At 39.5% G+C, this 121896-nt stretch overlaps 1 protein-coding gene across 4 annotated transcripts; it reads right to left on the bottom strand.

Annotated features, from left to right (window-relative positions):
• Positions 1–1526: 1526 nt before the first annotated feature.
• Positions 1527–73685, bottom strand: TRPC3 (transient receptor potential cation channel subfamily C member 3). Of its 4 annotated transcripts, none has more exons than XM_045997186.1 (12): positions 73202–73685; positions 53013–53784; positions 46083–46271; positions 37055–37219; positions 33710–33926; positions 31352–31585; positions 28758–29022; positions 25764–25959; positions 23373–23582; positions 20137–20220; positions 4998–5070; positions 1527–2306 (listed from the first exon to the last, which is right to left on the bottom strand). In XM_045997186.1, the coding sequence occupies exons 1-12, from the start codon at positions 73414–73416 to the stop codon at positions 2164–2166; spliced, it is 2763 nt and encodes a 920-aa protein (XP_045853142.1). In that variant the 5' UTR covers positions 73417–73685; the 3' UTR covers positions 1527–2163. The 4 variants fall into 4 exon arrangements, with proteins under 4 accessions (XP_045853142.1, XP_045853141.1, XP_045853139.1 ...); XM_045997185.1 differs by having other exon boundaries at positions 4998–5073; positions 73202–73684; XM_045997183.1 differs by lacking the exon at positions 20137–20220 and having other exon boundaries at positions 4998–5073.
• Positions 73686–121896: the final 48211 nt, after the last annotated feature.

The raw sequence follows: 121896 nt of genomic DNA, 5'->3' as shown, positions 1-121896 counted from the left end.
CATCTTCCATCTTGGCTACCACCTAGAAACTATGAAGAAGGAAAAAAATGAAATAACAGAAATATACCAGTATTTTATGTAAGTATAGTAAAAAACAAAACAAAACAAAACAAACAAACAAACAAACAAAAAACAACCTACATTGAGAACTCTATAGTTGTGGGAGGCATGGGCTTTAAAAAAAAAAAAAAGATGTATTTTCTCACAGGGTATATATGCCATGAGCTTTATCTTCTTCCAAGACTCCAAGGATCCTATGCTGGATGTCCTCAGATGAATCTGACACTTTGTCTTTCAAAATGTTTCCAGTCCCAATTAGGAACATTACTGAATATGCTGTTCCATAGCTATAGGCAAAAACTTATTTTTCTTGGACTCCTAGATAATACTAGGAGACTGAAAGTATTGTCTTTTATGGAAACTCCATGTCTTTACTGATTTATTATAAACTATAGTAACATATAATGATGAAAAATCAATATTCTATTCAGTTCTGAGGTATAACATAAAATACATAAAGTTTGAAAATGTTTCAGACAAAATACCATTAGCATAGGACAAAAGTTAATGAAATATTTTAGTGGTAGTAAAACTGTATAAAGTTCTTTTCTTACCTTAACTGTTTTAACTCCCCAAAAGTAGAAATTAAGAAATTATCTTTAAAGATCTTTATGTAGTACCATTTAATGTTCATTTTTATTTTCATGCCTAGAAAGCCTTCCTGTGTGATATTAATGATTTTTGAAGTATCATGTATTTAATTGGTTTTTAGAACCTATAAAACTATCCTTGAGCTAAGATCAAAAATCGTATTCCCATAAGACCTGACAAAAAAAAGAGTGAAGAGAATCCAGGTGATAAGCACAACGCTATAAGAGATTAAAACCCAGCTGGTTAAAAAATTTTTTGAGTGCTTTATGGTCTGTGAATAGATGAGGGATATTACTGGCCTATATCCCCTTTCTTATTAAAGTTGTGAGGTGGTGTGGATATTACCAGTAGTCAGCTCAATTATAGAATAAATCAATTACAGGCTCATCACCATCCATTTTGTGTAAAAAGTGTAACTGAAATGCTTCGATAAGAAAAAGGATGTCAATCACTAAGTAGTGATAGCAAGAGATGCCTCAAAGGGAAATGAAACATACCTGATGCTGCTTGAATATGTGTTTCCATGTAGACAGCCATTGCTCGCTCTTGGTTCTTCCCATACACATACCCTCTAAAACTCAGAATGAAGCTAATGGGCAAGATAGAAGTTAGTTATTGATATCTTCTTTAGCACTAAACATTAGAGGCAGAAATTAGAAGGTTATCACAAAATAGCAACCCTGCATAGCCCCTAACTTTAAAAAAACAAACTCACCACCCCACTGAATAAATTCACATTACTAAAAAACAACAAATGAAAATTTAAGACAGAAAACAAACTCTATATACTTTAGAAAAATCTTTAATGTGTCATTTTGAACAATTCTATGAAACTTAAATATGTAATGTAACTATATTTTCTATTAATTAATTTCATTGTTAAATTCTTCATTCAGGGCTCAAAGGTTCTAGGATTATGAGTGATGCCAAAAATTCTAAGAAAATCTTACCAAGTCATAGCTGGTTATAAAATTTCTTTAATTTCTATTAGAAAAAAAAAAAAACCTCTTAGCACTTGGACAAGGGAAGGAATGCTACATGGTGATGGCCTTTTCATTTTTATTTGTATTTTGTTGGCAGTTCTGTTCAGTTGGTTTCAACATTTATTGAGCACCTACTATGTACCAGGAACCGTACTAGACGCTGGAGACACAAAGATGAATAAGACATGGTCCCTGTCCCCAAGGAGCTTACAGTCTCTTGGAGGCAAACAGGTAGTGCAAAGACATAGAGTTTATTCTAAAGTGGACAAAAGTGTCAGTAATGGAATAATACTGGGCCTTTAAATACAATGGCATGTCATTGTTTATAATGTCAAGGCAGACAATTAAAATGAAGAGCATTTTCATGTGATAAAACAATAAAATCATTAAGACCTAAGTTTCAAAGTTTCACATGATAAAGGTAGTTAATACTAAAAATTTACACCATAGTTTTTCAAGTATTTCATACTTAGAAATATTATTGCCCACTTTTGTGCTATAGTCAAAGCCATTATTCCAGGTTACTGAATCATTCACATCTCGGCATGCTAGGATTCAGTTTCTCACTGAGTTTATGAATCAGGACTGCTAATTCCTCAGTTGCTTGGCTCTTGTCCTCCAAAAGTTCATAACGAAGGCTGGAGATATCTTGCTTGATTTCTTTTAATTCACCTATAGTATTTGTATTTAAGAAAAAATTGGTAATTTGCTCTTTGGATCAGAAAAGAAGAGAGAGTGAAATTCATACAAATGCATATAAAATTAATACATTTGCTTCATAAAGTCCAAGTTATTTTTATGGAACTTTTCCCTTCAAGATATTTAAGAAGTATTAGTCTTTTTTTTTTTTTTTTTTTTAGATTTTTAATAATTTGTTAGAGGGAGAGAGAGAGAGATCACAAGCAGGGGGAGCTGCAGGCAGAGGGAGAAACAGGCTCTTTTCTGTGTAAGGAGCCTGATGCAGGATTCAATCCCAGGACTCTGGGATCATGACCCAAGCCAAAGGCAGACACCTAACCTGAGCCACCCAGCTGTCCCAAGAAGTATTAGTCTTTAAAAATGCACTGACCTTTGAAAAATTTGTAAGAAATAGTCCAGCTATGTTTTCATTAGTAAAACTCAGCTAAAGTACTGTTCTGTGGCTCAAACACCTCTTAACACAGGGCGATTTTTCGGCTACCTGATCTACAGCCAGAGTATCCCATTCTGTCTATAGGGAGTCCCTTTGGTTCCCTCAGACATAAGGGTTGAAACCTACATGGATCATCTCCCTTTGCTAGGATGGATGAGACTCCTAACAAAACGAAACTTTACCAAAGGTGATTCAATCTGTTTAACAGGCAAATACTGACATGGAACAAGTAAATTTTAAGTCAGGTTTGAAGAAGGGAAGGCAAGAAAAAAAAAGTAGGAGTGATTATTACAGAAGGCTATGGTAATGAGCTTAGCGCCAAGGAACACTTTGTAGGACACAGAAAGCCAATGTATAAGGAAGTAACAAGTAACAAGTAAGAAATTAAGTTTAGGTGTGATACCACTGGCAATGTGTATACACACAGGAGTCTCCAAAGGAGACTTTGTGGTTCTTAAAGCACAAGTATTCCCATTATTCAGCTTGGCAGTATTTTGAGTATATGTAGTTTGCAATTAAGAAGATTTGCAAGATTCTCTTGCAAATGATTACAATGTAGATAAGCCATTGACAATGGAAGGTGAACTTTGGGGTGGAAATTTATCCTGAATCTAAGAAATGATTCTTCACAAATTATTGGTATTTTAACAAGCTTTCTGTGAAAGAATCACATGTAAAACATACCTTCCATAATACTCCCTGGTACCTTTATGATGCTTAAAAGTGTAATTTCTACATTCTTTTATATATATACAAGTCAGAAACGTTTTATCTTAAAGAGCTCTATTCCTCAAGAATACACATAAAACATTTGCAGATTCCTTTTTTTAGGCAAAAAAAAAAAAAAAGAGTGCTTCTTCCTTTCCCATCTGGCAATATGATTCTAATTTGAAATCATGAGGCTGGTCTTTGGTGAAAGAAATGGATTCTCATACCATTCTCAATCACATTTGGACTATAAATCCATTATATCGCCTTTCACCTCCCTAGTACCATATCCTCCTTCCGTGTTTTTGAGTTATGGGGAGACTATTCATTAAGTGTTATTTGTAGTCTACCAATATGGGAAACACAAACTACTCAACCTCTTGGACTTCAGTTTCTTCATTTATTAAATGAGGATATTAAACTCTATGATAGTTTAGTTAGAACTTTGTTCAAACTCCATATTCTCATTAACTTATTTTCCTCTTTGGAGCAGGGATATGGAAGATGCTCCTTTGTTTTTGATGCTGTCAGCCATCCAATTACCCCAGATCACTTTGTTTTTCTTGTCCCCTCGCCCCCACCAGGGAGGTTACTGTACGAATGATCAGATTTCTGCTTTCTGAACTACGACTCTTTTCCATCCCATTTCCCTGAGACAGTTTCTTGGGCATCATGATTGGATTTTTGCTGGTCTTCAATCACACATTCATACAGTTCTTTTCTACATACATGTATCAGTAAACAGACCCAGATTTTCCAGAGATTCCTTGCATCCATCAAGTAATGGCTTTGAAGGCCATCACCATTTTGTTTAGTTTAGCCCTTTTTTCTCTTATCAGCATAGATAGATCTAGTGGCATCTCATTGCTATTAGAAGCTACACTTTCCATTTTTAAGGCCACTTACTTTTCCCAGGTTGATTTCTTTCCAACTCTGGGCCTGTTCTTTGGCCTTGCCTTTGGAGAAACGTTTTTATAGTACAGACAGATGCCCTGCCTAGGATATGCCTGGGAAAATAGGTACCTTAAGTAAGGAGCCAAGAAGAAAAGTGAAAGGCAAAAGTGAAACGAGAGATGAGAAAAATGGGTTACAGATTTCTTTCTGCACAACAAAGCAAAAATTTTTCTGAAGAAATGTATGTTCTATTTGAGCCAACCAGCCAACTACTTTATTGGAAATTGTTAACGTTGCAAAAGTGTTAACACTCATGTGAACTCACTGCAACAGAACTGAAACTACCGACTACTTTATGTAATAGGACTTAAAAGGCTTCCAGAATGATTGCAGGTTTTACATTCTAAGAACCAGTTACGACATTCTGAGTAGAGATCAATTGTCTCTGATTGACATTTTTAATAACATTTTCTTTTAAAAAATAGTTTTAGAAATGTAACCTAAGATTCTCCTATCAATCTTGGAACTGTTACCTGAGATTGGATTTTTAAAAGTATCCTTCAATATCAAGTTTCCCAAGGTCATTAAGTTAGTAGCAAAAGGATGTTTCTCAGGATGAAGATGCTTACCTTCATTAACTTCATCATTTTCTTTGTCTACTTGTGCTTTCAGAACATATCGCTTTATAAGTCTTTTCATTATCTGCTGTTGATCAAAAAGAAATAATTATATCATCAATGATACACATAAGTAACCTGGATCCTATTCTCCAAAGAGACTTACATACCTGTAAAGCAAACGCAGCTTGGGAGAGAAAAACTTTATCTAACTATTTATAGAAGATTTCAGAACTCAACCATTTTTCACCTTCCATTAAGACTTACTGCATTATCTACAAACATTCTCCCCCACCCCTAGGAATGGAAGAAGCTAAAAAAAAAAAAAAAAAAGTTAAGTTGGAGGAATTAATTCATGGTTTCTCTTTAAGATGTGCTGATACCACATTATTATCTAAAAACACTACCTTATTTCTCACTGTGAAAAAAATATAAATATATGTTCAACAGAGAAAAGTTGGAAATTACAGAAAAGAAGAAATAAACAAAGATCATTAATTGTCCCACTATCCAAAGATAATCGTTGTTGTTACTTTGGTGTATATCTTTTTAAATTTTGTATGTATACTAAATACTATATATATATATATACAGATTTTATGTTTTCAAAATACCATATATTCTGTGATATTGTATGTTTTCTTCTCATAGCAATATATATTGTAAATATATTTAATCTAAAGAAATGCTCTTACAGGATAGCTATTTATCCATAAGGAAAAAGTAAAGTAAAATTGGAGCCCTACTTTATATCATACACATGAAAAATTAATTCCATATGCATCTTTAATGTGAAAGATAAAGCTTGTAAATCCTTTAAAAGAAAGCATAGGAGGATGTATTTATAAATTCAGTGTAGAGCTGGATGTTTTTTAAACAAGATAAAAAAATTCCAATTATAATAGAAAAGATTGATAAATTCAACATTATTACTATTAAAACTTCATTAAAACCTCTGGTAATAGAGATACTATAAAGAAAACAAAAAATCAAGCCACAAACTGGAAGAAAATATTGGCAATACTTACAACTGATAAATAATTTAATTTGGATCTAAAATACATGAAGAACTTTAATTCAAGAAGAAAAACTCAAATAACCCAATAGAAAAAAGGGCAAAGACAAACAGGCATTACACAGAAATGGAATCATGAATAGTCAAGTCAATAGGCGTATAAAACAATCTCAAATTATTTTCTCAGGGAAATACAATTTACAATTAAAAGGAGACACAATTTCACATCTAAAAAGGGAAAAAATAACAAATCTTGTAATGCCAAATGTTGGAAAGAATATGAGTCAATGGGGACTTTGACACTTTACTGGCATGAGTACAAACAGACCACTCTGGGAAGCAATTTGGCATTATTTTTTAAAGCCGAACACTGGCATATCCTTTCACCCAGAAAGTCCACTCCTTGATACAGAGCCTGGAAAAACTTTACACAAGTGGATCAAGAGACATAAACAACAATGTTTATAGCAATCTTGTCCAAAGCAGCAATACAAACCAGGAAACAGTCTAAACAAAGATCAACAGGAGAATAGAGAAACCATGGTATGTTACACAATGTAATCTCATTATGTTCACTAGTGAAATTAAATAATGAAATCATTGAGCCGTAGCCACACAAAACAGGATGGATGAAACTTAGAAGCATAAATGTTGAATGAAAAATTCAGTTTGCAGACTTCACAAAGTATATAACTATTCTTACAAAGTTTGATAAGTAAATCTACATAATGCATTGTTAAGAAATTTTTTTTAATGTAATAAGTTTATACTCGAAAAGGAAACTAAAGCAAGAGGATGAGGAACTCAAACTTCAACTTAGCAATTACCTCTTAAGTGGAGGCAAGGGGTGGGCCAGGAAGGAGCACCTAAGTAGAAGCAATGGGCAGATAATGTCGCCATTTTCAGGGAAGTGGTGGTTTCCATAGGCATACATGTAGTTAAAATTTATATGTGTTACTTACATTCTTATATATATATCAAATACCACATTAAAAAAAATAAAGGAAGGAAGGGGGGAAAGGCCTGACCTGAAGTGAAGATGTAGTTAAGAAAGTAGAAATCATGAAGCTAAGTGACCCATTAGATGCCAAGCTCAAGGAAAGGGAGAAATCTAGGAATATTCAAAATGTCTACCTCAAAGAGTAACAGATCAAGAGAGAGACTATGCTGCTGGAAAGGAAAAACCCATTTTACCAATCACAGTAAAATAGAAAGCCTGTTGAATTCTGTGGAATCTAGACTTCAGGGCAGACTCATAGCTGGGTGGACTTGGCTTGGACCTGCTCGTTCATTCGCCAAATATTTATTGAGACCCAGCGTGGTGCCAGGTACTGTCCTAACTGCTAGGGATGCAACAGTGAACACAGCTTCTACTCTATCTAATAAAATGTCATTGGAACAATTAACTATGATGGGTGGACATGTCAGGGATTTACTTAACCTTAGGGGACAGCAAAGGTGATTCCTATAGAAAGAAAATACAAAGAAACGGTTATCAGTTAAAGACAATTTGAAAGGCAGTAATACAAATCACTGGGAAAGAAAAGACTGACAAATAGTACTGAGACAAGAACTATACTTAAGGGAAAATTAAAATTAGATCTCTACCTCATATCATACATAAAACAAATTTTTCAAGTCAAATAGATAAAAGGTCTAAATGTGAAAAGCAAAATTTTGAAAAGAATAGGGAAATACTTCTTGAAAAAGCTAAAGGAAAGGATAAGCCATAAGGAAGAATAAATCTGACTATATTAAGACATTTTAAAACTTTTATGCGAAAAGAATAGCAATGAAATGTAACCTTATGTCAAATGGGATTTTTCTGTTTGTCCTGAAATTGTTGATAAACACAAAACTGATGAGAAAGGATGCTAAGTACTCCATGGTCTAAGACCAAGCTGTCACTAGCAGTTGGGGCCAGCCACCTCTCAAGGCTTACTGAAACTCACTAGACCAGTACTTACCATGAATTTCCTCCTCACTCCACATAAGGAAAAGGACTGAGACATGGGAGGAGTCAGGGGCTTCTGGGGTGGAGAGATTATTCTTTCTTTCTGGGTGGAAGGAAGATAGGGTACCTCCAATCCCCAGAAGCCAAGGGAGGGGGAAAAGCCAAGGTAATCACTCATAAAGATTATAGTTGCTTAAACCAAAGGCCTGGCATCCTGCTCCCAATTAAATATCGATCCCAGCAAACTTGCTGACCTTCTCCTGGCAATTAAGTCAGGGCGAAAAAAGAACTCAGTTAAGAGTATAACAGCCATTGGGTAAACCTGTACTCCCATTATTTGGCAAACAGATAAAATTTCCACTATATTGGGTGGAAGGCAGTAATACACATCAGTGGGAAAGGGGAGTCTATTCAATGAATGGGGCTGGGATAACAGGCTGTCCTTATGGAAAAGGTGAAAATTAGATGCGAACCTGAAGTCAGGGCTAGATCTCTGCTTCAGGAACTGTGCAAAGGGGAGGTAGCCCATGTGGCTTTTTCAAACACTCTCAACATGCTCCCAGCCCAGTTACAGAGGCAGCACATGGGTGCCTGCCACAGTGAGGATGTTAAAACTTGTCCAGCGTTAGAGCAGTAGTGACAAACAAGGAGGAAGCTGCACCCACAGTTCACTCAAGTGGAAAGATGCTTGCCCTTTGGCTTGTTCTTCCCACTCCACATACAGAGGACACCTTGATGAGTTAGGGGATGGATGTATATACAAAGCAGACCATAGCCTTTCTCCACTAGAGACATGGAAAGGTTTCGTTTGTGCTAGGAGTAAGGAGAGAAGAAATTTAGATTTGATTTGGACATTCATGGTTCAAGATAAACTTAACTGTCTTCTTTAATTATAAACAAGAGACTTTTTAATAACCAAGTTACTGGAGAGTTATGGAGTCTTGACAAGATGTTGTAAAGGGATCCTCCATCCAACAGAAAAGAAGAATCCCAAATAGGACAGTTCGTGGGAAAATATTGAAAACAAAGTTATTTTATACACTCATAGGCTGAGACTCCCAAACCCATTACCCAAAGTTAAAAGACAAACCGAAAAGTAAGAGAAGTTGTTTGTGAAACACATCAACAAAGAATTGGAATGGGGGTGCCTGGGTGGCTCAATGGGTTAAGCCTCTGCCTTTCAGCTCAGGTCATGATCTCGGGGTCCTGGGATCAAGCCCTGCATTGGGCTCTTTGCCCAGCGGGGCGTCTGCTTCCCCCTCTGTCTCTGCCTGCTTCTCTGCCAACTTGTGATCTCTGTCTGTCAAATAAATAAAATCTTAAAGAAAAAAAAAGAATGGGGATGAAGAATACTACAGAATTTTGAGAAGTCGATAAGGAAAAGGCAAATAGCCAAGTAGAATCAGGAAAAGGAATTTAAATTCACAAAAAAGGAAATCTGAATGACCAACATATAAAAAGATGTTCAGTCTCACTTAGTAATCAGAGAAGAGTAAATTAAAATAACGAATACATTCACACCTATGAGTTTAGCAAACATTTTTTTTTAAGATTTTATTTATCTATTTGACAGAGAGAGAGATCACAAGTAGGCAGAAAGGCAGGCAGAGAGAGAGGAGGAAGCAGGCTCCCCGCGGAGCAGAGAGCACGATGCGGGGCTCGATCCCAGGACCCTGAGACCATGACCTGAGCCGAAGGCAGCGGTTTAATCCACTGAGCCACCCAGGCGCCCCTAGCAAACATTTTTTCTTCCAAAAAGATTTCATATCTATCGAAGAGCTGCAAGTAAAATGAATTCACATATACTCTTTACCTAGATTCACCAGTGTGAGAAAGTTGCTACCTTGCTTTATCTCACTGTCTGTATTATTGTATTGCTAAGGCATTTGAAACTAATTTTCAGACATCATGTCCCTTTATCTCTAAATACTTCAGTATTCCCAAAGAACAAGAATATTCTCTTATATAACCATCCTACAACAATCAAACTTTAGAAAAATGAACAAGGGTCAAGAACCGTTTAATACGTATTCAGTCTCTTGTTTCTGAGGAACAATATTTTTATCTTGTTTATCTTTTTATTTATCTTCAGTCTCCTTTTCTCTGGAGTAGTTCCTTGGCCTTTGTCTTTCATGAGACCCACATTTTTGAAGATGTACGGGGCAGTTGTTTTTTAGTAGGCGAATGTTTTAAAATCTGTTAATACCAAGTGCTTCTGCAAACAGTGAGAAACTCTTGTACCATGTTGCTGGAACTATAAACGGATAAACTACTCCCAGGTAGGTCATCCAGAAAAACACTTAGAAGTGTGCAAAAGGAGACATTTACTATGATCCTAAATACAGCATTATTTATAATACTCAGAGAAGGAAAATAAGAGAAATATTCATCAGTAGAGGAATGAAAAAACAAAAATGGCTTATTCATACAATGGAATATTATACTATAGCAGTGAGAATGAAAAACAAGATGTACATGTATCAGTATAGGTAATTCTCAAAAGCATAAAGTGGAAAAAGTACAGAATATGTAGTATATTATTCATTTATGCATATTTTAAAAACACATAAAACTAGTACATAAAAATATGAATGTACTTCTGTAAGTAAGAATATAGAGAAGCATACATGGGAAGAAAATACTTGAACTTCAAGATAGTAAAGATCCTCGTGGAAGGATAAGAGCTAATGGGATAGGGTAGGGGCATTTAGTTGTATCAAAAAATCCTTACAAAAAAAGGTCAAAAAGAATATGGCAAAGTGTTAGCACTTATTAAATCAAGATGGTAGTGGCACAGATGTCTACCAGGATATTTGTGGTACCATTCTGTGTATGAAATCGTTTATCATCAAAATTTAAAATATAATAAAATAAAAACTATTAAAATATTCTTCTGAGTAGGCCTTTAATGCTGCCTAACAAACTGATGTGCCTCACCAGCCTGGGCATTCATTCCATCTCCAGCGCAATAGCCCTTCAACTATAATAAACAGACAAACATTTTTTCACTTTTACAAACAAACTGTAAACACTTCAGCTAATACATAAACTGAGAAAAATTCAGAGCTTATAAGGGCTTGTTTAGAACCATTCAGAAATGTGTTATTTAGAAATCCTATCTCTACAAAAAAAAATAAAACTGCTTAAAAATTAAAATGAGGCAGAATGAGTTTGGAGTAAAAAAAAAAATCTCTGACTTTGAACAGGTCTTTGTTTATTAGCTGAGTGAACTTAAGGTGCTTAAACTCCCTAAGCTCCCATTTCCTCCGTATTAAAAATGGGGGCAATAAAAATTCAGAAGTTGTACGGATTAAATCATCAAGCGCATGTAAAAGCAGGATTTCTGCTTAGAAGAGGTTCATTCTTGCTAGCATTATTTATGAAGGTAAAATGTGAAGACTAAGATATTGCTACCCATATGCTCTAATAGGATATTCTCTAAAATATTTAACATAATCCAAAACTATACTTAGAAAAAGTCTATGAAAAGATGTACGGTATTTTTAAAGCATATTTACTGCCAGAAAGGAAGAAGATAGGAAAATAAAATGTTTTAAAAATTCAAATAGAGTACAGGTTCCCTAGAAACACCTGTACAGAGTCACTCAGATTAATTCTTTCACTGCAGGTAGATACATTCATCTTTGACCTATAGGGAAAATTATGGTTACAGGTTTAAATTTTTTTCCCTTCAACATTGGGTGTTTTAGGTTTTCCATGTATCCCATAAAAATTCTCATTTAAAAAAAAGCTTTTTATCTTAATATTTACAGTTTAAATATATTTATATCTACCACCATACTAAATTTGACCTTCTCTACAAGGCAAGAAGATACCTGATGTTGGATTGAACTCAGTTTCTCCACATGTGGCACTACCTGGCAACAGTCCATCCCTCAGTTCATGTTGGAAAAATAATTCATGTGAATTCCAAAATTATGTACAATTCAGAGAAGGGGCAAAGGTTGGCCATTTCCATTCTATTAGGTGGCTTGTCTGATGAACCTGAGGTAGTCTTGTGTAAGCAGTTAAAAAAGTGGGCTGTACGAGCAAATTGCCTGGGTTTGAGTTGTGACTCCATTATTTATAAGCTGTGGAACCTTGGCAACTTAAATTGCGTACTGGAAATGTTACAATATACATTGTAAAAGAGATAATATAGGTAAATTACACAGTAGGTGCTCAATTAACATAATTATTATGCTCTCATTATCATGTATGCTTCTGTAAAACAAATCTTGATTAACCAATCTTAATAATGATGGTTATATAGGCAAAGATCATAAAACATATGTGACACGTAAAATTACCATTATAAATATTATCTTTAAATTTTCAACTGATTCCTTAACCAAAGCCAGTCCCAATAACTAAGTTGACCAATAACAGGTTCATCATTTTCCCTTCTTGGTCAAGTTACTAACTAATGGAATAGAAAACTAAAGGAATAGAGAAGTCTATAGATTAATTCCACAGTTCACATACCTTCAGGAACTACCCAAATTTCTTGATATGATCCTGTGAATCACTCTTTAAGGTGGACATTGTGACTTTTGTAGAGTTGACTATGGATTTTCTCTATCAAGGGTATGGAAAGCCTAGATAGTAGTTACCTTAAACATTATCTCTTGCAAATAAATCTGAGTTCCTTTCTCAACTCTCTATTAAGACTGGGAAAAGGAATGAAATGTGGGTGGTTGGATATATAGATATGCTCTTCATTCCCAAAAGACATCAAAGCTTTTCTTCTCACTTGTTTATTTTTCACTGATTCAAATTCAAGTAACAACTGTGAAACATTCTCTCAAGTACTTTTACCTTCATTTTCTCATTTAATCTTACAGAGAAGCCAAATTGAACTGTTATCAGGAGTTCTGTAATAGGGATAGTAGCAATCTTTAAAGTATGACTATAAGGCAAGACTCACTGGGAGATGGAGAGGAGAAGTGAGTTGGGGGAAACTGGAGGGGGAGATGAAGCATGAGAGACTGTGGACTCTGAGAAACAAACTGAGGGTTTTGGAGGGGAAGGGGATGGGGGTTGGGTGAGCCTGGTGGTAGGTATTATGGAGGGTACATATTGCATGGAGCACTGGGTGTGGTGCATAAACAATGAATTTTGGAACACTGAAAAAAAAATTAAAAAAGAAACAAACATAAAGAACTCAAAAGTAACGAGTAAAATTTTAGAGAGGGAAGGGACCTTGGAAGTCACATGTTTTTCGTATTTTCATACCACTCACTTTGAGACGGCCTGACCCATCACCATTGCCCAGCCTCTGAGCAAACAGCTGTGATTCAGAGCCTAAAACACTTTCCGGACAGCTGATTTAATCTATTTTTAGACAACTGTAGCAGCTTAAAAACAATTCTTTTGTATTGCACCAAATCTGCTTCATTGTACCTTCTAATCACTAGTCCAAGTTCTGTCCTTTAGAGAAACAAGAGAAGAAAATCACTTCTTCTACTTGATCAGTTTTCAAATATTCCTCTCCTCTTGGTATCCCTAGGTTCTCACACTATTTCTTTATGTTTCACCTATACCACATAGCCACAAACGTTGTGTGACGTTCATCTACTTTTTTCTGCCCTTCCCTTCCTTCCCAACTCAACCCCACCTTTCCATTCCAGGGAAACATAGATCCTTGAAGGAAAGGACTGTAACTTTATATCCTTATAATGAAGGACCATTCCGAATAGTCGGAGTCTTAAATGTGCCCTCAAACTCACTGTGAGTGAAGCTTAATATGAATGTGTCATATTGCTTCCTTTAGAGAAAAACTGCCATGTGCTTTCCAGTAAAACCAAGCCACCTATGTTAACCTTCATGGATTAGGTCAGGGACTACCATGTAGGCCAAAGACAGCCTGATACTACCTGGGCCAAAGTTGTCCCCAAGTCAAAGAAGCTGGTTAAAGCAGAGCTGCTGCCAAAGACACCAGAGATAACAGGACCCAAGAACCTACAGCCTTGCCTCTGTGAAGCCTTAGAAAAACTTCCCATTTCTTAAGGTCACCTTAGCATATCTGTGTACGTTTAACTTGAACTAACACAGGTGTTCATGAACAGAATTCAATCAAGGCCATCCCTCCAAGACCTTATGTTTTCGGAAAGCTCATCCTTAGTTCTGGAAAAAAAAAAATCTGTACAAACATAACAAAAATGATCTCAGCATACTATTAATTGGTGTTAATATACATAATACTGTCAACATTCAAAGAATTTTGGAAACTCTTCCTCTATTGTACTTTGAGACACATTCAAATCTCTCTGCTTTTGAGGTAATTGGCGAGGAAATACTCATTTAGATCTAAAACGCATAGGGTGGTAAAATCAATTGGTGATAGTCATCTGTTTTTTGAAGATGGATGTGACTATTTTTGAAAAAAATGTAAAGTCAATATGGCATTGACTCAGTTAATAATGTGAATAATTATCTGAGTTTAGTAATGAGAATAAAGTATTTTTGTGTATCCTATGAACTAAGTATAAAAGTAATTCTTAGAGATATTCTAAAAATATTCTAAGCTGTGGTAGCACCATTAGCATTGGTGTACCCCAAAAGGTTACCACTTTGAAGGAAATGATCCCCATTTAGCAGATTAGGATCTAGGATTTCTTTAAGGCAAGTCATATATTAAAATACACTGCCTAAAAAATATCGATAACAACTAAACCAATTGTTATCATTTGTGGAGTTCATAATAAAGAGACTTTAAAGTCAAGGCATTTATATGAAGTTTGATTGGCATGTGAAGTTTGATAGCTGATCAAAACTTTTTTTCTCGGAGTTTATAGAAGCATAACAATTTGCAGACCACAAGAAGTTTGAATTTGACAGTAAACTTGGGAATTTCCCCCGCTTCTAAGTCATTCAAAAGCAACAAGGAGAATAAGAAACAGAAAGACAAGGTCCTTTGACGAAACTTAGAGACATCCATATTCTTTTTTAGAAAGGTTATATGAAAAGATCAAGTGGGAGTGTAAGGAAATGACAAGGGCAGATATTCATGGCTGAGAACTTCCCTTGACTTTCTGATACAAAATCTAGAGAAGCTTAGAATAGAAAAGGGAAGAAGAAATTATCAAGGAAAGCCATATTTTCTAGAAGAATTCAGCGAGGTTGAGAGGGAATGTCTGACTAGTCCTTAAATGCTATTTTCTGACAGGGAAACATGGAGAAGAAGTAAACATATACAATCCTGTGCCTAAGGGAAAATCCCATTAGCTGAGAAAAAGCATCTGGAATTCTCCAACACCACTCCAACCTCCTGAAAGCAGCTGGTTCAAGAACTCACTTTGTTCAAAACCAAGTGATAATCAGTAAGGAATCTACACAAAGTCTAGTATGAAGATAGCCCAAGAAAAAAAGAATAAAAGAAACAGCAAATAGAGAAAACTCACCAGTATCATGTTAAAGAAAAGATGAAAATACATGATGCCATCATTTAAAGATATTAAAAAGTATGTATGAGCCAATCATGTCTTTAAAATAAGAGCACAAAGAGATCAAGGAAAATAAGGTGAGCCAAAAAAAGGAAGTGATAGGGCGCCTGGGTGGCTCAGTGGGTTAAGCCACTGCCTTCGGCTCAGGTCATGATCTCAGGGTCCTGGGATCGAGTCCCGCATCGGGCTCTCTGCTTAGCAGGGAGCCTGGTTCCCTCTCTCTCTCTCTGCTTGTCTATCTACTTGTGATCTCTCTCTGTCAAATAAATAAATAAAATCTTTTTTTAAAAAAAGGAAGTGATATATAAACTTGAAAATCTCAAGAAGAGGAGAAAGAAAAAAATAAAACCATCACAGAAATGAAAGTTGAATTTGAAGTAGCACATATGAAGACAGACCCCAAAAAAGATACAGTATGAGAAAAAAGGAGCCAAAAAAGGAGAAATGGATGAGAAATTCAAGTGAAATAGAGTAAAAATGGTAGCTATGGAGATAGGCAAAGAAGATTCAGCAGTCATCTAACTTGGTATCTTTAAAGAAGATAACTCAAAAAGAGGAACAGAAAAAAATATTTCAAGATATAATTTAAGAAAATTATTCAGAAATAAAAGAAGACTTCAATGTATGGATTTAAGAGTCATACTTTGTGCCAGAAAAAAATCCATGCAGATTCACCTACAGAATAAACAATGGCAAGTTACTGGATTTAAGAAATAAACAAAGAAAATTTGGGCATTTAAATAAAAATCTCAGGTCAACCATATAAGAAAAGCAATCCAGCTTTGAATCTTTCCACATTAGCATTTCATTCTAGAAGCAGTGGAGCAGTTTACCAATACATTAAGAAAGTAAAGTCATATCAAAAAATTGTAGAGCAAGTCAATGTAAATATATAGAAGATAGTTTAGCATGTGAAATAACTCAGAGAACATAGTTCCCATGAGCTCTTTTTGAAGAAACTAAAGGAAGACAAACTTCAGCCCATAAACCAAATTTATGGCAAAATGATCACTGGTGAGTTTGGACTCTGTGGAACTAAAATGAAAACAAATGTAGGTCATAATCCTGACCAGGTAGTGAAAGGGATCAGAACATGTCACCCCAATATACAGCACTTTGGCATGAGGATTACTTCAAGCTGAAGTCAATTAAGAAGCAGAAAACACAGAAAGAGCTCACTGCCCTTCTCCTATCTGTCTAAAAGCAAGACATAAACTTCCCTTTGTGAAGATCTTGCCTCTCTCTTATCCTTTATCAGGAGGAATTAAAACAACCATCATCACTGGAGACAGAGAATTGGCACTGAGATGAAGCTGCACAATCAAATCTTAATAAACGAATCCTAATCATCCACTGACTTTCTCAAATATTACCCTCCTGCAACTTACTCCCCCTGGGAACGCAAACCTCTTTTCCTGTCTTGTCACGTCTCCCCAAATTTACTACCCTTTGATAAGATGGTATATAAGCTCCAAATTCAAACTACCCTCTTGAGTTACTTACCACTGAGTTCTCCAGTGCATGTACACTTTGTGTGTGTAAATAAACTGTGGGTTTTCTTCTCCTATTAATCTGTCTTTCTCAGTTTATTTTTTTATTTTTTTTAAAGATTTTAAAAGATTTTATTTGACAGAGAGAGATCACAAATAGGCAGAGAGGCAAGCAGAGAGAGAGAGAGAGGAGGAAGCAGGCTCCCCGCCAAGCAGAGAGCCCGATGCGGGACCCGATCCCAGGACCTGAGCCGAAGGCAGAGGCTTAAACCACTGAGCCACCCAGGCACCCTCTTTGTCAGTTTAATTGCCCCAGTGACAGAACATAATGGGTAGAGAAAAGTTTTTTTCTCCTCCTCCTTGGCAAGTTCTAATGATTTAATCAACAAAATCTGGGAGAAGGGGGGAAATGATGGAAGATAAAATAAACACATTGATTTTCTCATGTTTTAGAGCTGGAGGATCAAAAGTGAAAACTTGCAACTTATAAATCAAGTAACAGAGATAGAAGTATGTGTAAAGACATAAGGATAAGCACCAAGACAAGTAATATTATTCATTTCAGCAGAGACTGCCAATTCTTTTCCCTGGGTTTTTAGGTTGGCAAATAGTCACTAGGAATTATGACTTTATTTCCCACCCTCCATTGCAGGTAGGTTGTACAGTTTTACAGAAGATCCTTACAGAATGGAGGATTATCTTTCTCCCTATCACCTTCTAAATATATTCTGGAATGCATACATAAGAGCTAGAGCTCCAATAGCTTTCCTGGACCATGAGAGCACATTAAACTGAAATCCAGTCATGACAGAATTTATATGATCCAAGAGCCTTGGTCCCTGACATTGGTAGGTACTATACCAGCCCTGGAAATGACCCCTCCTGACTTTTTGAATAGGTGAAGAGAAATAAATTTCTGTTTTTTTTTTTAAATTACTTAGTGGATGGTATTTGGTGGTTTTGTGTGGTTTGCGCCAAACTTAATCCTAATTAATATGAATGATAAGAGGATACTTTATGATACTGAGTACACATATGAAGATCTGAATAAATGGAAAGACGTATCATGTTCTTGAAAAGGAAGTCAGAACATTATAAAGATGTCAATTTTACTTAAGTTAATACAATCACAATAAAAATACCAATAGAATATTTTGCAAACTACACAAGCTGACTCTAAAGTTCAATATAAATATAAACAAGAAAGAATAGCCATAATATTATGTAAAATAAGTCTTCAAGAACATGCATATGTATGTGTTTTTGTCTATATATTTTGTTTGACTTTTATTCTAAGCTATAATAATTAAAATAATATGGTTCTATCACATATGGAAAGCATAGAAATAAATCTAAGGAGATAAAGAAATTTAGTAAGGGATAAGGGTGATATTTCAAGTCACTAAAGGGACGCCTGGGTGGCTCATTTGGTCAAGCATCTGCCTTTGGCTCAGGTCATGATCCCAAGACCCTGGGATCAAGTCCTGCATTGGGTTCCTTGCTCAGCGGGGAGCCTGCTTCTCCCTCTGCCTGCCACTCCCCCTGCTTGTGCACATGCGCTTTTTCTCTGACAAGCAAATAAATAAAATCTTTTAAAAAAATCAATAAAAAGATAACTAATATATTCAGCTATATAATCATCTGGAAAAAAATAAATCTGGATACCCCAACTCATACTTTGCATCAAAATATATTCTACATGGGTCAAAGATTTTCATATAAAAGTTGACACCATAAGTACTAAAGAAAATGTGTGTAAAAAATGTCTTAAGTATTCTTACAGGGGGAAAGACCTTTCTAAACAGGATACAAAATCTAAAGCCATAAAAAGTTTGTGGAGCTGACTATACAAAAATCAGAAAGTTGGGGAAAATATATTTTTTAAAAGATTTTATTTATTTATTTGACACACACACAGAGAGAGAGAGTATAAGCAGAGGGAGTGGCAGTCAGAGGGAGAAGCAGGCTCCCTGCCGAGCCAATGCAGGGTTCCATCCCAGGACCCTGGGATCATGACCTGATCTGAAGGTAGCATCTTAAGCAACTGAGCCACCCCAGGAAAAAATATTTAAAAAACACAAAGCAAACAGAAAAAAATTTTTTTCAACTCATATCACAGGAAAAGGGCCAATTTTCCAAAAGAATTCCTCTTAATTTATAACAAAAAGCCCATCAAGAAAAGTAAATACATAGGATCTCAAACATAAGGAACACTAAACATAACAAGATGGTCAAGTTCGGTCATCACAAAGGATGCCAAATAAAACTACACTGTGATACCATATTCACCCATCTATTTGGCAAAGATTAAAAAAACCTCTGGTAATACACTGCTAGTACATTTAGGAAGAAATAGGCTCTCTCATACATTTACTGTAAGAATACAGAGTATAAATTGGCACAAGGTCCATCAAAATCAATTTGATAACTAAAAAAATGTTTAGATACCAATTTCACAGATTTGCACATATTTCAAATGTCATATATACAAGGTTACTTATTACAGTGTTGCTTGTAATAGCTAAATATTGGCCATATCCTCTATTTCCATTAATAGAACACTGGCATATTAAAATAACCATATCATGGGATAAAAGGTAACCATTAAAAAGTCTTTGACAAGCAATTTTGCAGAATGTGCTGCTTCAAGAAAACGATACAAAACTGTACCCATTAACTGACATCGCCATGCATTACAAATTCCTGGATCCTCATTCTTGTGATCTGGTACACATCAGAAATCTATAGATTTGACAGTCAAAATGATGAATCAGATGGAAAGTAAAAAGCTACAACTCCTTCTGAGTAGGAATTTAGCATTCAAATGTCAAATCTAATATCAAAATGCAAAACACATTTTAAAGTAGTACTGATGAAACAATATAACCTAAGAATCCATGGGGAAAATGGATTACCTGGAGATGTGTATCAGGTTTCCATACTGTGAGAGCTTTATTTTCCCAATATATCATATCTTTCACTGCTTTTCCAGCTCAAGGTATTTGAAGGTGTTCTTTGCAAACTGCGGCAACACTTTGCTTTTAATATTACAAAGAACTCTTCTTCCTCAACCAAAAAAATGAGGACCCGGACTCTGATTTCTAAAGCCCTGTCCAACTAACACACTATTTTTTTTCTGTTCTGTTCTATCCTCATAATACATCAGAACACAATTCTACTCACTACACACGCACACACATATATGGAATTACAGACAGGTAAAGAGAAGCATCTATTGAATGCTTACCTGATAACGTGTTGGCTGGTTGAGAATGCTGTTAAAACTGTGTGATTCAAAAACTCTTGAGTTAGACTGAGTGAAGAGGTTTAACTAGGAAAAAATACAATTAACCTAGTAAATTAGAATACATTCATTGGGAAATAAAAAATATAATCTACTATATTCTCCTCAATAACATTTCTGGAGTCAACACTTCCAAGGAACATTTTGTGGAAGTCAAATTTCATAAGTGATTTAATATATTTCCAATGGTAAAAATTCACATGAGCAACATGCTCACACTTATCAAGATGTTCACAAGGTGTACTGTAGTAGAACTGAAAACGTATTTTAAAATCTGGCTCACAGGGGTGCCTGGGTGGCTCAGTCTGTTAAGCACCTGCCTTTGGCTCAGGTTGTGATCCCAGGGTTCAGGGATCAAGGCCCACAATAGCTTCTGTGCTCAGCAGGAAGCCTACTTCTCCCTCTCCTACTCACCCTGCTTGTATTCCCTCTCTCGCTCTCTCTCTGTCAAATAAATAAAGTATAAAAACCCCACAAATCTGGCTCATACTAAACATAATTATCAAAATGTATTCATGGCATCTAGAAGGCAAAGATGCCTAGAAGCAACTGTCTGCTCCTGAGCCTGTATTTGTCTCCTACACTTGAACAGAAACACACTACAAGTTCAAAAGATATCATTCAATATTTTATAACCCTAAAATATGAGCCAAAATAACACGTCTTCCTAGGATCATGGCCTTATACTGATTTAGATTCACAACTTTGAATAGAATAAGCTTAAAGAATTTTGGTTCTCTTTTCTCTTCAGGTTTAACTTCAGAGTGGGTAGAAGGGTAGAAGGAGAGAGTAAGAGGAGCACACTGTTACTGGCTACTCTTCACGTATGTGAGCGGGACCCACCTCTTAACTCTTGGGAAAGCTGCTACCGATAAGGTATGATTCAAAGGCAGGGCCCCCCGTGCAAAAATATGTATTCGCCCCATCATCACCTGACTTCCTAGCATCATAACTCAGGAACGTTTGGGATGCTAAGAGGAAGGAAGTGGCACAAAGCCAAGAGAAAACCTGGGCTAATAAAATTAATTCTCCTCTTGGCCACTGGAGGTCAGTATCTGACTGTTGACTGAGATTAGTTCTAGTGGTTAGGACAAAGGATTTCTCCAGGCTCCTTCCTCTCTTCTAAAAAAGAATAACAGAGACATGTAATTTCTCCAAAGTTTTACTTAAGTCAGTACACAGAGAGTATTAATATTCATGGTATTAATAATATTAAAGAGATTTAAACATTTTCCTGCATAATTTTAAAAATTCAAGCAAAATGACTGTTTTAAACCAGATCCGGGGAGACAGGGAAGCCAAGGCTCATAGCTTCTGAGAGATCAGTGCTCAACTTTTTTCACACTTCCGGCAACTTCTCTGAAAAAAGCTATTCTTTCTGCCAATGGTGCAATACAGGCAGGCGAAGACACCCCAAATGAAGCACATCTGCTCCCCTCACGTTCCTTTGTGCGAGGCATTTCCCTTACAGGGGCCGAGGCAGGCACAAGCCACCTGAATGCGCACTCTTGACCTGAGGGAATTTCCCCCCTTTTACACTGTGGCACTCCCAGGAATGAAGTCAGTGAAATCAGTCTTCTCCAGAAAGACAACTTCAAGATGTATTGAGGGGGGGTTGGGAGGGGGAAATGGGCCAGTAACCAAGTCAGAGCAGCAGGTGCTGAGTGCAATGCGACCCGTGCAGTAGAATGAGCTAGATATCTGACGCTGGGAAAGTTGGATTCCACACCTACCCCGCCACTGGCTAGCTCCCCGACCTTGCGTAAAGTGCACTACTTTAATGGTTTCAGGGGTCTTATCTATAAAACGGGAATAATAATAATACCTACCTCACAGTGTTGCATGAGGCTCAAGTGTACAGCAAAGCACTTTGTAAACTGTGAATGAGGAAGGGCACTGATATTTGTTGAGGCTGGAACTGTGTACACCTCAAATCACCCTCACATTAACCCTACAGAGTTTTCTCACTTTCAGATGAGACAGTTAAGCTTCAGCGTGATGAAACGACTTCTGCACGTACTTGCTAGGAAGCCTTTAAGACCCCAAATTCAAATCCGGGTCTAACGCAGAGGCGCTCCTCTTTACATTGTACTGCTTCTCACCGTGTACATGTGAGCTACTATTTGAAATCATGGGATGGTACAGTCAAATTAGTGCCCCGGAACTTAACAGCCTTAGAGTCCACATCCAAGTAAAATTTAAAAAGGTTTCAAAGGCTTAAAGAGTAAGATGCCGGGGTATTACAAATCTTGGAAATGCACATCTGTTTTTTTAAAGTGAGAAGTTAAATTGCAGTGATTTCGGTCTTTTTCACCGACTTCAACTGAGAGCAAGTACCTACCTCTCTCTCCTCAACCGGCCTGTACTTTATGGAGGTAACGCTGCCATCTGGTGGGCTCCCAGGGTATTACAACTACATACCACTTTCACAACTTAAGGCAAAACCGCTGTTTTAACTCCACACATTTTCTCCTCTATGTCTTGCTCCCTGTTATTTGAGGTCCTGCTCACATCATTTGCCTCCCCTACCAATTCTACCTCTGAAAATTAAGCTCATGATTATAAAGTACTATCATAAAGCTCATCTTTGTTAAAATCAGAGTTTGACTCAATCTAAAATTCAACTATGACTTAACTGGGACAACTTTTGGACAAACCATTCTTCATTATTTATAAAAATGGTATTTATGGTTAATATTTGAGGGTGCTCTTAGGTTTGTGTCAATTTTATGATAGTGAAGAAAAAAAAAAGATTACTTAGCCCAATCAAGAGTTTCTACAAATAAGAATATGGTGGCTGTAAACTATGCATACAGCCAAGAGGAAAATGTGAGATTAAAACTATTTAACATCAGAATAACAGGTGAGAGGCATGGAACACAAGAAAACCAAAGCGTTTCCCCACAATAACTCTTCTGTTTACTTTTAACAAGTTAAAAAGGTGTTTTTGTTTTTAATCTGGTACTTTGCATGAAATTCTGACCAAAAGCAAGATACAGACTAAGTGACTTCTTGAAACATTATGAAGATAGTAAGTCTTAGCCTGTGAAAGACTATGGAACGAACAGTAACTTTCAACATCTTCTAAGTTCACACGTAAAAATTACTGAACAAACATCAAAGACAAGGAGAAAGACAGAACAGTCATCCTCAGGTCTTGGTGAGTTTTGGATACCTACCCTGGACTTGGAGTTACCCATTCCCATTTCTATATCCTTCTGTAGCCGGCTCCTCCTGCATTTGGAAAAGTTAATGATCCGCATGACGAAATAAACAAATGACTTCGGACTAGGAACTAGACTGAAAGGTGGAGGTAATGTTTTTCCATCATCAAAATAAGATAACCAAAGTTTTGAACGGGCAAACTTCCATTCTACGTCACTGTCATCCTGTGTCATAAAAACAGAAAAGAAATAATGATTCGTTTTGGGTAAGGGACAGGCAGGGCTAGGTAGGGGTACATAGGTGATGGGGGGGGGGGGGGACTATGGGATCAGGCTCACAGAAATCTCCCAAATGTAAAGGTGTAAGGAAACCAGAGAGAAGGGAACCAACCAGACTAGCCTCCCTAGGTGTCAGAAGTGGAATCTTGTTAGATAGCTACAACAGTTCCAATAAAGAATTACTGGACCCTAAAGAGGAAGTAAAGCCATTACAGGTGTTGTCACTAATCCTTACTCAGTGGTGCTATCAGTAGAGAAGTTCAATAAAAGACTAACCCTCAAAGCCCTCAGTGGCAACACTGTCAGGACCCCTCTCACTCCTGAGAGCTTTTTCTCCATCCTTGCTTAATAAACTTCTATCAATTTCCTCACTCTCCTTTGTCCGAGAGGTTCATTCTTCCACTCTGTGAGACAAGAAACTCGTTCTCCCGCTTCAATTTTAAAAACAAAATATTCCAGTAATTGATTTCAGTAGGATCATACAAGGAAGCTAAATTACACTATTGAAATAGAAAAGTGACTTATATACATTTGTCTGCATATAACCTCTATTGGCCTACATATATTCTTAGCACCGCTAAGAATATTTTCATTTTTCTCTTCCATATGCCTCTGTCTCTACCCAGTGAAACTGAACCAGAATGTCCTGTTCCCCAGCCAAAGATAAAGCAAAAATGCTAGAAAAATTCAAGGTCAAGGAAGGACAAAAATTCAAGGTCAAGGAAGGACAAAAAGATTAACTCCTCCCTCCCTTCCCACCCCTGCCAATTCCACATATTCAACAGGACTTCCCCACTCTTCAACTGGCCTCCCCCCTCATCTAGACCCATCCAAGGCAGGCTGTAGACAGACCATAACACGCTTCAAGAGCAAAAGAAAAAAAGAAAAAAGCACTAAGCTGAATTGCACTTCGGAGGTTATGTGTCAGCCATCTGTCCTCAAATGTCATATGAGGCCCTCAGTGACCTATTCCTATCTTGTTTGTCCTTTCGATGAAGCATAGCTGGAAGGCAGGCAGGGAAGGAGAAGGAGCCCCACCCTAAGAGAAAACTACCCTTAAAAGGATTTTACACCACCCTGGAAGGAGCCCTTCACCGACCCATGTGATTGGTGACAAAAACCTGTTTGGGTGACAGGCACAGGGAGGGTTGATCAGATTACAACAGCCTGTCTCAACAAGACCATAAAAACCCCTAAACTTAGAAACTCTGGTGGTCACCCTCTTGGATCCCCTCCCTCCTCGAGAGTCTCTTACTTCCACTTCACTATCACTCCATAAGCCCTGGCTTGCTGCCCACCACTCTGTCTGGTCTACCCCTTCATTCTTCAGAGCAGTGTGACCAACGGCACCAACAGAAGGAGAAAATATCCCTTTTATTCTCAGTCCTGGACCATGGTGATGGAGAGAAGAAATGAAGAGGAAGGGGTTCAAAGGTGGGAGAAGTTGGCTTGCTTATCTCACACTGCCCAGACTGCTGTTACCACAAACAGATACTCAGGGTCCCACAGTTTTCATTTCTGGGGGACCTAACTTCTACTTTGAGATACCATTTTATGTGTCTCTAAAACACACACAGTCTCAATGCATTTAACAAACAGCAAAGCACTAAAGAGATATTGAACACAAATCTGGAGGACATGGAAAACACACACAATAATGAAGGAAGGTACCAAACCAAGCCTAATCCAAAACAAGTAGAGTGACTTCTAGAATACTAAAAATTCTGACCGGATATAGAACATCATCTGGCTTTGTCAGACATCTAGTAATTCCCCTACTGAGATCTTTCAGATGGTTGCCTGGTTAGTCTAGGAGAGAAAAATTCCCCTATAGCCAATAGCCAATAGTTGTAGCCCCTAATTTCAAAATTTTGAAATGTACTCTGAGAGGAGGCAGAGTGATGGTAAGTTCAGGGGGACCCCTTTTGTGTTCTTAGAAGACACTGGAGGCTGTGAGCCTATCTACCCAGGAAGAAAATGCAGGGAAGGGTCCTGGCTCCCTCTGCTTGGGTATAAGCATCTTAATTTAGAGGAGCTGGAAATCCACCATAGGGCACAGAAACAGATGTAGGATACTATTAGAATGGGATGGCAAGAATAGACACCATGGATAGAAAGCAGGTTTACCTCAATTTCTTGATATGAGCTATTAATCATAGCAATTAACATGTTGAGTAAAACGACCACCATAGTTACATTGTATATTCCATAAAGAACGTATCCAATATTCTCTATGAATTTGTGATCGTATTTGAGCACAACGGAAGTGACTTCAGACAACCCAAATATCGACCAAAACAAAGTCTTGAAACTTTCTTCTACACTGTTGAGAGAATAAGGTACACAGTAAATAAACTGACAGTTTTCAGTATGAAAAGCCAAAAGAGAAACCTGATAGGGTTTAAATTCTATACAGAGGTAAAAATGCCATCATTAAATATCATCATAATAAACACCATGAGTATAATTATTGTATCATAGTATTTAATAGAAATTATTCTCTCGGGTTTTTAGGAGTTTGTGATTAAGTAATGCCAATGCTTTTCTAGAAGTTATCATCAAGTGAAATGTCTCTGAACTCAGCAGAGGAAATCTGATGTCATGCCACAAGACCCCTTCTTTTCTTCTAGAAGGATGGAAATTTGGGGGTTGATTTGGTAAGTGGTTTAGACATTTAAATCAGGTTTTCTGGAGTAGAACAAGGCCAGGATTAAGATCATATACTCGCTTAAAAAAAACCAAACAAACAAAACCCCAAACAAACCATATTCCCTGCACCATGGCAGCAGGGAAGAATGAAAACCACCTACATACCCATCAATGGCGGGGAGGGTAAAAAATTCTGGCATCTATATGATGGATGGTATGCGGCCACTGGGAAAATGAGACAGATCTATTTACATGTGTTTCTATAAAACGATATCTGAGATGTATTAAGTAAAAAAATAAGATATAGCAAGAGTGAAATAGTCTACCATTTGACTCAAAGAGAGGGGTTTACAAATACTTATAGTCTTGTTTGTGTATAAAATATCTCTGAAAGTATCCAAAAGAAACCATTGCCTCTGTGAACTAAGGAGAAATAAGAGGTTGGGGTCCAGTGGTGAAGAAGGGACACGCTTTGCACTGTAGACACCACTCCATGAATTTCTTGCCACAAGAATATATTACCCACCTAAAAGTTTTGCTTAACTGGAAATGAAGAGGAGGCAACAGACTGAGAGATTTCTGTTCTTTTCCTTTAATTTATACAACTTACTCCCTGAGTCTTCCATCACAGTGATGAACGTGTAGGCCTCTACCAGACTATTTACCTACTTTTATCCCCTCAATGAACTTTGCCAGCTGAATTTGCCTGATTTGGGCCTATAACCAAGTTGTACTTACTGCTTTGTGAATCACAAAAATAATCCTTAAATTAAACAATTAGACATGTGGAATTCCATTACTTTGGAAAAAGTCGGTCCTTTTTCCAAAGGAACATTAATGGCAATAGTCCAGTTAAAAAAAATTATAACACATGCTAAATAACAATTCTGTAGATTTACAGGTTTTAGCACTAGTTTGTTTATTCATCCCATCATTCAGCAAGTGCTGGTGGAACACCTATTAGGTTCTGGAAAGTGTGCTAGACACTGAGAGTAGAAGCCTGAATAGAAAGGTTCCTACCTCTACACAGTTACTCTCTATCACAAAACATTTCCCTGCATGATGTTATAGCATAGACGGTAACAGGAGACTAAGAAAAACTAGAACCTCTCTGTTCCTTGCCATGAATGTAACAGGATCCCCCAATTCTCTGATTCCTTCATCTTGCTCTCTGGCAGACCTTCTCACTTCTAACTTTAAGAATACAGATTCCTGAGAATCTCTGTGGGGGAAGAGGCAGACAGCGGAAAAGGGGAGGACATGGGCAGTTCCTGAGCTCCGACTGTGGGCAAGAGGCTTTCTGTCAATGACTTTATATAACCCTCACAACAACCCAGTTCCAACCTTATCATGGTTATTGTAAAAAGAAGGAAAATAACACTGAGGACTATTGAGTAACTGGACCAAAAGCCACAGCCAGAAACCAGCAGAGACTGCACCCATGTCTGCATCTGCCTGATTTTCCAGCCGCTGTCCTTTTCACCATATCAACTTGCCACATCCTCACACAAAACAGTGGCAGCAATGTGTTGTATAAAATGAGTTCTCACAGAGTTCAAAGGGGTGGCCATGTGTGGGATCTTTCCGTCCCTTCCGGAGTGTGTTCGAACAGCACTTTTTTTCATTACAATAAAGTGAGTTTCAGTTCTCTTTTACCCCTAAGACTTGCTCTATATACCTATTTGAAAAAAAAAATCATTTCAAAACAATTTAGATGCCTGAAGGGGCTTAATATTCTATTTTAGTCTACAGGGAACTTATTGAAGGTCTAGATTCTTTCCAGTTGTGGCATGACAGGTTACAAAGGGAGACAGGGAGGGCTTATGATCTCCCTACCTGGAATGACTACAGTACAAAGGGAGGGCCCCATCCCTGCCCCACTAAGTGCTGGTAAGTGAGAGTATCTCCCAACTAGATGTCTCCAGGCTGAGGGAACTTCAAGGAACAATGACTAAGGAAGTTTAATCAAGGAAGACTTCCCAGGCAAGGTGAGTCTCCAGTGCAGATACCAGGGTGACCACAGGAAGGAAGCGATATTAGTGTTACAGTGAGTGGTACAACATTTAGCTTCAATTTCTTCTTACTCAACTCTGTACTGATTAATGATACATTAAAATAAAAGCCAATGCTTCTTTTTTGAATAGTAATGGCTACAAAAGGACAAGACTAAATTTAATGTCATACATAATATAAGAGACATCCAGTATTAAAAATCTGCTGCCCAATTCTCTTAAAATAGTCAGTTTTGTCTAGGATTTTTCCAAATTCTGATTCCATTCCGCGGTTGAACACTTACCAAACTCAAAGAAACGAGCCTTTGGAGCAATGTAATCACACATAAGCATTGTTTTTAATGGATTTCTTTTTCCCCTTAAAAACATCTTTATCAGGATTTCTGAATTTATTGTGTGTTCACTTCATTTGGATTTGTTATAAATTCTCTTTATCATACATTTTTTGTATTTTACTTACGTGGTAAAAGCAGCATTTACTTTAGCTCCAAGGTAGTAAGAATACAGTATGAACATGCCAATCATAAAGGCAAGAAACACCATAATAAAGAGGACCATGAACTTGAAAATGTCCTTCACAGTCCTTCCAAGAGAGATCTGCAAGGGGCCAAAGCTCTCATTTGCAGGAAGTATATACGCAATCCGCGAGAAGCTGAGCACAACAGCTATAGCATATAGGCCTTCAGATATGATCTGAGGGTCAGAAGGGAGCCATTTATCTCTGGCTAGAAAAAGAGAGAGAGAGAGAGATTAGAAATGGAACTTTTTATTCATTGCTAGCTATGCAAAATAAATACCTTAAGTAATATCTATTTTTTAGGTAGATTTTTAAAAAAGGTTTATTTATTTATTTGACAGACAGAGATCACAAGTAGGCAGAGAGGCAGGCAGAGAGAGAGGAGGAAGCAGGCTCCCTGCTGAGCAGAGAGCCTGATGCGGTGCTCAATCCCAGGACCCTGAGACCATGACCTGAGCTGAAGGCAGAGGATTAACCCACTGAGCCACCCAGGTGCCCCTAGATTTTTTTTTAAATCTTGGTTGAAACTACTCTAGACTTAATTAACTGCCCAGGCGCTGTTTTTCATGTTAAACCAGAAACATATGAATTCCACACTCACACGGAATCTTTTACTAGAGGAAACACTCTTGTAAAGATAAAAAGCCTGCTTCACATTGAGTAGAAACAGAATCAAGTACGAAAGATACAGAAAGAGGTTAAAATCCTTCATCAGACACAGACTGTGTCCAGAATGACAAAACAATTGACTTGACTAATTTGTTCCCTCAGTTACTAGATTTATTGATGTGCTATTCCATCACCCCATAGGCTCAGTTGGCACAAAACTTCTTTTTCATATTTCATGGGGAAATTAGTTCATCTGACAGTTTGTGCAAGTAAAATGGCGTATTATGAGAAGTAAGAATGTCAATCGAATCACAATGGTGCTGTCAGTGTGGTATCTGAGCAAAACAACTTGTTCCCGGAAAATGTAATACGCTACTAAGGTGTAAAAATTTGGGGGATAGATCCTAAAGGAGGACTCCTCCCCTTTCAAGGTCACTTAGTTCACAACAGACTAAGGGATACTCATTCCCAGAAGGGTCAATGAAATACTATGTGGCTAATTGTGTGCAAACCAAATTGTTCTCAGATGAATGAATACATTGTAGACATTTTCAACAAGAAAAATTAACATTTATTGAGTGTTTAATGTGTACCAGACACAGTGCTTTCCCTTAACTCTATGGATTTGGTGTTATTATTATCCGCTCCTTAGAGATGGAGAAACCAATACTTGGAAAGGCTAAGTACTTGATGAAAATCATACACACAATAAGAAGTAAATCCTGAACTCACAAATTTCCCTCCAGATGATAGTCAATTAGATACACATGAAGACATTTAAATAAATAAGTTACTGAAATAGGATATTACACAAAAATACAATTTAAGTTAATTCTTTAATTGTAAATGGTAATCATTTACTCATTTGATCTGGTCTCCTTGGCCTAGAAAAATCCTAGTTTGCTGACAATAAGAGCTAATGTGTTTAAATTTCACAATGTGTGAAACGTACATTTTATATTTTGGAGCAGGCACTCAGTAACTCTTCAATAATGTTAACACGTCACTTGTACTTATCACAGTGTAAGCCTTAATTACACTTGTAAAGTATTATTCTTCAAAATCAGAACACATCTGAACTCTGTGTCATGCCGAGGTTCCTTATCATTAAAATAAGGGGTAGGCGATACATTTCTAAAGTCCTGTCCAGACTTAAGATTGTGAAACTACATGAAAATTTGCTAATCACACATCCCCAGTCTGGCCTCAAGGGAGGGGAGGCTCACATCATTTACCCCTGGTTTGTGCTGGCAAGGATGGAATCACTATCCTTGCACCCTGGTTGTCAGCTGGGGCCTCCCTGCTCTTCATGATACAGAGAAGGTGAGACGTGAATTCCCTTCCACCGGAAGGGGAAGGGGCAGGACATCACCCCGGTATTTGCGTTGAGGGGCAGGACATCACCCCAGTATTTCTCCGTGTTCTCCAGGGCTTACGTTCTTATGTCACTGTAGCTCCTACTTCCTGCCTCTGCTGAGTTTTTGTTCACGTCATCTGAACAGCATTGCAACACCTTTTACTCTTTTATCCCCTCTGAACCATGCTGAGGGACTCATCTTCCATCTCGATTAGTTTATCAAGCTATTTCCCCCCCTAGTTAAGACAGTTTCATACCCTAAGAATATATACGAGTAATTATGTTGTTGGGCTCAAAGATAATTTCCTCCTACCCTGCAACATCTTTGTAGAGATTTGAAAACTGAGGCACAGAGAAGTAAATTAACTTGAACAAAGTCACAAACATCAAGGGAGAGTCATAGCCACCACAGGAATCCAGTTTTATATAGTTCCATAGCTCATGCTCTCGCCTCTGCTCATATACATTCAACACACATCTCATACTAAACATGGACATATCCTTCCAAAATGTGGTTTCAGTACCTTTCCTGAGGACCTTTCATATGGGGACCCTGCAGTCAATAACTTACCGTAAGTGAAATACTGGATCTCCGGTGGAAGTGTAACTTCACTGAGGTCGCTCTCTTGGACATAACTGTCCACATACTGTTGTGCTTTTGTTGCCTGAAGGAAAGCTAGGAATCTGGCCGTGAAAGCAGCAATGAAGATGGAGAGCATCCCGAAGTCCAGCACATTCCACAACTGCAAAATATATTCCCTAGGTCCTTCCAGCCAGAGCTCCTTACACTCAGACCACATCATTCCTGTCACACAGGAAGGTACAGATTATATCTCACAGCTTAGACAGAGAAGCTCATACTTGGTCCACCATCAGTTCCCATCTAGAAAATACTCCATAGATAAAGCAGCATACGAGGCACCACAAAGCACCCACTACTGTTCAGCTCCCTGACACCCTGGGCAGAATCACATGGAAGAAAAATCTTTACTAAGTCAGAAATAGAATTTGGAGTAACAGAGTTCTACATCTGGTGCCAGAAATGGGATGGGCAGGAAAGAGGGAAGGAAAGTAAATGATTTTGCCCTGTGAGACTTTTGGAGGAGAAGAGAAAATTCATCTTTGTGAATCTCAATGGTTATCACACCACAATAATTACTGATGAAACAAACCCATAAATGAGAAAGTTATGGTAGACTTTTAACAAGATCATTTTCCCAATCACACAGGAACACTTACATCATTCCCCTACCTTCTCTCCTCTTTCTAGTTTCAAGCTAGGGAGGTGAGGAATATCACTGGAAAAATAAGGAACCCTTAAGCAGGGGTCCTAGGATACTGTGAAGAAACTGAAAGCAGAAAATGCTATTCTGGGAGAAGAGGGAAAAATATTCCAATTTAACCATTTGTCCTGACCATATAAGGGGAAGACATTGTGGAATTTCTAAAAAGGTATTAGCTCAAGATAAAATTTATAAAATAATTATTTGACCCAGGTTGAGTCCACAGGAGGGAATGAGGGGAGTAACCATGTTATTAACTCAGGAACTAAGAACACCAAAAACACTCTAGGAAAACGGAGAGAACAGATAAAAGTGACTCTGCATTAGTGATGGATAGATAAAATAGTTCCTACCTCCATTTTTTTTCTCTCATTGCCTAAAGTTTTTAATTTTAACATAGCTATTCAAAATGGACACTTGTGAGCCAAGATGTGAAGGCAGCCTAAGTGTCTAATGGTCAATGGATGAATTAAATTGTGATATGTATGTGTACACACACACACACACCACACAGGAATATAATTCAGCCATAAAAACAAATGAGATCTCAGATTTCCAACAACATGGGTGGACTTAGAGGGTATATACTAAGTCAAAGAAGTCAGAGAAAGAGAAATACCATATGATTTCACTTCTGTGTAGAATCTAAAAATCAAGATGAAGAACAACACACTCTTCAATACAGAGAACAAAGTGGTGGCTGCTAGAGGGGAGGTCAGTGGGGGGATAGGAGAAAAAGAGGACATTAAGAGGTACAAACTTCTAGTTAATCAATAAGTCATGGAGATAAAAAGTACAGCACTGGGAATGGTCAGTAATACTGTAATAATGTTGTATGGAGACTGTACTTATTGTGGGGAGCAGTGAGTAATATATAGACTTGTCAAATCATGATATTGTACATAATATAACACTGCATGTCAACTACACTTTGCTAATAAAAATCTAAAAAAGCAAAAAAATGGACTATTATAAGGTAAAGTAACAATTAAGGAAACTCTCCTTAAAAAAACCTCTGAAACAAAAGCAAAACATGTTCTTTAATTATCAGTTAATGGCTACTGGGTTATTTCACAAGTATTTCAATGACATATTTGATCATCATCAGTGAGTCACATTTTTATAAAATTAATAATTACTCAATAATTGAAGTTAGAAATGTGGTGTATTCATAATTAGGCTCATGCTATGCATAAAAATTTTTACTTAGTGTTAAGGGATACATTTTAGTATTATTTTTTTAAAGATTTTATTTATTTATTTGACGGAGATCACAAGCAGGCAGAGAAGCAGGCAGAGAGAGAGAAAGGGAAGCTGACCTGAGAGCTGACCAGAGAGCCCGATGTGGGGCTCGATCCCAGGACCCTGAGATCATGACCTGAGCCGAAGCCAGAGGCTTTAACCCACTGAGCCACCCAGGCGCCCCACATTTTAGTATTATTAAGCTGCCAAATCACTCAATTATTTTGTTCTGCTTATCTTACAATGATGATGTTATCACCATGTATCACATGATAACACTTTAAGTAAAAAAAGGCAGTCATATATATACATATATATGCATACACACACACACACACACACACACACACACACACACACACTATTTTTTGTAGAAATTAGAATATTTAAAATAGTAAGCTCACCGAGAACCCAGACCATAATTAGCATCTCTGTCCACGTGAACTGGGTGGTTTTCACCCTGAAGATCTGCTTGGGATAGTCAATAACAGTGATATTGGGCAGCGTGGTGATGCCTTCGAATCTGTCTGAGGCATTGAACACAAGCAGGCCCAGGAAGATGATGAAAGAAGCAGCATGTGCAACAAACTTCATAAAAGGGCTTCGCAGAATTTTCCCCAGCTGTAGGACAACAGACAAACAAAGAAGAAGAAGAAACTTCTACTCTGGAAAGCTTGGTTTCTGCTTTTGAAAATGACGATACAGGATTTAAAAAAAAATAGATGAAATGAGAAGACTTTCAAAATTCTGCTTCTGTTTGTGAAGAGCTATACATTATGAAAACTACTCTTTTTAGGGGATGCTGCCTCCAAGAGTAATTTAAGAAGTCTTCAAACTTCATTGTTTCTAAATATCCAATTTGTCTTAGAGTCGACTGCATTCACATGTGCATTTCTGAAAATCACAAGGCATATACTGGTTATTCTTATTTTTTTACAGGAAAGACTATGCAGCCAACATATAGGTTTTGAGAGTCTAGGAAAAGAAACTCCAAATTTGTAGTGTGTATTCTTTATTGTTTTATAATTGAAACTTTATGAGTCTGGAGACTCATTCATTTATAACTGAAGTGTTATGATGTCTTTGTAGTACCTAACAAGGCCTTTGGAGATTAAAAACCTTACTACTACAGAAATGAATTTTTGTTCTCATTTCTAAATATTCTGAAATCAAGCTGCACTTTGTATGCTATAAAAAAAGACAGAAGATATCAGAATCAGGTAAATGTTTTATGGGTTATTACCTCAATAAGAAGAAGGAGGTACACAATAACTAAAACCTCTAAGTAGGTTAACTTAATTAAGTCAGCCCTGAGTTTGGAAAATCATATAAATAGTACAAAAGCATCTCTAAAGTTCAGTGCATAATTATTTTAAGGTAACTCCTTTAAAATCCCATGTGATATAATGTCCTTAAAAGCCCCATGTTCTAGTAGAAATGAAAAACAAGTCTGCCTGTCCCAAGGGCTTCTGCAGCCCAAGAATTAGGTACATTTGGTAGATTTATCAAATAAGTTCTCTAGCCTCCATACTCAGAAGCAACTTCAAACCCAGTCTGTGACCTTACAAAGCACAAGTGTCACATTTAGGAGAATGCAACGTCAAACAAATGTTTTGTATGTCTGGGTCCTTCATCTGATGTCAACAAATCACAGAAGAATGTCAAGCATTTCTGGAGTTGAACATGAACGCAGACAGACAAGTGTCACATTTTCCATATCAGACACAGAAAAAGAAACAACACATTTACACGCTGCTATGCTGTTCTGCAGCTGCAAAGAGCCACATTTGCAGGAGCTCATCTGTAGCACACAGTGATTTCTTTGGGGTGGCCAAGTCTGTTTCTCATCAAGGCTGATTTTTTTAAAACCTGAAATTACATGAAAATAAACCAGCATGCTGATCTTAAAGATGGGATATATGAAAATAAAGCAGCATGCCTATCTTAAAGATGGGATACATGGAAATAAAGCAGCACGCCCATCTTAAAGATGGGATACATGGAAATAAAGCAGCACGCCTATCTTAAAGATGGGATACATGGAAATAAAGCAGCACGCCGATCTTAAAGATGGGATACATGGAAATAAAGCAGCACGCCGATCTTAAAGATGGGATACATGTAGGGAGCTCTTGCTATGCTGTCTTCTTGCCACAGTCTAGGTGGTTACAGTAGATACAAAGGTGGGCTCCAGCAACAATTCGATTCCCTCCTTTAACCGTCTCCACTGGACAAAGAGTTCACCACACCATTTATTTTTTTTTTTAAAGATTTTATTTATTTATTTGTCAGAGAGAGAGAACAAGCAGGGAGAGCCACCGGCAGAGGGAGAAGTAGGCTCCCCGCTGAGCAAGAAGCCTGCTGCAGGACTCGACCCCAGGCCCCTGGGATCATGAACTGAGCTGAAGGTGGAAGCTTAATTGACTCAGCTACCCAGGCATCCCTCACCATACCATTTATAAGAGCTGCACTTTTCTAAGTGAAGAGAATAAAGGAGTAGACTTCAATGTTTTAACGGATTAAGCTGCCCCCAAAGATGAACACTTAAAAATCGGACCTTTCCAGGTCATTTCCCTCAGGAAGGGAAATTATTTGCAGGGGAAATGATTTTTGCTTTAACGCATCCTCTCTCATCATTTATATATTTTAGACTTAAGGGTTCATATATTGGAGGAATGGTAAGGTACTTTCCCATGATACATAATAAAGGAAGTTAATCGACTCATCAAAACTGATCAGAATGACAGACTTTGCCTTCAGTGGCAGGGGCAGCTCAACCATGAAGTGAAAGGGATAAATATTCTCACATGTGTATGGTTCCTGCAGAGGGGGCCTCCCTCTGCCAGAAAGACTACTGAGCCAGAAAGATGACAGATTTCCAGGATCATTTGTAAGTGGCCTTGACTCTTTTCCTGAAACTGTCTCCGATTTAAACAAAATCAGACTTTGGAATATAAAAACAGGATTAAAGGATCTCACAACAGCTTCTTCTCCCCAGCAATGCTCTTTATAAACCCAATACAGATTCTGTCAGCATGACTAGTATTCCTTCCCATATCTTGTTGGGAGATCTATGAGGCACAATTAAATTGAGTCTATACTGTCAAGTTGAAAGAGGGATAAAGGTAGTAAACAAAACGATTCAAGCAAAACTAAATAGATAAACCATCTAAAAATTCCAAAGCCCCCAACCCAAATTCTACCTTTTTTAGAATCTTCTGAAGGAACAAACAGCCAGGGGAACCTGGCATGTACTTTCTGGAATTCTTCAAATTAACACCACTGTTCGTGACTGCACTTAATACACTCAGCCTCAGGTCTCTTGACAGGTTTCAACAAGTCACCCTTCCTGTTCTCAGGTTAACTGCTTCTTGGTACCACTGCTGTAGGGCTGTTCTCCTACCACAGGCCAACTCAGCTGGCTCTCTGTTTATTAAGCTGTCAACAGAATTAGCAAAGTGCCACCTCACCCAGGTAGATTTTCCTCTTGACTACCATGGGGATTTTATCCTAAAAACCTGATTAAGTATCACATGCCTTCAAACGTGGTTTATCCCACTAGTACCAGATCCTTTTTCCTCCCTTATTTGAATGTATCCAGTCATTAAAAAGCAGAATTTGTGTTCCTGAGTCAATTACCATTCAGGATAAAATTGACAAGAGACTTAAGTAGGGAGCTTTTTCTTTTTTCATCCCTAAAGCACATGGTACATGAACCACTGAGGAAACAGATGGAGAAAAACACGTACCCTGCTGCATGGTGCGATCCAGTAGCCAATGGCGAGAAATGGGAGGCCCAAGGCCACAACCAGCACAACCAGACACTTGATAGCTATGGTCTGTTCCCGCAGGCCTGAGAGGTTCTCATACCAGATTGTCAAGAGCTGCTGCTGGCAGTTGGGGTGAGCCACAAACTGTGGGCAGAAAGAGACGTAGGTTACTGTACCATTGAGGACACTTCAGCTGCTGAACACTTGTGCATCCTAAGGATATTAATATGCACTTTTCTGGAATATAGGCACTAGAATATGCTCCTTTACCTTCCCTCCACTTCCCAAAATTGCTTCAGAACTAGTAGAATTAAACTTGGCAACAAGAGGGTAAAATTGATGTTGTCCTTAATTACAGTTCTTTCTGATTGAAAGTCCCTGTAATTCACAGATTCCTCTCCAGAATCTAGGTGACGTATGCTTTCCTTTGTGGAAATGTGTCCCATCCCACTGTCTGCCAGCTTACTTATGTTTGGTTCAAGATGGAAAAGAACAGTCGTTTTGTTTACTGTAGACTACAGCTAAAAGAAAAATGTGTCAAGTTTCACAAGCAATTCCTAAAATGCTACACGTAGGAAAAAATATACACACGACATGCGCTATGTACATGTATGTACTACCACTGCAAATCTGCAAAGATCTGCAAAAAGCCAAAACTGGCAAGAACTATGCTTGGTCCACACTTGCACTGTCTCCAGGAACTGGCATCAAATGTCCCTTCCTTCCTGTTTCAGTAATCCGTCCTCTTTTTGTTGCTTCCTCTCTCGCAGGTCAAAAACCACGGACATGCATCTCCAACAGCTCTTTGTAACTACATTTCTAACCAGGAAAAACTGAGCAAATTAAGTTATTTCAGCCCTGCTCTTTTATTGTGCCGTCTGGTTTTGCTAAGTCATCTGCCAGCATCTATTCAGAAGGACTGGGATTTCATGAAAGGCCTGTCCTTATGCAGGTAGCAGAATGTATTTGTAGTCAGGCGCATGTGAAAAGGCCCCTACATCAACAGATGCCCATTTGTGACTAGATACACCTGTCTTTGAATGACCAGGTACACTTTGCCCAAACTTAGAAATTATTTAGCGTTATTCACAAATCAACTATGAGTACCAACATATCTTTTATGTGTTTACCAACACAAAAATCAAGGTATCATTCACTATCTTCTAAAAAAAAACAGAATAAAAAATAACAATGAACCTGTTAGGAAGTACTCATGAAATGTTTTTTGTTTGTTTATTTGGTTGGGTTTTTTTTTTTTTTTTTTTTTTGCAAACTCGTAGAGGCAAAGAAAACAGCGCCAGTCCCCACCAGGTGAAGGGTTCATCTTTAATCAAGTTCTAGTTAATGATCCTGATATCCTAATGATTCTTAGCAACTCTAGGCTATTCCTCAAGTTATTTGGCTATTTATTAATAACACATCTAGGAAATGAACAGGTTTCTAATAGTTTCTCATTAGCTCTTCTAATTAAAAATAATAAATAAGTGCTATCGTGAGTGCTGTGAAGTATGTAAACCTGGCGATTCACAGACCTGTACCCCTGGGGATAAAAATACATTATATGTTTATTAAAAAAAAATTTGGAAGGGGAGGCGAACCATAAGAGACTATGGACTCTGAAAAACAACCTGAGGGTTTTGAAGGGTCAGGGGTGGGAGGTTGGGGGAACAGGTGGTGGGTGATGGGGAGGGCACGTTTTGCATGGAGCACTGGGTGTTGTGCAAAAAGAATGAATACTGTTACGCTGAAAAAATAAATAAAATGGGGAAAAAAAATAAGAATAAAGTCAAAAAACAAAACCTCATCTCCCAGGGTAGGCAGTAGAGATGCAAATTCCCCCAAATCCCCACTTTTGCCCCTGTGTGCAACTGCCCTCTGAGAAGTCTGGTGAGAACCGCTCTGGTGACAGCTGTGCCACTGGGCATAAAGGGTCTTGAATGCTGGTAGAAGGGGAAAGGATGCGTTTACAAATATTAGATTTCAAGTACTTAACTGAATTTATTTCAGTAATACAAACTGGGAGGATTTGGGAGATTTAAAGTACTACAAAGAAGATGCTATATTTTCTCACTTAATGAGTTCAATATGAAAAAGCATATTTTATAAGTGTCTTTCTATTCAATTGTAAAAATCCCAGGTCCTAGAGCTCACTCACTGGTCATTGCTAGTTGCTAGGTCTATATCAGATCTTCTTTCCAGACTCAAGAGCCTGCCACTCCTCCGAAGTTCTGATTTTTGATTAATACAGTCATTACTTTAACTTGTGATAAAATACAATCAAGGCTGAAAATGCTGGGGGCTTGGTGACAACTTTCTAGGGTTCTTGTTGAGAACTCTGCTAACTTTCCACTTCTGCCCTATACTCTACTGGACCATCTTCCTCCTGCTCACCCCCCCCTCCTGTGTTAAAAATTCTCATCTCCTCTGAGTTCCTACATGTCATTCATTCATTTATTCATTCACTCTTCAAAATGTCGTACACTTTTCCTGTGAGCCAGGCACTGTGTTAGGTATCTGGTAGAATAAGGTGAAAATGGAAGCATCAGTATGCATAAAGTGATATGGCTTTCCTGTTCTAGGGTGCACGGTAAAGCGCTCAATAAAAAATGAAAAAAAAGTGGAGAGGCACCTGGGTGGCTCAGTGGGTTAAACATCCAACTCTTGATTTAGGCTCAGGTCATGATCTTGGGATCGTCATAGGATCCAGCCCCACACTGGGCTCCACACTTGGCGGGGAGTCTGCTTGAAAGTCTCTCCCCCACATCAGCCCCTGCCCGATCCCTGCCCCAGGCTCACTCACTTGCTTGCTTTCTCTCAAATAAATAAATAAATCTTTAAAAATAATGGGGACAGTCTCCTTATGCTTGCCAAGATAAATAATCAACATTTAAAATAGTACTAGTTTGACTGTTGGTCTGAAAGTCTTGCAGTTTGGAGGGTCTGCATTTGTGAGAAGTTGGACAGATGCCAATAAAAAGCCCTCCTTTGCCTCCAGTGAGGCTCAGCTGAGGCTGGGGAACAGTGCCTTTGGAGAAATCCACAGGTGGAAGAGACAGTGTCGTCAATCAGATTACCCTGGGAAGCCAACATGCCCCCCCCTTTTTTAATAGGCTGAGGGCTTCTGCAAGATAGAAAATCGCCATGAAATTGAGAGACAGGTGACATGGGTCCATATAGAATTAACGGACAAATTCTGCTTTTGTGAGTGTCCAGCCTTTCATTCTTAGGTTTTAACTCCTGAAGACAGAAATATTAATGTTGCAGCATGGCTCCCTCTTCTTGCACCTCTTCTTCCAGATAATCTTCAAATCTGAAGCTGTGCTTTATGGCATTAATTGGACTGTATGTATAGGTTGCACAGCCCTTAAAGACGTGATAGCTATCAGTGCTTTTCATATGGCATTATGTAGTGATCGATCTTTGACCCACTGTGACTTGCACAATGTAGTGCAAACACTTAATATATGTTAAATAGTAGCCCAAATTGTGGTGTTTGCATTTTACTTGTAACACTTGAAAATCTGGCTTAACAATTATATTTCCCGTACTGTTAATTCTACTCTCTTCTTAAGTAATACACCAGCATATGGTATCTATTCATTCCTCTCAATTCAAGCACACGTGGATATTTTCTTCCAATAATTTAAAATCCTAATGCACGCACACAAGGAACCCTAAAAAAATAAAATAAAATAAAATAAATGCAATAATAACAAGTGAGGGAAAAAAGTTAATCCCCCTGGGAGATGAGTTCTGTTCTTTTCAAGGACTTCAAAAAGAGGCAGTGACCTTTCTCTCTTAAAATTGTTTACTTCCTAAAAAGTCTCCTAGGCTGCCACACCAGTCATAGCCAGTTGGTTAAAATTTGTATGCTGCATTCTAACTTCAGTGGACCAGCAAATTGAAATCGGTACAAAAATAATGCCCTTATTTGAGGTTTTCTGATTTAAAAGGAGAATGCTTGACACACAAGAATATCTCAATCTTTCAATGGAACAAAACTACTGTAGCACGGAGAAGAAACATTTTTTTTCCCTGCCAAATGACTAACAGATTGTAAACTGAACTGCTAATCAAGACAGGTTAATGGAAAACAATGAGATAATTTTCAACTTAAAAAAACATTCACGTTACACTGTCTTATCATCAAATCAGCCCTTACAAGAACTATCTTCATGGGACTACTATTGTACAAAAATATGGTAGGAACACTCTGTTTTTGTTTTTAATGACATGGTTGGAGGCACAATTCATACCATTTAAAATACTGCTATGAATAAAAGCTACGTCGTTCAATTTCTTTTTAAAGCTCTTTGAGTTATGAAATACACGAAAAACTTACATTGTATAAGTTTGCAGGATTTCGAACCCAGAGTGCAAAGTGTTCTGTTCTTTTTTTGGTGCTGGGCAGGAAGCTGGCCCAGAGTCTGCCCAGTGTGAGACTCTGGATGGCACCGGCCAGCACATGCACTCTGCCCAAGGTCTCTGTTGTATATTTACCACTCTCATTGCATTGTTCAGATTTGGGAATTAGGGAAAGCACACTTTCTTCATACACAATAGGTAACTGTATGTGCATATATTACTGCATGTCTCTTTTCTAGATATTTCTATAGTTTAATCTCACCATGGAGAAAGTAAGAGAATGAAGAGGAAGAACCCAGGAAATTTCTCCCCTTTCTCAATAGCTCAGTTTTCCACATTTGATGGTCTAGCTGTTTCTAGTATCTTTTTTTTTTTTTTTAACATTTGTCAAGGACTTCCAAAGAATGGACGGAGCTTACTAGGAGCAGTTATTTCTACGCAGGAGAAGGGACTGATGTTCATCCTCAACTTGCACAGAAGACAGAGGCACAGGCAGAATTAAAACTCAGAGCTTTTGGGGGGAAGTAAATAATCTATTATTCTAACTGGAAAATAACTGATGTTTTTGCCTAAAAGTTAATCTTCTGTACTCTTTCAAAAAATCAAATTTTATCTTCCACTCTATTCCATTCTTTTTTTTTTTTTGAGTTAAAATTTTTTCCGTTTTATTTTATTTCTTTTCAGTGTTTCAAAATTCATTGTTTTTTCCATTCTTTTTTGTAGAATAACATGGGTAACTCTACAAATAGTAATAATATTTACTATCTTTCCAGTTTTATTATTTACCTTAGAGGTACCCCAGAAATGATTCTGGGATGGATAATTGAAAACATCCACTGCCTGCCAGAGAACACATTATTGTTTGTTCCTCATCAGTAGCATAAGATTGTCCATTTCACCAAAGGCACTGAGAATACTTTTTATTCTTTAATAATTTGAGACAGGAAATATTATTTGTATATTAGGATGCATTTATTTTAGTACCAGAGGGTTTGAAAATTTTAAATCTGTTTGTTAGCCATTTGAATTTTCTGTGAGTTGCCCATTCAAGCCTTCTGCTTATTTTTCTGCAGAGCTCTAGAAATTTTTCCTAAAAATTTATTTGAGCTTTTTGGACATTAAGAATATCAATCTTTTGTATGTTAGAATTGAAGAATTATACCTTTTTCACATTGCCCTTTACTTTTTTATGATCTTTCTGTGTTCACAAGTTTTAAATTGTAGGTTGTCAGATTGTTTGCCTTTTTGTTATTTCTTTGACTACTTTTATATTAGAAAGTTCTTTCTCACATAAACAGAAACTCATGTTCAGATCAGGCACCTGGGTGGCTCAGTCAGTTAGGCACCTGACTCTTGATTTCAGCTCAGGTCATGATCTCAGGGTCATGAGATCAAGCCCCACACTGAGCGCCATGCTGGGTGTGGAGCTTGCTTAGTGTTCTCTCTCCCACTCTCTCTGACCCTCCCCCACATGTGCACACTGGTGTACACTCTCTCTTTCTCTCACTGTCTTAAAAAAAATGTTCAGATCTCTCCTCTTCAGGTCTTTTCATATTTTCATTTTCTTGACTAACTGCCACTGAGCTCTGTAAGGCCTGGGTAGAACTCATGGTGTGATTCCTAGGGAAGATCTGAGTTCTGGGGACTGTAAGGTCAGAGAGAAGCTAGTAGTCTCGGAACCAGAGCGGGAGTACCTCTTGGGCACGTGGCGGAAGAGACTTTCTGAATCTCTTGTGGGAAACAGCTTACCATTACACAAAACTGGTTTCCTTGGTGGAATTATGAATTGATTTGAATAAAATATAAGGTTATTATGTTATCAGGAAGAAAAAAATTCTATCACATATATTTTGAAACCCCAATGCCTTGCATGTAGCCTATCCCTCGAGCCTCCAATTGGGGAACCCTGAGTCACACGCCACCCAGGCAGAAACGGTGCCTTTCGGAGCTGTGGACTACCTTTTGGACTACCTCAGTGTCACAGTGGGTAGGGTTCACGTACCACTGTAACCCAAGAAGTGGTTTCGCTTCAGGACTGGAAATGAGATGAAGGAAAAAGGAAGCACCAGAAGGGATGGGGTATCTTTCCTCCTTGCTAGATGGAGACACATGAATGTTGTGAAGAATGAAGGAAGTCTTTTGGGCTTTTTTGGGCATGCTAGAATAAAGATTTTTATATACATTGAGTGAAGCTTCCAAATAAAATACTTTAACTTATATCCCTTTTATAACATAAAACAAACCCACAAACACCTGCAAAGCCCTAAATCTCCTTTCAGTTTCAAATATATTATTTTGTTGTTTCCTGGCAGTTATTTGACTGATAACAAATTTATTATTAATGACACTTTATACGTTGTAAGCTACACATCAATTTATTGAAGATTAACATGCCAGGAAGACATTCACTGTCTCAAGACAGTTTAACAGATGTACATCTATAGATGAACTGTCTCTGCTAATATGACACTTTCAAAGTAATGATAAAGAATCAGTGACAACTGAAATCAATTCTTTCCTCTCAGGCACTAAAGAAAAGAGGTGTGTATCGCAAGATCTGTGAATAAATGTCCAGACAGATTTCTAAAAATGGTTTAATATTAATCTTATTCAAAATTATCTTTTTTCCTTTAATATAGAAAACCTCAACTAGTAAGAATGCTCTAGAGAAAGACAAGAACTATAAGATTTCACTCATATGTGCAATTTAAGAAACAAAACAAGAAAAGGGGGAAAAAATGAGAGAGAGAGAGAGAGGCAAACCAGGAAACAGCCTCTTAACTACAGAGAACACAGTGATGGTTCCCAGAGGTGAGGAAGGTGGGGGACAGAAGAAATAGGTGATGGGGATTAAGGAGTGCACTTACCATGAGCACCGGGTGTTGTATGGAAGTGCTGAATCACTATATTGTACACTTGAAACTACCGTTACACTGTATGTTAACTAACTGGAATTAAAAAATAAAAACTTAAAATAAAAAAGAATACTCTGAGAGGAAGGCAGTTGAGCCAATTTACTTTTAAATGGCAATTCCTTGAAAAGTTATTTTACATCAGTATTTACTAAGAATCTTCACATTTCCCCCATCTTATTAGGTTGATGGGAGATCTGTGATTAACAGTTGACTAAAACCTTGTGAACACTGTATGTGAAAGTTCTCTAGATTGTGGTAGAATCTGTGTGTGTGTGTGTGTGTGCACACATGCACGCATACAAGGAGAGAAGAGGAAAGAGAGAAGTTTCCCTGACGCTCACTTGCTGGTAGGGTGCCCACACTTTCCTCCGTTCCACAGGTCAGCGGCATATGCACAGGATTCCGTTCTGGCCCTGGTTCTGAGTAAGGCTTCCGGGGGTGCAACTTAGATAGACTTGTTTGTCCATCTCTAATGATTCTGTGAGTCTCCTCAGATCCCTTACTAAATTCCTTTCCGCCTAAAATGACTGTAGCCTATTACTGAGGACAGAACCCAACACAATGAACATGAAATCTGTGTTTGATGATGAAAAGCTGAGCTTGTTTAAGAGTCATCATTCTGAGAATGAATTTTCATAATGTAGAAATGTTATCAGCTAATACATGTTGAATAATCCCCATGTACTAGACCTGTGCTAATTACTTTATATGCATTAGCTCTTATAATCTTATAAACTACTGAAAAAGCAGTGGCTTTTGTGGTCCCTACTTCATTAACTGAGCAGACTGAGGCTTGGCCTGGCTGGGTGACTTGCCCATGGCCACACAGGGAACGGGTGGTTAACTGAGGACTTGAACCCCTGCAGGCTGGCTCCCTGCCCTCTTAAGCACCATGCAGGGAGAAGAGAAAATTCAGCTATGCAGAGATTAAGCAGTTCATGAAACTACATGTATTCCTGAAAACAGCTTACTTCTTGGTGACTTGTCAGTTTCTCTTAGAGTACAAAAAATATCAGTTATATAACATATAAATGCTGCTAGGTTAGAGATAACTGAGATTTTTATTATAGTAAAACATCATAACTACAATTTTCATGATTTACAAGCCCTATACAAGCAGCAAATATACACACTTAACAGTTTATCTGCAATAAACAGAGTAAAAAAGGAATCATAAATTTTATTTCTGGTATCCATGGCTCTGGACCTAGACACATTACTTAAGCTTGGCAAACCTTAGTTTCCTTGTAGATTAGAAATGCCATCATCTATTTCACCTATTTTATAGGTGAAATGGATAGTAACATAGGCTTGTCACAAGGATTAACATGACAGTTGTAACAGTGACAATGTATACAAGTAACATTTTATTATTTTTAATTGCATTGTAATGAGCAGTTCACAAAGTTCTTTTGTGTATCTCAATCCACTGAAATCATATTTTCTGAGATGGATAGGAGAGATTATCCTCCATTCACATGAGGAAACTGAAGTTTAAAGAAGTTTTATGACTTATCCAAGGTCTCACAGCAGACAAAAAGTAGACAGGATTGCAGAAGCTAGATATCTGACTCACAACTTCACCATATTTTACTTAATCTCTTTAATGACAAAAAAATCTTTTATCAATAACATCTTTATAATTTGAAACATTTTCCCGGGATTATGGCATGGTTGATATTCCATGTTTATTCCAATATGGTGCTGGATAAAAGCAGGCCACTCACCTTTTTCACTTCATACTTAATAGCAAGCTTGACACGACTCAGTGAAGCTTTATGCCTGTGTAGCTCTAGAGGCTCTGCGGATTCAAGATCTCCATTCAGAATAGCTTCTACTTCTTCTGAGTCCCGGCAAAGATCCAACACACCCACCACAAAGTCTTTGCATTGCATGGAGAGCTTCCGGTAGTCATTCTAAGAACAAGAGTTTTAAAGTTTAATTCAAGGAATTTGCTTTAATTCAATGGAAAGTGTTTAGAGTTTTGTGAATTACAAAAAGCGGTCCCTTCTTCTGGGTTGGAAGCTACTGTTTCTACATGGATGCAAGGCTTGCTGAGTTAGACACAAGCAGGATTTGCCCCCACTCCCGATCTCAGCCAGTGCCTTCTGCAATCCACCCACTCACACAAAGCAGCTCTGAAAATGGTATGCACGTTTGTTCCTGGTTTGTATTAAGAGATGTTGGCTAAATGCTAATGGGCACAGACCTGAGGACCAAAAAGAGCTGCATCTCTCATATAAACAATAGTTTCCTTAGAACCAAAAGAAAACCATTTCTGTAGTGAAAATTGGTTTAAATGGTAATTTTTCTGAAGTGGCGATCTGACATAGAAGATAGACTATCCATGAAAATAACTTGTTCAGTTTCTATTCTCCGTTGCCTTGCTGGAGACATAGCTTCTCAAAGTGTAGTCCTACAATCAGCAGCTTCAACAGCACTTGGACTTGTATTAGAAATGTAATCTCGGATCCCAGCTCAGTTGTTTCGACCTAGAAACTGAAGAGAGGGCTCAGTAATCTGTAAACACTCTCCATGTGTTTATGATACGCACTTATGTTTAAGAATGACTGGTTTCTAGTGAATGAAAAGGGATGGACAGGCACCAACAGAGAGAGGAGGTATTTTTCCTTGTTTGTCTGAAGGTTATCATGTCCTGCAGAACTGGAAGGAAAGAAATGTCTGATTATATGTAATTGAATTCTCAGGGGTTGCAGAATATCAATACCTGAGAGAAAATTTCCAGGCCACTGGAACTAACACCTTGCTAAAAATAGTCTGTGAATCTTTAATTTCATTAGCATATTTATATAGTGCCATGGACTGGGATAAGGAAGTCACTTGGCAGCCTTCCCTGTTACCTTCTGAATGGAGTTCTATTTCTAGCCCTTTGGTTCCAGTCAAGGTATCAATGACCATCTGCTGGGAAAGTATCTTACTTTCAGAAATCCCAGTTCTACTTCTACGGCTTTCACTAAAATTTTTAAGAAAGTTAACTGGATGATGGTCTGATTTGGCACACTTGAGGAAAACAGAGTTCCCCATTTCAATATGGCCTGAGGTACTGTACATGTCTAATAACCAAGTAATACCTAGCACAGCAAAATTTCCAGGCTTCCATAAATCCTACTTTAAAAAAAATGAAGAATTTTAATTTTTTTCTTTATTTTTTTAAAAGATTATTTATTTATTTGACAGAGATCACAAGTAGGCAGAGAGGCAGGCAGAGAGAGAGGAAGGGAAGCAGGCTCCCCGCTGAGCAGAGAGCCTGACGCAGGGCCCGATCCCAGGACCCTGGGACCATGACCCAAGCCAAAGGCAGAGGCCTTAACCCACTGAGCCACCCAGGTGCCCCTAATTTTTTTCTCTAAATAAATAACTGACTTGATGGGCAAAAATCACATCACTGACTAAAGAAGAAAGACTGTTGTTTAAAGGCTACACAGTCTAGAAGAGTTTCCATTTCAGATATCAGAAATTCAGATAAGGAACAGTTACAGTTAATCCTTCTCCCCTCATAAGAGAATAGATAAAATGAATAAAAACTTCAATCTTTGGTTTCCATTCAAGCTGGTATCATGCAACTGGTAAAATTAATAAAATGTTCAGCCTCTGGTTTCTATGCAGAGTGTCAGTTAAATATCCATCTGCCTTCCATTCCTGAAAGACTAATGAAATATTTTATTATAGCATCCAGAAGAAGTATTAAATTCATGTCTGTTTCCATATAAAGCTCCCCTTTTAATGCAATTTTTTTAGACGAAATTTCCTCATATTACTCCTCAGTTCAGACTGTTCTATAAGATTTGGTACAATATAGGATGGCCATTTCTCCATTGATCAGAAAAAAGAGAGACTATTTCAATGCTTGAAGGAAACAGTAGCCACCTCTGCAGTAACACCTGAATAATAACTCATTGTTTCAAGAAATCATAATCAGTAAATTGTCTTAAAGAAAGCTGTGTGGTTTGTTCACATCCATGGAAATATCAATCAAGAAACAAAAACTGGCAGTCACACGAATTGCAAAAACAACACTTTGTCTTCGTAACACCGTAAGCATTTCCTGCAGGAAGAAGTCTGTTGCCCAAGTGCAGAAAATAATCAGTGCTGGAGATAACGGCAATTTCTTTTCTTGCGGTCATGGGATGCCACTTTATCAATATATGTGGAGCTCCGAGGGAAAGATGGATGGGGACAGCTAGAGAACCTTTTCTCAGTTGCAAAAGGATCTACCTGAAGTCTGCACTGCAGAACCATACTAGCTCTACCATGAGGTCCAGCTGTATTTTATTTCATGACTTGGACCATTTGTCTGGTCTGCATTTTCTAGTAATTTTCTCTTGAGTTTTGCTTAATCATCTTCATTGTGCCACTCTTCTAATATCATGGCTGTCCACGAGGTTACCACAAGGACCTGCTACCTTCCGTATAGAGCAGGAACTCAAAGCCCTGAAGACCTGCTCAAGCCAAGGGATGATGCCTCATCCTTGTCACAACCTGTCTACAGGTTTTAGCACATTTATTTTAATGCTTATGCTTTAATCATCATTCTAATCCCTTTTTATCTGTAAGAGAAAAATTGAAATTCAGTTCTAAGGAGGCTTGGTTCTGTCAGATCCTTTCCCTGATAACAAAAAGAGTATAGTGGTTAAAAGCACAAATCTAAAGCTAGATTTTCTGGGTTCAAACACTGCATCTACCACCTACTAGCTGTCTGATCCTGTGGCATTTACTTAGCCTCTCTGATGAGAATACGCCTACATAATGCTGCTGCTATGAGGATTATATGCTTATGGCATGCTTCATACACAACAAGTACTATAGAATTACCTCGGTGTTATCAGGCACAGCGCATTAGATAGAATATCTGGACCCAGGACCCAAGATGCCTAAATCTAGGCTTAGCAGATGGATCCTTGGCTAATAGGCTTTGTGGTCTCAGTTGTAAAATAAGAGGTCTATACAGTCAGAGGACTCCTAGAATATCTTCCTACTTTATAAAGTGCCATCTTGCTTTTGGATTATATTTCTTTAACTTCTCCTCACAGCTCTACTGTGATGTAAGTTAAAAATTGCTTTTCTAATTTAAAGAGAGGCAAACCAAGACACAAGGGAGGCAAATGCCTTCTTCTTTTTTAAAAAAAGGGGGGGGGCATCGTTGACACAGGATTGAGAATCCCCACTTTGCATTCTCACAGTTTAATAAATGACTAGCTTTCTTACCACTGACATTTAAATGATCAGACCTGGAGTCCATCCTGTCCAATATTCTGTTTCTCAGAATAGTTTCAGACATCATTTGCACATCCAAACTATTTCTTTAATAACCTGTCACCAGGCTGTCCTCCATTAATTTATCTAAATCTATATCCTAGAATGTTCAACCTTTGGGGATAATGACCTTCACATGTTTTCGGCATCATGCCTCCTGAATTCTTCAAGGAACTCTGAAAACTACACACTGCCTGAGAACCTTCTTGGATGCAGCTAAGGGATGGCAATTTGAGGCATGAGATGCTGATCTTACAGGCCACTGATAAGATGAAACAGGTACAGGTGTCTAAAAGGGGGAAAAAAATCACTTCTTTTCCACTAGGGTACGTCTTATTTTTTCATTTCAAGGCTAGTATTTTGAGTGCATCCTCTCTATGGAAATAATACAGCGAACACACGGAATAGGGCAAATTAGGTGACCTGTTTATCTCAGAAATGAGCTTCACTTCCACTGCCCTTTCCAAGCTCAGAGTCTCTGGGTCTGTGCTGTGAAATCACTATTTTCTCAGTCTGTCTAAAGCCCTGATGGATGGACAGGAGCATAGGACAAGAGGGCAAAGAGATGAAAGGAAGGCAGATATGAAAGGAATAATAAGGAAAGGCGAGAATAGGAAAGGAAAGAAACATTTAGTCAGGAGAGAGAGACTTGTCCTTAGAGACTGTAATTGCTGAAGAACCATCTGTGTCCCAGCTCAGAGAGGGTCATGCCACACAAGTGCTTTCTGTCTAGTTCAGAAAAAGGAACTGAGAGATTTAGATGACTTTTGCATATCCTTAGATATTTGGTAGCTTTCTGGACTCTCTCTTAAATTCAGTTGTGTTTTCTTCTCTCTTTGCCTCTCATAATATTTTCCCACATTTGAAATGGTATCAGAGGTGACTCTTCAAGTCAGGGTAAAGGAGGTTCTAAGTATTATCAATCCAGATTTAGCCAGCTTCAGGGGAAAACTGTGAAATTTTAAACTATCGCTTCACTGAGATGACTTCTCTGGGCAGAATTGCAAACATCATCATCTTTTATAAATTATTAAAGCATAATATTAGAAAATATGCCCTTTTGTAGACTCTTACAGATTTTCAATATATTATTAAGCAAATGCAAAAAAAAGGGCTTGAATGACATTTGAAATAGTGGCAAATAAATTCAGAATTATATTACCAGGTCAAAACAGTGATATTTAGAACTTTTTTTTACTTCTATGCTTTTCTATTCTCTCTGAACAGAATTTGAAGTTTTCAATTTACTCAGAGACAACTCAGAGCAACAACCTAAAAATAAATAAATAAATAATTCATTTTGAGTCCAAGGAAATACATCTTTTCAAATATCACATGACGATTCTCTTCAAAGACAGTAAATATAAGGTGATATTTATTTTTTCTTTGTATTTTTCCACATTTTTACAATAAATATGTGTTGCTCTTACATCAGAAAAAATTTTAATATAATAACCAAGTTATGCTAAGTCCAGATCTCTATCAGGACAAGATGAAGGTTGATGAATATCTAGGTGATCTGGTGTGTAGGGGAAGGGAAACAAAAAACATGCAAAACCTTCCTGCCATTTTTTTTATGATTTTGGTTTCTTTTTTAAGAATTATATGGTTTTTTGAATTTTATTTATTTATTTGACAGACAGAGATCAAAAGTAGGCAGAGAGGCAGGTAGAGAGGAGGAAGCAGGCTCCCTGCTGAACAGAGAGCCCGATGTGGGGCTCGATCCCAAGATCCTGGGATCGTGACTGAAGCTGAAAGGGGAGGCTTTAAATCACTGAGCCACCCAGGCACCCCAAGATTTTGTTTTTAAAAAGACCATTTTTCTAGAGCAGGTTTAGGTTCAAAATAAAATTAAGAGGAAGGTACATAGTTTCCATATATGCCCTGCCCCAAAACGTGCACATCTTCCATCATTGACATCTCTCACCAGAGTGGTACATTTCTTACAACTGATGGGCCTTCACTGACACATCATAATCATTCAAAGTCCATAGTTCACATAAAGGTTCTCTCTTGGTGTAAATTCTATGGGTTTAGATAAATGTTTAACAACATGTATCCATCATCATAATGTCATAGAGTATTTTCAGTGCCCTAAAAATACTCTGCGCTCCACTGATTTATTCCCCCCACCCCCATTCACTCCTAGCAATACTGATCTTGTTACTATCTCCATAGTTTTGCCTTTCCCAGAATGTCAGATAGTTGGAACATATAGTATGTAGCCTTTTCAGATTGGGTTCTTTCACTTAGTCATATGCATGTAAGGTTCCTCCATGTCTTTTCATGGCTTAATTTCATTGTTTCATACCATTTTCTTGCAACCCCTTAACCTGAATTATATTGCTAGCCACATTTGTGCAAATCTCACTTAAGTATGAAAAACTGTAATAAGATCTGAAAGACAGAATAATCACTCTTTCTGTGCTCTGACACCACAACTGCCAAACTGCTAAACAACTGCTAAAAAGCAGATTAACTAAGCATCCAGAAAATAATTTAAGGAATTGATGTCTACAATAATCTTCTTAGGTGGACAACAGGAGACAAGAACCTGCTGAAAAACAGTCTGACTTTCACCAGAACCATGAAATCTCCTTTTGGCCCAGATTTAATAGGTAGAACCAACCAAAATACATAAGAGGATGTAGCAACTGAATAAAAGATAAAAATGTTCCATCATTCGTGTATAATTTTTATTTAAAAAAAATACTGCTTAAAAATCCTACTACTTGTGGACTAGAAATGATGTTTAGAAAAAATTCATTTATTTAAAAAAAATCCATTAAAACAAAACAATTTGCTATCCTTGTATTTCTGTGTTGACCCAATGTCTATGACTCACCACTCTGAATATACATTTGTGGATTTCAGGGAGAAGCATTTTTGTCATATTAATAAAATGACTTTAATTGTATTTCATGTTAGTCTTTTGACTTTCTATTAAAGGGCTATAGAGATGTTTGGGCCAATAAACACTTCGTGCAAAACTAAATACCCTTCTGTGTTGTGTGCCCACCATACCACTAACTACAGAAGAGGAAGAAGAATTTGGGAGGCAAAAAGTCACACCTAATCCCTCCTTTAAACAAAAGGGGTGGGCGTGGGAGGGGCGGTCTTGCGTTCTACTTAATGCTCATCCACATAGAACAGCACCATAACTATTGCTCTCTGATTCAGTACACACCCAAGCCCAAAGCGAATTTATCAGCACCATGCCGAGAGGGGAAATCATCGAATCATTTCAGAACGACATTTCCAATTCCTCATTATTTTAAATCCGCTGGGCAAAACTGATTCCAGAGCAAACTTTGGGAGGCACCAGGCGGCAGCAGGAAAGCAGATGAGCGTGCAGGGTAGCCGGGGTGGAGCGCGGAGCTTACCTTGAACTCCTTCTCTATGTTGGCTAGCTTGGCCAGCTCGTTGCTGAGCTCCAGGGCGGTGAGCACCGGGTCCTCGCTAGACAAGGACAGGTACGCGGGGCTTGCCAGCCCCTTGTAGGCATTGATCCTCGAGCGTGAGTGGCTGAAAGAGTCGTGCCTCTGCTTCTCCATGCAGTCTCCGCACTTGCAGAAATAGTCGTGCGGCCGCTCGATCCTGGCGCCCTTCATCAGCAGCATGTGTACCACCTCGTACTTCTGGCAGTGCGCCGCCAGGATGATGGGCGTGATGTCCGGCGAGAAGCGCGTGCCGTCCTCGTCGTAGGCGTAGAAGTCGTCGTCCTGGAGCTCCTGCTCACAGGGACTCAGGGTCAGGCGCTTGCTGGCCGCGAAGCCGGGGTGGTTCAGGATGGCTTCCACGATGCGCACGTAGCCCTTGCTGATGGCAAGCAGCAGGGCGTCGCCGATTCGCGCCAGGTTCTCCTTCTTGAGCAGCAGCTCCGTCACCTCCAGGTGCTCGTTGCCGACTGCCAGCTGCAGCGCGTTCTGGCCCATGTAGTCCACGCAGTTGACGTTCAGCGTCTTGGACTCCTCCAGCATCTTGCGCACCACAGGGATGTTGCCATACTCCGCAGCGTCCAGGAAGCGCTCCTCTTCTGCGGTAAGGCTCGTGCCCCGGTCATTGAACATGAAAGCCGGGCCCCGGACCGCCTGGCGCCGGCCCTTCTCCCGCATCACCGTCTTGCGTCTCAGAGATGGGCTTCCCTCCATGGACCTAATCAGCAGCAATGAAAAACAACTGTAGACTATTAGGGCTTATTGCTTCCTCCCACAGATCCAGCCCTTTCTAAGTAGGCAACACCTACAGCTGACCTGCGGGCCCACGGGCAGCTGGATCAGTTGCTAAACAAGGCACCTGAAATTTACACCTGTACCTAATATGGGCTGCTTGGGCCCAGAGAGGAGCCTATAGCCTATCAGAACGAGGATTCCTGTTCAAAAGAAAATGGCATTTGGAAGAAATAATAATATAAACAATATCCAGATATCCATGCTTCCTTTGTGGCTCTGGTAAAGATGGAACTCACTGGACCTCGTATAAATAATCATACTAGTCTCAAAAGTCTTGAAAATAGAGGTCTAGCAGGTTCTTGGCACCAAAGCACTAGGATTTGAGGCTAAAGAAAGCAAATTTTTCAAGAATTAGGACAGAAGAGGGGCGCCTGGGTGGCTCAGTGGGTTGGGCCGCTGCCTTCGGCTCAGGTCATGATCTCAGGGTCCTGGGATCGAGTCCCACATCGGGCTCTTTGCTCAGCGGCGAGCCTGCTTCCCTCTCTCTCTCTCTGCCTGCCTGCCTGTCTGTCTACTTGTGATCTCTCTCTGTCAAATTAATAAATAAAATCTTTAAAAAAAAAAAAGAATTAGGACAGAAGAATCCTCTCAAGTCATTGCATATTTTTAACTAATTAAAATAATTGATGCGGGCAGGGGTGGGGAGCCTAGGATTTAGGCCAAGGATCTTTCAGGATCTTACCTTTGTTATCTTTTTCTCTTAAGGGTATCTTGCCTCTGCCCCCACCCCACCAAAAAAACCTAACTTACTTTGTTGAAAATAACTGTGACTTTGTAATGAGTTGTTTAATTACCAATATTATATAATTGCCTCTTTGAAGTAAAAGGATATAGTATGATTTATGCTTTAAAAATCACTACTTATTGGGGCACCTGGGTGGCTCAGTCAGCTAAGCCTCTGACTCTTGCTTTTAGCTCAGGTCATGACCTCAGGGTTGTGAGATCGAGCCCGAAGCCCCACATCCAGCTTCATACTAGGCAAGGAGCCTGCTTAAGATTCTCTCTCTCTCTCCTTTTCTCTCTCCCTCACCCTCTGCCCCTTCCCATCCCCCTCCCCATCTCTCTTAAAAAAAATCACTACTATTATTTTATGAATAAAGCAACTGGACACTAATTGTAATATCCAGAACAATGTACCTAATATCTACCATATTCATTGAGATTTTGCTGCATTATGAAAGTGATGTCATTAAATTGATGTGTACAGTGATTCAGGTTCACATTTTAATTTCTGTGATGGTGAGTAAATTCATTTCTTTGGACTTCTTTACCCCAGATGTAAAAGGGAAATTTACAAAGTGCTCCAGAGTTTCCTCATTAGCACATGAACAAAAAGCTTTTTTAGAAGTTCTGAGTCTCTGAAAAATGATGCTAAATAAACAACATAATTTTTAACACTGTGATTACTTTTTTTAACATTGTGATTACTTTTACTATTTAAATGGCTGTTATTATAAATACAGATCTGCATCTTCACCCTTAGCCAGTTCTAACATTCTTGCTGACTGAAATGCTCAAGATAAGCTCCTTTAAAATATCTGTGATTTTTGTTTTCTGTGTGAGTTGCAACCAAAAATACCAGATAAAGCTCTTTTTACATTACTGACTTTTGAAGCAAATAATAGTGGCAAGTTAAAAGTGAATGGCTGAGGGAGAAAAATGCTTTCTTTCTGTAATATATATTCCAGAAATACTTTCCGCCATTGATAAAACAATATTCACAGAGTCAGGGGCTGAAAACTAGCTAAAGGGGACACTGTTCTTCTCCCTGGGGGTCTGGGAGCAGAAGAAATCAGAGACAGTTACCAGCCCCCGCTCCATTCTCACCTCCGTTGACCTCAAACCAAGAGAGGAGTGCAGAAGGCTTCCCATATGGAGACCAAGGGAATGTGGCCAGGCAAACCTAGGTCTTCAGAGGTGATAACCAAAGAGTTCCAGAGAGGCATGTTAACTCCAAGGACAACAGTGCTAGCCTAGCACCCCATTCTAGTTACTCAACTAGTGTCAGGTGGTCAACTTTTTAAAATTAAATAAATATGGCATTTATATATATACATCTTTATATATGTACATAAATATGCACACCTATGTATGCACACACATACCTATGCATTTGTAGCAATTTCCAGAAAGCAACGCAAGAGGCTTTTAATTATGGTTATACCTGGGCTCCAAGCAGTAGAAATTAGGAGCCATAAGAGAAGGGAGATTTTTGCTCTTCACTTATACCCTTTTGCACATTTTGAATACTTTTAACCACAGTTTGAATATTTTTATTAAAATTAAAATGCATCATAGGTTCCTGGGTGGTTCAGTGGGTTAAGCGTCTGCCTTCGGCTCAGGTCATGATCTCAGGGTCCTGGGATCGAGCCCACATCGGGCTCCCTGCTTAGTGGGAAGCCTGCTTCTCCCTCTGCCTGCCCTTCCCTCCTGTTTGTGCACGCTTCCACTCTCAAATAAATAAAATCTTTTAAAAAGTAAAAATAAACACAGTAGAGAGCCCAGATATGAACTTTCAACTTTATGGTCAAATAATCTTCTACAAAGCAGGAAAAAAAATATACAGTGGAAAATAGACAGTCTCATCAATAAATGGTACTGGGAAAATTGGACAGCTATGTATAGAAGAATGAAACTTGACCATTCTCTTACACCATACACAAGGATAAACTTGAAATGAACAAAAGACCTCAATGTGAGGCAGGAATCCATCAGAATCCTAGAGGAGAACATAGGCAGTAACCTCTTCAACATCGGCCACAGCAACTTCTTTCAAGATATGTCTCCAACGGCAAAGGAAACAAAAGCGAAAATGAACTTTTGGGACTTCATTAAGATCAAAAGCTTCTGCACAGCAAAGGAAACAGTCAACAAAACAAAGAGGCAACCCATGGAATGGGAGAAGATATTTGCAAATGACACTACAGACAAAGGGCTCATATCCAAGATCTATAAAGAACTCCTCAAACTCAACACAAACAAAACAGACAATCATCAAAAAATGGACAGAAGACATGAATAGACACTTCTCCAAAGAAGACATACAAATGCTGACAGACACATGAAAAATTATTCAGCAACCCCCAGTTTGTTTTGTGAGATGAGAGGGGGAGCGGGCTATGGACATTGGGGAGGGGAGGCGAACCATAAGAGACTATGTACTCTGAAAAACGACCTGAGGGTTTTGAAGGGTCAGGGGTGGGAGGTTGGGGCAACCTGAGGGTTTTGAAGGGTCAGGGGTGGGAGGTTGGGGGAACAGGTGGTGGGTAATGGGGAGGGCACGTTTTGCATGGAGCACTGGGTGTTGTGCAAAAAGAATGAATACTGTTACACTGAAAAAATAAATAAAATAAAAAAAAATTATTCATCATCACTAGCCATCAGGGAGATTCAAATCAAAACCACATTGAGATACCACCTTACACCAGTTAGAATGGCCAAAATTAACAAGACAGGAAACAACAACTGTTGGAGAGGGGGTGGAGAAAGGGGAACCCTCCCATGCTGTTGGTGGGAATGCAAGTTGGTACAGCCACTTTGGAAAACAGTGTGGAGATTTCTTAAGAAATTAAAAATAGAGCTACCCTATGACCCTGCAATTGCACTATTAGGTATTTACCCCAAAGATACAGATGTAGTGAAAAGAAGGGCCATATACACCCCAACGTTCATAGCAGCAATGGCCATAGTCGCCAAACTGTGGGAAGAACCAAGATGCCCTTCAATGGACGAATGGATAAAGAAGATATAGTCTATATATACAATGGAGTATTATGCCTCCATCAGAAAGGATGAATACCTAACTTTTGTATCAACATGGACAGGACTAGAAGGGATTATGCTGAGTGAAATAAGTCAAGCAGAGAGAGTCAATTATCATATGGTTTCACTTATTTGTGGAGCATAAGAAATAACACGGAGGATATGGGAAGATGGAGAGGAGAAGTGAGTTGGGGAAAATTGGAGGAGGAGACAAACCATGAGAGACTGTGGACTCTGAGAAACAAACTGAGGGTTTTTGAGGGGAGAGGGTGGGAGTTTGGGTGAGCCTGGTGGTGGGTATTATGGAGGGCACGTGTTGCATGGAGCACTGGGTGTGGTGCATAAACAATGAATTCTGGAACACTGAAAAGAAATTTAAAAAAATAAATAAAAATTAAAATAAAAAAGTAAAAATTAAAATAAAATTCATGTTTTTAATGCTTATATATTTTAATCCCTTAGTTGACAAAAATTTTTAAATATGGGTGCTTATTGGCAACCATTACATTATAATCTTTCTGAAACTAATGAAATGCCCTATCAGTGTAGTATGGATGTATGTTGTGTAGGGTAGCATGCTGAGTGAGGTGTGTGGAGTGTATGGTGAGTGTGGGAGACAAGGAGGTGCAAGACTGGATCGGGGCTGTGGTGTGTTGTAATGTGTGTGTGTGTGTGTGTGTGTGTGTGTGTGTGTGTCTGTGTGTGTGTTGGTATCAGGATGACTTTTAGGTGGACAAGAACTGGGAAATAGCATTCACTGAACTGCATCGAAGAGAACTTTGTTTCAAAACCAAACTCTATTACAAGGTTTTATTTTTTTAAATATTTTATTTATTTATTTGAGAGAGAGCATGAGAGGGGAGGTCAGAGGGAGCAGACTACCCATGGAGCAGGGAGCCTGATGCGGGACTAGATCCCAGGAAGGATCATGACCTGAGCTGAAAGTAGTGGCTTAACCAACTGAGGCACCCAGGCGCCCCCTATTACAAGATTTTAAACAAATCTGATAAATACTGTTATTGTGGCAGGGAGTATGTTTTTACTCCTAATGGTACTGACTTACTGGGTTCATATTTTTACTATGAAGCTACAAACTGGAACTCTTCAAATGGCTAGAATTTCCATATGGCATAAAAGATGGATTTTGTGCTTACCAATGATACTAACATTTTCTATAACTGCAGAAGATATTTGCAGAGTATATATGTCTGAAGAGTTCCAATCTATACTCAAATACATTATCTTGGGGGAAATAAACTCATTATTAAGGTGTCACATCTTAATGGACAGGGCTTTTTAATCTAATGGTTGCTATCTACAACAAAAATCACTTATTAAAAACCCCACCTCTTCTCTCCAAAGAGTGTGATTTTAAAATACTGGAATATGATTTTTAATGAATTTTCCTTTACATTTCTTAGTATTTAGAAGTTTTTTCTTAGTATCTCTTCCTCTTTTAGAACTAATGTCTCCATATTGTGTATTTGTGCTGAACTGTGGCATATTAGTACTATACAACACATATCACATGAGTCGTTTTGATTTTATCTTTAAAATATTCTAACACTGAGTTAAGTGTGAAGTCAATTTCTGAATTAGAACAAATTATACAGCTATTTCAAAATAAAAGAGCTGATCTAATGCTACTTATCTTCATGGAGAATCTATGTAGGAAGTAACTTTGAAAAACAAAAGATTTCTAACACTGTTTCTCTAAATGTGACATGAGGACCATCTGCCCCAAGATCATTTGGAGTGCCTATTAAAATGCTGATTTCTGGGACCCATCATTAATCTGGAATGATAGAATGGTGTGAGTCACACTGAATTCAACTTGTCCACAATCATAAACATGGCCCCAATCTCAGCTGGTCTTGACAATGCATCTCCTCTAGCATGAGAAATAAGGAAGGAATGAGGGTGAAAGGGAGAGGATGCCTTGCTTTAGTAATACCAACACTAAAATCATTTTGCCAGACAGTTTCTTACCTTCAGATCCTCATTCAGTGGGTTGACTCATTCAGCCCTACAAGGGTCCATTGCACAGGGCCTTCTTTCTTGTAAGAGCACTGAAGTGACCACTGACCTAAACCAGATGCTCTACAAGTACCAGTGTAAGCTCAGGCTGATATGGATTGCTGGTAATATCTGTCTGCTGTGGACTGAACTGGTCCCCCCAGAAACCGTATGTTTAAGCCCTAATCCCCAATGTGATGGCATCTGGGGATGAGTCTTTGGGAGGTTTGGAGGCAATTATGAATAGATGAGGTTATGAGGGGAGAGCCTGCATGATGGGATCGGTGCCCTTGCAAGAAGAAACAGCAGAGAGCTCTCATGTTCTTTCCCTCCCTCTGTCTCCCCACCTCAAGTCCCCCACCCCACCCCCATCCACTAGGGGAGGACCCAGCAAGAAAGCCACCTGCAAGCCAGGAAGAGAGAGCTTTCCCTGGAAACTGACCATACTGGCACCAGGATCTCGGACTTCTGACCCTCACAACTGTGAGAAAAAAAACACTTTTGTTGTTTAAGGCAGTCTATGGTACTTTGCTGACAGCCCAAGCTGAGTAAGACAGTGACCATATATCTTAAGAAAAAAAAAAATGCATGCTACATGAAACAAACTTTGAGTTCCTGGTACTTCTCCAAACACTTAAGCAGATAATAAGTTCTTTCTGAGAAATACTTTTGTGTACCCAAAGGCAACCCTTTGCTCCATTCCATTCAGAGGTAAAAATATGAGTAACACTCGTATTTTTTGTAACTCTGACATAAATTCATCTGACTTCTAACAGTTTCCCTAAATGTGAAAGGAGGACCACCTGCCCCAAGATCACTTCCAATGCCTATTAAAATGCAAATTTCTGGGATGCATATTAGAGTAACTAAATCAGAATCTCTTGTGGGTGGGGATATGGAATATGCATTTTATTTTTTTTAAAAAAGATTTTATTTATTTATTTGAGAGAGGGCGTAAGAGAGAGCATGAGAGAGAGAGTGTGTGAATGCATAGGCAGAGGGGAGGGGCAGAAAGAGAAGCAGACTCCCCAAGGAGTAAGGAGCCTGATGCAGGTCTCGATCCCAGGACCCTGGGATCATGACCTGAGCTGAAGGCAGACGCTCAACCAACTGAGCCACCCAGGTGCCCAGGAATGTATATTTTCAATGAGCATCCTTTGAAACTCCCAAGCACACTAAAGGTTGGGAACCACCAGCATAAAACAATGGGATTATCCTGAATCAATGACCCCAGACTATGAGACCTTTAAACATCTGTCATACTGGCTCTGCCAAAAGTAAACTTGAAATAACATGTGTGGGAAGTGCAGCCTAAGGCACAAGAGGCCTTATGTTCCTTTAGGTTCCCTTTGTTTTTTTAACATTTAAAATTTGAACTTCAGGAAGCAAGTCCCTGAATCAAAGTAAATGAGAAGCCTGCAAAATGCCTTCACCAGTGACTTTTCTTTCTTTTCTTTTTTTTTTTAACCAGTGACTCTTTAATGTCAGGCCCTTGTTTTTATCAAGGACTGATACTTTTAAAAGGTTACTATGTCTTCTTCAAAATCCATTTAAAGGATTAAAGAGGTCATCCATTATTATATCCATATCCATTGTACCTTTTATGAGGATTCAAGTACTAAAATTATCCTAGAACTGTGTATTAATAAGCCTCTCTCCAGATCAGTTTGCTTCCGTTAATCTAATAATATATAAACTATATAATAATATATATATTAATATATAATACTATATATCATAGTATATAATACTATATAACTATAAAATAATATATAAACTGTAAAATATATAAACTATACGACCCTTGCCTCCCCCCCCCACCAGAAATACAGTAATTTAGCTGCGATCTAAAAGTGCTCAGTTACCATTACTATTCTACCCCAGATTTCTGTTACGTACTTTTTTCTCCTCCTAAATGATTTCTCACACAGATGTAAAATCAATTATCCTGTATTCCAGGTGTTCTATATCTTTTTATGGTTACATGAATTCTTTTTTAAAGAAACATAGTCTTATTAAATATCCCCTCACATGTGCACATATTCCTGCATGGCCAGATAATGCTTTATTTGTCATTATCCAGGGACCCATAGGGAGTAAGTACTCAAAAACTATCTGTTCCATTGAGCTCCCAAATCTCTTCCCAGGCTCTGTCCTCTCCCTTGACCTCAGATCCCACACATACAACTATCTGACCCTGGGTCACTCTAAAATGTCCCAACTCACCCTTTCCCTTAACAAGCACCCCCTCCAGACTAAGCAACTTTTAAATTTTATTTTTTAAAGATTTTATTTATTTGACACAGAGAGAGAGAGTACAAGCAGGGGGAGCAGCAAGCAGATACAGGGAGAGAAGCAGACTCCCCACTGAGCAGGAAGCGCAGTACAGGGCTTGATCCCATGCCTGAGCCAAAGGCAGCTGCTTAACCAACTGAGCCACCCAGGCGCCCCCACATTAAGCAATTTCAAGGTCATCTATGACTCACCATCTTGATGCTATCAGTCTCAAAGTTCTGAAGCTTCTGCTTTGGAATGTTTCTTGTACTGGACCCTCCCTTCCAATTCTCATTGCCAGCACCACCCTCCAGATTTTTAACCAATCATAGCTGGATTATTACAGCTTTCCAGCAAAGATGACAGGAAGGAAAGCTACTAAACTTTACTCAGCACCCAGCATATAGGTATGTATTTTGTGCTATCATATTTAATTCCCGTTTAGTTATGAAGCAGGTATTATTTCCCTTTCATAGATAAGAAAACTGGAATTAAAAAACCTGCCCACCATAACACAGATAGCAAAACGCAATCTGGGCTTCAACTGGGGTCTATCTGACTCCAGATTCTTTCTGTTCAAGCTACTCCTAATTTTTCCTCCTTTTATGCCACAGCCATCCCCAGCATCTTGCTCTTTTAAAATTCTGCTTTTACTCTCACAGGCCTCTTAAACAACAATGACAAACAAACTAGAATCCTCCGGTTGACCTTCAAGGATGCTGAGCAGCCAACCTTGTTTTCCTTGCCCCTCAGGTTCATTTCTCACTGCCCTGTAAACACATTATCCTGCTTATTTCTATACTGTCAAGGGTATTCCTATACAGTCAAGGGTATTTTTGTAAAAAAGTAGTAAGGTTCTTTTCTCTTTTGTCTTTCCAAACAAAGTACCTTTGCCCTGGTTGACTCAGGACGCCTTGCTGTGGGGGTAGCCGGAGAGGTGTGGTGGGGGGGAAGGGTGAGTGGTTAGTTAGAGTTAGCTGGATGTGTTTAAGGGAGAAGTAGAGAAGACAAAATTTAGAGGCATGCAAAGAGAAAGAGTAAGGTAATTTTCAGCTTTTTGTAGGAAAAATGGGATTTTGCAAGCAGAATCTAAGAAAAAGAGAAATTGTCTTGAGGAAAGATTTGCTCAGTTCCTTTATCTCTCTAATTAGTTCTGAAGGAACCTGATCATAAAATGTTCTCAACACCCAGACAAGACAGATTTTGACTGCAAAGCCATGACACTTCCTGTCCTAACAGAAGAAAGAAAAAATAGGGAAGCAAAAATTAAGATGTAAAGTCAAGAAAGTGAGGAACCACTGAGGCCAAGAGATCTGGGACAGCCCAGCTCAGTTAAGTAGGGAATGGTGTGGGATTTCTTAAGACACCCTAAGTTCCCATGTGGTATGGACCCTGTGCTGAGAGCCAGAGACCCTCCTCCTTGATTACAGACACCACTGGTGCTGTAAGCTGGGTTAGAGCTCTGGAGCTCCTGGGAGCTGGGCTCAAACCATACATGCCTAAGAGCATGCCTGGGTTATGACAAAGGCAAGTCAGCCAAGATCGAGTTCTTTTCACTGACATGCAGCACCCAAGTAGACAATGAACATCACCCAGAGACCAGAAGAATCAGAGGACAACTCTTTCTTTCTTCTAGGGAACACATAAGTTCCTTCCTCCAGTGCCCAGATGCTACAGAGGACAGCAGGGGCAGGGGAGGGGGTGCTTTCTGAGAGCCTGAGCTATTTTATCCAAGCAAGAGGCTATTTATTAAAAGGAAAATTTACTTTATAACATCAAACTGGGATCAATGAAATTGGCTTCACAGCGTGCCCTGAACTAGAGGTGTATACATGAACCATAAGGAGACTACGACCCCTTGTAGAGATTGGAGGGAAGAATCAGCAAGCAAAAGTTCCTTAGATATGAACTCAAGGCACAAGGAGGCACGGTCCTAGTTGACCTCATCTCTGCATTAGTGTAGGGCAAGTCTTCCCTCCTGTTAACTCACATAACTGTTTAATCACTTAATTAACGTAATTGCTTAATTGATTGTTTAATTTGCTTGTTGGATGAGAATAGGTTTCTGTTTAGCAAACAAACAGAAAAAAAACCCAAAATTTAAAAAACGAATTTCAACCATGAAATGGACATTTGGTTCATTTTTTTTTCTCTCCTGGTCAGCAGGTGGGAGGTTGAAGAGAAAGACCTATCACAGGTAGATTACAGAAGCAACACGTGGCTGCTCATCTAATTTGTTCCAGTTTCTTGACCCTGCTACACCTGCCTCTGAGTAGTTCCTTTTGTTTCCATTCCTGGGCCTACTCTTATTTCTGCCCAACTGATACTGAATCTATAGACAAAGAGACTCTGTCAGAATGGTAAGTCACTTCTTTAAAGTCATTAAAGGATAAAGACTTAGAAGAAGGGAGTGCAGAGATCCTCTCCCAGCTCTCTGTACTCTACCATGCTGTCTCCGGGGAATAAGAAAAAAATGAATAAAGGTTGCAGATCAAAATAATGTTATTAAAATGTATGCTTAGTTTATGTTTTGGAACATTTGGATTCTAGCAATAACAGCTTCAAAAACCTGCTTTTTGGATTGAATCACCATCTCTTTAGGACTCAGCAACATTATTAAAGAAGTCAAATCCCTTATTGAAACAAAGAATTAGCCAACTACTCAATTCAGCTAGCAAGCTGGCAAACAGACTAATAACACCATCAGTGTGTGCCAAAGCAATGAGAGTAACACCCAAGTTATTTTGACGAAGCTGTTCAGCCCACTGAAGAAAGTGAACGTGCCAACCGGCCAGGATCCAGTCCATCATTCTGTGAAGGGCAAGAGGAACAGAAGGAGCCACACAAGATAAGTAGTGCGAAAAGCACAGGAGGTGATGGGGGGAAAGCATCAGAGAGCAACGGCCATGTTACAGTGTTGGGGGTGGTGGTAACTGAAAGTGGCGATAAGGGGGGGAGGCAGCAGGCGCTGACAAAGGACAAGAAAGAGAAGAAAAGTCAAAAAACAGACAAAACTCATAGGCCCCCTGGCAAGCACGCATCTGTCAGTCAATGTGCTGCCTCTGGAGAAGACCGACATCTACAGGATCTGGCTTTTCTGTGAGCATGCTCGCAGGGAGGAAGGGCGTCCCACAAACTGCCTCAGTGGTGTCATCAAAAACACATGTTTTGAAAATCTCTTACTATATATATTTGGAGACAGGAAGAAGTGGAGTGGGGGACACTCTGAACTTCAGTATATCCCCTAAGGGCATCAGCATGCAAGGCTAGAGGAAGGCAGCCCAATCTATTCAACTGCTTGGTGTAGGGAGAGTCCCAGGTCCCACACTGCCTACTGCTGAGCTCACAGCTACCCACTCCACACTATCACAGCAGCGACCAAACCAACAAGATAAGGAAGATAAGGAGTTCCATGTAAGAAACAGGAAAACACAGCTCTCATGTCTAAAGATTCTCATCCCACCAAAAAAAAAAAAAAAAAAAAAATATGTTAGAGATTCCAGCACTTACAAGTCTGGAGAGATATCTGGGTCTCCACAGTAATTAATTTCCTGACAGTTTCTGTTGGCCTGTGCTATATTCAGAATCCTCTAGGTATGAGTTTAATAAATCTATTAGACAATGCTAATTTGGGTTTATACCGTAATCGCCAAGTCAGAGAAAAGAGGCTGTTGTATATTTAAGGAGGAAAGCTCTGGTCTTCCCTCTTCATCACTTTCCTTGTCATCCCTCTCATGAAAGCTCTTTGCCAGACCCCTCAGCAGCCAAAACCAGAAAAGCAAAAGGGCCACTTAACAGTGTGTTCCTTCCTCTACTGGGAGCAGAAGGGAGGGCCCCTAATCATTGCCTGCGTGACATGATAATACTTCTTAAACACATGTACCTTCTAGAACTTAGATGTTTCTGCTTCCAGGAACTGTGTTTTGTATAAAACTCTGTTAAACTCACTGTTGCACTGCCTTTTTTTTTTTAAAGTTTTTATTTATTTAACACAGAGAGAGATAGCACAAGCAGGGGGAGTGGGAGAGGGAGAAGCAGGCTCCCCACTGAGCAGGGAGCCCGATGCAGGGCTCAATCCCAGGACCCTAGGATCATGACCTGAGCCGAGCCAAAAGCAGATGCTTAACTGACTGAGCCACCCAGGTGCCCCTGTATTGCTTTTTAATTATCTGCTTTCATGCCTGGCTCTACAATGATACTGTAACACCTTAATGGCAGAGACCGCCTCCCTTTATCTCTATACAGCTGGTTTTTAATGCGGGGCTGATGCCTATCTACCTATTGGAGCCAGGGGTGCGCAGATGCATAAGTGCTTAAATCCAGAGAACAGACGATTTTCCCCTCCAGTTAAAGAAAACTTTTTGTTACATATGAAATGTGTGGAAATAGAGGCGGAGGGGAATTAGAATAATTCTTCTATAAAAGTCACAAATAATATGAATTAATAATCAGAAGTTAAAGTAACGTAAGCAGTTATTCTTCTTTCAAGGCAGATTTCTGCTTAATCACATTTAATTTTTAGTTACACCACAAAAAACTATCTGATGAATCCCACATCTCTTAATTTTGATATTAAAGTGATATTTATCAGGATAATATGGGGATAAATCTTAAAATTAAGAAGCTCTAATAATGAAGCTTATCTTCAAAAATAAACTCTTTCACAATACTGTCTAAAGCTAACGTTTATTATTTCAGGAATATTAAATGAATAATGAAATTAGAAGTCAAATATGAATTCAATGTGTAACTGAACAAGAATTGAGATAAAATAGACTCAATAATAAAATAAAAACTTCTACTGACCCAAGAAAAGTTCATATTTAGCTACTAAAATATATTAGATGCTATTATATACATATGAAGACCTTATATAATATACATATAAACTTATTATATATATGTACATTATATATACTTTTAATATTATTAGAAGCAAAGGAATCTGGCTTTCTATCACTATCATCTACATCCTAAGTCAAAAGTCTTACTGTTTTTTTTAAGATTTTATTTTTTTAACATAGAGAGAGAGATCACAAGTAGGCAGAGAGGCAGGCAGAGAGAGGGGGAAGCAGGCTCCCTGCTGAGCAGAGAGCCTGATGAGGGACTCGATTCCAGGACCCTGAGATCATGACCTGAGCCGAAGGCAGAGGCTCAACCCACTGAGCCACCTAGGTGCCCAAGTCTTACATTTTTAGATGCTTGTTCCTGTCTCATCACCCTGCAACCTACTTTTCAACAGAATCCATATGTACCATTACTACTTGACAAAATACATTTAGAAAAGCACAACTTCTATAGAATATTAGCATCGTCATGCCCTTTTCTTAACAGGTCATATACTTGTGGACATTTAAATCTCATTTTTAAAAAAATCTCATTTTTTAAAAGATCGAAGACCAAATCTGTACTATCTGCTATTATTTGAATAGTGAAAAGGAGGGAAGTCTACTTTTTAATCAGGGATTTCTTTTGATTAAGTAACTGTAGACAGACATCCCTGGCCTAGATGCTAAATTAAAGAGAAAACACTATACCAATCCTAATTATTCTCATAAAGTCACCGCTGAGCCCCTTATGCCCAAGTGTGAAGTTGGTCACCCATGGTTTACAACTCCAGATCTTCCGTCTGGGGCCAGACTCCTCTGTGCTCATCCTACACGGGCCGCTAATCTGGCTTCCCTGCCAGACTTACACCATGTGGTGTTGAGGGCAGAGTTGAGAAGGAAGACTGCTGGTCAAGGTAAGAGCCTCCCTCCTGAGAAGACTGCTCAGCGGCCATTCACTGTTCCTTATGCATGCTCCCTAAGGGGACAATCACAATCCTGAGCCAGGAAGTTTAAAGTATTCCTTCCTACCAAGAGCCTAGGAGCCCAGTAAAAACAGGTTTCTTTCGTATCACATGTCCCATAGTGTTTTATTGCTTACTGTCAACTGGGGTAAGGGACTTTATGGGATATTGTAGGCAAAGGCAAAGCATAGTGGTTAAGAATATTGGAGGGTGTAGGAAAGGGAAAGGGAAGAAGGGTGGGAGAGCGAGAGAGAGAGGAGATAAACATTTGCTATCCCAGGATGGCAATGAAAAATTCCTAAAATTCTAACCCCATCATTAAATGATGCCCCAGTCCTGCACCATGATCCTCTCACCACTTTGATGTTAAGAAAAGAGAAAACCATAAATGATATTTGGCAGGGGGTCAATTACGTTTTGAGTTATTCTTTTCTCCTTTTTGTTTCCATCCTCAGTGTTCCCGCTTAGCTTACAAACTTTCTCAAGTTGACCAGTCATCGACAGTCAAATTGAAATGATGAATTAATTGGATCTCATCAATGAATTAATACTAATTAGTAGTGTGCTGTGTTATTCCTCCTAGGAGTAAATGCATTTTTAAATTTCTTTGAGGAAGAGAGAAAAGCTGAACCCAAAGGAGGTCACAGTGCGAACAGCACAGCCCTAAGAGCCTAGAGATTTCAGATGAGCTGGGGCTGCTGTGAATTAGAGGTCAAACTTCAGCTTCAGTTTATCAATTTGTAAAGAAGAGACTGAACGAGATGAGATCCTTTGCAACTCAAACATGTCTATTTTTTCCCCCAAAATATTCTCTACTAGTTAGATTTAGGAAGTGTGGTACTAAGATGACTTTAGGTGGGGGAGTTCAAATGACCCTCATATCACACTGTATAGCTTACTATCTACTCCACTCACCCAATAAGAACAGTCATGATTAAGAATAGTTTTCCTTCTGCAGTCTTGGCCTGCTAATAATGTAGTCTTCACTAGGGCTTAAAGGAACATCTGAAGCATAATCGTAGGGATATTTGGTTTCAAGATGATGGAAAAAAAGGCCTCTCTTACTCTTTCTTCTCTTCAAAATTATCCCCCCAAAACAGCAAGGAAAACCGAGAAAAATAACATAGATTTCATCTTCCACGAAACCAGAAGACATTTGTTGATATCTGTAACTACACAATATGTGAAGTTGGAAGAAAGGTAAATGATTTAGTGGAGACAAGGAAGGTCCAACCAGAGTGCCAGAATGCCTGTAACAACAAGCAAGTTGATCCACCCTGCTCAATGCCAGAAAAGTCCCAGAAACTGAAGGCAAAAGAAATCCCAGAAAGTAGAGATGGGGCAAGAGCCAAAAATAAGGGAGTTGGCTGAAAGTCTGTATAAAGAGTAGGTAGACCTCTTTCCCCAGATCTCTACCCCACTGACAGATAACTTCATCCCTATAAGAAAGATAGGATATGAAATCTCCAGAGAAACAGAAACACAGATGCTCTGGTGGGGATACAGACCCAAGAGAGGGCAGGTACTAAGAACAGGGGATCTCTTCCCAGTTCCAGCATGAAATATTATATAAACACAAATTACTGCTTTTGTTATGACACATTTTTGGCAGTTCTTCCTCTGAAGAAAAACTAAACAGAATCTTCCTTTCTAGAAGTCTTTCTCTTTTAAAGATAATACTGCTGAGAAATCTAATGACTATGTGTAAGTATGTTAATACATTTAAGGATTGATTCTTCTTCCCATGAGTAGACTCATAAGTTTCTCTCTTAATTTATCAGGTATTTGCTAACTATGGGTCAATTTTTCTCTTTTCTTGAAACTTGCTTTCCAGGCAGCTTTGCCTTAGTACCCACCTGCTCCTTCATCTTTTTCTGTGTCCTTTGCTTGCTACCCTTTCTCTCTATCCTCTAAACAACAACAAAAATAATCATTCCAAAAAGGAAGTCTAGAGCTCTCCTTGTTTCTCTCTTTACGTTCTTTCTTTGGATAATATCGTATACTCACATGACTCAGCAACTAGCCCCATCAGCCAGCAGATTCTCAAATTTTCCCAAGCTTTAAACTTGCATTCCCATCTTCCTGCTTGACACCTCTAACCAGAATTATCTGAAAAATCAGATCCTCCTCTTTGTCCTTTCCTTTTCAACAGTGACATCAATAATCTTAGTTATCTAGGTCAAAATCCCCAAGTCATCTCTGACCCTGCTTTCTCTCTCTCTCTCTCTCTCTCCCTTTAAGATTTTATTTATTTACTTGAGATAGAAAGTAAGGGGGGGGGGCATGGAGAGGGAGGGAAGAAGGAGAGGGAGAAGCGGGCACTCTGCTGAGCAAGGAGCTTGCCATGGGGCTCGATCCAGGGACCCTGGGATCATGACCTGAGCAGAAGGCAGAAGCTCAATCGCTCAATGGCTTACTCAATTAAGCCACCTAAGCACCCCCACTGCTTCCTCTTTAAACCCCTCATGGGCAGTCAGTTGCATATTCCATTGATCCTATCTGTGTATTCAGTCTTCCAATGTCTCTCCTTTCTATTCCACAGTCTTCCAATGTCTCTCTTTTCTATTCCACAGTGCTACACAATTACAGATCCTAATCTCAGCCTGAATGGCTTTAGAAGCCCCCTAATTTATTGATTTGCATTCTCTCAATTGCCACTTTAATCCATCCTACTCTCAGACTGTCTTTGATCAAATTGCTGCTGCTCTGTAACCATTGATGGCTCCCTATTGTCTCCTCCTCACAAGATCCTCCATATTAATGCCCAAACTAATAGATCCAGCTAAATCTCACTGGTCTCCTACACACACTCAATGTTCCAACCAAACTCAATTAGTGTTCCTCAGACATACCTAGCATTTTGGGGGAAGGGCTTCAATTAATTTCCCATTCTGTCTCTGTCTCTTATCCTATCTTTTAGAGCCCATAAAGGTTTCCTTGATTTCTCCATGACCTTACCGTAGTCTGTCACTCTTTACACTTGATCCTTCATAGCTCCATTCTTATGTGTATGTTTTTATGGTACTCGTTTTACTCTAATTTATAGCATAGTAGCTCATACCCAGTTACATTTCCACCTCTCCCTCATGAGATTTTAAACTCCTTGACTGCAGAAAAGTTGCCATACTCATCAGGGCTTGCTGTACCTAACTTGCACTTGGCACAGGCAAATGCTTAAGAATTGTCTTTGAATCACATGGAGCTGCCTTCAGATGCCTTTTGGAGTTTCCTCAGATACATTTAATAACTAAAAACTTCGAGAATGAGGTAATCTTGCCAGTGACAGACGACTTGCCCCAAAGTTTGCAAACAACTGGGAAAAGGAAAGTCTTGGTTTGAATCAATGGTTGAATCAAGAGTTCTACCAAATGATATTTTTTAAAAGTCTTGTTAGTGTTATAGCAGATGACATTCTTTCTCCTAAGTCAGTCTGTTTATAATTCCCAAGTGGAATACTGGAGCACAGAGCAGTGAAATGAGCAACAGGATTACCCTCAGGAATCTTTTTGGTAAAAATGGTATTCTACCTTCAGCATCCTGGCTGAATTTAAAGCCAGCTATTCTAGTCTGACTCCTGAAAAGGACCCTGGGTCTTTGAGAGACTGGTTATCCTGCTCCAATTCCATCCCAGGCTTGTTGTGCTCACTCTCTGAGCTGTTAAACTGGGGCTATATTCTACCTGAAGGTGGAATAAAGAGCTGATTTTTGCTACAGATAACAAACTAGTACCCGATGTTAGCAAATGACAGGACTCAAGCATGAAGAGATCGCTGCCCTACCTTCCGAAGAAACGTTTATTAATGTTTGTCTCCTGAACGTGACCAGGTCTTCTCAACCGCTTTACAGAGTAAATACACTAGGACATTTACTTGTTGAATTATGTAAAGTCAGAAAATAGAAAAAAAAAAATGTTCTGTTCTATTAGCAGGTAGACAAGTCTGAGATAGAATTTGCCTCAATATCTGGTGTCGTTGACCTCAAACTCCAAAAGGCCAAGTGAGTAATCTCTGCTCCACCCTACTTTCTCAGATAAGAGGGCTGTGGTGTCCCATTTAGTGTGGATTTAAGGTAGCAGGGAAAAAAAATAATCAGGAAACTGAACTGGGTTATAAAAACCCAATTGGCAAAAGGAAAATAGGCAATGTCTTTAAACTTTAGGTGGCTGGGAAGCATGCTGGCCGTGCTTTAATCCCTAAGGATATACATTCCTTCCATTTCCTGGGACTTTTCCACTCCAGGCTAATCTTAGGCAATAATTGAACCACATCGGGATGCGTCGCTCATCTTAAATGACAACACTTCCCAACGCTATCTGCTCCTAGCCGCTGATTTCCGTTTTTTAATAAGCAAATCCGGAAGGGCCAGGAGCGGGTTCTGAGCCGGCTGAGCCCTGCGAGATTAGGTGGGTCTGGAGGTCGCCCAGAGGCCCGGGATCAGGGGTGTGGCAGCTCTAGAACAGCAGGGGGCGCTGCATAACCTCGGTCCCTTCGCCAAGAACCATTTACCCCGCCCAGACGATTAGAACCCAGCCACGTCTGGTCCCAAGTTCTCTACCTAGGTCTGCGCGTTTTTCCTAAAAAAAGACAGTAAACCTCGTGGCACGCCCAAGGTATGCGATAAGAAAAATAGCATGCGCCCTATAAAACTAAGGGTTCTCTTTTAATCCTCTCTATGTCTCCTAGCGGCGAAGGCTGGCTCCAAGATCTGGAAATTGAGAAAAGTTGCTCTTTCTCACACACTAAGGGCCGACCTCTACCTTCTTTTAAAAAGAAAACATCTACTGACCCTGAGCCTCCTGGGAACTACAGCCAAAGTTACCACTGAACAGTTCCCGCGTTGCCCCGCGCCCCCTCTCCCTTGGGGATCTGGCTTCAGTTTGCCCCCATCTGTGAACGGGCGGTCGAGAAACAATGCGACTGGGCAAACTTACACCCACACAATGTGTCGCACACCTTTCCTTCCGTTCTCCCCGCTCCCCTGGCCAGCCTAGGCACCGCCGGGAGCGTCGCGGGGGAGACGCACGTTCCCAGCGTGGTTTCACGCGGGAGAGCTGGGGAGGAGGTCGAAGTTCGAGCACGCGCCTGGGTCCATGGGCACCTTCTTATTCTCTGACTTCCTCGGGTAAGCTCAGGGTTCCTAGGCCGAGGGGTCCCGGCCGCGGGGCAGTAGTGTGCGTGTAGGAGAGGACGTGTCTGCTTGCTGCAAAACGAGTCCGGCGTCCGTTGTGTGGGCCCGGGGCCGTTCCGTGCGCTTGAACCGGGACAGAGCCCCAGCCACGCCTTCAGCGGTCCCCAAGTCCCTACACAAAGCAGAACCAAGGGGACGAGCTCCCGACCGAGGTCTGCATCCCCAAGTCGCCCCGAACAGAACTGTCATCACACGCCGGCCGACGTTTGGGGATCCCTGGCACGTCGTGGGGCGGCCGGGAGCGCGCCATCCTCCCCCCGCCCGGCACTGCCCTCCCGACGCGCGGACCGCGGGCCGGCGGGGTACTCACATGTCCAGCCCGGGAGAGAAGGGCGGCGGGCAGTAGCCGTGCGGTTCCCGCGGGGAGGGCGCCGAGCGCGGCTCGAGCCCCCCGTTGACGCCCCTCCAGCCCCGCCGGCGGCGCTGCGGCTCCGAGCCTTCGTCCTCGCCCTCCTCTTCCTCTTCCTCCGGCGCGGGGAAGGTCACCCTCGCTTGCTCCTTGCACTTCCTGACCTTGGTGGACATCGCGCCCGCAGCGGTCCGAGCGTGGGGATGCCCGCCGCCCGCCGCCGCCTCGGGGTCTGTCCGCGGCGCCCCTTCCGCACCGCGGGCCGCTCCGGCAGCCCCGGGCAGCTCCGGGCGGGAAAGCAGCAGGAGAGAACGGCGCGGCCCGACCCCGAGCAGTTAGAGGCGGGAACCGAAGCCGAGTCGCCGCCGCCGCCCACCATGAAACCGTGGGAGCAGCCGCCGCGGCTGTGGCTGCGAGGAGGAAGCCCGGGGCCGAGTGGGGCGCTGGTGCTGGGAAAGGCTCTCCCGCCCGGCGGCGGCGGCGCCGAAGCCTCCTTGGTGCGGGGCTCCTGTCTCCGACAGCATCACTTGCTAGGACACTACCGTTACTCAGGGTGAAGGACAGAGAGGGAGGGAGCGGGGCGGGGGGGGGGGGGTAGGAGGGGAGGAATCAATTCCTTATCCGAGCGAGCTGGAGAGGAAATCAAACCAGTAGGTAGGGAGTGAGGAAATCAGAGAAACTTCCCTCCGTATTCTCCCATTTCTCTGCCGGAGGATCTACAGCCTTTTCCCACTTACAGATACAAGTTTCCTAAGGAAGGGAAAAGGAAATCGTCTGACTTGCTCAATTTTCTGCATTCGTATTTACCCAGTTTGACTCCAGATTTGTTTCAGCAAGCATCACTTGGTCGTTGTGTTACTCTAAGTCTTAGTTGAAACCACTGAGGTTTAAGTACGTTTCCTTGGGTGCCTTTGTACCCCAAGAACGGTTTGAACATGCACGTGCTTCAGGTTTTTTATTTTAAGTCTCAAAACCATCTAACAAGATTTATATACATTCCAATATTTTCCAGCAAAATTTAAAGTCTCCTTTTTAAAGCTTCAATAGTAATAATAATTAACAATTTTTTTTTTTTTCATTTTAAAAGTCAAAGCAGTATTTCTTCTGGAAGAAAAGACTCGTGGAGGTTTAGTCAAAAGGAGTCTTAAGGAGCAAGGAATTTATCCCTTGTTTTAGAAAAAGAAAACTGAGGCCTAGAAAGACAAACTAGTCACAGAAGGCAGTTAGTGACATAACTCAGATTAGACTGAGGTAAGTGTATTTTCCAAGGCTTTTTATTGCCTCTATTGTCTCAAATATGCAGTTTTCAATCAAGTCCAACTTGGAAGAGTCACGGAAATACCAGACATGCTATGATAAGATAAAATAAGATACTCATGTTCTAACTGTATCAATTACACTGTGTTTTTTCAGGGAGCAGTTCTTCCCAAAATTAAATAAAACACAAGTAAGGAAATGTAGTAGCTCTTTTCAGTTCAGTTCTTTAAAATTAAATGAAATATTGTGTTTTATTAAGTTAATAACAAATCTGCATGTTTAAGGAAATGATATTTTTTGTACATCTGACACAGGAAATACAAGTAAATATTGTCTGGTGCTTTACACTTGGAAGCAACTTTTCCATATTAGCACATGCAGAAATGGAGGTGTTAAAATCTTCACAATCTATGTTTCTAGACCCCTTCAATTCCACTTTGGAAATATCTCTAAAGCAAGACTGCTCTCTGCACCCCAATACCACTGCCTCAGTTCAGGCTCCCATTGACCTCCTGGCTCTCTGTCTTTATGCAGCCTACCTCTCCCCGTACCATTTCATTTTCTACACTATTAGACAGACCATGCTCAGAGCAAGTCTGATCGTGACTTTTCGCTATAAAAATCTCTGGTGGCTTTCCACTGCTTTCAGGTTAAGATCCAAATTTGGCATGCCCAGCCCTTAGTGGTCTGACCCTATTACTTCACTCTCTCCTCCCATCCTCCCTCATACACATTCTAACTCCAATTACCCTGGACTTCTCATTCATCACCTGACATTCTAGACACTTTCTCATTTCCCTGCCTTTGTCTCCAGGACTCCTGTCACTGAAATGTCTCTCTTCCCCTGTCCACCCTGTGCACTTCTACTTTTTCCCAAAGACTTCGGTTACATGTGGCTTCCAATCTGATCTCCTTTCTATATCTCAGTGAAGTTCTCGCAGCCTCTGGTCCTTACCCGTGGCACTCCGTGCATACCACAGTCTTACCACTGGTCACTTCATACTGAAATTAACTCTGTGCCTGTGTCCTCTTTAGACTGAATTCCTTGAGAATGGTCTGGGGTCTTAATTACTTTGAGCGACTTGGGGGCTTATCTTTTGTTTTTGCCATTTAGCTCAGTACATAATGTGCTGCAGAAGCTCAACAAATATTTGTTGAATTAATTTATGAAGTCTATAGCTTCTTTATAATTATGTTAAGTTCGTGAACTGCTTTCTTTTTTAAGACTTTATTTATTGAGAGAGAGTGCATGAGAGAGCACGAGATGGGGAGAGAGGCAAAAGAGAAGGGAGAAGCAGACTCCCTGCAGAGTAGGGAGCCTGAGTACTCAGGGCAGGATCCCAGGACCCTGGGGCCCTGACCTGAGCCCAAGGCAGACCACCCAGGGGCCCCTTGAACTGCTCTTATTAGGCTCTGAATAGAAGCACTTTGGGAATGCTGTAGCCACCAGGGTTTACTCTTACACGCTGTATTAGTTTTGCTAGGGCTGCTATAACAAAGTATCACAGACTGGACGAAAAACAGAAACTCATTTTCTGACAGTTCTGGGGGCTAGAAGTCCGAGATCAAGATGTTGGCAGGGTTGTTTTCCTCTGACAGATTCTAGGTGATCATCTTCTCCTGTGTCTTCACATGGTCTTCCTTCTGTGTCTGTGTCCTAATCTCTTAGAAGGGTATCAGTCATTTGGGTTAAGGCCTCTGACCTCATTTTTAACTTTACTGACCTCTTTAAAGACTCTGTCTTCTAATAGACATCCCGTGGTGTTGGGGAGTATGACTTCAACATATAAATTTCCAGGGGGTGGAGGGGGCAGCTCAGTTCAGCTCATAACATAAACTGATTCTCCTGGTCTGAGGGAACTCTTTTCCCAGAGTCTGCTAACATTTTTATTCTTAAGAAGTATGCCCCTGATATTATGCTGAGCGAAATAAGTCAATCAGAGAAAGACAATTATCATATGATCTCCCTGATGTGAACCGTTTGAGAGGCAACGTGGGGAGCTTGGGGGGTAGGGAAGGAAAAAATGAAACAAGATGGGATCAGGAGGGAGACAAACCATAAGAGACTCTTAATCTCACAAAACAAACTGAGGGTTGTAAGGGGCGGGAGGGGGAGGGTGCTGGGGTTATGGACATTGGGGAGGGTATGTGCTATGGTGAGTGCTGTGAAGTGTGTAAACCTGGCGATTCACAGACCTGTGCCCCTGGGGCTAATAATACATTATATGTTAATGAAAAATAAAATAAAATAGAAAACAAAATAAAATTAAATGAATTTGCATTAAAAAAACACAAAACAAACAAAAGAAGTATGCCCCTGAGACTGATGAAAACCCAGAGGAAAGGAAATCTGAAAGAAAGTAGGTGCTTGAAGAGAGAGGAAATAGAGACTTCCCTGGCATAAGCCAGCTTTATCTTATTTCCTTCTTTTGTAAAAGAAGATCTATCACTACATATGTGTTGTTCGTTGTCTGTGTATTCATGAAATGAGTGTTCGCCTAACATACATTCAAATCCATTACTCCCTTGGGAGAAAAATCATTATTCAATATTCAGAAAATCCACCTGTTGAAGTTTATTTTCAAGAAGAGATGACCACGGAGACATAAATAAAGCATAACTTTTATGCTAAGTCCAAATAAAATAAAAATGATTTTTTAATTTGATACCAGAAGATGGTCTCCCAATTTCCTCCTAAATTTCTAAAAAAATGCTGTATCTTCTTTCAAATATATTTCACACACTGCAGAAGGCCCCTGTTCTCTTTCTCTGTGTCTCTTCCTTTTTCCAGTGCTGTATGTAACACACCTAATAAGAAGACACTCTTAAGCAGTAATTCTTGCACCCCAAGATGAAGGTTAGCAATTTTCTCAAGAGAGCAAGAACGTAGGAACAGGTATAATGTTCCAGATAGTGCACATTTTTTTTTCCTCCTTAAGAACAGAAGTTCTCGGGGCGCCTGGGTGGCTCAGAGGGTTAAAGCCTCTGCCTTCGGCTCAGGTCATGATCCTGGAGTCCAGGGATCTAGCCCCATGTTGGGCTCTCTCCTTGGCGGGGAGCCTGCTTCCTCCTCTCTCTCTGCCTGCCTCTCTGCCTACTTGTGATCTCTCTCTGTCGAATAAATGGATAAAATCTTAAAAAAAAAAAAAAGAACAGAAGTTCTCTTATAAATGAATTTTGCTTCACTTTTTAAAAAAAAGATTTTATTTTTTAGAGCAGTTTTACTTTGGCAGAACAATTGATTAGAAGGTACAGAGATTTCCCATATACCCTACGCATGTATGCATAAACTCCCCCATTATCAACAATCCCCCACCAAAGCGGTACACCTGTTAAAACTGATGAAGCTACATTGACGACATGTCATTATCACCCAGAGTCTGTAGTTTTCAATGGAGTTCACTTTTAGAGTTGTACATTCTGTGGGTTTGGACAAATTTAAAATGACATGTATCCACCTTACAGAGGAGTTTCATTGCCCTAAAAATCTTCTGTGCTCTGCCTATTCCTCTCTTCTGCCTCCCAATCCCTGGCAACCACTTATCTCTTTATTGTTGCTGTAGTTTTGCCTTTTCCAGAATGTCACAGAGTTGGAATCATACATTATGTTGCCTTTTCAGATTGCCTTCTTTCACTTTGTAAGATTCATTTCGGTTTCCTTATTGTCCTTTAATAGCTTGAGAGATCATTTCTTTCTTCTTCTTTTTTTAAATTAACATATAATGTATTATTTGTTTCAGGAGTACAGTTTCAAGACTGTGATTCATCAGTCTTGCACAATTCATAGCACTCACCATAGCACATACCCTCCCCACTGTCCATCACCCAGCCACCCCCCATCCCTCCCACTCTCCTCCCCTCCAGCAACCCTTAGTTTGCTTCCTGAGATTAAGAGTCTCTTAAGGATTGCCTCCCTCTCTGGTTTCATCTTGTTTCATTTTTCCCTCCCTTCCCCTATGATCCTCTGTCTTGTTTCTCAAATTCCTCATATCAGTGAGATTATATGATAATTGTCCCTCTCTGAGTCACTTATTTCGCTGAGCATAATACCCTCTAGTTCCATCCACATCGTTGCAAACGGAGAGCTCATTTCTTTTTAACACTGAATAATATTCCAGTGTCTGGATGTACCACAGTTTCTTTATCTATTCACCTAATGAAGGAACTCTTCCTTGTTTCCAAGTTTGGACAATTAATATAGCTGTTAGAAACATCCATATGCAGTTTTGTGTGGACATACTTTGTCAACTCCTTTGGTAGATCCCAAGGAGCATGCTTGCTGGATCACATGGTAAAAGTATGTTTACTTTTATAAGAAACATCCAAACTCTCTTCCAAAATGGCTGTATGGTTTTGCATTCCCTCCTGAATGAATGAGAATTCCTGTTGCTCCACATCCTCTGCAGCATTTAGTGATGTCAGTGTGCTGGATTTTGGCCATTCCGAAAGGCACGTAGTGGTATCTCATGGTTTCAATTTGTATTTCTCTAATGACATATGGTGCTGAGCACCTTTTCATATGCTTGTTTGCCATCTGTGTGTCTTCTTTGGCGAGCTGCCTATTACGATCTTTGGCCCTTTTTAAATCTGATTGGTTGGTGTCCTGTTGTTGAGTTTTAAGGCTTTGTGTATTTTGGATAACATCCTTAATCAGACGTGTCTTTTGTAAATACTTTCTCCCAGTCTGTGGCTTGTCATCTCATTCCTTTGATTCTTTGCGTTTTAAAGTAAACTTAAACTTTCTTTAACTTTCTTAGCAGCATAAACTAGTAAGGGGGAAACTGCTGTCTATAAGAAAAATTGAACCTAAAAAAGGAGGATACCTAAACTTACAGTGTGGCAGTTAATACTGTAATGCCTTTTGTACCGAATTTACAGTGTCCTGTTAACTATAGGTCACTAATTCTCATAGGTCTCTTCCAGACAGGAGGTTTCAGGTACTTTCCTGCCTTAAAACACTCGTTTGAAAATTTCTTCATGAGTCACAAGTTTGGAAGTCAAAATGTTCTTTTTCACAGAAAGAAGTTGTAAGTGATGGTTATATTTCCTGGGCAGCTCACAAATGCCTAGTTAGCTTAAAGTTGGTTCAGTGACAGTTACCACAACTGCACTGGCCCAGAGGCCTGGAATCAAACCCTGCCTCACTGCTTACTGGTTCTGTGACATTGGGGTATATAGATACACACTCTACTGCTTACTGGTTCTGTTACATTGGGGTATATAGATACACACTCTGTAAGATATAATCATAGTACTTATTTCATAGGGCTGTTATAAAGAGGGTAATTGTTCATTGCACTTAAAACTTTGCCTGGCCCATGTAAGAATTAGCTACTATTGGCTCACTCTTGTGGACTATAGAATGAATGATGGAAATGGGAAGTCTGGGTCCTAAAGCAAGGACCTACCTTGTCTGACTTCGATACATTTACTAAATGGTATAATTGTTGACTTCCTTGTCTGTCTCCCACACGGGACTCTAAGGTCTTACCTGAGCTTGTCACACACAGCAGTGTAAGCATAAAACTGGAAGCAAAGTGAGAGTTCAATAAATGGTAACTAGTAATGAATAGTAGCAGTGGCTCTTGCAACAACAGATACTCAATAAATATTTATGCATAGAAGATCCAGGAGTGAGGAGAAGGAGGAAGAGGACATTCTTACTCTGCTTTGAACACAGTGCCAACTTCAAGACTATCAGAATGTGTGCAATTTCTCTTGGGCATCTCCCTAGTCTTTGTCTCTCTACTCTTTCTCTCACATCTTTTCCTACCTTATAGTGCCCAGCTGTCCTGCACTACAGACTCTGACATCATATTGTTTTCATTCTCCCTCAATATTATCTCTCTGGCCTGCTGTGCCCCAAAACTGCTCCAAACTTCACAATTACCCTTCTTCTCCCCTACCAGTGAAAATTGCTATTCCTTCATAGAAGCCAATCTCAGCTAACTTTTAAAAAGGACAAGTATCTTACACAGATTCACACTCATGTGTGTAAAAACCCAAGAGTCCTTAATGCTCCAAGAGATTTACATTTTTCAGAACTGCAGTGATTATCCGTTGTGTGTTGAAGTGAAATGAAAGGAGGGTGCTTTTGGGGAGGATGGAACATGAGGTTGAGAGCTGCCAAAAAGCCAGCCTACTCTGGGGTAACTTTCTTACAGAGTTTTGGACTTTCCTTTTTTATCTTCCCACTACTAAAGTTACAGTACCCAACTGTTTTAAAATTGCCCCCATTCCTCTCCCCATCAGCATCTGCCCATAGTATTGTCAAGAAAGACTCCCAGTTTGGGGGGAGGGGAAAGAGTGGAAAATGGTCTAAGGGACAGAGCTAGGGATTTTATGTATAATCTCAAGCTTGAGAAAATAGGGACAGAAATTTATTATTGTTCAATTCTCCATGGGTGCCTCACATTTCTGTACATCTTGCAAGCAGAGGCAATGGCTGCTTTTGTTCTGGAATATCTTTTCAAGGGTGTTTATATTGAAAACAGTCTTGGAAGACAGAGATACAGTCCCTCTATGGAGCAAAAAGCAGGTTTGTTTACTGTCCAGAATAACAAAGAGAATGTGAACAACGTTCACATGGGCTTACTTATCGTTACAAAAGATTCAGTTACCGAAGCTCAGAGTTCTTGTCTTGTACTGCATCCCACTGCCTGTGAAGGGATCATCTAGCTCTCTTCATGTCACTCCATGGGAACTGAGACTCAGGGAACAGGCACAAATTCTGACACTCTGGCTCATGTCACTGCTGTGAGTAATGCACTGTCCTTTGTCTCTGGTCCGAGGGTTTTGTGCCTTCTGCCAGCATCCATGAAACTGTGTCAACTTGTGAGCTTGGGAATAGTGTAAAATCTCAGATGCTTTATAATTCTTGACAACTACTACGTATACAGATGAAAAAAATTCACAACTGTACTCCCCCAAGCCTGAACAGAAATCTCCAAGAGTAAATTAATTTCTTTTTTTTTCCTTTTCAGTTGAAATAAATTGACACGCAATGTTATATTAGTTTCAGGTGTATAATGTAGTGATTCAACAGGTTAATATGTTATGCTGTGCTCCCCACAATCCAAGAGTAAATTAGATTCTTCAAGGAATTGTAATAACTTCCCCATGGAACTAAATGCATTATTAATTAATTTTTCTATGCCAATTCTTTTACATATTTGCTAATATGATTTTTTATGTGAAACTAGTACCAGTGGAAATCAATGCTCTCTGCTAATAAGATGCAGACTTCATACATGCTTAACAGTTTTTTATCGACAATCTGAGGAGTGGCTTGATGCCAGTACTGCCCCTTGAGGCTCTGAGTGCTGTTGTGTTTCGAGGCTGGGGGGAAAGGGAGGGTACATGTTTAGTTTTCATTTCCTTGACCTCTGTCTGTGTGTACATACAGAAATCAAATCTGTGTAGCCTCTATTTTTGGCAAGGATAAGAACAAATCTGCTCCATCCTAATCCCGATGATCCTTGCCAACCTCCTTCCAAAACCTATTAAAAATAATTTTTTTTTAAGATTTTACTTGCTTATTTGAGAGAGAGAGAGAGAGAGAAAACAAGCAAGGAGAGCAGCAGGCAGAGGGAGAAGCAGGCTTCCCGCTGAGCAAGGAGCCTGATGCAGGACTTGATCCCAGGACTCTGGGATCATGACCTGAGCTGAAAGCAGATGCTTAACTGACTGAGCCACCCAGGTGCCCTCCAAAATCTATTTAAAGACATGTTCTTCAAAATTATATTTTTCCTTCCTTGAGGGAGAATAGAAATACTGATTACTTACAAGTGGAAAACTGGCAAAAATGTGTCCTGTAAGTCACCTGTCAGAAAGGGAGTTTGAAAAAATAGAGTTCAATCTTTCCAGTCATAGTATTTATACCTTTAGTGAAATGAGCTAATTCATTTCTTATTTATATTATTCCTATGCAGGGTGAATTCTTAGGACAAATTAAAAATGGTCATAAAAACTAGAGTATAATTCTCTTTTACCTGCTCACATAGCCCTTCTATGTCAAATTTATGCTGTGCAACATACACATCTCTTAAGAGGTTGCAAATGAAATCCCATTGTAAGATCTACATTGTTCAGTAGTAGACTTAGGGTAAAGCTGCTGGTATCCACATTACCAGCTCACTGTCCTTTGTTGTATTTAAAAGCACAAGGACCTACTTACCACCAATAGATGAGAGGAGACCTGACTTGCTGACACCCCAAGTCTGAGCAGATAGGGACTTAGGGAGGGGAAAGTGGGCGCCGCTTAGACACTGAATATATAAGACAGTGTTTCCCCATTGCTTTAAGTCATGCCCTACCCAGCCCCCAACTTCCTATCCCTCATCTTCAAATAAAATTTCTCTATCCCTTAACTCTTAACTTTAGACAAATGTGTTAAGAGAAAGTAAAAGGAAAGAGAAATAGAAGAGAAGGCAAAGTTTTCTGCTTCTCCATATATTCATCTGGAATAAATTATCTTGAAAATGAAATTCCCATATATACGGATGCTCAGTAGTCTCATTTTAATGCAAATTTTGATTAAAAATTAAAATTACAAGATATTCACATAGCAACATAAAATATTTAACTCAATTAATACTTTTGGTATGATATTATAATCATTATAATGGTTTTAAGGATTTTAGGGATAAAGGAAAGGGAAGGGAGTACATCGTCTAGAAAATCATGAACTGGGCGCCTGGGTGGCTCAGTGGGTTAAGCCGCTGCCTTCAGCTCAGGTCATGATCTCAGGGTCCTGGGATCGAGTCCCACATCGGGCTCTCTGCTCAGCAGAGAGCCTGCTTCCCTTCCTCTCTCTCTGCCTGCCTCTCTTGTGATTTCTCTCTGTCAAATAAATAAATAAAATCTTAAAAAGAAAAAAAGAAAATCATGAACTATGTGAATTTGAAATTTATCTTAAAGGACATCTGGTATGGTCACCTTATAATGCTTCAATCCTTCCACACTGTCCTGGCTAAGTGTTCATACATATACATTGGTGTCTTTATCATGTAAATAGATTTTTTAAAATGTGATTCCCTTACCTCTATAAGTTGTTTTCTAATGCAATAAATCCTTTCTTGAAGAGATTATGGATGCAGGGGATGGAAAACATGATGTGAGTTGGATCTTTTTTTTTTTTTGAGTAGGCTCTGAGTCCAACATGGAGCCCAGTGCAGAGCTCCAACTCACAATCCCGAGATCAAGACCTGAGCTGAGATCAAGAGTGAGATACCTAACTGACTGGGCCATTCACGTACCCCTGAGGTGGCTTACATCTTCATCAATGAGTAAGTTACTTAAATCTGTGAGCAACTGCCCTTATAAAGAAGATTGCTGTATCTCTTAGCGATGTGTTCAAAGGGGGACATTAAGTGATATCTATGTGGGTTCCTGGGAAGCACTGATGTCCAATGCCACTTATATTTACAAGGATTGGAAAAGTCCACCTGGATATATACACATCAAATTCAGTAAACAATTGAGTCTTCATTGAAAGTTTGTGCTTTTTAAATTCGGGCCTTGGATATAACCCAGTCAGAACTTCTGTCCTCATTGTGAGTCAGAAGTGGGAATGGAGAGCAATTAATAAGGATCTGCATTCTTGTAAACCCAAAACAAAACAAGTTAGAGACTTTTGCATGGGATAGATAGATTTAGGCCTTACTACAAAACAGAATTATCTAAAATGTCACTTGAAAGCGGAAGCTTTAAATCTTGGCTTAGATGTGATTTATTCTGGAGAGGGAGTTTTGTCCAGGCGGCTTTGTTGGCATCTCGTGAAGGTGATCCTTGCTGCAGAACCCAGGCACAGTAATAACAGAGCTGGTATCTGCTTCAAATAAACAATTCCTGCACATCAAAGTATTTCTCATAAAAGTTTTACGCTAGTTTTGGCTACTGAACCACCAAAAGGAGTCATTTATTTAGAATGTTTTATTTGTTTTATGAGAATTTTTCCCCCTATTCAACTGTTCAGTTTGCAGCTTAAAATGCTGAAATCCCAAAGGGAGAAAGAGGCTTCTCACACATCAGAAAGGCATGGCAGTCTCTCAAACCATAGATGGCTTCAATTTTCATGTAAAATCAGCTTAGCGAATCTCGGGTGGATTTTTACCAAAAATGCGTTGAGGGGCTTGTGCCACCGATAATACTTATTTAAAGATATTCAGCTTATCCATGCCTAGAAATATTATGCATACTGTAGCCAAATACATTGAAACATCAACAAAGACACCTTTGCAGATAATTTGGCAAAAGCCCAGTATCCACAAAAGAATTGATTTCTGGAGGAAGAATAAAAGCTCATAGTGAGCATGAAAGGGCACTAAGGATTATATCTATTGGAACTATTAAGGGAAAAACTGGATAGTTTAATTAGAATGACTTTTTGTGAGATTATATAAAAAGATCTTATTCATGTCTTTAGGTCTATTTCAGAAGCTACTTTTACAGAAATGCACACTACAAAATTGAGTACAAAGCAGGAAAAAAAAACCCACCAGTGCCTAAGGAAGTTAAAATTCCCATGAAATTAATGTGGCCATGAATGAAATGATCTTAAATGTAGAAAATAACAATACTGGTGTATCATATGAGGCAGTCATGAGCAGAGTCCCAGGATCTCAAATTACGACCAGAAGCAGCTATCCTTTTCTATTATTTCTTTCTCTTTAGCATAGAGTGAGCATCTGTAGGATGATGTGCTGGAAACCTGTTAAACTCATGTGTGTAGAATAGTCAAATGTTCACTTCTTAAAACCCTTCAAGTCTTCTCATTGCTGCCACATAATGTCCTGTACTCCACACATAAGACCTTCGGTGATGTGGTCCTTGACTATCTTTTCAACCTTATTTCTGGCTACTTTTCCTTTGAGGCTTTGTGTATGTGTCCCCTCTACCTACAATACATTTATTCAAAAACTGTTACTGAGCACCAAGTATACGCCCTTTCCTAAACATCTTCCTGGCAGACCCTTCATCCTTTAAGACTCAAAAATCTCCTCCTTTACATTTCCTTCCTTGAGGCAAGTTAATCACTATCCTTTTACCCTTTTAAATAATGCCACCACAGTACCACATACAACCCTGGTGCAGAATGGAACTGTACAGCAACTTTTTTTTTTTAAGTGAGTGAAAAAAAGAAAAAAAGCCCCAACAAGCTATACGAGTGAGCATATTCCAACTGTTAAAAGTTTAAAAAAACTTGAAGTAGTCAGAGTAACAGCTAGCAATTATTTTCACTTTCAACCTCCATCAACCCTGCTCTCCTCAAAGGTAACTACAATTGGGATCCCTGGGTGGCTCAGTGGGTTAAGTGGTTGCCTTTGGCTCAGATCATGATCCCAGGGGGCTGGGATCCAGTCCTGCATCAGACTCCTTGCTCAGCAGGGAGCCTGTTTCTCCCTTTGCCTGCCGCACCCCTGCTTGTGTTCTCTCGTACTGACCAATAAATAAATAAAATCTTTTTAAAAAGTAACTGCAGTTAAGAGTTTGGGGCATATTGTTTCAGGATTTTTTTCTTTACACTTAAGTACCTGATAGACAGTTTAATGTATTTAAAAGCACAGACCCTGGAGTCAGGGGTTTGGGACAAAATTCAAGCTCTACCCCTTAATATTTTGGAGGTTTGGGGCAAACCCCCTCTCTTCGCTGGGTCTCAGTTTCCTTATCCATAAAATAGCTGTAATTGCAATACTACATAACGTATTAAGGAAGTTAATACATAAAGCTCCTAGAACAGTGCCCTGCACATAGTAAATCCTTTTGAAGTAGTTGCTACATATGCAATCCCAGTATAGGTTTCTATGTTGCTTACTAAATGATATAAACGAAACTGTAGTGTAGTTACTATCCTGCTAATTTTAAATTTTTGCTTAACAATCTATCTACCTTATTTTATAATATGGGCATGCTATATTTAACCATACATCATTTAACTTGTTTCTAAATTGATCACCACATAAGAGTATTTTGAGGAAAATTCCTAAAATTTTTGAGTCAAAATATATATACTTTCTGTTTATTCAGATACTAAGAAATTGCCCTATAAGGAGAATGTAGTTATTTAAATTCCCATCAGCAGTCCTGAGCAGCAGGGGTCAAGAGTGCATCTAGTACATATTGAATAAGATCTATCTCGTCAGACATCCTCTTCAACAGGTGTCAAGAAGCCTCTGAGAGAGCACTTCTCTGTCTCCTTATCTGTAACTGCTGAGTTACAGATATCCTGGATATCCTGGGCATCTTCTTTCCCCAGCCTGTAGCAGTTACAGCCTTCCCAGGACTACATTGTCTGGCTGGAGTCTACCAGCTCTGTCTTCAGCGTGCCTTTTAGCTACACATTTCCATCACTCACCATAAAAAACTCTAGACTTCAAGACACCTCCTCTCCCATCAGCTCAGCTCATTTCTGCTTCTGACCCAATCTCCTACACGGCATTCAATGAACTCTTGAATTTCTTCCATTTTGCCTTCTAGAACTCTTGAACTGTCCTCAGCAAAATGTACATCTTCAACATCTTTTCTGAGAGTTTCCATCACCTTCTTGCTCTGCAGAGAACCTGGCTGTCTTCTGAGGATGCTTCTTCCCCTGCAGTCTACTCAAGTTGGGGCTCTTTCTTCTATTGCACCCTTTGTATTGATAGACTGGAATCAGGGTAGATGTAATCAGGGTGTTGAGGAATCAAATTGAATAAGAGACTGCTAGCCTAGGAATAATTTTTCCCCCAATGCCTCTCTTTATTACCAGTCTGATGTTTTACTTCCTATAAAAGTTTATGGATTAGGGGGGAAAATAGGTCACCAGCTACAAGGATGGCTAGAAAAAAGAAGAAATAAATAGTCCATTAAATGATTGTTTTAAATGACATTCTGAGATTTTTTTTTTCAGTTTTTTTCATCATCTGTGTTGGTGAGGTAATTATTAGAAAAAATGATGTTGACCTGTGACAGATAATCTCATTCTCATTCTTTATAATTAAGTATGTAATCATAGTCTAGAATTTTAGAGTTTTGTAGAAGTCATATAGTAGATTTTTGCATATGATACAAGTCAAGATTGAATTGATCAATGATCATGTATCAGTGTATTAATTTATATAATAATATCTGGATATTTTTATCTGGAATGTACTTGTCTTCAGCCTTTCCTGAATTAGCAAGAATTTCTCTCTCTCTCTATATATATATAATATGTATATTTTTTTTTAGTAATTCACTGAGATGAGGTAAATGGTATAGAAAATAAATACTAAGCCTTTTGTTTGCTCCATTTTAAATGACTTAAGACTTTAAATCATTTTATAATCATTTTATACCCTAAAATATAATCTATATGCTATAATCTATATATTCTATAATCATCTTATATTCTAAAAAAGGAAAGTAGTCACTGTATAAAGGCATATTTTTACCTGTAAAATCTTAGTATCTAATTTTTTAATCATATTTCAGAACTCAAGAGGTTAGTAATTTTTTTTAAGCTTTATTTATTTATTTTAGAGAGAGAGAGTAGGAGGGAGGGGCGGAGGGAGAAGAAGAGAATCTCCAGTAGGCTCCCCATAGTGTCACGACTCAGTCTCACGACCCTGAGATCATGTCCTGCACCAAAACCAAGAGTCAGACATTTAACCAACTGAACCACCCAGGTGCCCCAAGATTAGTAATTTTCCTATGTGAAAATGTAAAATATGCAATACGTGATTGCATAAACCCATTTGACTCAATTCTTTGCCTCTTTTTAATTAAGCCTCCTCCCATATCAGAGCTCAATTATTTGATGAATTATTAATTGCTAAATGTATTTGATATAATATTAACATGAATATTCACAGGAAAAAATAGAAACTACAGGATTTTGAAAAAGTAATCATGGTGCTCCCATGCAGTAGAATATTATACTGGCGCAAAGGTCATGTTGTGGAAAAATATTTATTGACATGGGGAAAAGTTCATGATATACATTAAGTAAAAATTGAACTCCGTACAGCTTTATAATTTTTTTAATTTTTTTTTCTATAAACCAACATGGTTAAAAGACCATAAGAACTTTCACCTATTTCTGGGGACAAAAGGCAAGTGGAGAAAGGTGTTTAGGACTTGTGATGACTTTTGACTTCTCCATCAGGATTTCTGTTTGGCACATTTTCAGCACTAACCATGTGTTACCAACGTGGTTTAAAACCACATTGCGAAAATTAAATTTGGTCTTTGCTTAATTTCATTTTCCAAATCAACCAATATTTATTGAATACCAACCTAGTATAGAGCACTGTAGGAAGATATTTTAAAAAGACAAATTTTCATGCAATCAAGGAGCTTCCAGTCATGTTCCAGAAGAACTGGATGTAAAAATATACAATGTTTCAAAATTCGATAGGGTTTTAATAACAAGTAAAGCCAGAAATGAAAAGGTGATAAGCACATACAATTATTGCCAATTGTTACAATGGGGAGAATCACTTTTCCGCTTAATGTTCCTGTGTTTAACCCCATACAGGCTGAATCTAAGCAACATCCATGATTTTCTTTCCTACTCGCATACAAAGCTAGTTGTGTTTCACTGAGGACCTCATCATTTGTGTATAATCCTATTACTGAGTTCGATTCTGGTGGCATTCAGTAGAACACACTTCTGGAAACTTCTAGTTCCTTGACTACAAGCCATGTAGCAACACGTAAGAACTTTACTGTACAGTATGCTCCCCACCCTTTGTCTGAGATTTCAGTTTAGATAAAGCATGTAAATTTTCTTTCTTTTCTTTTTCTTGAAGTGGATTAAGTGGCCGGAAAGAAGTCATATATTTTGACCCGTGGAGGTTTTGAGCTATTTTCTCTGCTACAGAAGGGAGAATACCATAGACTAACCAGTTATTTAGTCAGTGGTTATTTCTTGAGAGGTATTTAGAAATATACAAGTATACAGTGCTGCATGCCAGTCAGTGAAGTGGCAAAATAAAGAGGGGTGAACTGCAGTACCTAAATGTATTTCAGATAAAGACCATAATGTTGGTTGTTTTTCTCTCACTGTGTTTATCCATGTTTGTTAATTCTTCCCATGGGAAAGACTAGGAGTGAATTATTGTCATTCAGAGAAGCTAATTCCACTGTAAAGAAATACATTACTTAGCACCAAAAAAAAAAAAAATTAGTATTCTTAGTCTAATAATGGAAATGATGGTTTAAATTTCCCTGAATGTTATCTATGGGGTAGGTAAGCCAAGTTATTTTTGAATCATATTCTTCTTTTACACTATATAGATTTTCACAGATTTCCTGCCAGGATAATTTTCAAAACTCTGTATGAAGATGCGTATTTCCCCCCAGAGGAAACTTAAGGATAGGATAAATTTAAAAGGGGTACAAGGATAAATAGTTCCCCATTGTACTTGTGAATTATATTCATCTAATGAAAATTTTAATTTTTATTTTCTTCTCTCTCCCTTCCTATTTTCATCCAATAAATTACATACATGTTTGAAATTAGATTTCTATAGCTACTGCCTAAGAGTAAGTATGTCTTTTCTCATTGATTTTGCAAAAATAAAAGTTGATAAATTCTGTTCTCTGGGAACAAAGCAAGTATGGTAACCCAAAGAAAAACAATAGTAGCTGCCTTATTGAGACAGAACTTTTCAACAGCTCCTTTAAAAGCTAAAAATAATTTATTTGAAATAAAATAAGCATAGACAAAAGAATACTTTATTCAAGTAATGTATTTTGTTTCAGTATTTTCCCATAATACCAGGAAGTCTTTTTTCTCTGAAATAAAAGTCTTTATTAAGGGATGACTTCCTACATCACACTCACTCTAACATAATTATAAGCCTATTAAAACCACAAATTGCTCTTTTAAATACATTATCATTTTCATAAAATATTTATTGAATATATTATATTAATATTTGTTTATTTCATGAAATAGTATTTTCTATATCCAAAGCTAGAAATTCTGCTAATAAAATGACCAATGGGATGGAATAATGTTAAACACTCTCTGGAGTAAGTGCCTCTTCTCCCCCAGGAGTCACTGTTTACATTATTCACTTTGTATGAGGTAAATTTGAGATCTGAAAAAATGAAATGGCAGTGGCCTTTTCTTTGATACCTTTGGCCAGCTGAATATTCTTGATGTTGTATTTTCACCTAAAAATTAAAAAGTAATAATAATTGGGCTCCTAGGTGGCTCAGTGGGTTAAGCTTCTGCCTTCTGCTCAGGTCATGGTCTCGGCGTGCTGGGATCAAGCCTTGCATCAGTCCCTGCTCAGCAGGGAGCCTGCTTCACACACACCCCCCTCCCTGCCTCTCTGCCTCCTTGTGATCTCTCTCTCTGTCATAAATGAATAAAATCTTTTTAAAAAGTAGTAATAATAATAATAATAATAATAATTTCTTAGGCTCCAAATTTCCAGAGACAATGAGAATAGAAAAAGGAAACCCTAGGACCTTTCCAAGGGTCCTGCCTGTTCACAGAGATCTGAGAAGTCAGTGCACTAGTGTGTATTGAGAGGTATGGCAGGAAAAGTGCTCTGCTGTCAGACAGAATATTAGTGCTGGGATCCTAGAGATCTCCTTGCCCAGCACCCTTATTTCCCATGTATGGAAAATATGAGTGGCTTCCCAAAGGTTACTAGGCTGGCTGGTTCCCTTACACACTGCACTTCTCTTTCTCCTTTACCATCCTCCCAGGCACCTGGATAAGTTGGCCTTAGGCTATTTCTCTTGATTTCTTTTGAACTGAGCAATTCTTTAAAAAGGCATGCTTTAGGAAAAAAAAATAATTTCAGAGGTAGAATTCAGTGATTCATCAGTTGCATATAACACCCAGTGCTCATTACATCAAGTGCCCTCCTTAATGCCCATTACCAATTATCCCATCTCACCACTCACCTCCCCTCTAACAGCCCTGTTTGTTTCCTAGAGTTCAGCATCTCTTATGGTTTGCCTTCCTCTCAATTTTTACCTTATTTTATTTTTCCTTCCCTTCCCATAGGTTCATCTGTTTTGTTTCTTAAAGTCCACAGATGAGTGAAATTATGCGATATTTGTCTTTCTCTGACTGACTTATTTCATTTAGTATATATACCCTGCCTCCATTCACATCATTACAAATGGCAAGATTTCATTCTTTTTGATGGCTGAGTAATATTCCATTACATATTTTATATATATTATGCATATATTATATATAAAATCTCACCTCTTCTTTATCCATTGACAGATGAATGGATTAAAAAAAACATGCTTTTTAAAATTTGTTAAGGAATTGGCAATGTGATTATGGAGAGCCATTCAGAGTATCCAGTCTGCTATCCTGCCAGGATTGAACTCAGCCTAAGTCAGTGGTGTGGTTCCTATCCTGCTGCTTCAACGTCATTCTGCATCCTTCACGCACCACCCTCCCACTTCCCCATCTGGTCACTTTGCTTGAGCACACCTAGTGCCTTGATGCCTTTGTTTGTGCCATGGACATCATGCTCATCCTATACCCTCATCTACTTTCTTTTCTGTGGAAGGAATTATCTCTGTCCTTTAAGCCCAGTATAGGGCTGAAAACCTTCCTAACCATCAGCCCTCTCTTCTCCCAGGGCAGAATTAAGTATTCCCTCCCTTGTACACTAATAACATTACTGCAGTAGTACTTCTGGTTTCCTTCGGTTGATACTGGCTTGCCAATTTGGCATTGGAAAATTGTATCTTATTCATCTGTGTGTCTCTAATGTGGCCACTCAAGAAATCTTTTGAGAATTAAGTCTAATTGTGGGAGTCATAATTCCAATATTGGTTGCACAACCCGTATTTCACCCCTCCTAGGGATTCACTGCTCTTGGGCACTACTGTCATTACTCAGAGATTTTCTTGGCTGTAGATGTGAAACTTTATTTATATCATTGCCCTTCACACTTACAGGGAATATGCAATAGAACTGTTTCTTTGTCACACCCTTTTTGACAATAGTATTAAATGCTCATTAAAAAATAAGGGTTCTCAACATAAAACACCACTATTGTAAAGAATGACAGTAAAACATGTAAGTGTTTTTATGTAATTATAAGATTCCATTAGATATGGTCATTAGTGGGCTGCACAGTTGTTTGGAATGATTTAATTTTTTTTTTTAGGATTTTATATTTATTTATCTGACAGAGATCACAAGTAGGCAGAAAGGCAGGCAGAGAGAGAGGGGGAAGCAGGCTCCCTGCTGAGCAGAGAGTCTGATACGGGGCTTGATCCCAGGACCCCCAAGATCATGACCTGAGCCAAAGGCAGAGGCTTAACCCACTGAGCCACCCAGGTGCCCCCAAAAAAGTAATTCTAACAATGTCCAAGTTTAATGAGGAAAATTGATACCTCCTTTTCAACCTCCTTTTCCCACAGCATCACAACCTCTTTATGGGCACCACTATTAACAATTCACTGTGTATCAAACATATGATACAGATGTTGATATAGATAGAGCCATTAGGTCACAATGTTAATTCCTTTAGTAGAGAGAAAAAGGTAAGATTACATGGATCCTCTTGGTTCCTCCTCACAAAGTTTTCATTTGATGTCAGCAGTGGCAAAAAAAAAAAAAATATCAATCATTAAATGAATAAGTGGCCCAATACCAAATACATTGGATGCTAGTATTCTAGATATCACAAGCAATGGCATTTTTATTTTGCATTAGGACAGATCATGATGGAATGAATTCATGAGGTTCATAGAAATTAGAAAAGAAAGAGTAATTAATAGGGATTTAATGACCAAAAAATAGCAATACACCATGCTTAAGTATTTCTAAAAAGTCATTGTTCTGTCAAGTGGAGGTGATTTTTTTCTGCTGATATTTTTTATAGAAATTAGTTATACTATTGCTTTTTAACATATACAGGCCTGGCTTTAAAAAGCCTCTAGATTTCTGGGGTGCCTGAGTGGCTCAGTCAGTTAAATGTCCAACACTTGATTTAGGCTCAGATCATGATCTTAGGGTTGTGTAATCGAGCCCCTTGTGAGGCTCCATGCTCAGCAGAGAGTCTATGTCTCTCCCTCTCCTTTCAAATAAATAAACAAATCTTTAAAATAAATAAATATATTAATTAATTAATAATAAATAATAAAAACAACTTTCAAATAAACAAATCTTAAAAATAAATAAACAAATAAAAATAAACAAATCTTTTTTAGAAATTTTTAGAAATCTCCAGATTTCTAATTACTATTAAAGTAGTATTTCATTTCCTGTATTATTTAGGTGTTCAGATAAATGTCTGAAAGCTCATCCTCCTTTTATTGATGACAAAATAATAAAAATACAACCAAGAATTTCCAAAAGTGTGCTAAAACATACTTTTAATTTTAATCTCTGGTTTAATCTCTGGGTTAATCAGAGCATGGAGTCTTAGAAGGGACTAGAAAGGACCCAGGAAATACCTGAAGGGAAATCCTTCACCTTACAGATGTGGAAGTATGGCCCCAGAGAGATGGGACTGGTGGCTCTTCTGTGGCACAGTGCAGGAACAGCTGCACCAGGGCCCCAGAAGTCCTGGGTTTGAATCTTATCTCTGCTACTAGTGCCCTTCTGAGGCTCAATTCCATCTTCAATAAAATGGGGCTAAGAACAGCTACTGCATGGGCACGTATTAAATGAGATCATTAAGTGAGATAAAATAGATGGGTCTGCCTAAGTAGTGGAACTATTCAGGACTGTTCCTATCCTTCCCTATTCTGCCTTGTCTGTGGCTACAGATCAAGGCTAGAGGAAAAGTGGAGATAAGAATTTAGATTATCTGACTTGCAAGCCAGTTTTCTTCCCACTAATTCCTTTCAGCCAAACCCTGATGCCTATCAACCTCTTCAAGGAAGTTACTTCCAGTCTCTTAGACACACGAATAGAAGTACCTTCACTGTGAGTGCCGAGTGTGTTCTTGCCTGAGGATGAATCATGGCAGTCTTCTTCAGTGACTTTCCTTTGCTCTCTGGATAAGGTCTACCTCTTTCACCTAACCTGAAAGACCCCTGTTGACCTCTCTTAGCCTCAGTGTCTGCCCTTCCTACACACTCAGATCCAGCCATAACAACCTATTCTCAGGCAATCTGTTATCTGTGTACTCAAAGACCCTTTCAGCCCTCACCGGGGCAAATTCATACCCATACATTGTGTTTGCTCCAACTTACATGTCATCCTTTTTGTGAAGCTTTCCCCAACCTTGGATGTGATCCCCTATATTATAGAAAATATCCTAACACTACATAGTAATGGATTACTGACTCATGTGAATCCTCCACCCACCTATAAAATCCCTGAATCTTGAATAGACTTTATCTTCTATCTGTAATACCTTGCATAGCACTTCACACTATAACTTTTTTATTTTTAACTTCTTAATTGAAGTAGAACATACATTCCAAAACTACATAAATCATTTATGTATAGCTGGATGAATTTCACAAGTTAAACCCATGCTGTAACTAGCATAGATCAAGAAACAGAACATTACCCCAGAAGCCCCTTTATGCCCTTTCTAGTCATTACCCCTCTTATTTATAACACAATAGAGTGTTGCCTTTTTTTGAATTTTATATAAATGAACAGACTTTCTTTTGTGTCTGTCTTCTTTCACCTAATATTGTTTGTATGATTCTAAAAGCTTTTTTAAAAAAAACTGAGTAATATAACAGTATCTAAGATTTTAATCAATGTATATGAGATGTTTTCTGTATCACAAGTTCAGAAAGAAGGCAGCTATTATAAGGCATGAAATTCCCTTCTAATGGATGCCTGCTCAGCATTCTTTCCTGTCATTCCTAAGGGAGCCCAATTTTTAGATGCCCTCCCCACTCATGCAACCCATATTTGGGTTGATGGGGTGAGCCTGATTGGCAATCTTACTCCTCCTTGCAAGTGATTGGCTGAGGAATGGGAGTCCCCAAATTGACCAGTGAGATCTGAAGAGAGGTTTTCTGGGGCTCCTGGGAAGTGTTCTGCCCACTACTGCAGGAATGCTTGCAGAAGTGACCCTCTAATTCTTCTTCTGGATCTTGACATGTATGGGTATGAGGCTCAGACCTTTAAGGCTATCCCATCACCAGCCTTGAGGATGAAACAATACTAGGAGAAGATAGGGCCAAGAATCACAAGGGAAAAGGGCTGTCTGTAGGATTAAGTAATCTTCAAATCTATCCTATGTCTCAGTTTACAGTTATATCACTCAGCAAATCTCATCATTGTTTTATCCAGCTTGAGATTTTTCTTCTTTGTTCATTTTTGTTTGTTTGTTTTACTACTTAAAATTAAAGGCATTTACCTGGCATATCTTCTAAGGATGTTTTTGACTACCTGGAAGGCCCTCCTGAATGGAGGGCGATGTGAAGCCTCAGTTTTGGGAATGAGATACAAGTCAGGTAGTAAGGAATGGAGTGGCATGAAGATGAAGGGCTCCAACCAGGGCATGGGGCCGAGACGGCAATCTTTTGAGAATGAGCTATTCTGGCACTGCCCACGGTACGTTGGGCAAAGGCTCTGTGGGTACATTGTTGTAGACTTGAGGAAAGATGTAACCTCACAACAGTAACATTCTGAGTGGTGGGGGATGAAGGCAGCTGCTTATGCCTGCAAGTAGAGAAGCTTTTCCTTTTCCCCCTCCTGTGAAGGAGATGCTTGTCAGAGCTACAACAGTTGTGTAATATTATATGACCTCCAAAGGAATTTCTTGGGAGGACAGGGATTGTGCAGACTTGGTGGTAGTACGTATCTAAGATGACAAAGATCCTCAAGTAACAGACCTAAAGTGTGGTACAAGGATAGGCCCGTTGGCTGATGGAGCAGGTTTTCTGGTTCCTCCCTCCCCACCCTGCAAGATAAGAATAATTAGTATTGCCCACTGGGACTGAGAAAGGAAGTCTGGGGGCACTGGAGTTCCCATGGAGAGAGGACTCTCCAACGGGGAAGGACATTCTGTGAGGTAGCACTTCAGAGCGATTTGAACCAAAAATTCAAGGGAAAATGGTTCTTTCTTCCACCAGAGCTGGGGAAGAGGAATAGATCAGCTACGTTTATATAGGGATTATCAGAGGGACTTTGTCAATAAGGCGGCATTTGATCTGACCTGTGAAGGAAAGACAGTATTTACACTTGAAGTGATGGGAAGGGTATTTCAGTTAAAGGGAACTGCAAATGAGAGACGTAAGGGAAGTAAAGAGAAGAGTGGACGTAGGAAGGAATGAGTAAATCCGTTTGACTCTGCCACAGGGAAGGGGAGGGCTGGCAAAGTTGGAGACAGAAGTTGTGGTAAGACAGGGAGGGTTGTTAATGCCTCCACAGGGGTTTGGGTTGTATCCAGCAGGTGATGGAGAACCACAGAAGAATTTTAAGCATGTCAGTGATAAGATTGAAGCTGGCCTCAAGATCATTAAAATTAACATGCACTGGAATCAGGAAAGACATAAAATAATAGGAAGATTAAATTAAAGCCAAAAGCCATAGAACAGAGGAAAGGAAGTAAATCAGAGTCATGGTAACAGACTGTAGAGAAAGGAAAGAACTTAGGAAGGAGAGTTTGACAGGAATCTGATTGAGTGTGAGAATGGCGTGATTGAGAGGAACTGGATCATTGTCACAAAACCTGGTCCCAGAGGTTCATAATTTTTTCACACCATGTTACATTTTCTGCATAACCATCTTGCTAGTGAAATGATTCCTAATTTGCAGGCTATTTTAGGAGTATATTTGTAGCAAAATGAAACAAACAAAAAACGAAGTGGTGAAGGGGTACATGTGAAAAGACTTTGCCTGAAACTGACTCCTTTATCTCAGGGAGTTAACAGTAGCACTGCTTTTGACCAAGCCGCATTGTGCATCCCAGTGATGGTGACAGGAAGAGAAGCGTGTTTGGAGCTCTTTGCACCTTCTCTGTGCTCCCAACTCAATCAGAACATACCAGAACTGAGTCAGAGCCAAGCAATTGAGAAGCTATTCTTTTTACAGTTTTTCAAAATTGGGTTTATTGGCTAGAGTGCATTTATTTCTACGCAGGAAAACTGAGCTTGGAAATTGACTCCAAAACACAATTCTCTTTATTAGTAAAGAGGAGGAACCGTGGATGTGTTCCTTAAGGAACAGATGCCAAAAATCTTTCTTGATGATAACAGAGGAGCCATACCTTTCGAATGAGTGTTCTTAAAAGAATCACTTTAATACCTTCTCTTAATGAGGCAAAACCATAAACTTTTAATCCCTCTGTTGTCATGATAATAGTAGTTGCTCCATAAATATCTATAAAATAAATCTCAGGAAGAGGTTGTAGCAAACAGACAAGACCTAAGATGGGAGAAATCCTCAGCAATGATACAATTTTAAAGCTATTGTGCCAGGGGAACCATCTTAGGCTCAGGTAATTGGAAAATAAATAGACCTTCAGAGATAAAAATAAAGAGGGAAAGGCATTTACTCCTGGGGGTATTTGGTTCACCCATTTAAGATTAGCCTCAAGAGTTGGGACTAAGTTTATTTGTTTGTGTGTATTTTTAATTTTTTAGTTGGGCCTAAGTTTAGAAGGAAATGGCCATTCTGGAGATTCTAAACAGATTTTAAATTACCCACCCCCTTCAATTACGTTGGATTCAAAAACATTGTGGAGACTTAATGAAGGATCCTCCAGGCCCATCATTTCATCCTCAGGAAGAGGGTAGAGCTCACACTGACTACTTACTTAATCATTACTGTGGCTCTTTAACAGACTATTCCCCCAGATTTACATTGCTTTGTGTCTTCTCTACTAGAGGTCCAATTTTTATGGCCCATGATGCTTAGAATGACTTGCTAATCGCCAGAGGACAATCTCAAATACCTGAATTATATTGTATTTTATAGCAAATCATGCATAGCACCAGGAAAGAAAAGTAGTATTTAATGCGGAGCAATTAGTAACATGCAATAAAAAATGAAAAGCATTAAGAAGTAATGAGAGTGTGCCCCAAATCATCCTTCCAATGCCATCATTTGCTGGAAATTTTCCAAAAGAAAACAGGAATTTAAAGATTCTATTTTAATTGAACAAAAAGGGAGAAAAATGCTCAACTGCCATAAGGACTTGTGAGAGGTAGATGAATTTTGAACCAAAAAGATGAAGGTAATATTATGATTCTGGAAATTTAATGTCTCCATTGCGATTTAAAGTGTTGTTGCTTATAGTAAGCACCATCGGCAAAAGCAAAAAATGAATTGTAAAGCCTGAGTAATTATCATGAATCTAAATTTCAAGACATGAGTTAGGAAAAAAGGCATAAACTAGCTAAAAATTCTCTCAAGTCTCTTATTCTTTACATGCATCAAGACTGTCTCAGAAATAACTTCATTATGAGAAGAGAGCAAAGTATCAGTATCCTGAGTCTCACGTAAAAATCAATAATAAAAGCTTTTATCTAGAATAATCATTTCATGACTTGTTTCCTTTATCATCATTCAGATTTACAGTGTATTTTATGTAACCTAAATTCCCTTCTTCTCCCTCCCTCTCTTCTTCCTGCTTTCCATTCTTTTGAGTGGAAGGGATGATGTACATAGCCAGAGGTTATCATTTCCAAAACAAAGGAAATGAGTTGAGGATTTTTATGGACTTGCTAGCTGTATAAATTAGCTATTGTTGCATCACAAACGACCTCAAAATTGAATGGTTCCAAACAACCACTTATTTAGTTCATGCTATGGCACAGCAAGTGGTCTATTTAAGCTAGTTTCACCTGCGTTCCCTTACATATTGGCATGTACCCATGTGACAACGAGTAGCTCTGCTTCCAGGACTTGGATGGCTCCTGTTGGCTCTCCTCCATGTGATTTCTCATCCTTCAGTAGGCTAGCCAGAGTTTGTGTTCAGGGTGGAGGCAAAGGTCCAAGAGGGAAAGTGGAAGCATGAAAGGGTTCTTGAGGCCTAGGCTTAAACCTGGCACATGTTTACTTCTTTGATTTTCTATTAGCCTAAGCAAGTCACAAGGCCCACTCAGATTCAGGATCTAGGAAACAGACTTTACTTTTCATTGGGAGGAGATGGAAATTCACGTTAAAAAGGCAGGGACAGGGGCACCTGGGTGGCTCAGATGGTTGGAAGTCTGCCTTCGGCTCAGGTCATGATCTCCATGTCTTGGGATTGAGCCCAGCATCAGGCTCCCAGCTCAGCAGGGAGTCTGCTTCTCCCTCTCTCTGCCTCTCCCCCTGTTTGTGCTCTCTCTCTTGTTTTTTTTCAAATGAATAAATAAAATCATTAAGAAAAAAAAAGGTAGGCACACAGGGAGGCTATTACTTTGGACCATCAAGTGATCAATTTGCCATACTAGTTCCTGTTCTTCTAACATTGTAAAACATTTATTAAAGAAATATCACTTTTTTCCTATTTTACTAAGTCTTTTTACTCAGTATGTTGAATTTTATCAAATGTCTTTTTTTGGGTATATGTAGAGATGATCATGGATTGGAGGTTTTTTCCCTTTAAACAGAATTTTTTTTTTTATATTTTATTTATTTGACAGAGAGAAATCACAACTAGGCAGAGAGGCAGGCAGAGAGAGAGGAGGAAGCAGGCTCTCTGCAGAGCAGAGAGCCTGATGCGGGGCTCGATCCCAGGACCCTGGGATCATGACCTGAGCTGAAGGCAGAGGCTTTAACCCACTGAGTCACCCAGGTGCCCCGGTTTTTTCCCTTTAATTAAGATAATATGTTGGATTATCTTAATTGATTTTCAAATTCATTGGATTCTGGAAATAATCCCTTCACCTTGAATGTGACTTGTTTCTAACTAGTAGAAGATGATGGATGTCGCTTCTATGATTAAGTTACATGAGAGTGACTTGTGCCTTCTTTTTATTTTTTATTTTTTGAGATTTTTATTTATGCATGAGAGACGGAGAAAAAGAGAGGCAGAGCCAGAGAGAGAAGCAGGCTTCCTGCTGAGCAGGGAGCCTGACGTGGGACTCAATCCCAGGACCCCAGGATCACAACCTGATCCAAAGGCAGACACTTAACTGTCTGAGGCACCAGGTGCCCAACTTGTGCCTTGTTAACAGGACACACTTTGATGAAGCAAATTGCTACTCTGGAGAGGCCCACCAAGGAAAGGAAGATGACATAAGGCCAATAATCTTCAGTCCAATAGCCCTTGAAGAACTGAAGTTCTGCCAACAGCCAGCTCCTTCCCCAGTCAAGTCTTCAGATAAAACCCCAGCCCTGACCATACATTAGTTGCAGTCTTGTGAGAGACCCAGAAGCAAAAAACCCTGCTAAATCATGCCTGGATCCCTGATTCATGGAAATGATAAGACAATAAGGGCATATTGCCTTAAGACTCTAAGCTTGTGGTAATATATCAATTGGGAATAGATAACTAGTCCACTTTGAGTAATGGGTTCTCAGGGTGAGAAGAACCTTTAAAAAAAAATCACACAGTTCAACCTTACAGTCTCTCTCTCTTTATTTTTTAAGGGTTTATTTATTTATTTATTTTAGAGAGAGAGAACACAAGTAGAGAGAGGAACAAAGGAAGAGAGATGAGCAGACTGCACACTGAGCACAGAAACCAATGTGGGGCTCAATCTTAAAACTCTGAGATCATGACTTGAGGCAAAATCTAGAGTGAGAAGTTCAACCAACTGAACCACTGAGGTGTCCCTCAACTTTACATTCTTGTAAGACAGTTATCCTCTGTATCTTTAATCTTCTACTCTTGTTTATACTATAATGAAACTATGAACATTCTGAGACTGGGAAACAGTCCTATATATTTTGTATCTCCAATGACTATAACCATCCCTGGCATCAGGGGTATGTTTAACAAGTGTTTGTAGAATAAAATTGAATCATAGATGTTAAATATTCCTAATTCTTCCAAAATTTCTTACATGATATTTTTTTGTGTCCTGTCTTATCATTTTTGTCCCTTTTCTTACTTGGGTGCCCATAAATAACACATGGTGTTCTCACTTTATCCTTTAATTTTCTTCTTTTTCCTCTGTATTTTCGTCCCCTTTGTCTCTATATAATATGTGATACTCTGGGTATTTGCTTCTAACCTGTATTCCAGTTCATTAAAGCTTTCTTCACCTTTTCAGCTGAATCTGATGTCAAACTCATTCATGGATTTTTCAATATTTTATCACATTTTATTTTTTCTTTTCCAAATTGACTTTGCTAGTTTTTATAGTTTTCTATTTCTTTCAGAAGAATTCAAGCTTATCTTTTATTTATTTCAACAAAGTCAGCATAGTTCTTTTATTGTTGCCTCTGAAACCTTATTGTTTCTGTTGGTTCTTACTCAAGTCTTCCTTATATTTCTGGTTTTCTTTGTGTGCCGGACATTGTGAAAATCATTCATGGAAATAATTTGAAGTCCACAGATGAAACTACTAACCCCCAGAGAGAATTTTTGTTTGCTTCTGCTAAGTTTCTGAGCACTTTCACCTTAAGCCAAGTTTATGTCTTGAGATAATAATTAAGTTACAGGCTTTCATTTTCTTCTGGACTGGTTCAGGCTTACCGTGAATATGCAGCCTTTTGGGGGAGGCTTCCCAGCTTATTGAAGAAAGGGTCTTCTACTAGATTCTCCACTTTGGGCCATCTCCCTTATCCAACAAAGTCATCAAAACAAAGCTTCTGATTTACCCAGATTGGGTACTGCCTTAAAGGCAAAAACATTTCTATGCCCACTTCCCTTCTGTGCCCACTTGCCTTCCATAATCCTTGTTTTCTTTTCACTTTTGGCCTTTTAAAAAGCTGTCTTATTTCTTTGATGATTTGAAGAAGATGTTTCTTTTAAGTATTTTGCTTATTTCTAGTAAGACAATTGATTCAAAGAGTATAGCCCACCATTACACAGGAAATTGCTTCACTTCAACTCCTCACTCTGTTACATTATAGTTGTGTGACTTTGGACAAGTTAACCTCCACATGCTTCAATTTCTTGTCTGTAAAATGGGGATAGTAATAGTATTTACATTACAGAATTATATATAAAGAATGTAATGTGCCAGCCCATGGTAAGTATCCAGTACACCATAACTACTATTAGTATCTATTTTCATACCATCTTATTTATTCCTTTTAGGGCACTTATCATTCTCAAAAATTGCTTTATTAATCTATTGTCATTTCTCTTCCATTAGAATGTAGACCCCACATTTTCATGCTTACCACTCTAAGTGGAACAATATCATATTAGTTGAAATAATGAATTTATTCAAGTTTTTCACTATAAAAACATCAACCTTGGCTCAATCCCATTAACTCATAAATGAAAAATAGGTCACTTTTTGTGAACAAATATTATAGCAAATTCTGTTTTTAAAAGAGTATATTAAAAACTCATCTTGGGATGCCTGGGTGGCTCAGTCGGTTAAGCGGCTACCTTTGGCACAGGTCAGGATCCCAGGGTCTTAGGATCAAGTCCCACATCGAGCTCCTTGCTCAGGGGGAAGACTATTTCTCCCTCTGCCTGCTCTGCCTGCTGCTCCCCCTGCTTGTGCTCTCTCTCTGACAAATAAATAAATAAAATCTTTAAAAAACAGACAAACAAAAAACCCTCATCTTAACCCATGAAAAATGAAAGAATAATTAGATCAGATTTTGCAATTTAATTGCCCAAATCAGTTGGATATACAGCATATTATTTCTGTTTGGACAAACAATGCCTCTCTTCAAATGTTAAACAAAATACCTTAGTTCAAGTATCTTTTAAAATTTACATATGTGCTCATTTGTTGAATATCTCAATCTTTCACTATTTATTCTAATTCTAGGGACTCTTTTCTTCCATGGAGCCATGCTCCATTTATAGGAGTTCAGGGATGTAATTTCTTACATTACAATCTTTTGAGAAAGCCACTGCATTATCCACTCTACTCTATGCCAGTGAAAGGACAGGAATGAAGAATAAACATGTCTGATTATGTGAGAGCCTCTTTGTGGATGGAAATGCCATTTGGTTTGTAATTAGGTGGCTGCAAACTTCACTATCAGATCTGTCTTCTTTTGATTCAGAGTCTCATACGGAGGTGGATCATATTAGACAGGGTACTGGGTTTTTTTAAAAAATGCTCCTCACCATCTGGCTCGGACACAGTCATCTGTGCTCTATTGTCTGTGGGGAGAACTGGCACTGACTTCTGCACAGAGACACCAGGAACCTCCTCTTCAAGGATGTCCTCCTCTAGCTCTCTTTAGCAGCTTTCCAATAGGCAAACAATTTATTGCCTTTAATTTTTTCTTTCAGTTAGGATAGAGAGTTAAACTTAACATAAAACTTCTATAATTTTTCTTCTTATAGAACATATAGGCCTTTACAAAGAGAAATCTAAATATTAATACATATTTATATAGTATACTCAACTTTACGTGAATATTCTTCCCGCCAAATGTATGTGCATGTTAGATTTTTATAAATTAAATAATGGTCACATACACTAAGAGGTCTTTGTATTAAAAAATCTGAGGGGAACTATTTTAGAAAGCATTAAGTGGCAGGGAGGAATAGGAAGAGATAAAGTTCTACAAGGCCCCTTACTAGGGCCTTCAGACACTCCCTTACTCACTCTACTCTGCTTTTTGTGTTGTCTGAGGTAGGTTCTTTAGCACCAAAGTTTAGGGGTGGGATATTCTCTTCAAAGCAGAAAAAGAACTGTGCATCTAGGGAGGGAGTAGAGGGAAGGAAATCAGGTTATAGTCATTTAAGTAAGGCCAGATGTCACCCCCATCTGTAAGGTGAGTTCCAAGGGCTTACAGACAAAGGGTGTGACCCTGGGAAGATAGGGTTGGAAGAAAAGCAGGTTGTGACCCAAGAAGAGAAGCTGGGGACCTTGGAGAGGTCCCCAGTGGGGCTTTCCTCATTCTCATTTATGGTCTGGTGGTGGATGGGGCTGGCCAGAAGTAGGGCAGTAAAGTGATGAAATGATGACTATAAGTATAGAGCAAGTCCTTTGGAGGAATTTGTCTATCAACAAAAGAGAAAAAAATTAGGGGTTTTATCCCAGATTTTAGTAAAGTAATGTATGTTCTAAGATGGTTTGCTTCTTAAATTTAGGACTCACTACACACTTCAAATACCGAACTTTTGAGGTTTTGGTTATGTTAACATAATGGGTATAATTTACAAATATATCTGCTCTTCAAGAAGTTTCTGTACCTAATGGGCCTAATTTCCAGAAAACAGACTTTGTGCCAATGTTGACTAACAACCACAACACTACCTTTTGATGTCTGTTCTTATTTTTAACTAATAAGACTAAGAAGAGAAGAGGAATAAGGCCAGTGTAACTCCAGAGCAGCTGAAATCTAGGGCTACATGAAAAGTCCTACAGGGAGTAAGTTGAAGTCTTCCAAAGTCCTACAGGAAGTAAGATGAGACCACCTCATCTGTATATGTATATATAAATATATGTCACATAATACCCTCTAGTTCCATCCACGTCATTGCAAATGGCAAGATTTCATTTTTGATGGCTGCATAGTAGTCCACTGTGTGTGTGTGTGTGTGTGTGTGTGTGTGTGTGTGTGTGTGTGTGTATTTCCATAATCCAATTTAAGGATCCATGTCCCTTTCATCTTTTATACTGCTTGAAGGCATTTCTTTCATGTGTCCAAGTTGAAGATGTGGGGCTTAGTCACCTTTTCAAGTGATCTATGCCATTTACCCAGTGCCTCATCAATTTCGACTGTGCTGTCCTGGTGAGCTATGAAGGCAAATGGACCCCTCCCCTCCTGGGAGCTGAGGACCAGGTCCTGACTGGCTGGATCCCCTGGGGCTGACTGGTCCTGGGTCAGAGGTCACATTCACAACATGAACAGCTTGCACTTTTTGTCTGTTACTTTTCTAGGTAGATATTCAACATTCAGAAAGCCAGCAAGAGAAATTTCCCTGAAAACACATCTCTTCCTAAAAAGTGACTGTAAATACTTACACATTTATATTGTGTGATGGTCGCAATGATATGTATTAGTCAACTCTCTTTAGATTAAAAGTGATTGGGTGAAACTGGATTAACCCAAACTGAATTAAACCAAAAAGAATTTATTGTTCATAACTGAAAGTTGAGGACAGAGTTCCAGCTCACTGGAACCCAAATGTTCAAAAGCAGTTGTTAGAAATCTGCCTCCACCTGTCAGCTCTGCCTGCCCCTGAGATAACTTCATTTTCTGACTCTGACCAAGTCATGAGAAAAGTGGCAGCCAGCACCTCTAGGCTTGTATCTTAACAGTTTATGAGCTCGGGCAAAGAGTGAGCACCTCTTTTCCAACTGTTTTGATAGATGTCCTGGAGCTAAATTTTATTTAGGGAGTGGTTAAGTAAAACAACTACTGAGCCCAGGGGACTGAACTTTCCTTGTTGGCCACACTTACACCATGTGCCCACTCCTGGAAGTGGGGTTGAGTGTGGGGTCAACCAGATGAATAGCAACAGCAATGAAGTGGGGTACATTCCTATGTTAGGTAGGAAAATTTTATTGTCATTCAGCTCATGTCCCATGTTCTCACCAGGCCTTTGCACATGTGAGTAAGGCAGACTCCTTTTACCTAAAAGTAGAAACTATTCTTAAAAAGGGGAAAGGGAGGAGTTCCCACCTGGGTGGCTCAGTTGGTTGAGCACCTGCCTTTAGCTCAGGTCATGTTCCCAGGATCCTGGGATCTAGCCCTGTGTCTGGCTCCGAGCTCAGCCAGGAGCCTGCTTCTCCCTCTCTCTCTGCCTGCTGCTCCCCCTGCTTGTGCTCTCTCTCTGTCAAATAAATAAAATCTATAAAAAGGGGAGGGGGAAGGGACAATAACTGATGTGAAGAAAGCAATTCTCTAATGGAAAACCTGGAGAGAGCAGAAAAAATGAATACCATGAGAAAGCAAGTAGTTAGAGAAAGATTGAAAATAAACAACAATAACTATAAGCAAATATGAAGATAATTAAACAATTATAAAGTTAACCACAACATTTGCCTTGACCAATTCTTATAGAATACAATCTCCTTTGTTAATAAGCTCCCTGAAAATGAGCTGCATTGGCCTGTTTGGGCTCATCCTCAGGGAATACCTTGTTCTCATCCTTTCCTGCTCTCTACTTTCCATCCCTCCTGTTTTCTTTCTGACTGATCACATCTGTAATGACAGCTTCCTCCTTCCTCAGTATCTAATGTCTTCTACATTCTTTTACCTAATTTTGCTTCACCTCTGCATAACACAGGTTTACTTTTGCATTCTTTCAAGGAGAGGTGGAAAAACAGAAAGGTGAAGGAGACCCTCTACCACGTGCCTAGCACAGTTATTCACTATGCCAGAACTCAGACAGGCTACATAATTTTCAAAATTAATTAAGAATTTCGTGAGAGCAGAACATGAAACTAAGGACAGGGCCCTTCTTGATCTGGGCTCTGGACAGCTGTTAAGGATGTACACTCATGAAGCTGACCCTGAGTAGAACTCTTAGATTACCTTTCCAACTGCCTCCTCAGATGTTCCTTCTCTTTCAAATAACCAACTTTTAGGGGAGGAAAGTCCCATTCCCAAATCCAGGAGGATGGCTTAAGCCAAGAATATATCCCCATTTCCTTTGTCAGCAATTGGTTAGGCATGAACACATGACACAGTGCTGGCCAATGGGATCTGATTTCATCTTTGATGAAAAGAGACACCGGAGAAGAAACAGCTCTTCTTTCCTAGACATTATTATCTGTGCATAACTCCTGGCATTGCTGTAGCCATCTTGCTAATGAGGGTCATTTTCCTGAAGACGGCAAAGTGGAAAGACGGAGGGAACCCATCAGTTAGTTGTTGAATTAACTAGCCATGAAGCCACTCCTGCTTAGGCTTCATGGATATGAAATATATATATATATATATATCCAGCTCAATTGGCTTTTATATATATAAAGCCAATAGAGTTGGACTTTTCCTCTTATAGCTAAAAGCGATTCAATTTATATATCTTAGTAATCAAAGAAATTATTACATAAAAGCAAGTTCTTACACAAAAACAAGAACAGAAAAAATAAACAGACATGTAAATCGTGGGGCAGCACAGGAGGACAGGCTTCTCGAAAGCATTTTTCTCCATTAAAGAGGCCATCTCATGCTGTCCATTTTCCCTCTCATGAGATGGCAAAGCGTTTAGATTTCTAGTTTAAAAATAAGAAACAAAGTAACAAAACAAAGGAAATGCAAACCCAGACCTCAGAAATAATTTGGATAATACAAACTTTGAATTTACAAAGATTTCCTGAGGATAACATGTGAATTAAAGCTATCAATCCGAAGCAGAAATAAAAAATCCTTGAATGTGCTTTTTTGGGTCACCTTGGAAATTAAGTGACTTATATCTAGCTTCAAGAACTTACTTATTGGCAAAACAGAGATAAACTAAAGGGAAATCTTTTTTGAGATGCTGCCAAGTAAATATGTCCTGAAGCTATTTGTTATAGTCAGGACTCTGTCTATTGTAAGTAATAGGAAATGTAACTCAAGCTGACTTGAGCTTACATAATTAGGGATTCCAAAGTGGACTGGATTGTGGCCCAGCTGGATCCAGGCTCAAATAATTAAGGTTCTTTCTTTCTCCCTCTCTTGGCTCTGCCCATCCTTGAGAGATACAGTGCTCTGATTGGGCAGGTCTCCTGACTTGCTCTGCACTGGTGCCAAAAGGAGGAGTTTGCCTACCCCAGTCATCTAGACTGAGAGTGAAGGACGGATGGTTTCTGAAAGAGAAAATGGGTTTTGTTTGAGAACATGGGGGCAAGGAGGTGCCTGGGTGGCTCAGCTGGTTAAACATCTGCCTTTGGCTCAGGTCATGATCTCTGGGTCCTGGGATCAGGTCTTGAGATGGAGTGCTGCGTTGAGCTCCCTGCTCAGTGGGGAGACTCCTTCTCCCTCTCCCTCTGCCTGTCACTCCCCCTGTTTGTTCTCTCTCTCTGTCAAATAAATAAATAAATAAATAAATAAATAAATAAATAATCTTAACAAAAAAGAAGATAGGGGAAAGGATTCTGGGTAGGAAAGCAAGTTTTTTATAACTATTTTGCATTGAATTGGTGTTGGAATTTTAGTTTATCAATAGCAGATTTTGCAGGGAAAGACAAATGTTATTCAGAAGCTAAAATAAAGAATTCTAACTCCAACACTAATGTATCTTGAACTTAAGACTTTTTAAGTATATCAGTTAAGTTTTGAGAATTGGGTTATGATCTTAGTCTTCTTTTTTCTCCAAGGATATTATTTATTTATTTGATAGAGAGAGGTGGGGGGTACACAAGCAGGGGGAGTGACAGGCAGAGGGAGAGGGAGAAGCAAGCTCCCCCATGAGCAGGGAGCCCAATGTAGGGCTCAATCCCAGGACCCTGAGATCATGAGGTGAGTGGAAGGCAGACACTTAACTGGCTGCGCTACCCAGGTGCCCCAATATTTTAGTCTTCTGTTCAATCATTTCAAAAGCTAATTCTATTTCTAAATTGAAGTGAATTTGTGAATTCACATATGTCTAATCATCAAATGTAAATTGAAAAAGGAATGAAATTGAAACTGGAGACATTATGTATATTGTCAAATCAAAATGATGACAGAATAAAGATAACAGAGCAAAATTCTTGAGTGAAACTATCTATTGTGCTCCATCAAAATGGCAATTAAAAAGCCCGGATGTAAAGTACATGACTTAATTGGGTTCATACAACATTTCTAACTGCTTGTCAGAAAAGACAATTTAGTTATGGAATTGACTTCATGTATTGAAAAGCAACAGAGTGTTCTATTCCCTTTCCTTAAGACATTTGTATTGAAATCTTCTAGTCATAAGATAGTGCATTGAGTTACTGGAAAAATTTCAAGAAGGAGTTCCTATGAAGTAAAAGGCATACTTCCCATTTCTATTTCTAATCCCAGAACTTTTTATTTACTGTAAGTTCAGGGATTCACCTTTTTAAGAACCCAGGTCTCTAGATCTGCATGAATTTGAGATTGACTCATTTTCATTGGCACAAAGACAAAGACATTAGTTTCTCATCCCAGAAAAACAAGACATCCATTATCTCAAATAGAGGTTACTTGAAAACATGGCAGTAATTTATAGATACTATGTAATTGTAAGACACTGTGTTATTCCAAAGGCTGAAGAAAAATTAGCTATTTAAGAGGTGGTTTATCTGAGTCAAAATTATGGCATTGCTTTGCGAGGAATTTTCTTGCATCTCATGCAAACTCAACTCCTTTTTAAGTTATCACCTGAGGAGTTGTGCAATGTTACAGTCAGTACAGATGGCAAATCCTGGGATGGGAGTGAAGGTATTGACCAAATGAAGAGATATTTAAAAAAAAAAAACCAATTCATTCAATATCATCTATTAAGCAGGCAGCATTCATCACCACAATGTATAGTAATAATATATTACCAAAAAAATGCATCTGAAATGAAAACTGACTGTGACTGGTTTTCTCTTATAAGGAAGAGGTGGCATAAATCATTTCAGTGGAGAAATCAGTCTCTCTGTGGCTGCTTTTTCCTCACAGAGATGATAAATGAGATGCAGTGTGAGACATGGGGAACCCACCTTCAATCTTTGGCCATTTGAGAGGGGCTTGATACTGAATTGGGGAATAGAGGTTAGATAGTGGTCAGGTTAGACCCCATCAACAACAGGAAGAACCATTGTCATTGTGAATGTTTTCATTGTTTGTGGCAGCAGAAGAGGGAGGCAGAGCCAGAAGCAGACAATTCAGTGGGCAGCTAGAGTTGGTGAAATAGCCAAGGATCTTCAGAAAAAGAAAGTCTAGCATTACATTTTAAATGTCTGTGGGATGTAACACTAACTGGTCTAGTACCTAACTCCTAACCTTGTGAGAGTTATGATGAAGTTGAATAGATATGATAAGTCTTAAAATGAAACTTGACATTCCAAGCTAAAAAGCAAATGGCTCAGCTAATGTGAGGTACTGTAAAATTGTGGAATGAGAAAGATTTTATGGGATTCCTGGGCCAGCTCTTCAGAAGCAAAATAGGTTCGGGCAAGTCACTTACCCTCCCTCAGTCACAACTGCCTGTGGCCATATGCGCATGGTGGGAGCACTTGCTTTACCTACCAGAACACTGCCCCGTGTCTTAAGTGAGATGACAGATGGAAAATTGCTTTGTAAACTACACAGAGTTACATCAATTCCAGTTATTATTCTAGAATTCTAGCACAAACATGACTGTCCCCCGGATACTTAAAAACAGCCCATCTTCTGCATCAAAAGTCAAACGCCAGAAGGTGAGATTATAACTGGTGCATTCAAACAAGGCATCACTCCTGTCTCGTCACTGTCCCTTATCTACTCATGTGGGGAGAATTATTGGCGGGAGAATTATTGTAGGAGAGCAAGCAGCAATTGTAACAAGGAGTATGGATGGCAGCAAGGAAAGGAAAAAGAGCAAACACAGTCCAACCAAACCCTGTCCTGGCTCTCACACTGCTGGTTATGGAACCAGGCCTTCTGCACCCGGGTATTTCTCACAAGTACATTTTCTATTCCACCACCTGCCTTCCTTCAGGTGCTTGCCTCCTCTTGACTGGGCATTGCACCAGCACATCGCTCCATTTCCCACACCACCACTGCGTTCTAAATGCAAACGTGATCATGTTGCTCCCCAGCTTAAATCCCAAGACAGCCTTCCTGATACCAGGATAAAGTGTATAGTTCGGTCTCAGCAGAACCCCCCCCAGTTAGTTCTCCCTGGGTCTTGCCACTCCCTGCTTAAGCCACAATTGAAGCCACATCTTTGCACTTGCCCCTCCTCTCCTTGTTTTCTGATGATCTTTCTTTTCACCCATCCTTCCAGACTCAATGCAAGACAAGCCACCTCTCCACAGCCTTCTTCCTAATCTGCTCCCATCCCTGTCATCGCACCCCACACACCCAGAGGTGGTTAGGGATTTTCTCTGACCCATTAGCACATTATGCACACTCCTCTTGTGGCATTTTCCAGAGGGAGTATCGATATTTATTTTTCTGTCTCTTCCACTAGACTGTGAACTCCCTGAGGGTAGGGAATTCCTTAACTTTGAATCCTTAGCACCTAGCACATAACAAACATCTCCTTAGTAAACAATGAAAAAAAAAAAAAAAAGATGTATTAACAATGACTTAAAAATTCCCCATATTAGCTCAGTTTTAAAAAATGACTGCATTAACAATATATTGCAGAATCATAGCTTGCTTGTAATTTTCTGTCTTATGTACTCAGCATGGAAATTTTTTTCAATCAGAAAAACTGGAGTTGTAATCATTTAAAAGTGGTGTCACTAGCTAAATGGATTCTTGTGCTTAGAAAAACACAAGAGTTCAGTGATTAACAGAAAAATTCCAAGACATTTCTTTATACTCATTTTCATGTCAAATCTCCTTTTTTTGGAACCTGCAAGTAAAGTTTTGACTCCATTCATTATGACATTATTGGATGCTGCTATCAGCGTAACAACAATGTCAAGAATGCTGATTTGTGGGCGCCTGGGTGGCTCAGTGGGTTAAAGCCTCTGACTTCAGCTCAGGTCATGATCCCAGGGTCCTGGGATCGAGCCCCGCATCGGACTCTCTGCTCAGCAGGGAGCCTGCTTCCTCCTCTCTCTCTGCCTGCTTCTCTGCCTACTTGTGATCTCTGTCTGTCAAATAAATAAATAATCTTTAAAAAAAATGCTGATTTGTGAAAACCAGCAGGGGTGAGGGAGCATGGAATTGGGAATATTTCAGTATGAGAAACTCTCTAAAGGAAGAAATCCAGTGCCCAGAAACCATTTGTCTGACGGTGAGTATAAGCCAAAAGCATTTCACTTGCAGTGGGTAGGGTAGAGGAAGTCGGTATGGGACATAACTACTTCAGCTGCTTTTTCTGCGTAATGGCAACTATCACAGAATTCTATAGAAAAAGTAAGTGAAATGCATTAATCAGTGACTCATCCTCTGGGAAACGACAATTGACACTAGACTAGATGGTAGCACCGAGGGGCATGACATTCAAATTGGTCTGGCTTTCTTAGTGGAAATTTTTAAAGGGAAATTGGGAGCCTTTCCCCTCTCTCCAGTTTTTTTTTAGAGGCTTCCTTAAGTAGCACATATCCATTAGAGTCCCTAAATAAAACCTTGCTTTCATGTGAAGGCTGGGATTATTGCTCTTTTGAAAGGACAGAGGAGACGTGCAGATAAAAGGTCAGGGCAGCAGGACATCTTTGCCTTTTCATCCACTTTGTCCCTACTCTCGCCTGTGCCCTCATCATCCTGTGACTGGAACACCGCAGCTGCCTCCAACACTGCCCATCACCCCGGTCTACCTTCAGCGCTGGCCTCTGCTGGGCCACCCAGCTCCATGTGGGGTCACCTTCCTGCACCCAGCGCAAGGTGCTTGGTGCATCTCTCTATTAACGAGCTGGCCTTCCCCGATGCCTCAGCTTGCGATGCCTGTGGCCTTCTGGGCCCCTTACCTGACAATGTGTATGGACCAGAGCCTCACTCCTCCATCCTTTGGATGGACAGATCTGAGGCTCATTGTACATGGTTCCCCAGAGGGTGCCATTGGTTTCAAGGCCCCTTTGCCCACAGGGATGGCCGAGTAGACGACGCATCATTGTATTGGCTCTCTTCCCTCCCTGTTTCATGCTACCCAGTTCTCCATCCTTGTCCACTGGGATCACTTCTCAAAATGGCCTACCTGCCTGCATGCAAACCTTGTCTCAGGGCTCTGCTTCCTGGGGACATGCAGGCTCTCCTAACTGGTCTGTAACAGGTGCACTTTTCCATTACTGACTCTAATGGATGGAAGTATGCTTTTAGTATTCGCAATAATGATGTTTCCACTTCTACTTTGTAATGAGGTAGGGGGCATTTATTTAGACCAAGGTAACTCAGCACCTTTTGGGTTAAAAAGTCTCTTGGGATTATTACAGTGTCAGTCCTTTAGCATTTAAGCTGGGCCAGTTGTGGATTCATTCCCTCCGCTTCTCCTGTACTTCTTCCCAGAGAGCATTTCAGTTCTTAGATACTTAAATACCATCCTGGCATCTCTTGCTTTTTCTGGTATTTGCCTTCCTCTTTCCTAGGGCAATAATCCAGAATCTCATGGTTTAGTAATAGTAAGATATTGTAGGGGGAAAAAAATTACAAATAAGAAAAATATTATTGGACACCTGGGTGACTCAGTTGGTTAAGTGTCTCCTTTTGGCTCAGGTCATGATCTTGGGGTCCTGGGATCAAGCTCCATATTAGGCTCCCTGCTTAGTGGGAATCTACTTCTCCCTCACACTCTCCCTCTGTGCTCTCCTCTCTCTCTCTCTCTCTCTCAAATAGATAAATAAATAGTCTTCCCCCCAAAAAGCAAAATATAATTAATAATATTACAAATATATTAATTCTTTTCAGGTCTTTCCCCTCTTTTTCATGTCATTTCATACTATTGTCGACTAGTGCCATTTTTTCCATGTCAGTTATCTACAGAGGAACCAAAAATGGCATCCAATTTGCTCCCTCTGATATCTAGTTTAAACTTATCTTCTCCTACTGCAGCTGTGCTTATAAAGTGCTCATATCCCTTGAAGTGAAGGAGGTGCGTGGGTAGCAAAACTTGGGGTAGTACTAGGAAGGAGAAAATGGGGACTAAGGAGGTGACCAGCTATAGCTATTAAAGTTGCCACTGTGATATGCTCTTCTTACTGTTCTTCATGTGACCTCCTGCAACAAAAACAATGCATAAGTTTGCTCTTGAGTACATAGATGAACTACACTTCCCAGTTTCCTTGCAGTTAGGTTGGAGCCATCCGACTGTGTTCTAGACCATAGAATATGAGCAGAAGTGACTTACACCACCGCGGGGCTTGGCCTCTGAAAATCTCCCATGCACAGTCCTCCATTTAATCGTCTCTCCTGCAGTAACCTTGGGAACCACACATGGAGGATGATAACATCAAGAGATGGAATGAGTTGGGGGGTCTGCATGACTGAGAAGAGGTGAACCCCTTATTCTCTCACCACTCTTGCCCCCCCCACATTAGACTGGGATGTAAGTGAATAATAAAGGTTGACTGTGTTAAGTCACTGATGATTGGAAACTGTTTGGTATTAGCAGCTAGTATTATTTAGCCAAAGGCAGCCCTCGGTATTGTGAGTGGGAGTTCTGTCTAAAATGGATACTGCCTGCCCTCTCTTTTTTCTAATCAAAATTCTACCAATGTGTAAAAACTCAGCTAAAGGTCCTAGATGATCCACAAACTTTTCAGCAATCATGATAGCTCATGGTGATAGTTCTCTTCTAATTTCTAGGGTCCTACTTATACCTGACATATGTCCTGCTTTGCTTTATTATTTAGCTTTTCATGTGTGTGTGTTTACTTGCCCAACTGGAGGGGGAGGAGTCAAGATGGCGGAGAAGTAGTAGGCTGAGACTACATCAGGTAGCAGGAGATCAGCTAGATAGCTTATCTAAACATTGCAAACACCTACAAATCCAATGAGAGATCGAAGAGAAGAAGAACAGCAATTCTAGAAACAGAAAATCAACCACTTTCTGAAAGGTAGGACTGGCGGAGAAGTGAATCTAAAATGACGGGAAGATAGATCACGGTGGGAGGGGCCGGCTCCTGGCAAGCGGCGGAGCAACGGAGCACAAAATCAGGACTTTTAAAAGTCTGTTCCACTGAGAGACATTGCTCCAGAAACTAAACCGGGGTGAAGCCCACGCAGGGCCAGCGTGGCTCCAGGTCCCGCAGGGTCACAGAAGGATCGGGGGTGTCAGAGTGTTGCAGAGCTCACAGGTATTAGAACGGGGAAGCCAGCTACAAAGACATAGCCGAGGACTGAACTCTCAGCTCGGGGTTACCTTGAACACCGTGGTCGCAGGCTGGGTGAGCTTGGAGCGCGGCCGGAGGCCGGGGATACAAGAGTGATTGGGCGCTGTTTTCTGGGGGTGCACTGAGTGGGGCCCTGGGCTCTCGGCTCCTCTGGGCCAGAGACTGGGAGGCCGCCATTTTCATTCCTGTCCTCCAAAACTCTACGGAAAGTGTTCAGGGAACAAAAGCTCCTGAAAGCAAACCCGAGCGGATTACTCAGCCCGGCCCCCAGTAAGGGCGGTGCAATTCTGCCTTGGGCAAAGACACTTGAGAGTCACTACAACACGCCCCTCCCCCAGAAGATCAACAAAAAAATACAGCCAGGACGAAGTTCATCTATCAAGGAAAGTAGGTTCAATACCAAGGACAGCAGCGGAATTCCAGAGGAGGAGAAAGCAAAGCACGGAACTCATGGCTTTCTCCCCATGATTCTTTATAGTCTTGCAGTTAATTTAATTTTTTTTTTCAATTTTTTTTTCTTCTTCTGCTAAATATTTTAAACTTTAACCCTTTTCTTTGTTAACGTTTTTAAACTAGTTTATCTAATATATATATTTTTCTTTCTTTTTTTATTTTTTCTTTATTTGTTTTCTCTTTTTAATTTTTTCTTTTTTTTTTTTCTGAACCTCTTTTTTTCCCCTTTCTCCCCCCCACGATTTGGGGTCTCTTCTGATTTGGTTATAGCGCATTTTTCTGGGGTCTTTGCCACCCTTTTAGTATTTTACTTGCTCCTTCATATACTCTTATCTGGACAAAATGACAAGGTGGAAAAAATCACCACAAAAAAAAGACCAAGAGGCAGTACCGAAGGCTCGGGACCTAATCAATACAGACATTGGTAATATGTCAGATATAGAGTTCAGAATGACAATTCTGAAGGTTCTAGCCGGGCTTGAAAAAGGCATGGAAGATATTAGAGAAACCCTCTCTGGAGATATAAAAGCCCTTTCTGGATAAATAAAAGAACTAAAATCTAACGAAGCTGAAATCAAAAAAGCTATTAATGAGTTGCAATCAAAAAAGGAGGCTCTCACTGCTAGGATAAATGAGGCAGAAGAAAGAATTAGTGATATAGAAGACCAAATGACAGAGAATAAAGAAGCTGAGCAAAAGAGGGACAAACAGCTACTGGACCACGAGGGGAGAATTCGAGAGATAAGTGACACCATAAGACGAAACAACATTAGAATAATTGGGATTCCAGAAGAAGAAGAAAGAGAGAGGGGTGCAGAAGGTCTATTGGAGAGAATTATTGGAGAGAATTTCCCTAATATGGCAAAGGGAACAAGCATCAAAATCCAGGAGGTGCAGAGAACCCCCCTCAAAATCAACAAGAATAGGTCCACACCCCGTCACCTAATAGTAAAATTTACAAGTCTTAGTGACAAAGAGAAAATTCTGAAAGCGGCCCGAGAAAAGAAGTCTGTAACATACAATGGTAAAAATACTAGATTGGCAGCAGACTTATCCACAGAGACCTGGCAGGCCAGGAAGAGCTGGCATGATATATTCAGAGCACTAAATGAGAAAAACATGCAGCCAAGAATACTATATCCAGCTAGGCTATCATTGAAAATGGAGAGATAAAAAGCTTCCAGACAAACAAAAACTGAAAGAATTTACTTGCCCAACTGGAGGATCAATTCCCAACTGGAAAAAACTATCATGATTTTATTACTGTCATTATTGTTACTTGACCCCCAAAGCAATTATCACCAATCCCTGTAGGTGGTACCTCAGGAATAAAGAGTCAGAAGCCATATATAAGACTTATAAGTGTCATATAAATATCATCGTACAATTCTAGCATGGGCTAAATATAAGAATTCGACCCCAGTAATTCTGGCTTATAGGTACGACAACGAATTCTCTGAGGATAAAATGAATTCCCATATATAAACTGTCCAGAAATACATTTAATTTTCTTTTTTTCCTCAAGGGCTAATTAATGTTAGCATTTCCTCTGCCTCTCCCCTCAACACATACTCAACAATATTCCAGATTGTGAAAGGAAGGATTATAACGTGAGATCTCTTTGAAATCCCCCACACTACCGGTTTCCTGTCACCCGTATTTAGCTTCTCATTTGAAATGAAAGTCAGCAGGTTTAGTACAATCTGTGCTGGATTTTATGAGTCTACTCTTTCAACAACAACAATAATAAATACTTCTTTACATTCCCAAATCTCCTCTTTCTGACCCCAATGGCTAAACAGTCATATTCATCTCTTTCCTAATTCTGACAGAAGAACGAGCTGTTAATGTTTATCATTCAGGTGGCCAGAATTAATTCTGTGATTAAGCAAAAGGGGTTGGGGAACCACTGTCTTAAACATAAAGATTAAGAACTCAAACAAGCACATATTCAAAAATTTTATAACAGTTGTTGTCTGAAGATGCTGGAAACCGTTTTAAACTGGGGAATAAAAAGTTGCCTATAAATTCTGATGCTCTAGAAATGTGCCAGTTTCAATAGTGCAGATTTCTCTGAACTCCCCTATTCATTCAGTGGGGCTTGGTGCTAGCAACTTGCTTTTCTGCCCACTCAGTGCACTTTCATTTTGAGCTAAAGAGAATACCTCAGCAATTGCAGAGTTCATGCCCTCCAGGCTTTGGTTTATTCTCCACTGAAGCTACTTGTACAGAGACCGGCTCTGCTGGTAGCACCCGCAGCTCTAACAATCACACAGCATCTAGTCTCATCCTTTTCACGTACCAAGTGCAACAAATTAATGATGAAGAGTACGTTTTCTAGCCTTTTAAGGAATAACTTGAATGGCACAGGAACCTGGAACAAATACCGAAAAAGCAAAGAAACTTTTTTTATGGGCAGTCTATCCTTCTTGCATTTTAATTTCTTAGAAGCCATAATTGAACTTCCAGTTCACAGGAAGGAAGGACCAGAACTAGGATATAAATACATTAGTTCATACATTTTCTTCCTCTAAAAATTCTAATGTCAGTATTGCCTTTTAATACGTGGTTAAAGTTTTTTTTTGTTTTTTTGTTTTTTTCTTTTTAAGTAGCTGCCATTAAGGACTTTAAGTAGAGGTTTTTGAAAACTGTGTTTCTCAAAGCCCCAGGTTTTCCATGGTGGGACCTCAGGGCTGTCCAAAGTGGGGCTGAGTGTGGGGGCTTTTCTTCCCCTTCCTACTGCAGTAGTTTTGCTTTTTATCTGCTTACATTTCTGATTTCTACATATCACCTACATTTACAAAAACAGCTTTGGGGAAGGAAAAATTCTAAAATCCCTGAATGTTGAAACCATGGAAATGTTTGTTTTCCTTTCATCAGTGCAACTCATTTCTCTGTATTGAAATAATCAGAAGTGTCATGTTGTAGGAATGTATAGAGGATATTTGGTCCCCATCTCCTAGCAGCACCCTGATTTCCTTTGGGTAATTACCTGTCTTCCACTGAGTGTGATGCTGGCAGATGCTGGATCCAGGGCCTTCCCTCCATAACAGCTGAAGTGACCCGATCCCTTTCTCTCAAAGCCCCAGGCCAGCTAGGGGCTGTGCTTCCCCAATCAGAGGCTCTCTCCTGTTGTTGGAATCTGTCGTGAGAGACACAACAAGGCAACATAGGTACTTAACACATTTTTTGGTGGTACTCTTACCTACCAGGAGACCTTGCTAGGGTCCCTCCTTCTTGGTCTTCCAGAGCTGCTGTGGTGCCTGCTCCTTTCCAAGTTGGACTGTCCAGCCTCCTGACAATTTAATGAGACCCTGATAATCCTCCCGCCTGCATGTTTTTCACACTGTATGTCTTCATTTTCCTTGCCTTGTTCTTTCTTATTTCCTTCTGGATCGGACCATAACCTGCCTTATGGCGACCCTCCATTAAAACATAGATACTCGCTGTCCTTTGGGATGTAGCTTTCTCTTCATATAAGGGCTTTGGGCCACTTACACGCTATCTCCATGTACCCAGTACATACACTCATCCTCTCCCTGTTTTTTTGTTTGTTCTTCCTGGGTTGGTGCTGATATCCCAATATGTCCCTGATTCCCTGTTCAGTAAAACATTATTCCAGCAATGGTATGGAAGTATATAGGCCTCAGTTGTCTGCGAGGGTCAGAATGCCTGCCAGGAAGGTGAAGGTGAAGAAAGTTCGGATCAAAAGCAGACAATCAGGCGTGCAGAGTGTCAAAACACAGACAGTGAGGCAGGCAAGTATCCGAAAAGGGGCAGAGAAAAGGCGTAAGATCCAGACGCGCAAGGAATTTAGGAGCAGATGCCACAATAAATTGAGAAAATTATTAAGGTAAGCTCTAGTTAGTACAAGGGTTTCCGTGTATTTTGTGCCAGAACAGGAACGATTCTGGCAAAGATGCCTAAGCCTCCCTTCCCCATCCCCCATCCAGATAAAACAATATGGATTTTCTTCTGAGTTCTATTTGACCTTCATGAAAATAGTCCACCATTTCATTAACACGATGAGGACGATAAGATCTTCTCTGTACATTTTTGAGTAATGATAGCTGTCATTTATTGAGTGCTTACTAGGCTCATTGGTGAAGTGCTTTGAGCATACGGAAAATTGAGGCTGAGAGAGGTTAAATAACCTGCCCAAGTAAATGGGAAAGCTGAGATTGAAACTCACATTTGTTAACTCAGAGCCCAAGCTCTTAATTATTGAGCACCCATGCCATTACATTGGACTGGACTCTGGAATACACCCATAACTGTGTCTTCCAGCTCCACGCTTCCTAGCTGGCATAAGGCGGCATTCAGTAAATACGTGTTGAACAAACACATACAAAGAAGCCCGTTAACTCTCACGTGGTGTAAGAACAGGCATAGTGGCCCTTGTTTGCCCACAACCACACAGCTTTCTTCTGGAAATGCTCCTTCCTCTACTCTAACCATATGCAAGTAGGAGTTGCCCTTCCCTTAGATATCCCACTCTCGTGCCTCTCTGATTGGTCCCAGTGGCCCTGCTTGGAGCTGATTCCAGTGGGTTTGGGCTCAACTGGGAGAACACAAGCCAGGCCAGAGTCCTCCGGCCAGTCTTTTAGGGGAACAGAGTCTTAGTCTCCCTCTGGTGGTAAAGTTAGGAGATGTCTGGCCTAAGAGCAGCTGGTGGTTATATATCCATGAGGAAATAAGTCTAAGAATAAGAAGCTGACCTATAGACAGAGACCAAGGGATTGAGAGACAAAGATCATGAGGAGAGATGGAGAGAAAGTAAGAATGGCAGAAGTTGTTCTCAAGTCCCAACTTCCCCCATGCCCTTACTCAACATTAGTTGCGTTTAGTTCCATCCACACAAAATAGTTCCTATCAAGATGGTGGATTTGTAAAGATTTCTAACATATTAAGGCCACGTTACACTGAGAGGGAAAAATACTTCATCCTTTGTCTCTGCATATGGCATATGCTTCTCCGTCTCTAAACCTAGACTATGCAGTACTAGAAAGGAGGATAGTGGGGGGATTGGCAGAGGAGAGAACAAATTTCTGGAATAATTCACCAGTAACACTCCTGTTTTCTGGCTCCCTCACCAACTGCCAAATATTTGTGTTGCAAGGGAGCTTTTCTGACCATTAGGCAGTGAGAAATAAATTGGCTATAGTGTCATGTATTTCTACCAAATAGCTGGTAATAAAGTTTTTGTTTGTTTGTTTGTTTGTTTGTTTGTTTTTTTACTGTGAAGAACTCTGGGGCATATAGATAAGGTTCTTTGCCACCTTGGACATGAAGAAGTAAGTTGAGCTTAACTTAATTCATCATTAAATTATTCTATAACAATTAAATTATTACTATAATATTACTATTAACTATTGATTTGTATAATAGGTAAATTAGGAGATACTTATCCTGACAAAAAAAACATCATGGAATTTCTGCAGAGTATAATATAAGATATTGCCTTGCTGATTTATAAGATCTCCTCTTACAGGAAAACCAAAGATTACAGTGAGTCCACACATATTCAATTCACATATTTAATTTAATTCACTTACTAAAAATATATTAATTACATGAAGCTAGCCTGCCAAATACAGCTGTGCAGGTTGTGCACTGCCCAATGACACCAGCTTGAGCACAAATGGGAGCCAAAATCCAGCCCTCACTTCTCACCCTTAGCCTTGTGCTCCTGAGGCTATCTCCATCCCCTCCAAAGCAGCTACAGACCAGCTCTGGCCCCACGAAAAGCCAAGCAAACCTGTCTGGGACCTAGAACTCTGAAAGAGAGAGGCATTCTTCAGAAACAGAAAATGGAAAAAAAAATGACAGAAGTAATGCTTTCCCTATAAAAGTTAAGCACATAAAAGCCCAAAAAGTGCTTAATGAACTAAATGAGCAGGTTATAGATAAATTTTCTCGATAAAGCTAAAGGAGAAGTGATAGCAAATGCCTTAAAGTATATACTCGTATTTCTTTTCATGGCTTATGTCTTCCTTATATTTGTTTTTTTTCCACCTGACCTAACAGTGTTAGGATTGATGACAACCTTATCATATCCCTTCTCTTGTCAAATAGGGACACCAGAAAAGTAAGATGCTTATTTTAACTTTAAAAAGTTTTCTTATTTACCATCAGTGCTTCCCTCC

Source organism: Meles meles, chromosome 2, assembly GCF_922984935.1.
Source record: "Meles meles chromosome 2, mMelMel3.1 paternal haplotype, whole genome shotgun sequence".
NCBI lineage: Eukaryota > Metazoa > Chordata > Mammalia > Carnivora > Mustelidae > Meles > Meles meles.
This window is presented reverse-complemented; position numbering and strand designations above follow the sequence as displayed.

Coding starts and splice junctions, on each gene's coding strand:
- TRPC3 (XM_045997185.1), bottom strand. CDS start 73,416: ATGTCCACCAAGGTCAGGAAGTGCAAGGAGCAAGCGAGGGTGACCTTC. Junction 33,927..37,054: donor GGATCGCACCATGCAGCAGG/GTACGTGTTTTT, acceptor GTTGTCCTACAG/CTGGGGAAAATTCTGCGAAG. Junction 2,307..4,997: donor AAATGATGAAGTTAATGAAG/GTAAGCATCTTC, acceptor CAAATACTATAG/GTGAATTAAAAGAAATCAAG.